At 40.3% G+C, this 119,842-nt stretch overlaps 3 protein-coding genes across 15 annotated transcripts in view; 1 reads left to right on the forward strand and 2 right to left on the reverse strand.

The window, feature by feature from the left end:
• Nucleotides 1–8,701, reverse strand: part of TAL1 (TAL bHLH transcription factor 1, erythroid differentiation factor) — a 15,588-nt gene extending 6,887 nt beyond the window's left edge. Inside the window, exons 1-4 of one of the 7 annotated variants that reach the window (XM_067726050.1) lie at nt 8,640–8,701; nt 5,716–5,877; nt 1,839–2,276; nt 440–534 (exon numbers count right to left, since the gene is read on the reverse strand). In XM_067726050.1, the coding sequence (XP_067582151.1) occupies nt 440–534; nt 1,839–2,275 (532 nt within the window). In that variant the 5' untranslated portion in view covers nt 2,276; nt 5,716–5,877; nt 8,640–8,701. The other 6 variants (XM_067726049.1, XM_067726047.1, XM_067726048.1 and 3 more) reach the window with 6 other exon arrangements.
• A 14,424-nt stretch (nt 8,702–23,125) lies between these two features.
• On the reverse strand, nt 23,126–86,244 carry STIL (STIL centriolar assembly protein). Of its 6 annotated transcripts, none has more exons than XM_067726055.1 (18): nt 85,956–86,244; nt 76,588–77,089; nt 74,417–74,503; nt 70,936–71,043; nt 68,980–69,092; nt 68,473–68,660; nt 67,274–67,521; nt 64,666–64,749; nt 63,045–63,131; nt 56,687–56,837; nt 54,067–54,176; nt 47,772–47,886; nt 45,656–46,624; nt 39,906–40,071; nt 38,470–38,698; nt 33,896–34,109; nt 32,360–32,610; nt 23,126–24,625 (listed from the first exon to the last, which is right to left on the reverse strand). In XM_067726055.1, the coding sequence occupies exons 3-18, from the start codon at nt 74,458–74,460 to the stop codon at nt 23,839–23,841; spliced, it is 3,864 nt and encodes a 1,287-aa protein (XP_067582156.1). In that variant the 5' UTR covers nt 74,461–74,503; nt 76,588–77,089; nt 85,956–86,244; the 3' UTR covers nt 23,126–23,838. The 6 variants fall into 6 exon arrangements, with proteins under 6 accessions (XP_067582156.1, XP_067582157.1, XP_067582154.1 ...); XM_067726056.1 differs by having other exon boundaries at nt 33,896–34,106; nt 85,833–85,961; XM_067726053.1 differs by having other exon boundaries at nt 85,833–85,961.
• CMPK1 (cytidine/uridine monophosphate kinase 1) lies at nt 84,932–118,314 on the forward strand. 2 transcript variants are annotated; one of them, XM_067726060.1, is made up of 6 exons: nt 84,932–85,255; nt 110,498–110,644; nt 114,394–114,546; nt 115,796–115,872; nt 116,115–116,211; nt 117,236–118,314. In XM_067726060.1, the coding sequence occupies exons 1-6, from the start codon at nt 85,085–85,087 to the stop codon at nt 117,275–117,277; spliced, it is 687 nt and encodes a 228-aa protein (XP_067582161.1). In that variant the 5' UTR covers nt 84,932–85,084; the 3' UTR covers nt 117,278–118,314. The 2 variants fall into 2 exon arrangements, with proteins under 2 accessions (XP_067582161.1, XP_067582160.1); XM_067726059.1 differs by lacking the exon at nt 84,932–85,255 and adding an exon at nt 85,415–85,636.
• The last annotated feature ends 1,528 nt before the right edge of the window (nt 118,315–119,842 follow it).

The raw sequence follows: 119,842 nt of genomic DNA on the forward strand, positions 1-119,842 counted from the left end.
AGGTGCAATTCCAGGCAGGGAGAAGACTTCAGATTCCAAAGAGGACTTGGGAGGAGATACAGAGAATCCCTGGAGGTTGGTGCTTAGAAACACTGTGTGTTTCTGCCCTCCCGGGGGATCCTTACCAACTGTAGGAATGGAGCTAGAGTGGGGACTACAATTGACCGTGGAGGTTTGGGCTAAGTGCCACAGTGTGTCCTCACTCCCATGCACTCTCTTCCCAGGACCGTGGTAAACCCCCAGCCCCACCCATGACCTCCCCTAGTCCCAGGTCAATAGGGCGAGGACTTCAACAGCTTCTCTTGGCTCCAAGAGAACTGCCCATCTATGTGAGACACCTAGGGAGTAGTCCCCGATGATTCCTCCTTCAGGGTTCTAACACCTTGAGGGAGTGAGTACACAAGTGGAGCCGGGGGGGGGGGGGGGGGGGTTGACTCACCATCAGTAATCTCCATCTCATAAGGGGAGGGTCTCCTCTTCACTCGGTTGTTGGTGGCAAACATAGGGAAGGCATCTGGCTCCCCAAAGAACCCACTGTGGGAGGGAGCAGGCAGATCACAAGATCACATGTGGGTGGAGGGGAGAGAGGGGCTCCATACAGATCCTCCCCACATGTTCTTGAGCCCCCGCCCCAAAAAACAAGGGCAACCCTGGTCCCTTCACATCGGAACTGGGGATAGAAGCAGCATGAAACACACACACACACACAACACCCCCAGACTCTCTCTGTGGTGAGACAAACAAGGGGAGGGTGGCCACACACCCCTACACACACACACACTCAGACACACACAAACACACATACACAGAATTAATGGTGAACACAGGGAGCAAACACAAAAATGAACATACACCCCCCACATACAAGCGCACAAGCCATAGGCACCTCCACTCCCAAACAGGTGCTCACACAGGCAGACACGGCCTTCACACCTGGCAGTGTGCAATTCCTGCACCACATAAGGGCACCCTGTTCCTTACCCCCAACTTCACCCCACCTTCACTCCAGCCCCATGGGGCCCAAGGACAGACAACAGACAGGAAACCCTGACTCAGCCCCACTGACATGCCCCCCCATTACCCACTCGACTCTCCGTAGCTTCTTCCTCCAGTGTCCCACAGACTCACCGACTGCCCCCCACTGTCTCTCCCTGCCTCATCTTCCTGTCCCCACCCCAACCGTGTCTCCTGCTCTCCACCACCTCAGTGGCCCCAGCAGGGAAATGGATACCCTCACACCAAAGGGAGCACAGGTCCTGGCCAGAGATCGCAGCTAGGGGCAGAGGAGCTCAGGAGAGGAGGGAGGGATCTATTCCCCAGGCAGGCCCTGGCAGGGAGTTTCAGAGGAGGGAGACCTCTTGCAAGCACATCTCTTACCTGTCCACCGAGGGCTGCAGCTTCCAGAAGAATTTCACAGCGGAGCGCATTCAGACACATTCCTTCCTGGTACTCACACTCAGACTCCTCCTGTCCACCCCACGCCCCCCCACCACCACCAGGCAGCGCCCCGCGCTTCTGCTCACAGCCAGCCGCATGCCGGTACTCCCCCTCTTCGGCTTCCAAGCTCGCAGCACGCCGCGTTAACAAGACACCTGCACACCGCCCCCCGCGTGCGCACACATACACACACACACTAGCAGAGGGCTCGTTCCTCACTTGCACGGGGACTCCAGCCAAGACTTTTCCAACCCCGGGTGTGAAACGTCCCCCTCTCCCCCTCTCCTAGCGCGCTCAGCCACACTGCCCCGCCGGGAGGAGGGCAGCCGGCTCCCGACGTGCGGAAGAGGAGCCCCGGCGCCCATGCCTCCTGCCCACCCGCCCCTCCCGCCGGCCCTGACCTGCCGAGAGAAGCCAGCGGCTGGCTGAGGCTGTAGAGCAGCGCGCGGCCGGGGGCGGCCGGGGCCGCCAGCGCGGGCGGGCTCAACTGCACCATGCGGCCGTCGCCGGGCAGCTCTGCGGGGGCCGAGGCGGGCGCGGGCCCAGGAGGTCTGCACAGCTCGGTGGTGGGTACCCGATGGCGCGCTTCGGCAGCCGCCGCGTCGCGGCCCTTTAAGTCTCGCGCGGCGCCGCCCCCACCGGCGGGGCCGCCCCCCGGGCCGCCGCCGCGCGCGCCCAGCTCGATGACCGGGGGCTCCGCCGGGGCCGCGCGGCTCGTCTCCTTGGCGACGCCGTTCAGCAGGACCAGGTGCGGGGGGGCCATGCGGGCCTCGGCCGCGTCCCGTCCGTCTAGCGGGGGGTCACTGCGTGCCGCCTCGCTCGGCGGCCGCTCCGTCATCCTGCGGGCAGACAGACAAGCGGACACCCGCTCTGACCACCGCCCCCAGCCCATCCACGTGGGGTGGGATCGGAGCGGGGGGTGCGGGAGGGGGTAAAAGGCAGAGAGAAACTCACGCACCGAAACGTGAGAAGAGGCGGACAAACTTAGCGCCACGTGGACACACACCCGCCCGCAGTGCTGGGGCAGGAGGGAAAGGGGGCCTCTGGTTCGGGAGAAGAGAAGAGGGTGCCCGGGAGACAGAGACTGAGGGCCAAAAGGACAGAGGTGGAGAAGGACGACAAAGACATTGGAAGAAAAGGAATACAGCCAGCGAAAGAAAAACAGAGGGTGGGGGGGAAGGAGGAAGGAAATGTAGAAAGAGGCGAGAAAGAAATATCACCCCGTGCCCCTTCTCAGGCCGCAAGGGAAGAGGAGGGAACAAATCCCCGACCGTGTTCTTCCCGCCCCCCTTTTGGTTTTGGCGGGGAACCTGTCGCGCGGAGGTGGGGTGCTTTTCGAACCTCCCTTGCCTTTCAGCAATACCTGCCCCCAGCCTACCGCCACACACATACACCCAGAAACCTGGTGGGGGTGTGTGTGCAAGAGGGATCAGAGCTGGCAGAGAATTATCCGGAGGAGCCAGCTCTCCCTTTCAACACATATTCACCCCTGCGGGGACGGCGTCCGTCTACACTCCGCAAATCCACCTGTATTCTGTGTAGCCGCCAGAAACCCCAGTGGCCCTTTACTTTTACTCCTCCCGGGACTGGAGACGGGACATAAGGAAGGGAAGAAGATGATCCCGGCCATACCTCCCCGCACACTATATATACCCGCTTCTGCTCAGCTGAACTCAAAAGTGAGGTGGGGTCTAGAAGGGAAGCCTGCCTGAGGCAGTGTGAAGCCCCGACGTTCAAAGGGTGCTCCTGAGGCCACTGGGGTCTGGGCTCCCATCCAGGAGTGTGGGGCGAAGGGGTGTCATGATGGCTGCTGAACTCGTCCAGCACTCCCCCATCCCCCTCTCCTACCTCGGTGTTGTCCTCTGGGAAATGGGAGGTGTACCTCATATATGCATTTAAAAGCACTGTGCAAATGCTCAAGTAAACATTATTATAGACTGGGAGACTGGGCCAGCAAGGAGACTACCTTGCCCAAGGTCACACTCGCCTGTTTGCCACAGAGCAGGACTCGAACTCCAGTCTCGCTCTGTCTTTGTTATCCTCCCATATACACCCTCTCATATATCCTGCCCGCCCCCCTCCAGCAAAGGACAGTCCTCTCCTCCTCAACCATACTCCTGGGTGACCGCAGGCAGAGGCTCCACTCCCCACTACCGCTCCCTCCAGTTCTTCCAAAACCCACCACACACACACACCCCACCCCCGCAAGGATGAAAACAGAAAAACTATGAGACTCTGGGTCCAGAGTGGGGAAATGCTTGTGAGTTTTAATAAAACAATAAAAATATAATCAACTCAACAGGCTTCATAAGATGTTCAAAATAAGATTTCTGCTGTTGGAATTATATAATTGGCGTATTTTATAGCAGAAAACAAATACACAAAAATCCAACTCAGCACCAAGCAGAGTCCATCTGATCATTCCTGACAGCCACTCTGCCACTGCACCACTCTGGACTGGAGTCGGCCTGGGAACCATCCTCCCACCCCAGAAGAGAGACCCGACCTTCTGAAACCTCCTCAGGAGCTCAGCTCAATGGCCACTGGACACACAGCTGATGGAGAATCACCATTCAGATTAAGCTCCTGCCCTAGCTCTGCCAGCCCCATGGGCAGTGCCCCAAAATGACAAAATTCCCCCAGACCTGGTGCACCCTGGCTGCAAAGGCAGTAGGTCTGCAACACTTCATTGGAAACGAGTTTATGTTCATGGTGGAAACAATAGGTCTGTCTGTATCCACAGAATGGGACCGACCGTCAAGACACCGCGGCCACTAGAAACGCACCAGAGGTATACCACTGGAGACTTCCTGGCTCCCCTGCAACAGTGAAATGCATTAGAAATATACCGTCCTCTGGCAAAGCGTACAAGCCCCAAGGAGCTGGCTCCCTACCTTACTGTCCCCAGGCACCGTTGTGCACCCAGTGACACGTGCTTAAGTCCCAGCTCCTAACCGAGTGACAAACCGTTCACTCAGCAGTTGCCAGAATGAGCTCAAGCTCTCCATATGACACATTTGTACCTTCTGATTAATTCCGAGACTCTGAGTAGGAGCAGATCCCAGAGGGGCAAGGGGAGCACGTATCTCAGATGAGCTGACTCTGGCCCCAAATGCCCTCTCCAGACGCCTATAAATATCTATCTCTGAGCCCCCCCGCCAAACCTATGATTGGTCCCCAGGGGTCTGTGGTCAACCTCTCCCCGCCCCTCCCAGGACCTCAGGAAAACCCTGCCGGTTCATCTGCAACCAGGATCACCCAGGCCAGAGGGCCAGGCTCTCGAGGAAGCTGCCAGAGAACTCACAAGCACTTTCGGTGGTCGGTGACTAAATCCCATCACTTGGCTTTGGTGAAGATTATTAAAAGGAAAGCCGGAGTGATGTTTATTTATTTTTATTAGGGAAAATGAAGAAGGGGGTGAGAAGGTTTCAGATTTCGAACCGAACAGCACTAGACTATTGGACCATTACAACTCCTCTTTGTGCAACCAAGACCCAGCTCAAAGCCCCTACACCGGCTCATCTCCTGCTGCCAGACAGCCAGCCACATAACTTCCATGTGTGTCTGAACACGACAGGGGAACCCGAGAGCTCCTGGGGGACAGGCACCTGGTCTCCGGCAGCTTCCAATTCCCAGCAAGGAAAATTTCTTATGTGAAAACAGCCTCCGCCATGCCCCGGCTAGAGCCGCCGCCTTAAACACAGCCTCTGGTCCCTGATACTGCATCCACACCCGCATGACCCACTGGGGGAGCCCCAAGCCTGCACGCAAACCCAAATCGCCCGTGAACAGAACCACTTTCCCGCTGCTACTGGAGTGGAGCGGTGTTTGAACGCAGCCCCACCCTAGGCCTTAGGCCCCAGCCTGGGCCCACCCGAGTTGGGACTGCGTTAGCCAGGATGGCTGCGGCCTTCTTCCTGCCAGAGCCCCGGGAGCACACAGCCTGCGCTATCCGGATATAGCCGCCCCAAAGTTATGAGCCCGGTGAAACGTCCACGGAACCAGGACAGAGGGGGACCTTGGGTGAGGGGGGACTAAGCCCAACTAGCTGTTTTCACCCAGGGCCAGGAAACGGCCCTGCTGGAAGCCACAGTGGCACAGAGGCCACAGTCAGTGGCAGAGTCAGATCCCGGATTCCCAACTCTGGGTTCGTCCTCCCCTCCTCCTCCCCAATCTGAAACTGGTCTGTCCTCTGTCCCAAGCTTTCCCCACCTCAGGCCAGATCCCAAGGCCTTCCTGGTGACTGTTTCCACCAGTACTATTCCCCCAAAAACTCACCTGGGGCATATTTAGAGAGAGCGGCCCCTCTGAATAGGATCTCCACTCCTCCTCCGGCGGGAGAGGGGCAGGAGCCGAGGTCCAGGTTGTGGAAGGGGTCTTTGCTTTCCCCCTCTCTCACTGAGAGACCGGCAGTTAGGCCGCGGTGTGGTCCTGGGCGGTCTGCCGCGCCCAAAGCGAGTTTCCAGGAAAGATGGGGGTGGAGAGAAAGAGGGAGGGCGAGAGGGAGGGAGAGAGAGAAATGGGGGTCAATGGCTGGGAATTACCTCATGTCCTCGCCAACCCGCCCCGGGAATCGCCAGCAGCTTTCCGCCCCCAACCTGCAGGTGTTTGAAGCCTCCCCCGCACCCCCATAAAAAAGAACCCTACACCTGACCAATCAGGAATAACTATCTAGTCCAACAACAACAACCCAGCCGCAGACTGCCCGGAACATTATCGGACCCTCCAACCGGGATGTCTGGTTCAGTGTGGCCATTTGTTTTCTAAGCAGACTCGTCTACGCCGTTGGCTCGGGAACCGAAGTCAGGCCGGAGCTGTGGCCACAGCGCGGAGTCGTCCGCAGCCTGGCATGGGTGGGTAGGGGGATGTGTGTCCGAAAAGGGGAATCCGATCTTCAGACCCTGGTCGGTGGGACAGAACCTCTGAGGACCCCATTCTCTCCATGACTCTCACCTGCCCACCTCCAACCCAAAGCGAAACCAGAACCCAATTCCAAAGGCTACTTTCCCGAAGGGATACAGTCTGAACGGCGCAGATCCCAGAGAAAGGGGTGGGTGGGGGGATATCTGATGTAACCCAGTCCCTTTTTTTCTTCCTACAGATTAAGGGGGGCGGGGAAGAAGAGGGAGAGGAGGAAAAGAAAGAAAGGAAAAGAAAAGAAAGGGAAAAAGAAAGAAAGGAAAGGCCCTCGCCTTTCCCTCAACAATCCCTACACAAGATTTTCGATTTATCGGCATTCAGATCGTCAGAGAAGGGGAGAATTTTAGTAATTCTTTTCAGCAATAAACAAGGAAAGGACGGAGGGTAAAAATAAATCCAGTACTGCTTCCCAGGGTGTAGCGGTAGTGAAATTTAGTTCACCTTTTTTTCCCTCCCTCCGGAAGGTTTGTTTAATTTGTTTTGCCTAAATTGTCCAGTTTATGGTCACACATCGAAGTCTTGGATTAATTGCTAAGGCCACCTCCTTTTTGCCCCGGCTTTAGTGGAAATACAGTAATAATTATTCCCTGCGGTTTCAGTCCAATGCGGGAGATTTTCTTTCTCCTCTTCTAATCCAAATGAGGGGGGAGGTGTGGGAACAAGAAGGAATCCAGTCACGCCCGGTGTCTGAGGTCTGAGGTCGGGTTTAATTTCTGCTTTAGGACGGAGTCTCTATGTTCGTCCCTCTCTCCATTTTCTCTCCCTACCACAAACCCAGCAGTTTAAAGATCAGCGCTGGTGGGAGGAAACCCGCGCTGCTTTGTTATCGCCCCGAAGAAGCTAAAAGGGACAAGCCGCTTCGCTCCTGGACGATTATTTTAATTAAAATACGATGATGATGATGATGATGGTGGTGGTGGTAGTAGTGGTGGTGGTGATGATGATGACATTAGCAACCACAGTAACTGGCAAAACAAAATCCTTTCTTTCGGAGCTAGGGCAGCACTGACCCCGTCCCTCCAGGAAGCCCGGTCCCGGTCATCGATGTGACGGGTACCTGACCCACGCGGGAATGTCGCTCACCCGGGGAGGGGGTAGAAAAATGTTCCTTGGAGATGATCCCGAAGGTCCCCACCCGAGGCGCGAGGCCTGGAGAATGCGCCCATTGTCTTTTCCGGGCCTCTCCCGCAGACCCCGGCGGCCGTACCCGCGAAACTGACCAGAAATGGACGAAGCCTGAATGCGGCGAGAACCGAAGCCGGCGGCTACCGGCCTGAAGGCGCTGGCCTCCGCGAGCGCTGCTCAGCTTCCAGCCTGGAAGAGCCTCCCACTCACTAACAACCCCTCCAACACCGAGGCACAGAGTGGCCTCTGGACAGAGCAGGGCTGCTCATCCAAGCCAACGCTGGCTTCCGAATACATCATAATTTGGAATAAAACGTGAAATCCCTCTCCCCGCCCCCATGCCGCCTGCTCAACTCGCGCATCCATCTCTCGCTCGCTCGCCCTCCCCTCCACCCCCCAGCGATTTACAAACGCACTTCCAAAGGACACCAGCACACAGGCACACACCCCGGTGCGGACAGGGCCACACGCGGTCCAGCTCCATAGAAGGGAAGCGAAGTAAGCACAACGCAACACTGCCCCACAAGCCGACTCGGTCAGGCCCACACATTGTCCAGCACGACACAACGAAATCGATCAAACGCAATCGCTCAGGGACGCACAACCCAACGCAGTCAGGCTCACACACGCCCGACACAACGAGACCATACAAACACAATCGCAAAGGCCAAGCAACCCCGCACACATGTCGAGAAGGCAAACGAGCGTAATTATATACAACGATGAAAACGCAGAAGGGCCTCGGAGAACTCAAATCTACACCCTAAAGAGGGCAAACACCATCACACTTGGACACACAACCTATCGCCTAGAAGACCACACTCAGAAGAAGTCAACACTGCCCACAGCTCACACACTCCCTCTCACAATCCCACCGCATGCACACAACCACTAAGGAGAAATGAAAACCAACCACCGCCTCGCGCATTTCTGTATATTGCGTAAGGAAAAGGGGAAGGAAGGAAGAGAGTCTCCGAGGCGGGAGGGGCGGCGGCGGCGAGCTCAAGGGCGTCGGTGGAAAATGCCCCCCATCGAAAGAAACCGAGGGAAAAGGAGCGAAACCTCTTCTGCGAGCGGGCAAAAGAGGGAGGAACTGGATGGGGATTCCGTGGGAGGTTGCAGGTTGCCTGCCCCTAGAAAAAGGCCAGAATGCTCACGTTTTGCCGCTAAGGGGGTACGCGTGTGGCCATTTTGAGGCCTGGTCCTTAGTGCCGAGCCCTCCCCCAGCCACCCCCCCTCCAGTCCCCCGCTTCCGCGCCGCGGCGCGCCCGGCTCCTCCACCGCCGCGCTCTAATCCCGCTCACGTTCTAGGCCTCGTTAGCATGGGCCGAGGCGCGCGGGGGCCGTGTGTGCCGCGGAGATAAGGCACTGCCGCGGGTCCGCTCGCCCCCGATAAGCGCCTCGGCCATTACGGGCCAAATGATTCATTTTAATTTGGCAATTTCACCGGAGGGAGTGAGGACTGGTTGCGCGGCTCTGGGACCATCTCCGTAATGCGCCACGGAGAGAGTTGGGCGGGCGCTCTGTCTAGGACCCGACGGGTCCAGCCTCATTACTGATCCCGAGGCCTCTCGGGAACCCGGGCTCCCCACAACCTCAGTCCCTCGGCCTTCCAGACACATTTCTCCAACGACTCGCACCCCAGCAAGACCACAACACCAAAATGATCACATCCAACCCTTCCTTCCCTGACATTCATTCATACCAGTGTCCTGGATACTCGGATTTCAATGGGCAGTTCCTCTTATCCCAGAAAGCTCCCCAGTTCCCCTCGACTCTCACCCGCTTCAACCCTGGCTCTTTTCTGTTCTAAAATGGAGCCTGCTTGCCTGAATGTTGGGACTGAGGTCACACCCAAGAGGCTCTATGGAGGCAGAACTGGTGTCAACGAAGAGTTTAAAATATCCATTATACCGAGTTTCAGGCTGAGCCCAGAGCTGGGAAACATCCCTCCCCTCATAATTTAACATTTTAATCTCGATACTGAAGCAGTCTTCTGAGCAGGGTACAAATATTAACTCATTTAGTTCTCATAAACAGTCCTAAGAGGTTGGTGCAATTATTCAGTTTACAGATGAGGAAACTGAGGCAGAGTGAAAGAAACTTCCCCAGTATCACGTATCTAGTGAGTGGTAGAACCTGGGTTTGACGGAAATCTGGCACCAGAGTCCTCTGGAGCCCAGCTAGAGCCTAGGCTTGGAGGAGGGATCTGGGCTCAACTCGCAGCACGAGCTGAGATCTGTACTGTGTCCTAGAAATCTGGGTTCAGTGAGGGGTAGGCAATGGGCTCAGCCCATGGAGGGTATCTGGGTTCATTCTTTTAGGGTGGAGTCCCAAAGTCACTTAGGGACTTCCCTGGTGGCACAGTGGTTAAGAATCCGCCTGCCAATGCAGAGGACATGGGTTCGATCCCTGGTCTGGGAAGATCCCACATGCCACGGAGCAACTAAGCCCGTACGCCACAACTACTGAGCCTGTGCTCTAGAGCCGGCGAGCCAGGACTACTGAAGCCCACGTGCCTAGAGCCCATGCTCCGCAACAAGACAGGCCACCGCAAGGAGAAGCCCGTGCTGCTCGCCACAACTAGAGAAAGCCCCCGCGCAGCAACAAAGACCCAACGCAGCCAAAAATAAATAAATAGAAGTCACTTAGTTCCAAACCTCAGTTTCACCTCAGAGAGCTGTTACGAGGATTATATAAGATGATCTTTAAAAGGTGGTGAGGGCAATAATCTGTGGAAACTTACCAGCCTGGAGCCCAGCATGACATCATGTGCACTTGCACACAGGAGTTCTGGTCTATCCTTATAGGGAAGGAAATTAGGTCATGAGGAGATGTGACTTGACCAAAGCTTACAGTGACCGAGAGGAAAAGCCAAGACCCAAACTCAATTATCCAGTTCCCAGTCCACAACTCTACCCAACATGCCAGGCTGCTTTGTCCTTCTAGCATCTCTGGTTTTGAGCTCCTTTTGGCGCCTGAGAATTCACAGACTGAGTGCCAGTCGAGGACTGAGCCCAGAGTGTGGCTGCAGTCTGAGTCTGGCCCCTCCTTGGCCATCAGGCAACTCTCCGTGAAGATACAGTTAATCCAGTGCAGCCTGTTCCCTCTGTTCCTGTCATGCTCTCTGGCGGAAGTCAGGATGCCATGTGGATACAGGTAACTTTTACAGAATCCCATGGGAAAAGGGCTACCCTTTTCCTGAGGAAAAGAGTCTAATTCCTGGACTTGCCACAAGGCCTCCCCTTGCCCAGCCACACCAACTGCTCAGCAGGGACTCAGGGGACCGACCTCTGTGGTTTGCTCAGCCCCATCTCATACTCTCTCCCCGTGGCTCTAGCCACACATCACCCACTGCTATCAAATTCAACTCACCCTCCATTACGTGTCAGCTTCTGCTTTACCGCACCCTCTCCTCTCACAACCATCCTTCAAGACTCAGTCTTTCTGCTCCATCCTTCTTGAAGCCTCTCTGCAACAGGGGTTGGTTTTCATCTCTCCCTCCCCTGGTCCCTGTTGTCTTTGCTTGGTTGCATCACTAAATATAATTCTGAATTCAAAGCCCAGCGCTGCCACCCTTGGGCTGTGGCACCACTGGGCCAGTCATTTCACATCTTTGAGCCCCTCCAAAAAAGGAGAGCCCATCCAGGGAATGCTTCTCTGAAAACTGATGCCTGGACTGAGATCGGAGAGTGGGTTCTGAGGGTAGGTAGAGGAGTGAGCATTGGGAACCTTCCAGGTAAGCCAAGGGCTGGAACCGAAGGGCTTGAGGTTCATGAAAGGCATAGAGAAGAGTCCAGTACTGGCTGGAGCAAGGCTGTGGACAATTCAAAGAATTTGGGGGGGGGCACCATTTTGTTCATTAGGTTAGAGGGGGTGCGTAATGTCCTATAAAAGATCAGCTTTGCATTTCTAGAAAGCTCTTTGGCTGCACGGTGGAGAAGGGGTATGTGGGGGAGCATGGACTAGGGTGTCGCCAGGAGAGATGGCAAGAGGCAGATGCAGATGACATGTATTTAGGCTACAAAATCGGGTTTATAAGAATTGGGTTTGAGGGATGAGGGGGAAGGAGAAATCCAGGAACCCTCTGGGTTTCTGGCTGTATTTGCCTAGATGGGAGTGTTATTCCAGGTGATGGGGGCTTGGAAGCCAAGAGAAACGGAGAGGGATTCTGCATTTGGTTTTAAATTTCTTGAGTTTAGGTGCCTTCGAGGCACCTACAGGCTGTTGGACAGGCAAGGCTTTTGTCAGCCCTGCCGAGCGGGGGGAGAGAGAGACGCGAGGGGAGGGGATGTTCCCCATCCCCCTCTATTCTCGAAGCTCCAGATTCTGACAGTCTGGCAGCCATCCTGACCTGTCCCCCAACTCCCTGCCTGGGGTTGGGGGCTTGTGACGTCTACACCCTCCCCCCTTTCCCCGTTTCCGACGGTCGATGGAAAAACGGAAACTGCGCGTTGAGCCGAGAGCCGCCCGAAATAGCGTCTGGTGCCTGTCGATCAGCGCGCTGTCCGAGTGTCCGGGAGCGAGTGACGCTGCCCACGGCCCCGCCAGGAAATGCCACCCCTCCTCCGCCTGCCCCAAGCAGGGGCCTCGGACGGGCAGGAAACCCGGAGCTCCTGGGCTGGGGATGTCGAGGGGGAGGGGACGTGGGGACCCAGACTTGTGCGTCCGGAGTCTGGTCCTGGAGGGAGCAGCCTGGAGAGAACAGCCTAGCCCGGCTCTGGGGCTTTGGGCCTGAGGGCGTCGTCGCCACTCTCCGACCTGTCCCCTACCCCCACCAAAGGCCGGATTCTCCCCCAGATTCGAGGCTTTAAATTTTTTTCAAGTGTTTTCTGCCTACCCTGTCTCTGCGTCCTAGGCAATCTCTGAGCTTTCTCCCCAGAGCTAGTCCCCTGGAGGGATGCAGTGTGTGCGCACCGTTGTGGTCATCCAGGTTTGTTTGCAGTACACGTATATGGTGGTACTATGTGCCAGGTGCTGTCCTAAACACCTCATAAATATTAATTTCAGTTAATCCTCACCACAACCCAGTGACTAGGGACTACCGTTACCTCCATTATTGTAGGTAGCCAGTTGAGGCACAGAGAAGTTGAGCAACTTGCAGAGAACACCCAGCTGGTAGGTGGTGGAGTCAGATTGCCCACCTAGGGCAGCAGAATGAGTACAATAGTCAGGCAGTCCTGAGTTCCCACCCTGCTCCCCAACTTGCCCGATGTTTCCAGGAAAGTTACTTAATCTCTGAGTTTCACTTTCCTCATCTGTAGAAGGGAGTTGATAATTGTCTATACATCATACTGTTCTTAGGATTATTTTTAACAGTAAAAACTCTGATTTGAGATGTCATTGTTTCCCCCTTCTACCTCCATATGACCACTGTCTCCATTCCTTGCCCTGGAAGAACCTCGCCTCCTCAGTAAGCACATCTGAGCCCAGAATTCCAAGCTTGAGATGTGAGGAGAGTCATCTCTGTGCTGCCAAACCCAGCGCTGCCATCACAATGCTCAGGGATGGAAAGGACTTCACTCTAATTCAGTTGTTCTCAAAGGGAACCATCACCATCACCTGGGAACTTGTTAGAAAAGCAAATTCTCGGGCCTCACCCCAAGCCTGCTAAATCAGAAATTCTGGGAGTGAGGCCCAGAAATCTGTGTTCCAACAGGACAACCAGGTGATTTCTGATGAGCACAAAACTGTGAGAGCCACTGCTCTGGTTTACAACCCTCGTGTCGCAAAGACCAATGTAAAAGAATTGAATGTATTTAGAAAGCACTGTGCTTCCCAATGTTTTGAAGCCATTTCCCTTTCCCTAACCCATGCTTCGTACAGGAGCATCCAGAAGTCCAGAGCTGCTCCCCAGACTTATAGAGCCGATAGTACCTAAGTGGGTCTGTCCTCACAAGGCGAGAACCCCACACAGCTCTGCCATAAATGATTTTGCTCCCAGAACTGTCAGAAAAGGACAGAAGAACATGTGTGCAGCCACCAGCCCTCTGGCCAGCAAATAGTTGTTACTGGTCACCCAGATGGGGCCCTGGCCCTTGTGTAATGTAAATACTTGTGGGTGGGATCAATGAGGGTGACTACCTGCTGTGTGTGCCTGCATTGCTCCTCGCTCTGCCTCTGTTGGTTACTTCATCCTCCACAATAACCCTGCTGGGCTGCTAATGTGACCCCAACTTAAGAGGTGAGGAAACAACTTACCCAAGGTGATTCAGCCAGTCGCACCCATGTCAGCTCGGAGCCAGTGACCTTTCCATTCCTGCTGGCTATAAGGAAATATTTGCTACATTGGGAGAACTACTTAAAAATCTTGTGGTACGTCCTGGTTTAAATCCCTTGTGACCCTAAAGAAGATAAACAAATAGCCAAAATGTCATGGGAAGATGTGCAAACTTGCATTTGGGAAATGCAAATTAAAACTACAATGAGATACCATGATACATTCGCTAAAATGGTTAAAATTTAAAAGGCTGACAATCCCAAGTCCTGGTGAGGATGTGGAGCAACTGGAATTCTCATACGTTGTTGAAGGGAGTGCAGAAATGACTCAACCACTTCAGTGGGTCTTTAGCAGTTCCTTATAAACATGCAGTTTATAAACATACACTGACGTGGGAGAATCGAAAAACATACATCCACAGGACCCCTTGTACATAAATGTTCATAGCAGCCTTATGCATAATAGCTAAAACCTGGAAACAATCCAAATGCCCAGCAACAGGTGAATGGATAAACTGTGGTACATTCATGCAACAGAATACCACACAGCAATAAAAAAAGAACCAAACTACGATACAGGCAAGCATATGGAATCTCAAAAACATTATGCTCGGTGAACGAGGCCAGACACAAAAGAGCGTGTTAGTGTCTGATTCCACCTATAGGGAACTCTGGAAAAGGCAAAGCTAATCTATAATATGACAGAGCTCAAATCGGGGTGGTGGGAGAGGGAAGATGACAGCAAATTGCACAAGGGAACTTTCTGGGTAATGAACATATTCTATATCTTGATTGTGGTGGTGATTATATGAGTGTATGCATGTCAAAACTCAACAAACTGTACACTCAAACAGGATGTGTTTTATTGTACATAAATCATGCCTCAATAAAGTCATTTATAAACCTTTTTTCGTGGCCCAGTTTCAATCGTATCTTGTCCAGGGAGCCTTCCCTGGTCAATCCTGCGTGGATATTTCCTCTTACCTCTTTCTCTTCTGATGAGCACCCCCCTGAACCCTCCACTACAGTCCAACTCGTGCTGCTCAGGGCCAGCACAGGAGGCAGTCGTACGTATCTGGGGACACGAGAGGAACTAAATGAATGGTGTTTAGAAAAGTGACAGAGACATCTGCCAGGAAGTAGTGTCATTCCCTCTGACCCTCAGTTTCCCCATCTGTAATAGGGAATGTAATGGGGTGAGGGAACCACAGGATCCCTCTCTCCCTTTTATCTCTTATCATTTCTTTCACTCTGCCTCTCATCTCTGTCACCTCTATCTCAAGCTTGCACTCTCTGTCTGTCTCTGTTTCTCTCCCTGGGTCTGCTCTTTATCCTGCCTCTGGTCCTCACTCTCTGTCTCTGTCTTAATTTACTTCTCATCTTTGCCTCCTTCCTCTTTTTTCGGTCTCTGCTCCGACTCTCACTGAGAACTCCAGTTCCCCCACAGGTACCTGTACCAACAGACATCTCGGTTCCCTTGTCATATTTCTAACAAGTCAGACCAGATAGAGAGTTATAAGCTGGTCTGTCAGTTGTTCTGGGCCAGGGTGAGGGGGTGGGTGATGGAAAGGAAGGTGGAAAGGGAAGGGGAGAGTTTATAAAGTCACCATTTAAAGACACACACGGGCCTACTGGACTCTGTCACCAGCTCTGAGTCACCAGGAAAACACTGCAGCAGGAGCCCTCTTGTCCACATGGCCTGGGTCCTGTGTATCCAGCCCGGAACCCTCCCACAGGGCAGAGCCTAATGGTGTGGTTAAGCATATGTTACTGATTGTTAGGCCAACCTAGGCTAGAGTTCCTCCTTGGCTACTCAGTAGGTGGTGTCCCTATGCAAGTTACATCACTTTTCTGTGACTCGGTTTCCTCATCTCTGAAGCGGGGGTAAAAATAACATATGATTCACAGGATTGTGGGAAAGCTTATGAGACATATAGAAAGAACTTAGCACAGAGCCTAGCACCATCTGATACACAGAAGCTCTTATTTTTTATGAGGAGCCTCTACTTTGCACCAGCTCTGTATTTAGACCTAGGGATCCTAAGATGGAGGAGACAGACACACAAGCAAAGAATTATAGTGCAGCTTAATCAGTATGCTACTAGGGCGGAGTGTGCAAAGTGTGCTGGGAACCCAGGAGAGACTCTGTGTGTATGTGTGTGTGTGTGTGTGTGTGTGTGTGTGTGTGTGTATGTTTATTCTGCCAGGAAGGATAAGACCAGACTTTACAGAACTGGTGTCATCTGTCTTGCACTGTGAGGAGCAGGGGCAGATGACAGGGAAGAGTAATAGCAAGTACAAAGGCCCAGTGGTGGGAAGTGAAGGGCACAGATGGGGACAGCAAGCAGCTCAGTGTGACTGTGGCTCAAGTGATCCGCAGGGACTCCGTGGTAGATGCAGCGAGAATGGGGGGCCAGGGCTCTCCACATCGCATGCCACCCAGCTCCATTTGTTCATTTTATTCCACATTTGCTAAGCATCTAGTTCGTGTCAGACAACATCTTAGGTGCCTGGGTGACAGAGACAAATAAGACATGCTCCCCTTTCTTAGACAGCATGTCCTGCCCTAGGGTAAGAAACCTGGGCTCCTTCTCATTCTGTTACTAAAAGCCGTGGTGGGGGAGCAATCTCCTGTCCTGTCTGGAATTCAGTTTCCTCATCTGCACAGTGGGCACAGCCCCTGCCCGTTTGTCCATTTTAAGCAAACACTTTTGGAGCGGTAGTTCTGGACCCCGTGCTGGCTGCGGGGGATGGGAGAGGATGCAGAGCCCAGCTGGGCTGCCCTCAAGGAGCCAAGGCTCACCTATAAGAGAACGGAGAGGAGTCGAATGAAATCATGTCCATGATCTAGGGCCTTTGGCAGCACACAGTTGGGTACCTTGCTTCTCCTGGATTAGTCCCAACACTGTCTTGTTTTCCCAGGACCGTGCGCTGGGGCCCTGCTGCACAGGGGAGGCAGGAGGAGGCAGGGACAAGGGTGAACACCAGGTGAATTTCCTGGAGGAAGACAGAGGGAGCCAGGGACTCTGGTTGGCCTGGGACTTCCAGCAGAGTAGGAGTTCCTGCCTCCAGCTCCTTCTCCTGTGGCCCTTAAACCTCCCTCCATTGTGGTGCCAACCACACGCGACGGGTTTCTGTGTACCCCAATGGGGGCCTCGGAGACAGGGACCGTGTCTGGTTTGTCCACGTCCCAGCCTATCACAGAGACAGAGCAGGAGCACCACAAATGTATTTTGAAGAAATAAGAGCGACAGAGACAGGACTGGAGAAAGAAATTGAGGGAGAGCGACACCACCCAGCAGGAACCTGGGCCATGAACTTAGAGGAAACAGAACTGGTCAGCCCTCCGGCTTCTAGAAAACAGCCCCAGAGAACGTGCAAGTGCGTCCTGTCTGGCCCTTGTAGGAGAGAGAAATGGTTCTGCGATTACACAGGCTGTGAGTCGCAGCCCCTTCCTGGGTGGCCCAGGGAATGCAGGCCTTAATGGGGGTGGGGCGCTGGACTCTCCCTGGCTCGGTGGTACTCTCCGTGCTGGGGGTGGGGGAGGGGAAGGAGGCGAGAGTCACAGCGCACCCCGTGGAGGTGATTCTGGGCGTTTGGAGCAAGTTACTCACCAGGATTGACTCAGCTGTGGTGAAGCCAGCATGTATGACCTGGTATCACCTTATCAAGGTAGGAACAGGATCTTTAGGGAATGGACACACATGCTTCCCTCAACCCTCTGCTCTGAGGGAGGAGGAGAAAAAGGAGAAGAGAAGCCAGACAGGCCTATATTCAAATCCTGGCTTCCACCGTGTGCCCCTTGGGCACAGCACTTTATCACTGAGGGTCCATTTCCTCTCAGGGATAGTCCCCATAGAATGCTCGAGTGAAGAGCGAGGGCTCCGGAGCGAGATTGCTGGGGTTTGAAACCTGGTTCTTCACATTGGCTGTGTGACCTTGGGGAAAATTACGTAACCCCCCTGTTCCTGTTTCCTACTCCCTAAAATGGGGGATAATAAGAGTATCTACCTCATATTGTTGTTGTGAGAAATAAGTAAGCTAACAATGTAGGGGGCTTAGTACATAGCAGATGTAGTCAGTAAATGTTAACTATTGTTCTTAAGTCACTGGGTTGTTATGGTGATTAGATGAGAGAACAAATGTAATTGTGCTTTCCTCTGTGACCTGAAGGATCCGCAAGGCAGTAAGCAAACTGTACTGACTCTGCAACAGGCAGTTTCTGATCTTCAGAAAGATCTCTAAGAATAATCTTGTGTTCCTTTCCCCCATCACATGCTCCTACCACAGCCCTCAAGCAGGATCTTGCCTCTCGCTGCAGGTCTTTTCGTCTGCTTTTGTTCCAGTTTTCTGTGGTCGTGAGTACCTCTGTGACTGCATGAGAAACTGCACATTTGCTGCTGTTACCTCGCAGGACTGGGTGAGGTCTAACGAGACTGAGTAGGACTAAGGTAAGTGTTCGATGAGTGGGATTCTGCACCTATGTCCATGCACGCATAGATGCATCTTTACAGTGGCAGGTGTCTACCAGAAACCTTCTCTTTCTTGGTTTTGCTCCCAAGGGTCTAGCACAAGGTCCCAGACATAGTGGGGACATTCAACAGACCTTGTCCCTGTGACTCTTCATTGGACAAGGCGATCATGCAGGGTCCCTGCCCTCAAGAAGCTCCCAGCTTGGATACTCACAACCAACACACAAGCTGGCTGTAATCATCTGGAAGAGGACAAAAAGAGGACCAGAGAGAGGGTAATGAGAAGTCAAGAGAGGAAAAAAATCACTCTCACAAGAAGATTCTGGGAAGGTTTCCTGCAGGGTGGGGAGGAGTCGTGGAGCGGGGAAGCATCTAACCTGAGCTTTGAGCCCATGGACAGTGTGGAGGCAAAGGGAGCAATTGGAGTGTGTGTGTGTGTGTGTGTGTGTATGTGTGTGTGTGTGTGTGTACGTGCCCGCGTGCACACAGAGCCTTTTCGTTCCTTTATGGTAGAAAGGCAAATGGGGGGCGGGGGAGGCAAGGCTAGGTTTGATGCTTGGTACCTGATTTACTGACTCAAATACCATGGCATATGACAGCATGCTCTGAGAGGCTGGAATTCTGAGTTCCAGCCTGAGCTCTGTGCTTACTGAGCTGTGTGAATTTGAGCAAGTCCCTTTTCTTGGGGCCCTGATGTCCTCATTTGTACAGTGAGGACCAAGTGATTTCTGAGGGCACTGCAGCTCTGAATACCTGACATCGCCTTTTCCATTGTGTTTTTAATTAGTTCCTCTTGTCCTCCTGGTCCCAGACCTCCCGTGAAGAGGCAGGACACAGGGCTCTCCCCAAATCCATCCTTTTCCTGGAGTTCAGCCTCTTACCAGGAGGTGGGAAAGCAGGATTTCCTGTGAGGATGTTTTCTGTGATCCAAACAGTTCCCGTTTGGGGAGCGGAGAGGAGATAGGGAACATCACCCAGGCCTGCAAACCCTTAAGCCCCTTTCTGTGGGTTTGATGTTTTCTTCGACACTGGAGTTTGAGCTCCTTAAAGTCAGGGAATGTATTAATTCAGAGCTGGAGAAAGAGATGTTGGTACCTCTTTGAACAGATATTATTACTCAACATTTTGGTGGTGAAAACGGAATTCCTTTTCTTTTTAAAGTGTTAAATAATTAGGTATTATTAAAAGTAAGGAAATCTTTTCCTCATCGATGACTGTGGAAATCCTTCAAAATGCTTCAATGCCCAATTCCAATGCTATGTCTTGCAGAAGCCTTTCCCTCCTCTGGACTTATAAATCACTCCTCACAGCCTATTTCTGTGTTAACATTTCATACAATCACAGAATGTTAGAGATACATGGCTAACCCCTTCACCTAAAAAACTGGGAAATAAACCTAGTGATATGAGGTGACTTGCCCAACGTTATGGAATTTTGAGCAGAGGGACAAGTGGAACCCAAATGTTGCTGACTCCTAACTCAGTGTTCTAGATGTGTCTTTTTTCCCTTCCTATCTTTGGTTTCCTGCCCCAAACCCCCTCCTCCAATGCTATACCTATTCAGATCTCCATGCTTTCCAACAAGCTGTTCCCTCTGTCAGAAATATCACATCTTCCCCTTCTCTTCCATATTGCTCCTGTAAGATTTTGGAAAAACCTGGAGCATTCGCAAAATAACCGTCCTCTTAATATATCCTCACGTCATATAGTTTTATTATAAGCCCTGACCTCACTGTATTGCTAATGTTTGCATGTGTCTCCCCCATTAGATCGAGATCCTACAGGACAAGTTGTCTTGTTCATCACGGTATGCTCAGCCTCCCAGCCCAGAGCCCAGCAGAATCAACATTAGACACCTGCTGAATGACTAGGGGTATAAAAGGTGCCGGTGGGGAGAGGAAGAATGGAGGGAATGGCTACTGCTGGGCTGGATGCTATGAAGGGCTAGGTTGTTAACTATAAGTGTGTGACCTTGGCCCACTTATACCTTATTTGTGTCTGTCTCATCATCTGAAGAAAGAGGTTGATGATGTCTGCCGTACATACTTCAGTTGGGTTTTTGTTGTGAGGATCGTATGAGGAAATGTGTGGGAAAGCGGTTTGAAGAGTGTGAAGCCGTCTGCAAATCTAAGACATTACCATTAAATTTATTTTGCAGGCATAAAGGTCTCTGTTAATCTAGGAGCTAGGAAAGGTTCTGCCCTCAAGAGTAATGTCTAGGGGCTTCCCTAGTGGCACAGTGGTTAAGAATCCACCTGCCAATGCAGGGGACACAGGTACGAGCCCTGGTCCGGGAAGATCTCACATGCCACGGAGCAACTAAGCCCGTGCACCACAACTACTAAGCCTGCGCTCTAGAGCCCGCGAGCCACAACTACTGAAGCCCGCATGCCAGAACTACTGAAGCCTGTGCGCCTAGAACCTGTACTCCACGAGAAGCCACCACAATGAGAAGCCCACACACCACAACGAAGAGTAGCCCCGGCTCACCGCAACTAGAGAAAGCCTGCTCACAGCAACGAAGACCCAACGCAGCCAATAAATAAATATATTAATCTTAAAAAAAAAAAAAGAGAAATGTCTAGAAAACAAGGGCACAGAAAACTCTTTTGCTCCTCTAATTTCCTGGAGCCGTTACAGTACTCAGTAGAGGTTACCACGATGTAAAATCATTGATGTGAACTCTTTAATATTAACAGAGCTGGGGTTCCCTTCTTTAGGACTGTTGACTAAAAAACCAGTAGTTTCTGGTCTTGGCTAAAGGGCAGGGGGACTTCTTGGCAGAAAATAAGGCCGGCAGCTTGGGGGACAGCACATACCTGAAATAGCACTGACTGTAGTATTCAAAATCATTCATTCAGCTCAAGATCTGTGTCTCGTAGGCATGTGAAGTGCTCTGCACAGCGCCCTGTGAGCATGTAGTTAAGTCTTAAAAGATGGAAGCTATCGTGATTACACTGTTGTGGCTCTTCATAGTCCGAATCACTCGTTTTGGCTTTTCATCATACACTGTCTCATACTGTTGTGCCACTGTTTCCAGTATCTGTTTCCCCTAGAGCCTTTACAGCTGGCAAAGGCAAGACTTATGTCTAACATGTCTACATCCACTTCTCTGGAGCTTATTTAGCACAGGCAGGGAAAGGCAGAGGACAAGTGAGCATAGAGTAATTAACCATCAAGGGGCTCAGAGGTTGAGTGAAGGGACATTTGATGAAGGGTGTGGAGGTGCCGACTGGCCAGGACCTAGACTAACAGGTTTCTTTCCCAGGTAATAGAAGCTCCATCATTTCCTTATTCCATTTGACGTAGCGCCCACATATCTATAAACAGTATTCTGTGGGACTGGATGAAAGAAAGAAATTCAGACAAACGTCACTTGAGAGGCAATCATCTCCAAAGTCTTTTCATCCAACTTTTCCCGTATTAATGCTGTTTCCAAAGATGCCGAAAAGCTATTGTAGATAGCTAATTTGTCAGATAACTTCCAGAGTGAGTTCTCTTCTTAGAGAACTTCTAGAGAGGCTTCAGTGATGGTCCCTCTTCTCTGGATGTTAGTAGGAGACATGTTTTATTGAATTAATCTACAGTCTAAATTCAGTCTCCAAAACTGCTTAAGTGTCTTATCAGAGGCCTTGAATTAGATGTGCTAACAGTAGTGATGGAATTAAAAGCCTTGGGTTCAGTTTTTATTGCTAAAAAAAAAAAAAGCCTAAAAAGCCTTGAGTTCAGTTTTTACTGCTCAGATAGAGAGCTTCTTGTTTGGTGTGAAAATTACAGGATTCCCAGAGATAATGGTATAGTTAATGAGGCTGTCAGTGCATCAGCATTCTCTCAGTTTTTTAAATAATATGCAATATAAATTGTACTTACACCCACTTCTTGGGTGAAACACTGAGGGCTAAAGTTAAACAGAACACACTTGAAGTGGCGATGACAATTCCATTACTTAAAAATTTACTCCAATGAAACCTATAAGTGGATTTTTAAAATATTTATTAAAATAACCGAAGCCCCAGACATTGCCAATGGGAACAAAGGTAAACACAGAGAATCACCATCAGTGACATTTCTATATCTTGATTTTAACCTGAAAGGGCAATGTAACAGGGAAGTGTACACTAACTGGTGCCTGGCTCCAGTGGGGAACAGCAGAGAGCATCATGTTGCCATACTTTGGCTGGCTAAGTATAAATTGTTTCATCAGATTATTACCTTAGAAGGCCCCAGCTGGGTAGTTAGAGACCCAAAGTCCATTTCTCTCCAGTTTACATATCAAATTTTGATATAAGGCAACGACGTCTTAATTTAACTTCAGCAGAAGAGCTTTCTCTCTCAAGTGAATGAGGACTTTTTCATTTACGTTCAGAAATAACAATTTAAAACTTATTTCTTAAGAAGGTGAGGAAAGGAAGCAACTACTGATGCACTAAACAAGTTGGATGGGTCTCAAGGATATTATGCTGAGTGAAAACCAATTTCAAGAAATTACATACTATGATTCCATTTATATTAGCATTCTCAAAATGACAAAACTTCAGTGATAGAGAACAGATCATTGGTTGTCAGGAGTTAGTGTTGGAGGGAGGCTGTATTTTAAAAGAGTAGAACTAGGGAGTTTCTTTGTGATGATGGGACAGTTCTGTATGCTGATTGTGGTGGTGGTTGTGCAAATCTATAAGTGATAAATTTTCATAGTTATACACCAAAAAGTAAATAAATGAGTGCAGCAACTTGTGAAACCTGAAAAGTCTGTGGTTTAGTTACTAATATTGTACCCAATGTCAATTGCTTGGTTTTGATCATTTACTATGGTTATATAAGATATTATCATTGGGGGTTGCTGGATAAAGGGTACACCTGAACTCTGTATCATTTTTGTAATTTTTGGGGAGTCTAAAAAGTTTTTTTTTTAAAAGTGGAGAAGGATATGCTACAGCAGAGGACAAAGGAAAGTAGTCAATCTAGACATTTTTATTAAGTTCCATTAAAAAATATTAAAACATCTGAAAAACTCACAAAGTTTATAAAACACACTCATACTCAATAATTTTATTATGTGATCGCTAGTGCTGTATGTTGAAAATGTTACATTAACATCAACCCACAAGAGTGCAAAAGTTTTACTTCCACAGTATTTAACAAATATGCATCTTAAGACAACATCTGTACTCCTTGTATAAAAGATCTTAAGTTGCTTTTAAAAATAAAACTTTCCCCTTAAATTCAATAAGGGTTGATTTAGCTAATTTACTCAGGGTCATGATAACTTTATATTCTTTTGGTGATACTGGGTAGATGCAAAATGCTAGGAAGACAGACTGGCTTTTCAAAATGTACAGTATAAAAGAGCAATTCAGATTCATAGTTGGATAGCATCTGCTTATCTAAATTGGTTGAAATAACTGATCTTAGGATTTGTTTAAAAAAAAAAAAATCCAGTGATGCTGAACACCACTATTTGAACAAAGGGCATGTAGCCCTCCTAATAGCCAGCCATCTCATAGACAATCAGGTCACTTGTTCAGCTCTTTGCCATCAGCTGCTACCAAGAAAGAGTGATCCCTAGAATGACTAGGAATTCCAAAACTATCAAAAGGCTCTGGCTTCCATAAGTATCTTCAGGAGACATCCCATCCTCATATCAGGAGGGCGGGGGAATTAAAAGTTTAAAATAATTTTGGCAACTGTCTGAGACGCTTCACATCTAAGAAGGTGCCTACTGAATTCATACTATTCATTTGCTTTAAAGTGTCAGAAGGTTTCAAACTTTCAGGAAAAATCGGAGTGTCCCTGACATTTTCTTTCTCAGGATGTTGGGTGAACTCTGCTTTTCCAGTTCGGAGTTTCACTGCAGGACTTGATTTAAGGTTCTTTAATAAGAAATCTGGGTTTTCATTCAACTGTGGTGTTGCTTTTGGCTGAACAACTTCATTTGTAATATTTCTCAATACTGGCATATCTGTGTGGGTGCCCATGGAGTCACAGTTACAAGTAGTTATCTCCCAAGCATTCCTAGAAGGCTCTTTCTGACAATCAAGTTGTTCAGCTATGCATGTAAGGTTTTGATTCACTAAATGCTCACTCTTGGTATCTGTATTGTTTGGAGGCTCCTCTTCATCTTCACTATTGTCACTGCTTTGAATCAGTCCATATCTCTTCATGTATTTTTTGGTTGCAAATGACATGTTGTTTGGTGAAATTAAACTAAGGCCCACTGTGTTTCTGTCTGTATTAATATGTAGAAGACTAAAAGATGAGTCACAGTTATTTTGGTTTGATCGAGTGAGAGACAGTTGTGACAGCTGATTTTCATTTAAATATTTCAGAGCTATAGCATTTGCCTCCATGCTCAAATCCACACCGTTGGGGCTTAAGCCACTCATGCCAACATTAGCAAATGACATGCAGTTTAATCCAGAGATCACTGCTTCAGGGCTGATGCATGCCAACACACTGAAAGACAGAACAGAGCAGGCCATCATTTATCTTATTTTGAGTACTAAACAGTGTAATTGTAAATATGTTCCATTCTATGAAGGTAACAGTAAGTCTTCAGCTTTAAGCTTGATGGTGCTTTTTATCTGAAAGCTCAGACATCTAAGTCTTGATGATCCAGATACATTCAAGGGGTAACTATGATAACCTAGAAGGTAATCCATGATGCAAAGACTGAAAGTGGAACACAAATTAATTTTCCTAAATTTATATCAGTTATGGTTTTAAGACCAAATATAAGACCCCAAAATGTAAAGCTTTTTAATACTGGTAAAATAAAAATAAATAAAATCAAACAGAAAACACATCTGATAATATAACAAGATTTGGTGAGTAGCTCAGAATGTTACATTGTTCATAGTTGAAGAGATTCCATTTGTAATGAATGAAAAATATCAACCAGTCTCTGGATATGGACATGTGTGCGTGTGTGTGTGTATACACCAATTTTCTTTTGTTAGATATAATCCTCACTCACTTTGGCTGGTGTATCTCATTAACAGTAATCAACTGACTTGCCTTTTCCTGTATATCACATATACAATAATAGCTGCTAATTTTTATTGATGCCTTATTATGTGCTAGGCACTCTGCTAAACATTCAGTGCCTTATTTAATCCTTGCAGAAACCTTTCTCTGGGAGGTTGTCCCTATCATGTATTTCAAACTTATTCTCCATTACAACAATTCACATTTCTCTTCCCCTACTTTTCTGTTTTCTCCTCGGCACTTATGGCTACCTATATATTTAACTCACAGTTCTTATTTATAGTCTAGCTCCCTCATGAAAATCCATGAGGGCAAGGGATTTTTTGTCTCTTTCCCCCACCACTGCAGTATCCTTGGTGCCTGGAACAGTGCCTGGCACAGGGTAGGCATTCAATAAATATTTACTGAATGAATAGGTATTATTATCTTTATTTTACAGTTGAGAAAACTAAGGAATAGAGATTTTAACTAATTTCCCTAAGTTGAACAGCTAGTAACTGGCAAGCTGAGCCCAGGTCTGCCTTACTCTCTGGGACTCTATAACCACTGTTTCACTACACTGTATTCAGCAATTTGTATTTTGCTATCAGAGTTTTTCTATTCCCTAAAAATCAGAGTCCTCTGTGTACTATTATATTATATATATAATATTACAATATAGTATATTATTATTATATTCCAGTCAAACAATATGCTATGACTTTCCATACCATCCAACGAAGAAATTCAGCTGTTTTATACATGCCAGCCACTGCCTGCATCCCTACCCTCACAAAACCCAAATAACTATCAGGTATTTTTATTCTCACAAGTACCTGAAATTCTGAAGAAACTATTTTCAACCATCAATATCCCCTAAAACCAGTGATGTCATTACCAAACAATGGAAGAATGTGCTTAATAATGCTGTTCTTTATAACTACCTTGGAATTCTTCCTCAACCTTCTTGGTATTTACTGCTTTGGAGACTGTCTTAATAAGATGGAAGAGATAGTACCAATCTATCTAGATATTATTCTTTTATGATATATTCATAGTGCTAATATCTTCTGAATATAAAGTCATTTTTCTACTTTCTTTGCCTATTTCCTCAAAATTATAAGCAATTTGCATATTAAATCAGACTTGTACATATTAAAAATATATCTATAGATAATATTAATGTAAATAATATGAAGGCAAATAAAAACTTCTAATTCAAAATGTTAAATATTAAGAAAAAGTAGATCTAATTTGAATTAGATCTTTTCTTTTAAACCATTTTTAAAAATTGAAGTATAGCTAATTTACAATGTTGTGTTAGTTTCAGGTGTACAGCAAAGTGATTCAGTTATTTATATATATATTCTTTTTCAGAGTCTTTTCCATTATAGGTTATCATAAGATATTGAATATAGTTCCCTGAGCTGTACAGTAGATCCTTGTTGTTTATCTATTTTATATGCAGTAATATGCATACGTTAATCCCAAACTCCTAATTTATCTCCTCCCCCCATCCCCTTTGGTAACCATAAGTTTATTTTCTATGTCTGTGAGTCTATTTCTGTTTTATAACTAAGTTCATTTCTGTCATTTTTTTTAGATTCCACATATAGGTGATATCATACGATGTTTGTTTTTCTCTGTCTTACTTCACTTAATATGATAACCTCTAAGTCCATCCATGTTGCTACAAATGGCATTATTTCATTCTTTTTTTATGGCTGAGTAATAATAGATCTTTTATAGAATGGTTAAAAGATCCATATAAATCCATGAAAACAATCAATACCAGTTCAAAAGGTTCTTCAAGTTTCATTGTCTAACACAGCTAGCTAGTTTCGATTTGGGGTCTGGAGGAAACACCATTACTTTGAAAACAAAACAAATCAATAATACTCAGGACAAATGCATATAAACACTAGTGTAATTAAGATGAAAAGCAAAAGTAGGCCATTCCACTGATCAAATCCTAAAAGCCTTGATCACAGATATACTATATTAGAATCTCATTAGATATACAGTCACAAAAGGATGATGAGAGTCCATTTATGTTTAAATATGAGAGTCACATGCCAACAATTAAGGGAAAGATTCCAGCTTACTTAAAGATGAAAACCAACCCTGACTACTGTCCTGTTTGAATCCCAATTAGTTACCTCCTACTTATCCTACATAGGGTTTTCAACTAGAGGAAACATACCATTTTCAAGTAGAGAGCAAGGAAATAACTAGGGAGACTGCTAAGGATCTGTTTTGAATTCAAAAGGTCACTCCAATTGGGAATATGCCTGTAGAGGCTGCCGCCAGTCCTCCATCTTCCCTACAATTTCTAGGTATGTCTGGGACCTTCTTTCATTGTTTTCCTGTTTTTGGACCTTCTTAATCTGCAGTGTTACGGAACAGGAAAACAGAAAGGAAATCTTCCTTCCCCTGTCTCAGCTACTCTTCTGGCTAGAAGATATGCTCCTGCAGTCCAGAACTGGAACGTGAAATAAGTTTTCACATAGGTACAATGACAAAGGTAGCTGGTTTATAGAACTAGGACAACAACAGGCATTACAAGGATTACAAAGATTACTTTTCTGGAATACCAAATTACAATTTATACACTATTTCTATAGGAAAAATGTGTCTTAAATTCTAAACAACTGCCTTACGAACTTTCAGCACACCAACTATATTATACCAATATCTGTTAAAAGATAACAACACAAGGCCATAAATACTGACAATAAGTATTACAGAGGTACTTATAAAAATAAGGCATTCATTGTAAACCTCAGTGATGACCCGAGTAGTTTGGATTTCCTTCCTTTATCAATCCATGAAGACCCACCAAATGTGGTAGAAGCAATGAGGATTCACAGATAGATAAAACTCACAATCTTGCTGGAAAGGCTATCACAAGAACATGCTATATAATTTATTAGAAACAAGGTACTCTGAGAGTACAAAACATCAATATTCTGGTGAGGGGTCCCAGAAACATTGACAAAGGAGGTGACGTCTGAGTTCAGCTTTGAAGGATAAGGATTCTGGCAAGCAGAAAGATAAAAAAGAGCATCCCAGGTAAAACTAACAGCAAGGAACTTTGCAAATGCCAAAGAGGGGTAAACTGGAATTTGGTAGAGAGTGGTAGGAGATTATACTAAAAGAACTAAGTTCAAGACAAACTGTGAAACAACGTGAATTAATTAGGTAGGCTTTAGATAGTCTTATGCTTGGAATCTCCTCTCAGCCTAAGACTACTGACAACAAAATATGACTTATATGTGTTAGAGAAATAGTTTCAGTGCAGTTTCATTTTTAATCACAATAACATAGAGAATCCATTAATAATGCATAAAATATAAATTAAAGATAATTTAAGAATTTTTGGTCTAATTTAGCACAGATCTTTAAAATGGTCAATTTTAATATAGGGTAATTATAATACAGTATGAAAATATGCTAGGTACCTCTCCTATGTGCTTCCATGATATACTATATCCTTCCTTTTCATAGCAGGTATCAGAGTATTTTATAATTGACTATTTATTTGTGCATCTTCTCCACTGAACTATAAGATCTATGAGGGGAAAGATGTCTTTCCTAGGTTATCTTGTATACCATGATATTTCTCATAGCTGGCTCACAGTAGCAGCTCATTGTATATTTATTGAAGTAAAATGAGTAAAAGTATTGGTGAACTACTAACACATATAGCTGGTAGGAAGGTAAAAATCTTACTCTTTCAGAAAGCAATGTAGTGACAGCCTTAAAATTTTCCTACCATTTGACTTAGTCTTTCTACTTCTGAGACTCTAGTCTAAGGAAATAATCCTAAACCTAAAAAATGCAATCTTGGCAAAAGGATGTTTATCATAGCAATATTTAAAATAGTAGACATTGAAAAAAATCTGACTCAGTTCTGACAAGAGGGGAAGGGTTAAGTAAACAAATACTATGCCCTACTTACTGGTTTATTAGTTCCCCACTAAAGATGATGCTTAGAAGACGTTACAACAACTTTGAAAACGTGATTATTTTCCAGTGTAAAACCAAAAACACTTTTTTGGGAGGGTATATACAGTATGGTCAAAACACAAAGCAGCAAAATATACACCACCGTTAAGACCCCACCAAAAACTTAAACAAGCAATAAGCATAGAGCAAAATAGTAAAAAAACAAAACAAAACAAAAAAACTATGGACTTTGGAGTTAGAAGAGTAGGTTTAAAATTACAGGTGTGGGGTCTTGAGTAAATTGGTACTTAATTTCCTCATCTATAACACATGTATAATAATAGTATCTATCACACAGATTATTGCAAGGATTAACTGAAATAATGTTGCATAAAACTTCAGCACAGTTCCTCATACATTATGAGCACTCAATAAATGGTTGCTGTTAAAATTATTTTAGAAAAATAAAAGGAAATACAAAAGCAAAATTTTTAATAGTAAATGAAGTTGGTTGGTATGAATATGTTTTGTTTTGTTTCTTTTGGCCTCGCGGCTTGTGGGATCTTAGTTCCCCGACCAGGGATCGAACCCAGGTCCTCAGCAGGGAAAGCACATAGTATTAACCACTGGACCACTAGGGAATTCCCCTGAATATGAGTTTTCCTTGTCTACTTTTCTAAATTTTCCAAGGTTTCCAAAATAAACATATTACTTTGACAATGGAAACAAAACAAACTCTATTTCCAAAGCTCTACAATATTTTACACAATTTATAACATAAAATAAAGCTTTTTAAAAAAAGTTTTCATGTGAAGATATAGCTATATCATTGTAAAATTTTAGCCAGTTTACCCCTCTATGGAAATGATTAATTTAATATATTGTTTTGAACTGAAAATAATTTTTTTCACATCAGCTTTTACTTCCTTGAGAAAATCATCTTACATGAAACTAAAATCCTATCTATGAATGTATATCTATGGATTTTTCAACTCATATAGGTAATTGAATTTTAAAAATGGGAACAGCCCACAATATTAAATGAAAATGTCTATTTTGTAATGGTAAGTAAAGAAAAATAAACAAAATTATATATATAGTAAAACAGCAACTATGTTTCCTAATTTTCTTTGGGTGTTATTAGTTCAGATGACATTTTCTTCACTTTGTAAAATTCCAACCCCGAGCATGTATTATTTTTATAGCATAAATTTATAATATAAACTGTCATTTAAATAAAGAGAAGAATGTGACTACTCCACACTGATACATCAAAAAGGCATTACTTTCCATTTCATTATAGGCATTTAAAAACAGAATCAAGTTCATTATATACTTAAAATTTATTCATTTCAATGTTTCATACTTAAGAGATTAAAACAGGGTGGCCACTATGAAGAAATACATTACTTAGAAACTATTCCCGGGCTTCCCTGGTGGCGCAGTGGTTGAGAGTCCGCCTGCCGATGCAGGGGACACGGGTTCGTGCCCCGGTCCAGGAAGATCCCACATGCCGCGGAGCGGCTGGGCCTGTGAGCCATGGCCGCTGAGCCTGCGCGTCCGGAGCCTGTGCTCCGCAACGGGAGAGGCCATGACAGTGAGAGGCCCGTGTACGGCAGAAACAAACAAACAAACAAACAAAAAAACTATTCCCTACAGGCAGCCATACCAAAACGTAAGGGCTCCACACAGATAGCAGGGTGATTTATGCATTTTAACAGATGTATATAGCCTCTATCCCAAGAGTATTGAAATAAAACCTTCAAAAATGCTAGACTCATTCCTACACTGGTGGTAGGCATATAAACTAGTAAAACTATTTTGGTCGGCAATGGCAACATCTACCAAAACTTCAGATGCACATATCCTTTGATCCTGCCTATTTCCAGGAATTTATCCTACAAAGACACTTGTACAAGTATATGTAGAATGATGTTCACTTAGCATTGTTTGAGATAAGAAGTAAGAGATTCAGCCTAAAAGTCCATTAATAGAGAACTTGGGTTCACTATATTATAGTACATGGGCACAACAGAATATTATCCAGCTGTTTAAATGCATGAGAAAGAACTGCATATACCTATAAAGAAAAGTACCTAAGATATAACGTTAAGCAAAAACCCCAAATTGCAACACTTATCACACAGATACATACTTGAACATGCCTAGAGCATTTCTAGAAGAATACCAAAGAAACAGTTAAGAGAAATAATCTAGGAGGAGTCAGACTGAGGAGTCTGGGACGTGGGGGCTTTTGCATTCTATCTGATATTCTTGCATGTTATTTGATATTTTTTTAAATCATGAAATTGTATTATTTTTGTAACTAGAAAATGACATCAAAAATAATTAATAGAAAGCACACTAGCCTTAATAACATAATTTCCAGATTTTATCCTCTTTAAAACAAGTATGTGTTGAGGTGATCTTTGATGAAGAGGAATCTAAACAGAAGAACATGGCCAGTTGGAACTGGTGAGCAATAAGTAAGGTTCATATAACTATATTCTTCAAAACACATTTCTACAAAAAGGAATTTTTTTTTAAAGGAAATAATCTTGTTTTAAAATTTATTTACTTTGGGCTGCGTTGGGTCTTCGTTGCTACGTGCAGGCTTTCTCTCTAGTTGCGGCGAGAGGGGGCTACTCTTCGTTGTGGTACGTGGGCTTCTCATTGCAGTGGCTTCTCTTGTTGCAGAGCATGGGCTCTAGGCGTGCAGGCTTCGGTAGTTGTAGCACACAGGCTCAGTAGTTGTGGCTCGTGGGCTCTAGAGCGCAGGCTCAGTAGTTGTGGTGCATGGGCTTAGCTGCTCCACAGCATGTGGGATCTTCCCGGTCCAGGGCTCGAAGCCGTGTCCCCTGCATTGGCAGGCGGATTCTTAACCACTGTGCCACCAGGGGAGTCGCACAAAAAGGAATGTTTTTGCCTTTTAGATGGCATAACTGCATTAACTGTACATCCAGTAGCTGGCGCAGACTCCATCACCTCCAGGAAAACTTTTCCAGACATCAAAAATGAGCAAAAGCTCATTTCTCTTTCTATAAGACTCCCAGAGCATATTGTTGGCCAATATCCCTCAAGTTACTTAGGTATATAACCTGCTCCTCTACTAGAAAAATCTAAAGGGTAGAAACAATCTCTTATATTCATCATATAGTAGACCCTGAAAAAAGGATAAGCCAATTGAATTGAGTGGCAAGCTTATACCTTTTTTCATGAGACAGCTGCAATACATTTAAATTTTTCTTTATCTTTTAAAACAAATTTTAAAGTTACCTGGCATGATCCACTTTATGTACATTTTTCTTCATTTTAGTAGGAGAATCAATTTTTACTCCAAGGCTTCTTAGTTGCTTAAGGGTTGCATTAAGAACACAATCTTTGTCCACCGGTCCTGAATCATGGTTTTTTTTTTTAGTATGGTAAACATTCTGCATTCTGGTGCATTCGTGACTGATAATTACTGCTTTGGTGGATGGCTGCTCAGTTTCCTTGTGGGAGTTATTCAATAGGTGGTTCCCTTGACCCTGATGAAAAAAGAAAAAGGACATATTTGAAAAATCACTATTAACAGTCTTAGGAAACAAAAATGCAAATAATAGTGGTAAGTAATGCCAGAGAAGAGCAAAATATTATCCTGCTAAATTCTACAAAATATCAAATACATTTGCCAAGTTTTATGCAGTTTTTATAAAAGAAGCCCATCTTAATGAATGAATGATTTCATCAGATCCTACAGAAAACTTAGAATGTTTGTTCAGAATTTGTTCATTTTAAAACCAAAAGATTTAAAATCATTTGAGTAATATTTCAAGTATTTTTAAGGATTTATAGTAAATTCTTTATAAACAAAAGTTTAAAATCATGCCTTCATTTGAAAAATGATAATGTTTCAGAGTTATAAGTTTGATCTTTATGTTACTTTGAGAATTTGACTCCTCTCTTTTCTCGCTTTGAATGAGAATGACCTGTGATCCTATCTCTGCCTTCCTGACATTAAATCATATTTCATTCCCTTGAGCACACGGCTGCTAGCACCAGTCTAGGACCTAGCAGGCAAATAACAAATATGTGTTAACTCATGAATACTTAAGGCCCTATGACATATGTTTAATTAGCCTTCAATTATAAATGGAGAAATCAAATGTTCCAAAGTCTACAATTGGTAAGCGACAGCCACGGTCATTCGACCTTCAAGTCCCAGTTTACATTCTAGCTTTTCCAAGATGACTATTTCCTCCAACCAGAATTACCCCTTTTTATTGTGTATTGCCTTTGCTTACAGCACTTCTCAGCCTGTCCTATAGTTATTTGTTACTGGTATCCATGGGCTATTTCCCATAGGTTTTCAAAGGCAGAGACGGTCATATTCATCTGTATATTATCCACTTAGTTCATTTTCTTATACTAAGCTAAATATTCAATAAAAATCTGCTTATCTGAACTAAAGTCAGTAAATATTATCATAAATATTCTACTACTTTCCAATTTTCAAGTTTCCTGCAAACTCTCGCTTATTTTTCTGGTACTAACTTTAGTTTGAATTTGGCATAATGTCAACATATTTTTAAAATAAGACATTTTTTCCCTGGCTATATAAGTATCTGATGACTGGCATGCTTACAATGAGTTACTGAATTTAGGTTATCATAATTTATGAAAAGCTAAAAGAAATAAGTGACATATCATTAATTTGGGGAAAAACTTTTTATATCAAGGTCCCAATCAGTTTAAGGATAGGAAAGGCTTAACTCACATATCCTAGACTAAATAACCATCTCACAAAAGATGAAATGCTTTACATTTTCTTACCAACACATCCTGGAATAGTTTCTGGTTATCAGATGGTTGATGAGGCAAGGGTTGCATTACTTGCTCAGTTTTGGGTTCCCCTGATGTTACAGAGCTATTAGTGGCACCCTCTGTTGGTCCACTTTGGAAGCACATGCTTACACTCTCCGCCAGCAGAGGATTTGGAAAGAATACAGGCACATCAGGTTCTTTTTCCACAAGTGGAGAAGAGCTGCTTGAAAGGACATACATATATAAAGTAAGTGTTAGTTATCAAGGTATCTTTAATGTATATTTGAAGTGCAGTAACTTTGGGAGAACGGGGTAAGACTCGGCAGCATTCTGGTTTGTACCGTCAGCTCTTAGTGGTACTAGATAAGCATTTCATCTTGATTGGCTGTATATAAATGGTTAAGATGGTAAATTCTATGTTATTTTGTTTTACAACAACAACAAAAAAACAAGCAAAAACCTTAAAAGGTTTATTAAAACAAACACAATTCCTTATACTGTCAGTCAAAGCTCTCTGAAATTTGGTAGTCAACTTGGCTTTTCAGCCAATCTCTTTCAATGCCTGTTTTATTTTATATTCTGAACAAACTGGATTACTAACAGTACTCTGAATTCTGCCCATAAATTTTGTCTACAACAGAACAGTTCTCAATCTTGGCTACAAATCAATATCACTTGTAAAGTTTTAAAAAATACAACTGTTTGGACTTCTCCCTTCAGAGATTCTGAATTGGTGAAGGGCCCAAATTTACCTGTATTTTCAAGCGCCACTGAGCCAAGACTTACTGTTCTAATGCCTTTAAATTGGCACACTCTCATCAAAATCCTATCTACTGCTTGAGGGACATTTTAAAACTTTGCTTCCTCTATGATGTTCTAAAACCTTAACTGGGTATGTCCTCTTGCTTCTTTCAACCCCCATTAGCACTTCCTTTTATCTCTTAGGTCACATATATTCTCATTTATAATATAGTTTGTTCATTGTGTCTGGGGCAAATTTCTTAATCTCTCTGGGCCTCAGTTTCCTCATTCATCAAATGCGAAAAATGATATCCACCTCCCTGAGTTGAAAAACATGAGACAGGATTAAAGGAGATACAAAGTACCTAGCATAGTACCAGATAAACATAGTGGGTGCTCCATAACTGCTAGTTCTCTTCATCTCCTGCTGCTATCCCCTTGCTTCCTAAATATCACATTGAACCTTTATCTTCAACCATGTTAACTAATTTCACTTTAGTGAAAATACCAAAACTCAAATGTAGAAGCAGAAATCCAGCCTTTAGAGATTTTATGGCTTTTTGGGAAAGTATTTGTACTGAGCAGGATTTTTATCATGCAAACATTTGCAAAAGCACTTTATAAGGAGAGTCCATGTCAGTTACTGAGTTTGCCTGATTCTACCTTTAGCTAAATGATGACAATAATTAGGTACTAATTCTGGTACTATTCTATGTGTTTTAAATACATCAACTCATCTAATCTTTACAATGCTGATAGGTACTATTTTCACCGTCTCCATTTATAGACAGGAAAACAGAGTCATCTAGACATTATGAGGCCTGCCCATGGTCACACTGCTGTGATTCAAATCCAGGCAGCTCGGCACCATGCTCTTAATCACGCTACTATATTGCATTTTCAAGAATTTAAAAATATGTGTCTTGGTGTCTAACCTACCAAACAAAAATAAAAACTAAAAAAGAAGACAAGAACCAAAACATTAAAGATTTCAAATTAAAAAAAATTGTTTAAAGATGATTCTAATATGGCAAGTATTAGTAGGTATGTCCAAAGCACGACTTCTTAAAAAAAAAAAGCAAGCTTGTGTCAAAAGAAATATCATCTACCACTCTCCCCTGGGAAAAAGCAACCAATTATCATATATGCTGCAAGCCAAAAAATTTATCTTTCACAAACTGCTTTAACATTAGACTGATTCAGCAAGACATCCAAAGAGGGCAGGGAACCCAGGTGGCCAGGTGCCACGTATGAATACTTAGCACTGGGAACCACAGCATGAATCAGACCAGATGTTTGGGAAGAATCTCCTAAAGAAGCACCCAAACCACCATATACCACACTGGAGATACTATTTAATCCAAGTCATATATTAAGCTGAACAAAAATCAGATTTACATCTGTTATATGTTGGAATCAACAGAGTTAGTTAATTGCCCTGAAAAAGCAATTAACTGCATTCTATCAATGAACTCAGATCTGTTTCTGAAGTTAAAAACCAAAATGGCTTGGAGATTTTTTTTTTTTTTGATGTGGATCATTTTTAAAGTCTTTATTGAATTTGTTACAACATTGCTCCTGTTTTATGTTTTGTTTTTTTGTCCAAGAGGCATGTGGGCTCTTAGCTCCCCAACCAGGGATCAAACCCACACTCCCTATATTGGAAGGCAAAGTCTTAACAAGTGGACTGTCAGGGAAGTCCCTGGATTGGAGACTTTTTAAAGTTCTGACTTAAAAACTATTTCAGGGGTAAAACCTCCTAATTCCTGATAGTCTACAGTTTACAGAAGTTAGGGAGAATAAATAAGGATAACCACAGTTCATGCCTCTTTGTTCTCAGTTTCTATAATTATTCCAAATAAAATGTGGACTTATTTTGGGGCTCACCCCAAATTGCTCTTCCTATCACTGAACGTTTATGAAGGAGCTAACATGGGGAACCAGACACTGGGTCAAGTCCTAAAGATATAGAAATGAGTAGGATCCCTATCCTGTAGGAATTCAGTCTAGTCGGGGAGACACATATACAGATCTTTTTAATACACTTGTGGTACATACTATGAGTACTTAATTGAATTGTAAGGTTAAGACATATACTCTACTGAGCAAAGCAGATAAATATTTCTAGTTTTCTGGAGGGGTGTATTTATTGTTTTAATCATTATTGTAACCAGAATAATTTAAAATGTCAAATATTATCAAAAGGCTTATAATTTTAAAAAGTAATCAACGGCCTGCCCCATGCCACCCCCACCACTGAATTCACCTCTTTTAAAACTGTTTCATGTGATATATTACCCTGTAGTGTTTTAACTTACATTATTGCACTACCTTTAACATTTATTCTACACCTGATCCCTTCCACCACAGTCAATTCCGAGGCACCTTCACCTCACTTGGTCTTTAGTCTATTAACGAGTCTCCCTACTTCCACTCTTAATCCTCATCAGTTCACTTGCCACAAAACAGCTAGAATGGCCTTTAAAAAAAGAAAATCAGATCATACCAGCCCATCATTTAAAATCCTCCCTGGTTCTAATGAACACAAAATAAATTCAGAACTCCTTTTTACAACCTACAAAGCCCTACATAATTTGGTTCCTGCCTGTTATCTCTGACCATATTTCCTGTGCTCTCTCAGTCACTAAGTTCAGCCACAATGGCTTTCCTGCTTGTTTCTGGAACTCTCAAGCTCAGGCACACCTCAGGGTCTACACTTGCCATTTCCTCCACCTGGAACACTCTTTGCCAGATATTGTCATGGTTGGCTTCTTCTCATCATTCAAGCCACTGCTCAAATGTTACCCCCTCAGGGAAGGCTTCTTTCACCACCCTACTTAATAATGCCTCCTCACTCCCATGCCACTATCCCAGTTACACTCCACTTGGTCACCCTGGTTTATTTTCTTCAGGCATTTGTCATTATATGAAATTATATGATTTCCTGCCGATGTGGTTACTGTTTGTCTCTACAACTCATGGAAATTCCATGATGTCAGGAGCTTTGTCTGACCTACTGCTCAATCTCTAGGGCCTAGTTCTGTGGCAGCACATACCAGAAACTCAAAGAATATTTGTTGAATTTATTTCCAAATTTGCTAAGGATCTAAATTACTTCACAATCCTTATCTTTTTTTAATGAAAATTTCATAATGAAAAATTTCAGACACAAGAGGGAATAGTTTAACAAATCACTATGTACCATCACTTTTTAAAATTACCTACTCAGTCTACCTTACTTCAACTATACCCCTAGCCATTTCATCCCCACCAGCTTATTCTGAAGTATATCTCAGGTAACAGGTTGTATCTCTCAGAAATAAAGACTTAGCTATACATATATAATTGCAATATGGTAAATCTTTAAAAATTTACAAAATTCAGGACCCCAGCTCCAACTGGGATCTAGTGTTATCAGAATCTCTACAGTGAGGCCTGAGCATACATATTTTTGAAATTTTCTTCAAATGTTCTGATTCAGCCAGACTGTTTTACACATCCAGTGAGCGACATCTGGGAATGGTTCTAGAAGGCTCAGAATTATCTGTTACAGGGAATTCCCTGATGGTCCAGTGGTTAGGACTCCTCGATTCCACTGAAGGGGGCACAGGTTCAATCCCTGGTCAGGGAACTAAGATCCCGCATGCCACGCAATGCGGCCAAAAAAGAAAATTCAAAAAAAAGAGAAAAGAATTGTCTGTTACATAGGAATCACATTAGGAAAGACACCAATGAAAATACTTTTAGAAAACAAACAGTTTCTGAGTTAGAGTACCAGAAGAATATTAGAATTTAAAAAGAAAAAAAGAGGTAAGATGAATACTGAATCAAAGAGATCTTACTTGGATATAGAAAGTTGCTGATTAAATTCTTCCACAGCAATGTTGCTCTCTTCAAAACCGGGAATATCAACAGCTTTTAATGAAGATGCACTACCAGGAGTACTTGTGACTTCATTATTAATATCGACAGAAAAATTCATGTCCTCACTGGAAATCTTGGTATCATCTTGTCTCAGCTGAGATTCAGGCTCTTGATCATCACCTGCCGCATTCCAAAACAAGCTGGCACCTAGACGTTAGATGATTTAACAGATACTGAAACAAACATTCACTTATAAAAATAATTCTCTGACAAACCTTTGTTAAGTAACACTAGCTATATTAGTTTAACACAATTACCCAGAACTGTTTTCAGATTATATTTTCTCAGAAATGCCATGAAGAGGTAAGTGAAAGGTGAAAAGAGAGAAAACTGGGGTACAAAGGGAAAGAGGACATTCTGGGCCCTACCTCTTCAAGAGGTGTGGCTCTCAAATGATGTGTTTTACCTATCAAGGTTCTAAATATGATTTGGGGTGTATATGTGTTTTGAAAACTGCTGTTCTGAAAAACAGGAGAAAATATATAAAATGCAAATCCCTAGGTTCTCTGATTTTGATTCTTAAATACAATATTTATGATGCTATATTAGAGATGTATCAGACATACATAATATCAGGCGAGTATTTAAAAATCAAATGTCGGGACTTCCCTGGTGGCGCAGTGGTTAAGAATCCACCTGCCAATGTAGGGGACACGGGTTTAAGCCTTGGTCCGGGAAGATCCCACATGCTGCGGAGCAACTAAGCCTGTGCGCCACAACTACTTATCCTGCGTGCCACAACTACTGAAGCTCGCGCGCCTAGAGCCCGTGCTCCACAACAAGAGAAACCACCGCAACGAGAAGCCTGCACACCGCAATGAAGAGTAGCCCCCACTCGCCGAAGCTAGAGAAAGCCCGCGTGCTGCAACAAAGACCCAACACAGCCAAAAATAAATTAAAAAAAAAAAAGGCCTTCTATTTTGCTTACCAAATGAAGTAGACATGGCTTTGTGAAATATGCAGTAAAGCCTCTCCATGACACAGTAATGTGTAGAGTACCAGACAACTCAGAACCCTGTGTTTCCCCACTGAGCCCTATTTTCTCTACCATCTGTTCTGCCATCTCTCAATTCCACCAAGATTCTACATTCCCTTCAAAGCCCAGAATCAATAACACTGCATAGATGAAACCTTCCCTGATCCCTCAAACCACAGATGACTTCTCTCATTAGAACTGGGGGTTCATCTTGAGAAAGCAGCAAAAACAAACAATATATTATGTTATATGGTTTCCAATCTGTTTTCAGGTATAGTTTTCAGAAAGAGTAAAATTACACAAAGACTTAAGTTATACTCTCATCACCTTGGTTTTGACATTATGTGTACCATGTACAAATTTAAAAAATGAAATTACCTGTGCTTACAGCAATGCTTACACTTTTTCTCATGTGCAAAGCAGGGGGAGATTGTGCTTCCATGGAAACCAACTCCATTTGTCTGGCAGCTTGCACTGTGTCTTCAACAGTGGTTGTCTTAGGGGAACAGGGCTGCAGAGACTGTGCTTCCAACAAACGCTGAATCTGTATCAATTAAAAACATACTTTACACTGACAGTGAAGTAATCAACCAAACTGGCATAAGAGTTTAAAAATGAATTACAAAGTGCCCCCGTTATAAATAACTGACTTTTAACTATATTTTCTCACATTTCAACTACATTATACCATAAAACTTAATCAATGTCGAAAATCATTGTCATTAGTTATTAAGAACTTAAGTGGGCTATCTATAAATTTAAAAATAAAAACATACAGGTGTTTAGATTAGCATTCATAAATTGACACTCACATAGAAAAGCCTTAATGTTAACACTTCAAACATTTTATTCCTATTTCACTTACAAACCAAAAGTAAGATAGGAGGCATACTCTAACTCCATATACCAAATTTGAACAATTTTTTACACAAGATTCCTCTTATAAAAGCTAACCAGAATTGCCCGCATTTGGTCATGCTGAAACTGGAAATATTAATAACAGTCTCTAACACTGAGTGCTTCCTGTTTACAAGACACTACAATAAGAGCTCTTATGTATGATTTTTACAATGACTCCATGAAGAATGTACTACTATTAAGCACACTTTACACAGAAAAAAACTTGAGGCACTAAAAATAAAGTTACTTGCCCAGATCACATAACTAACAAGTAGCAAAGCTGAAGTTCAAACACCAAAAGCTTCCCCTCCTCCTTTTAAAATTGAGATGTGATTCACATACAATAAAACTTATCCCTTTGAAGTATACAATTCCATGGTTTTTAGGATATTCACAAAGTCTGCATCCATCACCACCATCTAACTCTACAATATTTTCATCAACCCCCGAAAAATCTCTGTACCCATTAGCTGTCACTCTCCATGGCCCCAGAACCTAGCCTTTGGCAGCAACTAATCTACTTTCTGTCTCTGTAGATTTGCCTATTCTGGACATTTGATATAAATGAAACCAAACAATATGTGGCCTTACATCTTGCTTCTTTCACTTAGCATAACGTTTTCAAAGTTCATCTGTGCTGTAGTACCTATCAGTACTTCATTCCTTTTGATAACTGAAATATTCCATTGTATAGATAATGTCACACTGTGTTCATCTATTCATCAGTTGATAGACTTTGGATTATTTCATCCTTGGCTATTATAAATAATGTTGCTATGAACATGTGTATACAAGTTTTTGTGTGAACATATTTTTTCATTTCCCCTGGATATACACCTAGGAGTGGAAAAGCCTCCCTTTTTAAACACTGTAATTTTCTGTTTCCCTGTAAGTTATACTGTTGTGTTCAACTCATTAACTTTAGTAGATTAACTTTATTAATATAGGAAAATAAGTATTATCAATAATTGTTGAGATCAATAGAAATACGACCTGCATTAATAATACAAAGTGGCATATGTACTTATAGTGGTTTGGAGCATGGGCTTTAGTGTCATGAGGATATAAGTTTAAATCCTACTCTGCTACCGTTTGGAAAAGCTATTTAGCTACTATGAGCTTCAACATTACCTAAAACTAAGGTTGTTGTGAGGACTAAGAGATAAACAAAATAACTGTAATTTGTTGAGTGTTTACTATAGCCTCATCCTACAGTAAGCACTTTATCTAGACCGACAGGTGTGTGTGTGTGTGAATATATATACATATACATATAAATTCATTTAACCATCAAATCTACATATAATACCAATCACTGCCCTCAATTTACAGCTGAGAAAAGTGAGGTTTAGAAAGACTGCCTAGGAAGTACTCGATAAGAGATTTATTATAAAGCTATAGAGATTAAACTGAATGGTAATAGTGCTGGAATAGACAGGCAGATCAATGGGGAACACAGTACAGAAACAGATACAAACACATGATACTTTAATTATACAATAAAAAATGCATTTCTAAATCACTAACAAAAAGATATATTATTCAGTAAATATATGGAGTCAGTCATCTAAGGATTAAAAATAAAAAAATCTTTTATCTCATATACCAAAATAAAGCAACAAATATAATCCTGGGGGCGTGGTGGTAATGAAGACTAAATTTTTTATGATCTTAAAGGGAAGAGGCTCTTCTAAACATAATACAAAACCCAAAAAGAAAATGACTGATAAATCTAATTATGTCTAAGCTGGAATATTCTGTACAAATGATTAAAACACAAAACACTTAAGACAAACTGTAAGAAATACCACATACAGATGATAAAGAACCAATTTCCTTAATATACAATAAGCTCTTATAAATTGATTAGAAAAGAACTTAATAGAAAAATGGGTAAATAGCAGAGACTTTATAGAAAGAAAATACAAATGGCCAATAAACAATAAAATGATCACTCATAATAATACAACGCAAATCAAACATTTCTATTAATAAAGACTGATAACAATTTAAGAGTAGATATGTCCAGTATTAGAGACATGGGAAAAATTTTCAAGTATTAAATTGGTATAGCCTTTCTGGTGGCCTTTTTCACTCATTCAAGTTACAAAATATGTATTAAACAACTGTTTTTTTTTTTTTTTTTTTTTTTTGCAGTACGCGGGCCTCTCACTGTTGTGGCCTCTCCCATTGCGGAGCACAGGCTCTGGATATGCAGGCTCAGCGGCCATTGCTCACGGGCCTAGCCGCTCCGTGGCATGTGGGATCTTCCCGGACCGGGGCATGAACCCGTGTCCCCTGCATCGGCAGGTGGACTCTCAACCACTGCGCCACCAGGGAAGCCCTGAACAACTGTTTTAAGTGAAGTATTATTCAAGGTGCTAAAGAATACAGTGATGAAGCTCCCTGCCTAGAGCTCCCTAGAGACAAAAAACTAAAACATGTAATTAAGGCCTGACTGAATGATGAGAAAGAGCTAGCCATTAGTAGAATTAGAAGAATGTTTCAGGCAAAGGGGACTAGAAGCTTAAGCACATAAAGTGGAAAGATGTTTGTGTTTTTGAAGAACAAAAAGCATACCACTGCAGCTGAAGTGTAGTCAACATGGAAGACAGTGGCAAGAGATGAGCGAGGAGAGGGAGACAGAAGATGAACCCAAAGGATTTTGAGGGTCAAGGTAAGAAATTTTGATTTTATTTTAATTGCAGTGGAAAACCATTGTGTTTTAAGCAGGATCCCTATGATCTGACTTGGGCTTTTAAAAAGATGGCTCTCATGTTTCCAACTGCAGGAAAACATGAGGGAACAGTACTGGAAGCAGCATGTATGGAGAAGAGAAAATGATGGTTTGAATTAGGGTGGTAGCAGGAAAGATGGTAAAGAATAGTTAAGTTCAGAATACAGCTAGAAAAGTAAAAGCCTTGGTTTTTATGCATAGGATTTTGGCCTGAGCAGCAGGATGAGAAGTGATGTCATTAACTGAGATAGTAACGATAATGAAAATAATAATAATAGTTAACATTTACTGAGCACTATATGCCAGGCACTATTCTTGGCCCCTACCTAGTAACTCATTCAGCCCTTAGAACTCCATACACTTATGTATATTCCTCTTTTGTGGATGAGAAAACTTAAGTCAGACACATAAAGTAACTTGCCCAAGATTGTATAACTTACGTCACACCAAAATTGGATTAGAACCCAAGGAGTCCACTCTCTTTAACCACTACACCAAAATAAGACTTTGAATATTAGAAGAGGAGCAAGTTTGGGTACCTTTGAACATTTAAATGTGTGTTCCCTTTGACTTCAAAATTTTACTTCTAGAGATCTATGCCACAGTGGTACATGAATATATACAGAAGATACAAGTATAAGGGTGTTCACTGCTGCACTGTTTACAAAAGCAGAAACTTCAAACTGCTGAAATAATTGATAAGAGACCAATTAGACGATTTCTTGTACATAACAAGGGAATCCTATGCAGAATAAGACAGTTCTATAGAAACGTATATAGAAAATGTTATGATACTCTCAAAAAATTTAAATAGGGACTTCCCTGGCAGTCCAGTGGTTGAGAAGACTTTGCCTTCCAATGTAGGGGGTGCAGGTTTGATCCCTGGTCGGGGAGCTAAGATTCCACATGCCTCGTGGCCAAAAAACCAAAACATAAAACAGAAGCAATACTGTAAGAAATTCAATAAAGACTTTAAAAATTGTCCACATCAAAAACATCTTAAAAAAAAAAGTTTAAAAAAAAAGTTAAATAAGATGTTACCTTAAAAAAGTTTTAAAAAATATGTTAGCAAAATACTATGTGAATTTATCATAGAAGCATTTTCTACATCATCTTTTGTGTTCTCCAAGTATGACTCATAATCTACACCAGAGCCAGTAGTCTATAATTTACATTTTAAGTATATAAATCCCAAGTACTAAGATTTCTAAATAGCTTCGAAGACCTTTTTAGCCGCTATTATCTTTTTTCAAAAAACAAGATCAAGGGCTTCCCTGGTGGCGCAGTGGTTGAGAGTCCGCCTGCCGATGCAGGGGACGTGGGTTCGTGCCCCGGTCCGGGAAGATCCCACATGCCGCGGAGCGGCTGGGCCCGTGAGCCATGGCCGCTGAGCCTGCGCGTCGAGAGCCTGTGCTCCGCAACGGGAGAGGCCACAACGGTGAGAGGCCCGCATACCGCAAAAAAAAAAGACCAGAAAGAAAGAAAAATTTCTTTTCAATGTGAAATATTTAGCCACATTAAAAATTCTGCCAAATGTTTATAATCTTTTGTTACATTTTACAATTTCAGAGGATATACCTGGGTTCAAAAAAACAGCAAAGCTGAATTTTTCTTGGGTGTCTTATCTAAAGCATTTTAAAGCAGAATTTGAAAAATGTCATTATCTTGTTTTTGCAAAATGCGAACACTATGACCCCAATTTTATAAAAGACTTTTAAAAAAAAAATCACATATGTATATATGTCCATTTTACATATATTAGTATAGTTATAGGGTCATGGAAAAAACTATGAAAGTATCTACTTCAGGTTGTTTCCATTGGTACCACGGGGAAAGGAAGGAGTGGGGTGTTTGCGGTAGGTATGTGGAAGAAGGGTGTCAGTTAGCAAAGAAAGAAAAAGACACAATACAATAAAGACTAAACTGTGCAAGGATATAATTAAAAGACTAAGAACTTTGTCATAAAGGCCTGAAGAAAGGAAGCATTTCAGAATAAAATGAGTAGAACAAGCCTAGTATAGATACACAGAGGCGGCACTACATGTACTCTGTAAGGGTACACTGGCTAAAGGTTAGTTTACACACTATAGGGTTGACAAACTACAGAGTATCAGAACCTACTGTGCAGGCTTTATATTTAGTTGTATATAGAGTTTAGTAAATTATACAGACTTCTCATTAGAGGCAAAAAGTGAAAGAAAAATACAACTATGTTGTAGGTTAGGATATGCACAAGACAGAGAAGAGAGGACTTGCTTTCTAGGCCTAGTTCTACTCCTAACTAGCAATGTGTCATTGGGTAAATTATTTTTTCTCTCTAATCCTCATTTTACTTACCTGTAAAACAGGGACTAGAATTCAGTTTCCAAGGTCTCTTCTAGTTCTGACATTCTACAATTCTACTCCATAAACTATAATTACTGAAGAGTTGCCAGTTATTTTTTCAAAACCCTATTAATACCAAGAATTTAACAGAAGAAAGCTAGCAAACCTGTGCCTGAAGTAGTCGCAGCTGTCTGTCTTGCTCTGTGACGAACCTATACGCATCCGGAGATAGTCCCATCATTCCATTATCTGACCCAGTCTTGGGGGTGTGCACGCATACTGCACAAGGCCATGGGTTACATGAGTCCACGTGTGGAGGTAGTCTTGCCACAGGCGATGGTTCTACATTGCTGTGGGAAGAACAACCCCCCATGTTTCCCTGAGGTCTCAAGGCTACAGGACTACTTGAGGAACAGAATGCATTATACTGAGCTGGACATCCACTTGGATGAAATAATGAATGTTTTTGAAGGGCTTCAGACTGGAGGTCTTGAGTGGATCCTACTGTATTCATTCCTTGCCAAGAATTTATTGGACTATATTGAATACAGCCATGATGCTGAAAACAATTGCAAACATTTGTGGAATAGTAAGATGGTGGTGGGGGAGTAGGTATCTGAAATTCCATTGGTCTTCCTGAATTATGGGGTGAAAAAACAAAATTGTGTGGGTGGGACTGTGGGGCAAAGGAAGACTGCCTGGAATTAAATGTGGAGGATCTTACAGGATACTCTTCTTTGTGTACATTTCCAGCAGAAACTGTTTGAAGCTTTTCAGATGCCTCAGGAGACGGTCCATTAAAAGAAGATGGTGTAACACTGCTCCTGATATGGGGGTTGTTCCCTTTCTTACAGGTAGATGGCCGTCTTACTTTGCAGTGTCTCAAAGGAGCAGTGTCCTGGTTTAATTGATTTGGTAGCCCTCTCACGGAAGGCTCTCCAGCTTCAACTTCTGGGCTGTGTTTCTCATCATAAAGCTGCGGTTGCAATGGCTCAAAGTGTTCAGAATGGTTAATCAACAAAGGAGGATTTTCATTATTCACCATTTCCAATGGGTTAGGCACAGGGTTTGATTCTATGAAGTTGCCATCCAATACAAGTGAAAGTTCAGGAACTGATGGCTGGATCTTAGAAACCTGTAAGTGGGAAAGAAATTAAAGAGGAAAAAGTACCTTTTAGGATAATGATATATGCTTCATTTTCCTTTGATTAGTATTTTCCAAATTACATCCAGTTATTTATTAAAAAGTGTTTATTCTTTATTTAGACAGTTAACAAATATTTTCTGGGCATCTATGTGCTAGTACTAGAAATGCAACTGTGAACAAAATAAATAAGGTCCTTGCCCTCACAAACTTATTTAACAATGAAACTCCTTTCACTGGAACACTGATTAATGTTGCTTAGATCACAGAACACAATATGGGAAACTATGTTATAACAGACTTCTTTTTACCCTCTCTGAAAAAAAAATTATCAGACCTGATGCTTCAACACATCTAGTAAAGAATAATGTTTCTGCATCTTAAATAAGGGTCTTCCAATAAGTATTCAGAATATTCTACTAAGTGAAATTATTCACTGCTATTCTTTTTACTGATATCAACTAAAAGAGTTGGAAGAGAGCCAAAAAGAATAAACAAAATACTAGCTGTGGCGAATTTGGTTATAATTTAATATTAATTTTAAAAAGCCTTTCTCATTCCTTTTTCTTCTAATAAGTAATTAAGACACAACAATTCTAAAATAACCCACTAGTTGGCCTCAATAAAAAAATTATGGCAGGTTATTAGCAATCTCCAAAAGGAAATAGAATGTTTTCTCAGAATATGGTAATAAGAAACGATGTTGAGCTCTGGTTAATGTACAAAATGTTGTGTCTATATGGGTTAAAAGCACCAGATTCTGAAACTAAACCTCCTAAATCACTAGGTTTACCAAATCCCAAACTTCCTGAATTCCAGCTTTACTACTTAATAGTTATATAATCCTAGGCAGGTAACTTAACCAATCTGTTCCTCAGTTTTCTCTGGGAATAATAATTATATATACTTATTACAATATGTGTACATATTCATATATATTATTACATATAATAATTATATGTACCTGTGAGGAATATATATATATCTCTTTATATATAATCAAAGCCATATACATATAGATAGCTATAGATACCTTAGAATGAACTTAAGGAAGTTTTAGGTAATATTATTGAGTGCTTTAACATGAAGAGACTTTTAGGTTTCTAATCACAAAGGTGAGTTCTAAGATCAGTGATACCTTCTGACTCACTGGATGAGGACTAGGAATTGGTCTTGGAGAAACATCTTCATCTTCAACACCAGAGTCATGATCACTTATTGGCATTTTCCCTGGAGGTAACTTTTGAGAAGACCTAAAGAACAGAGGGGAGAAAATATAAATCTTCAGTAATTTAGTTTTCATTTGTTCTTTCTTTCTGAAGCTCAATAAAGTCCTTTAATAAGCCACAATAGTATCTGGATCATTTAATTTAGTATCTGACAACCAAAAATTATTTTATTTTTTCAGGCCAGTGCCAGATGATCAGGAAAGCTGAGCCAGTCAGACTCATGCTTAATAATCTACCCTCTTCTCCTGATCATGGCAAGTTTAACCCAGTTATTCTTTTTTTTTAATTTATTTTTAATTGAAGTATAGTTGAATTACAATGTTGTTAATTACTGCTGTACATCAAAGTGACTCAGTTATCTATCTATCTATCTATCTATCTATCTATCTATCTATCTATCTATCTGTATACACACACACACACACACACACACGCACGTGCGGGCACACATACATTCTTTTCCATATTCTTTTCCATTATAGTTTATCACAGGATACTGAATGTATTTCCCTGTGCTATACACAGTAGGATCTTGTTGTTTATCCATTCTATATATACCAGTTTGCACTGATAATCCCAAACTCCTAACCCAAACTTCTCCCGCCCCCCTCCCCCTTGGCAACAAGAAGTCTGTTCTCTACGTCCCTGATTTTGTTTCTGTTTCACAGATAGGTTCATTTGTGTCATATTTTAGATTCCACATATAAGTGGCATCATACGGTATTTGTCTTTCTCTTTCTGACTTACTTCACTTAGTATGATTATCTCTAGTTGCATCCATAACCCAGATAATCTTAATGTCATAATAAAGCAATAGTTACTGAGCATTTTCTGATTAATCACTTAGGGGAGTATAGAAATTAATAAGATACAGAGCTTGCCATCAAAAATTTATTATCTGATAAGAGAAATGTATACTCACTGTATTAAACATACTGCATTAAACACTGTGTTAGAAAGAAAAATCAAGTAAGGAATTACATTTTCTATGTACTTATATCTGTGATGGTAAAAAACTCTGAGACATTAATTGAAATACCTCCTTCCATTTAGTCAGTTGAAGTTATTGTGTCACAGGTGCCATGTCCCAGTAGAACATAGAAAAATTTTAAGTGCTGGTACTGAGTTTCAAAAGCTGAAATTAGAGTTTAAGACTAAAATTTGAAAGACTATACACATCCAGTTTTTTTCCATCCTAAACTAAATAAAATCTCAGTAGATGAGGTAAGGAAGACAAAAGAAAAGCCAGAAGGAAGCTAAGAGAGCTTAGACATCAATGGAACTCCTAAGAAAGGGTCCTGTCTCCTTAGCAGGAGAACAACAGAAACCCCCAAGTAGATATGGAAGATTTGACAGCAGAATAGACCTTAGTCCCAAACCCTGATAGTCTGTAGAGGCAAACACAGAGTTCTTTCTGTGCCAAGGTGCTGCAATGAAACAATCTCACAAAGCTCTCCTCCCACACCCAAGAGGGACATGGAGAATACAGAATGATATTCCATATGCCTCAGTGCAGCATGGGCATGACCCAGAGAGCCAGTGACCTGAATAGGGTAAGGAGGTCGCAGCAGGATCCTGCACAAACCAACTGCCAAAAACCAGATGCAAATGAAAACACCTCAGGGACTTCCCTGGTGGCGCAGTGGTAAGACTCCACACTCCCAATGCAGGGGGCCTGGGTTCGATCCCTGGTCAGGGAACTAGATCCCACATATATGCCTCAACTAAGGAGCCAGCAAGCGGCAACTATAGAGCCCGCAAGCCAGAACTAAGGAGTCTGCCTGCTGCAACTAAGACCTGGTGCAACCAAAGAAAGAAAGAAAGAAAGAAAAAGAAAGAAAGAAAGAAAGAAAGAAAAAACCTCAGCAGATGGCTGAGTGGTGTGGATGGATGATAATCATGTCACCCCACATCACCAGTAGTGGCAGAGCATTAGTCCCCTCTAAATTACATATAATCTCAGAAGAAACAGAATAAACAGACCTTGAATTAACTGAAATTTGGCTTCTATAACTGAGCAAAATGAATAGGGGCTCAAAATAGAAATTAATTTCAATTACTTTTTTTTTTGGCTGTGGCACCGCGCGGCTTGTGGGATCTTAGTTCTCCAACCAGGGATCAAACCCAGGCCCCAGCAGTGAAAGCACGCTGTCCTAACCACTGGACCACCAGGGAATTCCCTCAATTACTTTTAAAAAGAAAAAAAGTAGGGGACTTCTCTGGTGGTCGACTGGTTAAGACTCTGCACTTCCAATGCTGGGGAATCGGGCTCGATCCCTGGTTGGGGAACTAAGATCCCACATGCTGCACCAAAAAAGAGAAAAGAATAAAAACAAAAAAAGTTACATTTTTGGTACACCTGAGTTTGTGGCAAGGAATTAATATTTGCTACATACTTACTTATGATAAACATATACAAATATACACATAGATACACACATATAAAATTTCCCAACGCTGAGCAATAAAATCCATTTCTGAGGGACTTCCTTGGCCATCCAGTGGTTAAGACTGTGCTTTCACTATAAGGGGTGCAGGTTCAATCCCTGGTCAGGGAACTAAGATCCCACATGCTGCGTGGCACAGCCAAAAAAACACAAAAAACAAAAAATATTCATTTCTGAGCTTTTTTAGCACCCAAGACAAAAAGAAAAAACTTAATGTTGTATAATTTTAATACCAGTTATCTAGGTAAGATAAACATTTTATTAAAATTAAAATCTAAAAATAAGTGATCCTTGGGGCTTCTCTGGTGGCGCAGTGGTTGAGAGTCCGCCTGCCGATGCAGGGGACACGGGTTCGTGCCCCGGTCCGGGAAGATCCCACATGCCGTGGAGCGGCTGGGTCCGGGAGCCATGGCCGCTGAACCTGCGTGTCCGGAGGCTGTGCTCCGCAAAGGGAGTGGTCACAACAGTGAGAGGCCCGTGTACCGCAAAAAAAAAAAAAAAAAAAAAAAAGAGTAAAAATAACTGATCCTTATCAAAGCTTTGGTCAGAGTTGAAAATAGACACGGCCGGACTTCCCTGGTGGTGCAGTGGTTAAGAATCCACCTGCCAATGCAGGGGACACAGGTTCGAGCCCTGGTCCCAGAAGATCCCACATGCCGCGGAGCAACTAAGCCTGTGCACCACAACTACTAAGCCTGCGCTCTAGAGCCCAAGAGCCACAACTACTGGGTCCATGTGCTACAACTACTGAAGCCTGTGGACCTAGAGCCTGTGCTTGGCCACAACAGAAGCCACCGCAATGAAGAGCAACCCCCGCTCGCTGCAACTAGAGAAAGCCCATGCGCAGCAACGAAGACTCAATGCAGCCAAACATAAATAAGTAAATTAATAAATTAATTAATAAATAAAAAAAGAAAATAGACACGGTTTTTCAACAATGTTAAAGAAATTCCAAGTGCCCCCTTAATTTGGCTTTTTCTTCCATAAACATTCAATAAAATCGTGAATAAAACCTTAAACCTTAAGACAATGAAGGTGGTCCTGCAAGTCTGTAAGAATATAGTTTTCTGCTGATCTAACCCGCTTCAAGAATAACTTAAGGGCTTCCCTGGTGGCGCAGTGGTTGAGAATCTGCCTGCTAATGCAGGGGACACGGGTTCGAGCCCTGGTCTGGGAGGATTCCACATGCCGCAGAGCAACTAGGCCCGTGAGCCACAACTACTGAGTCTGGAGCCTGTGCTCCGCAACAAGAGAGGCTGCGATAGTGAGAGGCCCACGCACCGCGATGAAGAGTGGCCCCCACTTGCCGCAACTAGAGAAAGCCCTCGCAGAGAAACGAAGACCCAACACAGCAAAAAATAAATAAATAAATAAACTCCTCAACATCTTCTTAAAAAAAAAAAAAAAAAGAACAACTTAAAATGCCCAAAGATAGCGTATACCTCAGACATCTTTCTAATCCCCAGAACCTGTGAATATGTTAGTGTAAAAGGAAAAAGGGAGTTTGCAGATATGATTAAGTATCTTGAGATGTGGAGGCTCAATGTAATCACAATGGTCCTTATAAGATGGAGGCAAGATGGTCAGGCAGAGATGGAGATATGAGGAGGATAGAAGAAGTCAGAGAGAGATTTGAAGATGCTATGCTGCTAGCTTTGAAGATGGAGTAAGACAAGGAATGCAGGTGGCCTCTAGAAGCTGGAAAAGGGAATATGGATTCACCACTAAAGCTTCCAAAAGGAATGCAGCCCTACCATCACTTTGATTTTAGCCCCAAAGATCCATTTTGGACTCCTGACCCCCAGAACTAGAAGATAATAACTTTGTATTGTTTGAAGTCACTTAAGTTTGTGGTACTTTGTTAGAACAGCAATAGGAAACCAATATGGATATAGTCATAATTCCCATTTTACAGATGGGATAGTGATGTTTACAACCAAGACTTGAACACATATATGTCTTATACCATAACCTGAACTCACAACTATTATGTTATGTAGCCTCTATAAATAGTTGGCATAGCTGGCACTTATTTTAAAACTGTATCATAGTTAACTTCCACCTACAGAATCAAGTGTTAAGGACAGATGAATGAATGCTATTTAAAAAAGGTCAAGGGGCTTCCCTGCTGGCGCAGTGGTTGAGAGTCCGCCTGCCAATGCGGGGGACACGGGTTCATGCCCTGGTCCGGGAGGATCCCACATGCCGCGGAGCGGCTGGGCCCGTGAGCCATGGCCACTGAGCCTGCACGTCCGGAGCCTGTGCTCCGCAACGGGAGAGGCCACAACAGTGAGAGGCCTGTGTATCGCAAAAAAAAAAAAAGGTCAAGCTAGGGACTTCCCTGGTGGTCCAGTGGTTAAGACTCAGTGCTCCCAATGCAGGGGGCACGGGTCTGATCGCTGTTCGGGGAATTAAGATCTTGCGTGCCAGGCGGCACGGCCAAAAAAAAAAAAAAGGTGAAGCTATTTTCGCAATAATTGCAATAATCTATAATGAACCTTATACCTGCTTGTTTCTCATACAAGATACTAAACAGATAGTATTAAAGAGGCCCAAAGATAGGTTAAGGTTATAATCAAAAAGTTGAGAAAAGGACAAATCAGTTGTAAGTGCAAGTTAAAAATAACAAGTTTCTGAGCTACAGAATCAAAGAATAAACCAGCATTCCAAAGTAACTTTTAAATGAGGTTATTAAATACTTGGCAAATATTAACTTAAATTAATGAACCTCTCAAATAATACAGAGAATTCAACACTCCATTACTGAACTATAAATTCCATGAGGAAAGGGATCGTGTCTGCATCTGTTTTTAATACCACTATATCCCCAGCTCTTAGCACATTATCAGGCACATAGTAAAATAAATGAGAAAGCTAGAATAGGGATATGAAGGGTTAATTTTATGTGTCAACTTGGCTAGGCCACAGTAGCCAGATTTTTGGTCATACATTATTCTAGATGTTTCTGTGAAGGTGTTTTTAAGATGAGATTAACATTTAAATCGGTAGACTCTGAGTAAAGCATATAATCCTCCATAATGTGGGTGGGTCTCATCCAATCAGCTGAATGCCTTAATAGAACAAAGACTGACCTCCCCAAGAGGAGGGAATTCTGCCAGCTGACCACCTTTGGACTCTAACTGCAACTTTTCTCAGGCTGCCAGCCTACACTGCAGATTTTGGCCCCGACAAGCCTCCCCAACTGCACAAATCAATTCCTTAACACAAATCTCTCTATGTATATATATCCTGTCACTTCTGTTTCTCTGGAGAACCCTAATACAAAGGAAATATCTACTTTACCATAAAAGGTATATATGGACCCAAAAATTCACAACCATTATTTAATATTCTCCAAGTGCATTTGCTTTAAAAGTTTTCTTTTTTAGGTAGAGGAGTTATTTTTTATAGTAGTTTATCTGATAGGCCTAGGTTTAATACTACAAGGAAGGGAAGAAGAGAAGGCAAACTAAACAAAAACAGGATGCTTCTTCTTAAACAAGATAATGTCTCGACAAATACTTTTGTTCCCCTATGTAATAAATCAATTCAAATGAGAACCATATTAGAGTTGTCACTTCATTAAAATGATCATCCAACTTCTGAGTATGAAGGAATGCATTTAAAGCAAGGATACCTATGGTAAAAGATTTACAAATAGTTTCCTCAGAAATATTTAGGGAGTTAATTTAATTACTCACCAAAAAACTAATAAAATTAATTTAAAAAGTACACATGACAATAAAATATCTTTTACCTCTTAATTGAAAGATTCTTGGAAACTTTGTTAAAAAACTCTCTTTCTGCATTCTGGCCTTCAGCACTCAGTTCAAAATAGACTGGGTTTTTGTCAGAAGGTTCAACATTCTGAAATAAAATACGTCATACTTTGAGATGTGACTTACATAAACACCAGAGAATTCTATTTAGATGACAAGTAGCTCTGAAACACTGGGGGGAAGGCGACTTCTGATTTCTGAAACTATAATCTTTTAAAAAAAATAATTCTTTCAACTGAGATATAATTGACATATGACATAATACTTTCAGGTGAACAACATAATGATTCAATATTTGAATATACTGTGAAACACACACTACAATAAATCTAGTTAACCATCCATCACCATGCAGAATGATAAATATTTTCTTATAAGAACTTTCAAGGACTTCCCTGGTGGCACAGTAGTTGGGAATCCATCTGCCAATGCAGGGGACACGGGTTCGACCCGTGGTCCCGGGGATATCCCACATGCCACAGAGCAACTGGGCTCATGCGCCACAGCTACTGAGCCTGTGCTCTGAAGCCCACGAGCCACAGCTTCTTGGCCCCTGTGCCACAACTGCTGGAGCCCGTGCACTGGGAGCCTGAGCTCTGCAACGGCAGAGGCCACCACAATGAGAGGCCTGCACACCGCAACGAGGGGTGGCCCCTGCTCGCCACAACTAGAGAGCCTACGCACAGCAACGAATACCCAACGCATCCAAAAAGTAAATAAAATAAATAAATTTAAAAAAAAAAGAACTTTCAAAATACAATATAGCATTATTAACTATACTCACCATGCTGTATATTATATCCCCATTACTTATTTACTTTATAACTGGAAGTTTGTACCTTTTGACCACCTTTGGCCATTTTGGCCACCCTCAAACCCCCCCCCCCCAACCTCTTGCAAACCACCAATCTGTTCTCTGTGTCTGTGAGTTCAATGAAATGTTTTTTTGTTGTTGTTTAAATACTGCACATGTAAGTGACATATGGTATTTGCCTTTCTCTGTTTTATTTATTTCACTTAGCACAATGCCCTGGAGGTCCATCTATGTTGTCACAAATGACAGGATTTCCTTCCTTTTTTTTACAGCTGAATATTTTCTCATTATATTAATATAATATGACATAATATAATATAATATAAGATAAATTACATTTTCTTTATCCATTCACCCATCCATGGACACTTAGGTTGCTTTAATATCTTGGCTATTGTAAATAATGCTGCAATTAACATGGTGGTACACATATCTTTTTGAATTAGTGTTCTTGTTTCCTTTGGATAAATACCCAGAAGTGGAATTGCTGAATCATATGGTTCTATTTTTATGCAACCTTTTAAAAAAACTATCCGTCTCCCTACTACATAAATGAAAGTAAAAACCTAATTATCTTTACTATGTAACTTACTCAATAACCAGGGATTCAGTTAAAATAGTAACTTTAAACTGAGAATACAATCTGAAGAATAAAATGAGTGATATATATGTGAGATATGTCTCTAAAATGGAAATAGACCTCATTTAAAATGATTATGTTTATAATTAAAATACAAAAACTTGATTCATGAATCAATACAACCTATAAATGAAATTAAAGGCACAAAATAAGATCTGAGTGGTAACACATGGTTATTTAGGGCTAGTAAAATTTTTTTTAAATTTTATTTATTTTTGGCTGCGTTGGGTCTTCGTTGCTGTGCGTGGTCTTTCGCTAGTTGCAGCGAGCGGGGGCTACTCTTTGTTGCAGTGCACGGGCTTCTCATTGCGGTGGCTTCTCTTGTTGTGGAGCATGGGCTCTAGGCACGTGGGCTTCAGTAGCCGCGTCATGTGGGCTCAGTAGTTGTGGCTCACGGTGTCTAGAGCACAGGCTCAGTAGTTGTGGCACACGGGCTTAGTTGCTCCACAGCATGTGCGATCTTCTGGGACCAGGGCTTGAACCCATGTCCCCTGCATTGGCAAGTAGATTCTTAACCAATGAGCCAACAGGGAAGCCCGGGATAGTCAATATTTTTGTAAAAAAAAAAAGCAGAATTATTGTTCATTTTTGGCCTTAGAATATTTTTACATAATGACACTTATGGTTTCAAAGATCTACTTTTTCTGCGACCATCACCTAAATGTATTGGGTTGGCCAAAAAGTTCTTTCAGGTTTTTCCATAAGATCTTACAGAAAAACCCAAACGAATATTTTTGCCAGTCATATTAATCTATTCTGATTCCTAGGGTTATATATTATAGACACTGACTTTTAAGTATGAGAAACCATTTGTTATACCCATACATTTAAAAATTAACAATCAGGACAAAGAAAACACTAAGATCACAAATTAACTCTCAGTATCATAAAATGATACAACATATACATTAAATTCTTGATATAGTCTTCAAAGGTTTTAGGAAAACATGGGAAAGTTACTCTGTAGATAACGTTTGATCCTGCATTAGAATTTGGTTCTGGAGATATGGCCTAAAATTTACAAAACAAAATTAACCATAAATGAATAAAGTTAATATTTAGTAAGACTGATTATAAATAAAGCCTAATAATTTGAGTACAACCCTGAATAGTCATAAGTGTGCTAGGAAATCAAATCACTTACTTTGAAAAGATGTAATGTTTCCTTACTAGTTAGTAGCTGGAATCGAAGGTCAGGTAACCTGCCATCACAAGGGAGGCATTCATAAAACTCAGGATCCTTATGTGTCACAGAATAAAGAACTATAATGAAATTTCCAGATTCTGAAAAAACCCTGGATAAAAAAATGCCATTTAATTAAAATTTACTGAGAATAACAAGAATACACTCAAAGAATTCTATGTGAGTCCCTCAATCTAGTTAATAGACTAACTAAACAGTCCAATTTTTGGAAGAAAACTGAGGGGCAAATTTATGCTTACTTTTCCCTGACCAGGGATCGAACCCATGCTCCCTTTAATGGAAGCGTGGAGCCTAACCACTGGACCACCAGGGAATTCCCTATGCTTACTTTTTAATGTTACTAATTTTTAATTTTTAAAATACATTTATTACAGAATACATATTCCTTGTAAATAAACAAAAACAGGAATGTATAAAATAGAAAATGAAAACATCCCATTCCACTCTCCAGTTTACAGTATTTACTTCCAGAATTTTCCCCTAGGCATACGCAAACATTTTATACAATTTAACAAAAACAAGATACTATACACACTATTTGCATTTGTTCCTTTTTTTTTGAGGGAAAAGAGAAATAACATTTAATTAAAAGCACACAACATGATTACTAGTGTATTTCTAAACCACATATTCAATAGGTCTGTGATATAGTTTTTTTTTAAATTATTTTTTATTGGAGTATAGTTGCTTTACAATGTTGTGTTAGTTTCTGCTGTACAGCAGAGTGAATCAGTTATACGTATACATATATCCCTTTTTTAGATTTCCTACCCATTTAGGTCACCACAAAGCACTGAGTAGAATTCCCTGTGCTCTACAGTAGGTTCTCATTAGTTATCTATTTTATACATAGTAGTGTATACATGTTGATTCCAATCTCCCAATTCATCCCATCCTCTCCTTCCCCCCTCGGTATCTTTAAGTTTGTTCTCTACAACTGTGTCTCTATTTCTGCTTTGCAAAAAAGTTCATCTGTACCATTTTTCTAGATTCCACATATAAGCGATATTATACAATATTTGTTTTTCTCTTTCTGACTTACTTCACTCTGTATGACAGTTTCCAGGTCCATCCACGTCTCTGCAAATGGCGCTATTTCGTTCCTTTTTATGGCTGAGTAATAGTCCATTGTATATATGTACCACATCTTCTTTATCCATTCATCTGTCGATGGATATTTAGGTTGCTTCCACGTCCTGGCTATTGTAAATACTGCTGCAATGAACACTGGGGTGTATGTATCTTTTTGAATTATGACTTTCTTCAGGTATATGCCCAGGAATGGGATTGCTGGGTCATATGGTAGTTCTATTTTTAGTTTTTTAAGGAACCTCCATACTGTTCTCCATAGTGGCTCTACCAATTTACATTCCCACCAATAGTGTAGGAGGGTTCCCTTTTCTCCACACCGTCTCCAGCATTTATTGTTGTAGATTTTTTGATGATGGCCATTCTGACTGGTGTGAGGTGATACCTCATGGTAGTTGTGATTTGCATTTCTCTAATAATTAGTGATGTTGAGCATCTTTTCATGTGCCTCTTGGCCATCTGTATGTCTTCTTTGGAGAGATGTCTATTTAGGTCTTCTGCCCATTTTCTGATTGTTTGGGGTTTTTTTGTTATTGAGCTGCATGAGCTGTTTGTATATTTTGGAGATTAATCCCTTGTCAGTTGCTTCATTTGCAAATATTTTCTCCCATTCTGAGGGTTGTCTTTTCGTATTGTTTATGGTTTCCTTTGCTGTGCAAAAGCTTTAAAGTTTCATTAGGTCCCATTTATTTTTGTTTTTATTTTTATCACTCTAGCAGGTAGGTCAAAAAAGATCTTGCTGTGATTTATGTCAAGGAGTGTTCTGCTTATGTTTTTTCCTCTAACAGTTTAATAGTGTCTGTCCTTACACTTAGGTCTTTAATCCATTTTGAGTTTGTTTTTGTATATGGTGTTAGGAAGTGTTCTAATTTCATTCCTTTACATGTAGCTGTCCAGTTTTCCCAGCACAACTTACTGAAAAGACTGTCTTTTCTCCATTATATATTCTTGCCTTCTTTGCCACAGATTAGGTGACCACAGGTGCATGGGTTTATCTCTGGGCTTTCTATCCTGTTCCACTGATCTATATTTCTGTTTTTGTGCCAGTACCATTCTGTCTTGATTACTGTAGCTTTGATGTATAGTCTGAAGTCAGGGAGCCTGATTTCTCCAGCTGTTTTTCTTTCTCAAGATTGCCTTGGCTATTTGGGGTCTTTTGTTTCCATACCAATTGTACAATTTTTTGTTCTAATTCTGTGAAAAATGCCATTGGTAATTTGATAAGGATTGTACTGAATCTGTAGATTGCTGTGGGTAGTATAGCCATCTTCACAATATTGATTCTTCCAGTCCAAGAACATGGTATACATCTCTCCATCTGTTTCAACTTTGATTTCTTTCATCAGCATCTTACAGTTTTCTGAGTACAGGTTTTTTACCTCTTTAGGTAGGTTTATTCCTAGGTATTTTATTCTTTTTGTTGCAATGGTAAATGGGATTGTTTCCTTAATTGCATTTTCTATTTATTATTTGACAATCTTAGATTTCTTTCCATGTCACTGTTCTATATTATACCTTAGACCTCCCTATTCTTTTTTAGTGACTATCCAGTATTACAATTTATAGATGTGCTATTATTGATTCACCCAGACTTCTAAAAGTGGATATTTAAATTATTCACAATAGTTCACTACTACAAACACTGATAAAATGAACATTCATTTTATTATTCACTACATGACTCAACAAATATCTGTAAAGTAATCAAGAGTCCTTAAAATACACACCAAAACCCACTATTTAAAAATGCTTTTAGGGCTTCCCTGGTGGCACAGTGGTTGAGAGTCCGCCTGCCGATGCAGGGGACACGGGTTCGTGCCCCGGTCTGGAAAGATCCCACATGCCGCGGAGCGGCTAGGCCCGTGAGCCATGGCCGCTGAGTCTGCACGTCTGGAGCCTGTGCTCCGCAACGGGAGAGGCCACAACAGTGAGAGGCCCGTGAACCCCCCCCCAAAAAAAAAAACCTTTTAGTAGTTGTCTCTACTTTGTAAAATGTTGAATGAAAGATAATTTGGGGATATATTACACTATTAACAAAACAAAGCAGTGAGGGTTTAGGAGGCAGAATGCCTATTCTGCTCAATTCCTCTCTCTAGGGTCAGACAAGACCACTGATCAGAATGCTGTAAAGTACTAACCTAAGCTATGCCAAGCAGTGCTGATACCTCCCTGGTTAAAGGCCGGCAGTAATTAAAGAGTCCAGGTATCAAAGAAATTCCCTAACGCTTCATTTTGACAGAGAGAGCTTCAAAACTAACTTCACCAAGCATTTACTATCAATAAATAATTAAAGCAAGACCCGTCACTGATAATAAAACTTAATATTACTAATACGTTAAAATGAATATTTAATTTCTCTTTTATTGCAAATAAAACTAACTATATTATATAATTAAAATAAAATGTAAAAAGTAGAACTGTAGCTTCTGGAGAAAAAACAAGAGATTTTCATTTCAATAAAAATCCTTTCTAAGCAAAATAGAAAAAAAAAGATGGATAAATCGGACTTTAAAAAAAGTCTGGCGGCTTCCCTGGTGGCGCAGCAGTTGAGAGTCTGCCTGCTAATGCAGGGGACACGGGTTCGAGCCCTGGTCTGGGAAGGTCCCACATGCCGCGGAGCGACTGGGCCCGTGAGCCACAACTACTGAGCCTGCACGTCTGGAGCCTGTGCTCCGCAATGGGAGAGGCCGCAATAGTGAGAGGCCCGCGCACCACGATGAAGAGTGGCTGCCGCTTGCCACAACTAGAGAAAGCACTCGCACAGAAATGAAGACCCAACACAGCAAAAATAAATAAATTAATTAATACACATGTATTCACACAAACACAATGGGATATTGGCTTAGAATGTATTGAACATATAATTAAAAGAAAAAAAAAGTCTGGGAAAAAATATTAACCAAAGTGAAATGAAATGACAATCTGGGGGAAATAAATTTTTGCCACATATCTATACCAATACAAATACATATATGTATGTACACACGCACATTTTTATAACATATTTATATACACATATATAAAATCTTTGCAGCATATAACATATATTTTAAGAAATATATACTTTACATATTATATAAATGTATATATACAGAGAGTGAAAAAGAAAAAGAGAGCTCTCACAAAGCAATGTGAAAAAGATACACAACCCAACAGAATAATGGCAAGAGACATGATTAGGAGGTTCCCAGAAGATGAGATTATAAAACGTCAGATTTGCAAAGATCAAAAGTCTAATAATGGGGGCATCCCTGGTGGCGCAGGGGTTAAGGATCCGCCTGCCAGTGCAGGGGGCAAGGGTTCGATTCCTGGTCCAGGGAGATCCCACATGCCATGGAGCAACTAAGCCTGTGCGCCACAATTACTAAGCCTGCACTCTACAGCCTGCGAGCCACAACTACTGAGCTCACACGCCACAACTACTGAAGCCTGCGCACCTAGAGCCCGTGCTCTGCAATAAGAGAAGCCACTGCAATGAGAAGCCTGCGCACCACAATGAAGAGTAGCCCCGGCTCCCCGCAACTAGAGGAAGCCCACGCCCCAATAAAGACCCAACGCAGCCAAAAATTTAAAAAAAAAAAAAAAAAAAAAAAGTCTAATAATGGCCTTCCAGTTACTTCTCTGAGGTCTTGTTGTTTTTCCCTTCCCTCACTCCTCTCCAGCCACGCTACATCCTTGCTGTTCCTTGAAGATGCAAGGTGATCTTTCACCCACAGCTTTGTACCCATCACCCTGTGATACTGCCCCAGACAGCCACATGGCTTACTCCCCCATCTCAAGTCTTTGTCTGCCTGACTGCCCTATTTAAAACTGCAACCCTACCTGCCACTACCAGAGACACAACATCCACCTCCCCTGCTTATTTCTCCACAGCACTCATCACCTTGTAAAATACTATTTATTTTACTTATTTTTTCTGTTTACTGCCTATCTCTGCAGGGTCTTTATTTTGTTTACTGTTTATTGCCAATATCATGAATAGTGCTTGGTACATAGTAGGTGCTCAACAAATACTTGTTCCACAGTGTTAGTGAGGGGATGGAGAAAACAGGCACTCTCAAACACTGTTGGAAAGATTATAAACTGATAGTCTTTGAAGCACAAATTGGCAATATCTACAAAATTTAAAGTGATATACTATTTGACCCAGAAAAACCACTTTTAGGAATTTATTCCACAAATATACTAGTATATACACACAAAGATGTATACACAAAGTTGTCCGCAAGCAAAAGGAGTAGTTTTTAAAATATAGTATATATTATTTACTATTCAGTTGTAAAATATGTGTATTAAATCTGTATGTGCCAAGATTTAGTAATGATTTCCAAGGTATAATGATATAAAGAAAAAAGCAACAGAGAAAAGGTAGAACGGTTTGACCCCATTTGTGATTTAACTTTTACAGACCAGGGAAGGGTGTTATTTGTCTATGCATTGGTATTTCAAGAAGGAAGCACAAGATACTCCTTTAACAGTGATTGTCTCTGGGGATAGGATCTGGGGAAATGCGGTGGAAGAGACATTTTTATTATGTATCTTTATATATATCTGATTTAGTGCCATGTACTTATACTGCCTTTTCATTAAAGTTTTTTTTAAAAAGTGTATTATAGCCACCAAAGCAGACAGAAACAGACTCTGGAATTTTCATTTAATAGATGAAGAAAGTAAGAGGCAAATAATGGCAACATGTACAAAATAACAAAATTAAATGAGGAGTTGAGGTTAGAAATAAAGTTTCCCTATTAGTTCCAATGCTTGTGCTTTAGTTCCAAGAACATTAAACTTCATCCCAAGTGTTTCTTAAGGTACTATCAGCAGCACAGGGTAACAATAAAACACTTGAAACAAATTCAAACTCATTTTCAGTCACTTCCATGAAAATTAATCTTTTTTATAAAATAGGATGCTAGAGTAGATGATCCCTAGGGGTTTTTTTCCACTCATAAAAAGTATGTCTTTTGTGTTACAGTACTGTCATTAGGCAAGTGAATTCCTTCACATTTCCAAGTATAGCACAATGTCACCTTTTTTGTCTGGTTTTATTCCCATTTAATATAATGTTTGACTTCCTTAGTGTGCCTGTTCTTCTGGTTTCTAAGTATTATAAAAGGTTAAGGCATTGCATGAACTTTAAATAACACCAGTAAAACATGAATGGAGGTGAAGATCAAAATAAAACCCTACAGAAAAAAATATCACTTACCTTTCTTGAATAGAAGAACTGAACATATATCGCAAGCAGCAAGCCCACACCTGAGGACTATAGATATGTATAATTCCAGACAGCCAGCTAAAACAAAAAATAGAAATTAAAAACTATAGTCATTTTACAAATTAGTACTTAACATCCTTTAGATTATGCTCTTCTCAAGGTAATGTGGCAGAAATTCTTGGCATTCATCAGGAACAGATAAAAGGGCTCATAAATAAGAAATCTATGAACATTAAACCATGCTGATAATTAAGAGGGAGACTATAGATATACATATAACCATAGACAGATTCAGAGACAGAGCACTACTTTCTGTCCTCTTCCACTGAAATGATGGTAAAACTGTGGGAAAGAAAATGGTTAACAATAGAGGTGAAAGCAGAAATCAATTAGAATCAATTAGCCTGCACTAGAAAGAATAGGCTGAATTAGGGGAGAAAGAAGTTAGCAGCCTAAAACCATAGAGTTATTGAGAGGATTTAAGTCTATAATTATACAGGTAGGCTGAAAAACGGAAAACGCTTTTAAAAAAAATTTTTTTTTATTATTTTCTTAAGTATTTATTTATTTATTTTGGCTGCACTGGCTCTTAGTTGCAGCATGCAAACTCTTAGTTGTGGCATGCATGCAGAATCTAGCTTCCCGACCAGGGATTGAACCCCGTCCCCTGCATTGGGAGCACGGGGTCTTACTCACTGGACCGCCAGGGAAGTCTCAGAAAACTCTTAATAGATATTCACTTAGCAGCAATAACACATAGCCACTACCAGGACCAGAGCAAAAAGACTGTAAGGAGATTTTGTGGTCCACAGAACATTTCTGTACTCTCATTTTTTGTCTGCATATACCATTCCCACATATGGGTTCCCTTCCCAGTCAATCCTCTCTTCTATTATCTATACACTTAAAGGTCCAGCTCAAGTTTGCCTTCTCTAAGAAAATGTCCCCTATCATCTCTCTTGCAAACAGTAATAGTGCTCACTGTCTAAATTGTTTATTTCATAGTAAATCATACACTTTCTTATTATTTATCTTTCTATGTGGGAATATTTGAATATTTTATCGCCTCACCTTTAATTATTAATTCCTTGAGGAGCTTTAAATCCCAACACAGTATGACACATAATACTATTTATAGGGTAAGCACTCATTAAATACTGAATTAGTATAAATTTCTGACTGAATAATCTATCTAAATGTCATTAACCACCAACTCGAAAAGAGATCTCCATAAACACTAAAGAGAATTTCTGCAAAATTGCCTGGCAGTGAATTTTAAACAGTGTTATCCTGAGTCCTGAGTTCTTCAAGATGCCTTATGGACAGGGGTAGTGAATAAGGTTAAAGAAACAGGGCTCTAAGGCTTCAACTTCAACCAGAAGAATTCAGTTTTGTTTTATATACTGGAATTCTTCCTAAGATTGGACAAAAATCTTATTTTAACTGATTCAGCTGTTAAAATAAGAAAGCTTAAGCATCATTAGCATTTATGGTTTTATAAGGTGATCCAAATATTAATACATATTCATAGTACAAATGATTCACATGCTTATAATATACATTTGAATACATACATGGCTGAAAAGGTTTTCATAAGTAATGCAATACTTACATTCCCACTAATGGGAGAGAATAAATCTTGGGATCAGTTTCCAGCAAAAGTAACAATTTGCGTGTCTCATCCATGGTAAGATATCTAAACAGAAGACATTCATGTAAAAACAATTGGAAATATGCACTTTTACCTAAAAGAGATAATCTGAGTGCTGAAGAAGTATATTTTAGGCAGAGGAGAGGATTCAAATGAATAATTTCTTTTACATACACATGCACACAAAGAAAACAGTTCAAAGTGTAGAAAAATATTCTACTAATTATGAGGATGACATGGAAGAGATTTAATATCTTAAAATTTCTATGTATTAAAATGGTCACTGAAGATTACATACCTTTTGAAAAAGTTTGCTCTAAAAAGTATCAACTTTTTAAAATCAAAAGTATTAAAATCAAGGCTAACAAGTGCAGAACCAAATAGGTTTCCCTGGGAGAAATGAATTTCCTGTTGCTGGAAGTATTCAAGCATGCAGGTGACTTGACAAGATTGCAACAGATGTGACTTCTCACTGAAGGAGGCTGAATTAGGTGAGGGATATTCAATCTTCCATGTACTATATTCCTCCAACCGCTATCAAAGAATTTTGCAACCATCATGATAGAACCCCAAAGCTCACTTTTCCCTAAAAGGACATTATACTACATTTATACTTTGTTAATATAATATACTTATTACTGACAATAAGTTTTAAGAATTTGATAAGTACAGTACAACTGTCAAGAGTTTACTGTTATGGCTTTAAAACACAAAAGTAAAAACAATGCCATCTGTGATATAAAGTCTTAATAGTATCACTGAGGATACATTTTATTGCTATAATAACCCTAAAACACAAAGATGATGAATTTATCAAGCCATGTGACAATATGATTAAGCCTGAGTTGGCACGAGATTTATGTATCAACAATGACCCTTACACCTGCTTTGAGAGCTCTTCTGCCTTGACAACCTGATAAACCAGCTTAGGCTTTCCATGATTTTCCCAGGCAATTTGGACACAACTTCCTGCTTTCCCTGCACTATATATAAAACCCTATTACGTTTATCCACATTGTGTTTACATGATAATATACTTAGTGGACAGTAAGTACGGTTTTTTTATATATTTAATGCCAGTGTATAAAACAATACTATTCCACAATGGATCCTAATAAATATTAGGGTAAACAAGTGAATGTGGTCAAAGAAAAAGGCAAACGTCATAAATTAAATAATTCTAGGTAGAAAGGGGCAAGAGGAATAGGTGATTAGGTAGAATACTGAACATCCTGGGTTACTACTGGCATGCCAAGGGGTCACAAAGGAATAATTCAAAGAAAGGTAAATTCATGCTTCACTAGATGGACTCAGGTACTAAGGAAAATAAATTAATTTTTTGGTTAATTTTAACACAAATTTCTATGTACCAATTGAGAAGTATTTTATTACTCCAAGAGAATTAAATGTTCAATTTAATTCAAACACTTTTTAATCACTATCACCTTTGACCATTCCATGATTTTGGAATATAGCAACGCTTTTTCTTTTGTGCCACCCCAACCAGAAAGGTGCTCTGATCAGCATGTGGGAACTTTCTTGCTGTTCCAGGGACACTCTGAAAAGAAAATCCTTTTTCTTATCCTCTTTTGAAGAGGCATATTTGGTAGACAAGACTCGAAGTTGAGTTTACTTTGCCAAACATTTCGAGCTCTAGAGACCTAACAGGAACTAGGGTGGAGTCAGTGGGAAAGGAAGCCAGAAGTGAACTGCTTAGACTTTAAAGCAGTTGGTGCTTACATTGTCTGATTTAGCTCAGTAGACAATGGATAAAGAAAGTGGATGAGGATTCAGGGAAGCAGCCCTGCTGAGGATCAGAAAGCAAGCAATTTGGCTTACATTTCCTAAGAAACTAAGAGTGTTAATAGGAAGCTAGAGAGGATGCTGCTTCAGCTATGTGAGGAAACTCCACCCTCAAGTGGTTGACAATTTGGTAAGCAAGAGTATCATACATTATAATTTAATAATCTCCTTTATCTGCAGTGCTCATTATTCACAATTAAAACTGCATATTATAGGACTTCCCTGGTGGTGCAGTGGTTGAGAATCTGCCCGCCAATGCAAGGGACACGGGTTCGAGCTCTGGCCCAGGAAGATCCCACATGCCGCGGAGCAACTAAGCCCGTGCACCACACTACTGAGCCTGAGCTCTAGAGCCTGCAAGCCACAACTACTGAGCCCACGTGCCACAAATACTGAAGGCTGCGTGCCTGGAGCCCGTGCTCCACAACGAGAAGCCACGACAATGAGAAGCCTGCGTACCGCAACTAGAGAAAGCCCGTGCACAGCAATGAAGACCCAACACAGCCAATAAATAAATAAATTAATTAATTATTTTAAAACCCCTGCATATTATAAATAATTCTCCAGCCTCCATTAGGCTCATTATCAGAAAACTATATTCAGCAAAAATTAACAATTTTTTCACCTTCCTTGGTTGTTTATCTAGCTGCCACAGATCTCAGGCATGAAAACTGACCAAACAATTATTTCACATTATGTGAATAACATGAAAATATACTAATGTGACAAATATTTAAAATTTTGGATGAATAGGTCTTTTACTTACCCATATTTATAGGTACCTTGAACTTGAGAAATATTCAGATTACTGCTCAAGTTTCTTGCCAGAGCTGTTGGAATAATGGGGATGGGCTTCACAGGTGTGCATTTAAAGGTATTTGCTAGAGTTACTGCTGCCCAATCCAAGTCAAAATCCACAGTGTCCAAACTCTCCCTGGAAGTGATATGAGCTCTTAGGGAAAGCAGTTTACCACAATCCAAGGAATCTTTGCTACACACATGATGCTGCAGAGCCTGAGGAATCAATATTATACAATTATTTTAAAGCTTTGAAATTTGTCCTTATCTCTGAAGGTTTTGTTTCATATATCTTATATTAATAAAATTAAACAATTTCTGATTTGCAACATTTCAATTCTCTTATTTCTTCCATGTGACCAAAAGGTTATATGAATAATTATGTTAAAGCAAAAAAGATTTATATACCAAGCTCCATCATATATTTCCAACCTATATGTCCCAGCAGCATTTTAAACTCTTACTGGAGAATGTCGCTTTCAATAAATATTTATTACGTGGGTAAAAATGGACATAAATTAACTTTGACTCAGTCTCAGCGAATCTAAGGTCCATTCCTCTCCGATTCTTTTCTATTACTCCAAATTGTCAAGTTAGTTCTTCCTCTGTAGTTGCTCATGCAGACTGTGCCCTTTCTGGTCTCACTGCCACCACTCTGCTATAGGCTAATACACCCCCCTCTAATACACACCTGACTACTGCAATGGCCTACCTATTCTGACTTCAGTCAGCCCTCCCTATCACATTAACCATCCCTGATTTAACAGTATTTCCTCTTTTCAGAAATTTTCAATGAAAAACATGGCCCATTAGATAAAGTTCAAATTCCGTAGCCTGGCAGACAAGGCTCTCTATGATCTAAACAAACTAATACTCAAGTCTGACTGCCCACAAATCCAGCAAAACTCTCCACCCTCAATGTTACCCTGAGTACATGTTGCACTTTGCTATCTTGGTCATGTTGCTTCCTCTTCTGGAATGCTACCCATATTATCTACCTAGGATTTCTGTCCTCAGAAACCATATCTAATTGCATTTTAGGTCAACATCATTTAGTCAGAAATTAAATGAATACCTATTAAATATGGGTTTATTAAAATATAACACAGTACACATAGTTTGATTCTTGTGTTGGATAAGAAATAATCACATATCAACAAATCTCACCTTAAAAGCTGAATTGAAGTCATCTGCATTGTGCACTATTATTTCTCTTGAACAAAGTCCTTGAGTATGAATTGTGCATGGGATCACAAAGTCCCCAGGAAGAGAAGCAGTAGGGGTTCTTTCTAAGCATTCAGGTACCTCTCGACCAGGATCAAAACGATCTATTGTCAATGTCACACTTTCTTCATCTGAAGAACAAAAATAGCAGTTATTATATAGCACGCCAATTATGAAATGTGAAATTAACCAAGCAAGCCTAGATTACAGGAAAGTATTTTGTTCATACTAAGAGTACATTAAACTTTCATTAAAAAAAAATGACTTACATATATATTTATCCACCTGACCAAACTGTAAAGTCTATGATGAGTAGTGTCAACTTTTACTCATCTTCGTAACGTTGGTATACAGTAAAGAAAATTAGCCAAAGTACATTACAGTAATTGACTGAAACAGTAAACATAAAATCTATTATACTCATAAAAATAATTTTTCAAAGTATATTACCTTCATCTACTGTGAGAGAACCAAGTAAAAAGCATGGCAAGTTTTCTTTATTCTGCTTAGCATGACGACAAGCAAGTCGGATGGTCTTTTCAGTTACCACAAGCTTTGGATTCCTGAAAAATAACAAATGTCTTTTACGAATGTGGTGGATCTGACAGCCTAAAAAACCTTCCTGCCATGAAATGTTGCCTAAGATATAATACACATCTTTTAAAATGTACAGAAAGATCACTGTTGGGAAATCCTAGGGTCAAAGGCAGCAGGTAAGGAGGGCTACCTGGAAAGCAGAATTGCAATAAGCAGACACTGAAGTTATAGTTGTTCTCCAGGCATTCATAAAATTCTTAATTTTATGAATTTTAGGATCAAGAACCTATGAGCCCTCCTGTTTTTGTAAACAAAGTTTGATTGAAATAGTCACATCCATTTGTTTACATATGATCTATGGACTTCAGATACTAGCATTACTGAATACAGAATATAAATACAATTCACATGTTTAAAGAAATATAAAAAGGACTCTAGAATATGAGTAAGGAACAAGATACTATGAAAAAAGACAAGACAAATTTATTATTCTATAAACTGTGTGTATATATTATAAATAATCTTTCACATATATAGCATACTCCCACATTTAAAAACCTAAATGAGGGCTTCCCTGATGGCGCAGTGGTTGAGAAACATATACCTTATGTTTCTCATATACCTTAATTTGATTTTTAAAAAATATTTGGTTGGGTTTATTTTTATTTTTGGGTGTGTTGGGTCTTCGTTTCTGTGTGAGGGCTTTCTCTCCTTGCGGCGAGCGGGGGCCACTCTTCATCGCGGTGCGTGGGCCTCTCACTGTCACGGCATCTCTTGTTGTGGAGCACAGGCTCCAGACGCGCAGGCTCAGTAGTTGTGGCTCACGGGCCCAGCTGCTCCGTGGCATGTGGGATCTTCCCAGACCAGGGCTTGAACCTGTGTCCCCTGCATTGGTAGGCGGATTCTTAACCACTGCACCATGAGGGAGGCCCTTAAATACTTTTTGACTTGTAATTTTCCTTTAGTTCCTCTATTCAGTTGATCATCAAATGCTATACATTTCTTCAAAACACCTTGTTTCATTCTTTCCTCTTGGTCTCAACACTGCTACACTGCTCTAAACCCTTATAAGAGCTAGAATTTATCGACTACCTCCTATGTCCAGGTACTGTGCCAACTGCTGCTTTACAGCCTGTCTCATTTAATCCTTACAAAAGTACTATGAAACAAGTGTCATATCCCCATTTTATAAATAAGGAAACTGATCCTTGGCTACTTTACTGAGGTCACTTAAATAAGAAAGGGTAAAATCAGGATTTGACCCTCCAGGAAGTCTGACTCCAGTTACACCACCTTAAACCACTACAGAATAAATCTACGTTCCTTGGATTACAGAAAACCATCTTGCATTAGGCTGACTCTAGGGTCTCCCCACTATGATCCATCCTTCTTAGAACTCTGCTTTTAGCAAGTAACTTTCTTAAATATAAAATCTCAGTGGATCTCTATTTTCTATTACTTGAAGACTAAGCTTCTATGTCTTTCTTTCACAATCCTGGCCATAACCAAAATATTTTATGTTCCTTCTAATATGGTCTATTCAACTCAAAATCAATCTTCTCAGTGTTCTTCAAAGACACCATGTGGAAACATGACGAAAAACTCAGTTTTTATTATATTTTGTCTCTTTTGATTTCCTATAATACTTAGAACTTTAGATTTGCAGAATATTTTAACTGTGAAATTAAGATTACTTCTTAAAAGCACAAGGAACAGATTTAAGAAGTAGCAGAAAGAATACTTTGTATGAGGGGAGCTCCTGAATAGAAAAGTTTAAAAAAAAAAATTGGGTCACTGTAATCATTGCCTTACATATTCTTTTGACTCCTGTTTAACCTGGTTTGATTTGGAAAGAGAAACGTTTTATACCTGTGGTAATTGAGACGTAAGTAGATATAATCTCCAATTGGCATTGGGTTCCAAAGTGCACATTTTGAAGGAGGAAAATAGAAAGGCACCATCCTGCTTGAAGAAAACCTTAAAAAAAATTTTTTTTTAAATCAAAGCACAATGAAAAACAGTAGAAATTTTACAAGAAACAGTTTAACTGTAAATGATAGGGTTTTCAGATTACTTTTGTAATTTTAGAATTGAAAAATATTTTTAAAAAGTAAAAAGGAAAGAAAAATCACTTGTAACTCTGCTATCAAGAGAATAAGCACTCAAAATTTAGGTATGACTTTCTGTCCTTTTTATCCTATCCATATATATATTTATATACACGTGAGTCTTTTTAAAAAGAACTGGGAATATCAATTCTATATAATCTTCTTTAAGTAACTGAAAAATGAATATAAACCATGTATTTACATTTAAATTTAAAATTAATATCCATCCTTCTGAACTGATTTCTAGATAACACTTAAAAAATCATGAAAAGCACAAAAACTTTTCAGGGTTTTCAAATTTGGTATCTTGGGCCCTATCACATGAGTTTTTTATGTTATTGTTCTGTGTTTTTTGGGGTTTTTTTTGGCAGTGCCACGTGGCATCAGGCACCAGGGATCGAACCTGTGCCCCCTGCAGTGTAAGCGTGGAGTCTCAACCACTGGATGGACAGGGAAGTCCCACACATAAATTTAATTAGTGAAGCATCAAAAGGACATCATTAATAAATCTCCACAAAGATCACGCAAGCAATGTAAAGCAAGATTTCAATGTTAAATCATATAGGATATCATCACAGAGTTTTTAATCACATGTAATTAAAGCAAGAAATCTCTGACAGTGAGCTACCTACAAAAGTGCATTTGCATGGTAGTAGATTATGAAATAGTTGAACTGAAAAAATATTTATCATATCATGCACTAAGAATATCTTGTTCTAGATCTTACTTTCACGTTTCATCTGATAAAACTTCTCAACTAAAATATTAGCCCCAGGGCCTTTCCTAATGGTCCAGTGGTTAAGAATCCACCTTCTGATGCAGGGGATGCAGGTTCGATCTCTGGGTTGGGGAACTAAGATCCCCCATGCCTCGGGGCAACTAAGCTCCCGTGCCCTCAACTAATGAGCACTCGGGCCACAACTAGAGAGAAGCCCATGCACTGCAGCGGAGGATCCCGCGTGCCGCAACTAAGACCCAGCACAGCCAAATAAATAAATAATTTTTTTTTTTTTAAAAAAAAGAAGTCAATTGCAGTAAAAAATATACATATATTAGCCCATTTACTGATCACCTACTATGTACCAGGCATCCTACTGGCCACTTTACATATACAATATTTCTCACTAAAACTGTTCCAGAAACACTTTATTGTCCACTTTATAGATAACAAACTGTAGCTTTTATAACTTGATACAGCAACTAAGTAGCAGAGCTGGAATTTGAATCTAAGTGTGGCTGATTTCAAAGCTTATACTAGTAGAAACTGAATGATGTAGTGCTTTATCCACCACATTCTTAGCTATTTGCTTTCAAATCTTTGTCTGATTTGAGCTCATAATATCTATAAGGATTTTTAATCTCCCTCTTTTGAAATGAGGGCACAGTCTGAAATTAAGAAATTTGTTCAAGGTCACAAAGGTAGTAAGTGACCAACTGTCAAGTTATCTATACCTCTATATCTAATATATTTATTATTTACCAATTGGTGAGAGGCAGTATGATATAAGGGTTAAAAGCAAAGCCTGGAAATCAGCTGCTTAGGTCTGAAACCTGGCTTCAAAATTTGCTGGCTGTGTGACCTTGATCAAGTTATTTAATGTCTCCGTGCCTCAGTTTCCTCAGCTGTTAAAAAGAATAACATCAGTATCTCCTGGTAGAGTTATACTGAATATGAGTCAATTAATGTAAAATGCTTAGAAAAATTCCTGGCTTATTTTAAGTGCTCAATGTTAGCTATTTCTTTCTGCTCTAAGTAGTCCATTGTACCTTTAAAGCCCAACCTACACTACTTCAGGTTTACTTCCTTGCAGTACAGAGTAGAAATCATTTCAGGTTTAAATATTGGCTATACCATTTACCAACTATATAACTTTGGGTTAGTTCATCTCTCTATGCTAGTTTCCTCATTTTAAAAAAAAAAGAGGGGGATAATAATAGTACCTACTCCTCATGGGTTTGTTGTGAGGATTAAATAAAAATAATGTATGCAAAGTGCTTAGCACAAGAGCAAGATTTCAATAAATGCCATTATTATTAGTCTTTTTTCTTAATCTAAGGTATACAGGTAGACTTCAGAGGCAAGAGAGACACAAATGCCCTGAAATTGGGTGCAAAATGTTGCATGTATGTATAAAAGTATTTTTCCTTATAGGGAATGAGATTCATGGCTATCAGATATTCAAAGGGGTCTGTAACCAAAAATAATTCAAAACTGCTGCCCTAAAGCCCACAGATTACTGAAAACCAGAGTTCAATAAATGAATTAAAAAACTAGAGTTGAATATACCAGGAATAATCAGTTTAAATCACACGAGTATATTAACTTCTCTAGAATGTAAGGAATGGATTTGACCCAATAATAAAATTAAAGAGAAGAACAGAGGTTGACAAATTTTCAAAGAATAAGAGGTAGCAACAGGACAGAACAGAAGGGCCAAAATTAAGTAAAAGGAATATGATAGCCTCTTTGGGTCATGCTTCCCATTGTCTTCATCAAGAACATCTGGCACAAAGAAAAATAATACAGAAAATAAAGGTAACTCATGGATGCAATTCTAGTTTAGAAGAAAAAAAATTCACACGTCAGCATTAATTGTTCTTCTCTGGGGGAGAAAAGAACAATAAATGATCCAAAGAGCCAAATAACACAAGCCAATTTGCCTGGTCCTCACAGCAATGACAAACTGAGAAAATCAGGAGACAGCTGGCAAGCTCCTCCTTCCTATACCACTTGAGTGGGCAAAGGCTTAGGGACATGTAGGAAACTTGATACATCCAATGTGAAATTTTTCCCATCAAGGAATTAGGGTTTAGAAGAAGGAACTCAACCACTTTCCCATTTGTCTAGGATGTAAATAAATATGTATGTGATCTTTAGCCTCAAAAGTTCAGGTACTATTTCATGAATAAAAAGACCCTCTGTGAAACTAAAATAAGGGAAGGAGGAAATAAGACTAATATTTACTGAGTGCCTACTATGTCCCAGATCCTTTAGTTTAGTAATCTTATTTAACCCTTCACAATTATCTTCTGTTAGAGATTACCGTCCCCAATTTACAGATGAGGAAACTGAGGCTTAGAGAAGTTAAATAACTTGAACACGGTCATCCACCTAATAAGAGGTAGAGCTGGGATATGGACCCAGATTTTCCTGGTTCTAAAGATTATTTTTTCCCTTCTATTCCAACCCAAGTTATATGAGCAGCTGTGAAAGAAAACATTTTGTAAAAATATTTCTATACCTGGTATTCATCTGGGTCCCTGTGAGAGGATACGTAGGCTCCATGATAGTTGGTGAATGATTTACTCAATTTCACATGCTCAGGATCCTAAAGAAGTAAAAAGAATATTACTAATGAGGGACAAAAACGAAAAACAAAAGGAAACACGATTTAACCACATATTAAGAAAATAACAGACAAAGTTAGGTTACTTAAGTGAAGTGTCTTCAACCATAATTAATAAGATAAAGTGCCTGTGGATTCTGATCATTTTCATACTTTACAGTATTCAGTATAATTAATGTTAATATTTATTCTAGGCAGCAAAACCCACCAATATATCTATTCATTAAAGAAAGTACAGATTCTGTCCCAAGATCCTTGTATGAATTTAGTGAGCTGGGTAGGGCAGTCGTAGTTTGGGCATGAGATTTTGACCAAAAGCCTCATAATATTCAGAAAACCACAAAGAAGCAAATAGGAACAATTTGGGCCAGATGTTTATTAGGTCTATAATAAAGTCAATGAATCTTCAATCTTGTGGAGATGGGAGGCAAATGCTGCATATCCACAAACTAACTTGTATCAGTGCCAAGTCAGTGGTGTTTCTTTGGCTCCACATACCTTCTCTGGGTAATCTCATCCACTCTCAACTGTTTCCACACCTATCTGTATATACCAAACTTTCGGCTTCTGCCTCTCTTTTGAGTTTCAAGCCCATATTTCTAATTGCCCACTGGATATCTAAATCTAGATATTATCTAAGCAAAATACAAACCTCAAAGTCCTTTCTTTACAGTTCATTATTTGCTATGTCTTTTTATTAAATCTTAGAGTTAATCTTTAGGCCCTGTACATTCTACTTCAATTCTAGCAAAAATGAATTGTTTAAAGCAAGATAAGGAAGGAGAGAGTTATTCATGCTGGGGCAGAAGTCATTTAGAAGAATTTTTTAGTTAAAGTCAGAAGTTGGAAATATTTACAAGAACAAAATCCTATTGAAAGTGCCCTTGTAAGGTTGATAAAAAGTCCCTCTTAGAGGCATCTGGACGTCACACAGCTTCCAGGCAATGCATGTTTTAAACTCTAAAGTCCTTCTATGCTACTTGGTTGTCATGGATAACAATACTCAGATTGATAGTCGTAACTCTAGGAAGTAATAAAGTGCCGTTTTTCTTCATTAAACAAAAGAGTCTTAAAACTCCATATTTGTCTGCTCTTCCTTTATGCATTAGGGTAAAAAGATAATGTTGACCTACTTCTCATTATAAAAAAAACACACGAGACAGTTTATTCTGACAGTAACACACAAGCAATTAAAGCTAGTGAAACATAACACATATACCTAGCAAAACATATTCTCCCTGGATAACAGAAAGCATCAAGTCATCCTTACCTCTTCCTTCCTCCCTCTTCCCCGATGTAAATTCTGTCTTTCCATCTCTGCTACCTGAGTTCCTGACTTCATCAGCTCTCACCAGATTTACTGAAATGTCCCCACAGTGCTGCTAGAAGGGTTATTTCTATATAAATCTGATCAAGTTATTCTGCTTGAAGAGTTGATGGCTCTTCTTTATGTACAGAATAAAGGACCTTCAAAATCTGGCCCCATCCTATTATTCCAAACTTAACCCCTATTCACTCCTCCAACAACACAATCAAAGTGAACTACTTGCAGTTCCCGAGTATCTCTGCATGCAGGCTGTCCCCTTTACTTGGAAAGCTCTGGTAAACCCCCAGCATCCTTCACAATCCAATCCGAATGTCAACTCCTCTGTGAAACCATTTCCTAGGCACCATGGTGGTGTTACTACCGCCTGTGTTCACATACACAGCATTTTCACGCTTTGTTGTTTATACATTACTTCCAGTAGACCACGAACTTCAAACGTTAACTGATTCCCTACTATGTAGCTGTCCGAGCACACAGGGCTTTAGTCAAGAAATTTTCACAGTAAAAACTTTAAACGGCACGTTATCGATTCCAAACCACGTTCACACACCTACGTACAAACGATTCCCAAGGAATTCATGGTCCGCTTAATTTGTTTCTCCTACTAGCTTCCCTTCACTTCATTAGTCCAGGCTCCTGGAGGCCTGAACCCACCACTGGGCCCTGAGTGTTGCCCACCCTCCTTCCTCCCGTCCTGCTGCCGCTCCTCAGGGGAACCGAAGCACATATCCCCACTCACCTCAACCTCCGCCGAGTCGAGGTTTGTTTGTTGGGCCGGAACAGAGGTCGGCCCCAAGGAGCGCCTCCGCCGACTCCGCCCCGCCTCTGGGACGTTGAGGTCGCGGGAACCAGGGCGGCAAACAGAAACTCGCGAAACCGAAGTCCGCGCCGCGCCTGTTGACTGGTCAGAAGCCCAACCCGTCAGGGAGCAAGGGCGGTGCCGAAGGTGTCACGCACGGTCGCCGCGACACCCTGGCGCTCCAGCCAATCAGCGCCCCGCACTGGTCCCATACCGACCAATCCCAAGCTTCCGTGGAGAAAGGAGGGCGCCACCCGCCATCCAGGATTAGATTCCGGAGGATTTAAACACTTCAATTTCGTCAACCGTTAAGTTCCGGGGTGGGGCGGACTTTGCGCACGCGCAGTGAAAAGCCCAGCCTGGCGGATGAGAGGATGGCAGAGGAAACCGGAAGTGCTCGTTGCCCTGGTCCTCGCTCGGCGACTAGAAGCGTACCAAATCCCTTGATTGGACAAAAAGAGAGGGGAAGTTAGATTTCTTCCAGTTTCTTTCCTAAGAATCGTCCTTTCCTCTTAATAACATAAAAAAATTTTAGTTCCTTCCTGTTTGAGCAGAAAAGAACGTGACAAATTTATAAGCCATTTATACTTATCTCCACAACGAAAACTGGTATTATGTATGATGTATGATATTGGTATTATATATAGTATTGGTATTATATATATAGCATATGGTATTAGTATTAGTGTGATGATTTATAGTTATCTCCACAAGTATCGTTGGTAATTGAGCCTTCTCCATTATCGTATTTGACTGTCCCAACAGTCAACGTAGGTATTACTATCCCTATTCAACAAGGGATCACACAGCTAGTTATTGCAGAGTCCAGATTCGAAATGTCAAATGTCACGTTTCTCTAGACTTTTGTTAGTTTCTTGAGCAATGTGGGAGTGTCTTGAAGTCTGCGCTGCATTTGTAGGCTGTCTTGTTCTGAATATGCATCCACCCTTTTGACAGAGTGAAAACACCATCCTGAAAAATGTATCAAATGAGCCAAGAAATACATGCTCCATAGAGTGTCATTCTCTGCTTTCCTGGAAAAATTCCTAGAATCTAGGGCACACATTTTAAGAGAAATGCTGGTGAGTTCTTCAGCTCTGGTGTGAGAACAGGAAGAGGCTTAGCCAGTGATGCACGTCTGACAAAGTTGGCTGACCCAGTGGGGAACTCTGGAGCAAATATTGCCCATTGGAGGAGTCCCACATTAGGCAGAAATGACTAGAACCCTTGCTGTGCTCAGTCATTGCCTGGAGCTTCCCAAAAAGAGCAAGCACAAAATTAAGGCAGATCCAGAAGACCATAACAAGAGGCTGTCAGCTAAGTGTACTCTGCGCAGCTAATTGTCAAGTTCTTTCTAGAGAGAGATACAGGTGGCACACTTTGATGGCTGCCATGCTTTACATTAAGTGCAAAGGCCCTGGGTTGAGAGTTTCCTGGCATCTTCAAGGAAGAGCAGGAGGCCAGTATGTGCTGAGCAAAGTGGGTTAGAAGAATATCAGCAGCTGAAGATGGAGGAGGTGTTGGTAGATCAAATAAGGCATTATAAGGACTTACCTGCACTCTTCAGTTAGACTGGAAGCCAATGGAAGATTTTAAATAGGAGAATGACAAGATCTGATTTTAGGTTTTAAAAGCATTACTATGGTTGCCACATAGAGAATAAACTGTAGGGAGCAAAGGCAGAAGCAAGGAGACCAGTTAGAAGGTTGCTGCAATAATGTAAGGGAGAGATTGATGGCTTGAACCGCAATGGAGGTGGTGAGAGGTTGCTGGATTCTGTGTATATTTTGAAGGTAAACTCAACAGAATTTGATTACAGAGTGAATTTAGGATGTAAAAGAAAAAAACTTTGTGTGGGCCCCTCATGATTTATGTTTTCTTTTAAGAACTACTTTAAAATATCTGAAAGAGAAATGTAAGACGATATGAATTAGACAAAAAGGAAGGGGCAAGCATAACACACAACTCTCTACTCCTTAGGTGTAGGCTGGGCATATTGACAGCTTTCCAAGGTGTGCAGTATGTAAAGGAGTGGGGAAAAGAGTAACTTTACAGTGGAGAAACCTGACCATCAGTATTTCAGCCAGGTGATCAAGGCCAATAGTATGTATACTTGATATGCTGTGATGAAAATGGCGCTTTACCTCTGTGGTCTTCCTTTCAATAATCTATAAATCCAGACTTATCCTGAGAAAAACATCAGACAAATTCCAACAGTGGGGAAACCTATTAAGTATCTGAACTGTACTTCTCAAAACTGTAAAGGTTATCAAAACAAGGAGAGTCTGAGAAACTAGCTAAGAGGAGCCTAAAGAGATAACTAAATGTAATGGGCTATCATGGAACAGAAAAATAAGACTGGGTTAAAAACTAAGAAAATGTAAATAAACTATGGATCTTAATAATAGTGACCAATATTGGATAGTTAATTGTAACAATGTACCATACTAAATATAAGGTGTTAATAATAGGGGAAACTGAGTGGCGGTGGGGGGGTGGTATGAGGAGACTCTACTATATTCTCAATTTTCCTGTTAGTGTAAAACTGTTCTTAAAAATAAACTCTGTTTAAAAAAAAAGAAAGGAGGGGGCAAGAGGAGAGTTGAAGTATATGCTAATTTTTTGAACAACAGCAATAAAATAAGATAAATGCCTTCTTTTTTGCTTAATAATAACTCAAAAAGACTTCAATTAAACATTTTATTACCACTGGACTTCTAAGCAGGATATACGTTAAATGCTATGGATAGAGTAGATATTTTTGAATTGAATGAAAAGTAATTACTGACTTCATTTTTGGATTGGAATGACTCAGCCTCATATTTAGGACAACGTGGAGGAGTCCAAAGGGCTTATTCCTTAGGTATTGAAAATTTTTTTTTGAAATATGGTATGATGTAACAAGCACTGGCTTTGGGCATCTGGCCCCAATTCTGCCATTTAAACTCTCTAAGATTGATTTTCCTCATTTGTATATTGTACATTATCATAAAAGAGTTAATTCATAATAAGTGTGAAAGTTAATTAAAAGGCTGCCCATATATTATTAGTCCAGGTATACTGACAACTGCCAGTGTTAATAAATGAGCAACACATTGCTGTACGTACATAGAGATTAAGGGAATTGATTTGTTAAATTAGAGAATAAGCTTAGTGAAATAAAATCTACAGATTTTCTACCAAGGATCTACTACACATTAAGCTTTGTGCTAGATGGCATGGGGAATTGGAAGGACATGACAAGCAAAGAACAAGGAAGGCACAATTTTATGGGGGGGTAATAAGAGGTAATTATCCAAAGCAAATATGAATTATTGTTAGATTACAGGCCAGTTTAAATAGACTGAATATATACTGTGCTATTCTTTGATCCTTGCTTATATATATTTATGTTATTTCAGGACACCATGGAATTGCTATGGCTATTGGCCCCTACAGAGAAAAGCTACCGGTATTATTTTTCAAATTTCTAAGCACTTTAATTTGTTTCACAGAGAACCATTTCCAGTATGTCATACTTTGGTTTTTTTTTGCGGTACGCGGGCCTCTCAGTATGTCATACTTTTAAAAAAATGTATGAATTTGTCGCATAAACAATGCTACAAAGAAAAAAATGTAAAGAGAAAAATTAATCCAAAATTCTACATTCTAACATATCAATTGTTTTCATTTTTCCTTATTCCCTTTCAGTCCCTGACCACGTGACATGCTCTTTATGATAAGACCTGGTAAATGTTCAGTGTTATAAACCCTGATGTGCCTGCTAATAGGCTAGTCGTGGGAATTAAAGAGCTATTGTTTTCACCAGGAACAGGGAAGTTGGAATCAGTTACCGGTTCTGCCCTTATTTACTAAATTTCTCCAAACACCCAACTTTCCCTTTCTGTATTTACACTTCTGAGCTAAGCTGGACTGCTGCTTTTTCAAAACAACTACAGCTTTGCTTTTAAGCAACATCATATTTTTAAGGGGGACTGTTAATCTGTTAATTTATGCACAATTCCTTGAGACTCAAACCTCTTGGGAGAGGTAATAATAATAATTTATGTGTCAAGTCATGTGACTTATTTTACTTATTTTTTAGAGCTTGGATTGTTTGGAATAAAGACTAGCATGAGCAAATAACACACATCGGTAAATTCTCTGTAAGTATTGGCCACACTGATTTTTTTTACCATCATCCTGATTTTGCAGACAAAGACACTGTAGGCATAACCAAACTACCTAGGCTTGCAAAGTTAACAGGCAAAAACACTGTAAGACCTGCCAAAGACAATCTCCCTTCACTGGTCAGGCTGCCATTCTGCAGTATGGACTGAGCTTAGCCGACAGTCACTCCCAGGAGGGTAGGCATATTGTCTGTTGCCAGATTTGGCACATCAGCTTTTAAAAGACCATGTTTCTTTTAACCAATGCTCTCAGAATCTTTGATAAAAGCTCCTTTGATAAAGCATTACAGCAATAACCGTGCAAATCTGAATAACGTGAATCTTCATTTTAGAACCTCCATTAAACATCAGGCTGTGTAATGGGCTAAGCATCCTTCCAGGAAATAGATCACAATATAACAGATGGCTGTGAAGTCCTGAATGCAAAGCATATGGCCTGCCACCCACCCACCTGTGCCACCCACATGCCCTATCTTTGCTCCATCACCCAGACTGATCCTAGAAACCAGTTCCTAGGTACACTCAAGAAAGGTATTTCTGGAATTACAAGGAAGTAGTTGCCAAAGACCATTGTAGATAGAACTTGAGTGGCAGCAACCAAGTTATATATTCTGAATCTTCCAAGAACCTTGGAGTTCCCTTAAGAGAGCAAATCACGTTGTAACAGTAAGACATTGTTATGTTGTACAAAGAGTAATCAGACATAGTCTCTTCCTTCAAGGAGCTCTAAATCTAGTAGGGAGATACACAATACGCCACAGTGTTAGGCCAGAAGTAAACAAGGAACGGAGTAAGTGTGGTGGTGGTGGTAGTGGGTGTAGAAACAAAAGAGGGGCACCTAACCCAGTCTTGGGAATTTAGAGAGAGCTTCCCGGAAGAAGTAAAATCTGAGCTGAATCCTGAAAAATGAACAGCACATACCAGCAAACAGGTGTGGTCAAGAGTGGGAAAATGAAAGTATGGGAACAGATATCTAAAGGACAATTATGATAAACAGGACATAAATGGTGACAAGGCCCTACTTCTCAAGACCCTCAAGAGTTCACTAGGAACATAGCTATACTCTGGGAACAGTATGCATACACTGAATATATGCCCCGAAGACCTAACGTACTTGATAAATAAACTCATATGGGTAGGAGTGGGTTTTGAGGATAGCTCTTGTTATACATCTTTCTGAGATCAGTCTTCTCATCTGTAACAGAACTTACTTTGAAGGGATTTTGTGAGTATGGAACTTTTTATCTCATAAAGGGTCAGTAATGTATAGAAAGAACGCATATTTTGAAGCTATACACGCTAAGTTTGAGTTTGACTTTGCTATCTACTGCCTCTGTGGCCTTGAACAAAGTACTTCCACTTCCTGGTTCTCTTTTTCAATCTGCAAAATGACAGTACTAACTTCATAGCATTACGAGCATTTTATAAGGCAAGGCTTGATGTTTAGCCAACAGACAACTGGTGAGATTGTGTTGGTGGTTAAAAGTGAATTATTTCCATGTGAGTTAGATATAGCTTCTCTCCTGAGAACTTTGAATGCCCTCTTCCCCTCTCCTGGGACACCTAGGACCTCCTTAAGACCCCACAATTAGAGGACTGATGCCTGGCACAGCAAATCCCCGCCCCAGAAATCTCTATAAATATTCTGATTGTACTGATTATTTAAAAGTTTGAATATCATCCAAAAACTAAGGAATATAAGTGAAATCCTTGGCACATAGTGGATATTCAATAGATATCAATCAAATTTATGTAATCTATGGATTCAATCTATGGATTTAGGTAGGAAATGGCCCTCTACCATTTACAGGTGACAGCCATTTACTCAATATATTCTTATTGAGACATTTTCTTATTGAGGGTCTGATTGTTTGCATCTAGGTGGAACTCATTGCTTCTCTGCCACCTCCAAGGAGTAGAAGCACTGATATAAGGCTAAGGCAAAATGAATTCTTTGGGGACAAATGAGGACCAAGGCGCTAAGAGTTAGACCTTTCACTCTAGACAAGCAGAGGGGTTAAATGTTCGAGCATCAGAGTAGCACCGTGTCGTTTACGGATCCTAGCCTCCTTGGCTTGGCTCCATGGGACTGCCTGGTGTGGTAAACAAGTGTCTTGGAAAGACACGCCCATGTGTCTCCTCTCTCTACCCACAGCACTACTCAAACCGAACACTTCTGGTCACCAAATGTGTGTGACGTTTGGGCTGGGGGTGGTGTTCCCACGCCAAGCATTTCTTGTTGTTGTAATCCACTAAGGTTTGCTGTGTAAGAACATAACCAGAATAGGCCCAAAGAGCCAACAAATAATAAACTGTCCTTTTGGCCTAGTCTTGTTCTTCCTGGAAATAACTTCCTGGAAAACCCTTGGTGGATGTGGATATCTAGGTTTCACTTTTTTTTATATCTTTCTTCTTTAGTATTTTCCTCAGTTGCCTAGCATGGTTGGCAGGAGATGGGCAAGGTGGAGGATACTAAGAACTTAGCCTACTGTAGTCAAGTTCTCCAGGGAGTCAAAGAGAGAAAAGTCACTACATATTGCTCTAAGTATACAATGAAGTTTTGAACCCAGACTCATATGTGGAATCATTAGTACTGGTGGATTCTATCATGGGAGCCAGAAAGACTCTTTTTGTTTCTCTCCTAACGCATGTGTAAAGGGCACAAGGCTTTCACTAAAAGCCAAAGAATAGCTTCCTAGGCCCTTTTCCACAGACCCCCATCCCCTTAACATCTTTCAAATCTGGCAATTATGCCATAAGATACAGAAAAGTCACTTAAGAGAACATGCACAATGGAAAAGAGGCACATTTGCTTCAATATGGCCTTTTTTTTGTACTCCTACTACCTCTTTATAACATGACCAGTCATTCTTACTTTCAGCTGACATGTCCTAGGTCCTCCTCCCTGGTAGGTGGAGGATTTGGAGCGTTCCTCTAAGCTTGGATTGGACTTCTAACACCAGGCATTCTGCTAGGCCAGGGGGCAGCAACTATAGCCTGTGGGCACCTGTTTTGGTATAGACTTACAAACTAACAATGTTTTTTGCATTTTTAAATGGGGGCTACCATATTAGACAGCATGGCCCCTATCTCCCATCCTAAATGAACTTTGCCTTGACCCTTATTCTCAGTATTGTTTTCATTTACTCATCTCCTATCCACTCCTTTTTCAATCGGGATTCAAATTAGATACAGTGTATGATTTGCTTTGGGCAGAACTGTAGAGTTCATAAGTTTCCCTGCTGCCAAATCCAATTTATCTGTACTCATTTGTTTTTAAGTGTTCACTACTACACCACCACAATCCCACCCCAAACACTCTCTTTGCTGGAACACCACATTCTCCTGGTTTTCCTCTTAACCTTTCTGGCTCTGCCTTCTCAGGTTCCTCCTTCTCTCTCCAACTTTTAAAGGTCTGTTCACTAAGACTCATTCCTTGGACTCCTTTTGTTCTCAAGGTTTTTCCCTAATGCAAGGGGCAGGGAAATGGAGTTATAGTTAAAAGGGCTTCCCGTTGCAATTAGAATATAATCCAAACTGCTTTCCTTAACCAAAGGGCCTGACTGATCTGCCGTCGGCCAAACTCTCCCACCTTTCATTCCCTCCTTCGTTTCACACAACTCTGATCTCACTGGCCTTTCAATTGCTCTAACAGTTGAAAGTTTTAGGCTTTTTGCACTCGCCTTTTCTCTTTTTGTGGGACACTCTATCCCAGTCTTTGCCTAGTTTTGCTCTTTGCTATCCTTATGCCTTGGCTTCTATGTCACCTCTTCAGAGGTCTGACTACCTTACCCAAATTACATTCATCTCTTGTTATTCCTCCTTTTGGTTCCTTCAAAGCCGATATTGCTATTTGCATTTATTTATTCGTGTGTTGACTTGTTCAGGTCGGCTGCCTGGCCCCTGGAATTTAAACTTGCGAGCAGCGACAATGGGCTTTGCTCTCCCGTGGGTCACATCCCTTACGCCAGCACAGGCCCGACACCAGGAGGCTCAGGATAAAAGACCCGCGGACCGAAAGAATCAATGAGCCAGCAGAGGGGCGGGGAGGACGCGAGCGCGGCCCCGCGTGGGGGACGTAGGGGCGCGGCTAACGAGAGAGCAGCGGAAGCCCGCCCCTTCCGGCCGCGGCGCGGACGCCTCGGCAGCCACGGCGGCTGGACCGCGGCTGGCGCCGGCTCGGCCCGCCCCCTTTTCCGTGCCCCGCTCCCGCTCCAACGCCTGCCCGGCCGCTGTCAGCTGCATCAGCGTCCTACCGGCCACGGTGCATGCTTCGCCGCTGCGGCCGCCGGCTGCTGTACGTCTTAGGCCTTAGCTTCCCGCTGCTGACCGGCCGGCCGCTTTTCCTCTGCCCGCACCGCCTCATGAGGCCGCAGGTCGTGTTCGTCCTCGGCGGTCCCGGCGCCGGCAAGGGGACCCAGTGCGCCCGCATCGTCGAGGTGAGGCCCGGGCAGCCGGCGGCTCCCTGTGCTTGACCGGACGCCGGGCCGGCCAGTCCCGCAGCGCGCGTCTGTCCGCGCCTCCCCCACGCGCCCCACCCCACCCACCCCCCACCGCCCCGGAGCCACGGACTACGGGTCCCGACGACCGGCGCACCGTCGGCGTGGCGGTGGTTCGGCGGTCCGCCGGCGCGCGGCATGTCGGAACTGGTAGTCCACGTCCGCCCGCCTCGGGGGGACCCAGAAAGGAGGGGGACCGTTTGGGATTGCTTTGTTCCTGCGCCCCTCTTTCCTTACATTTTGGGGACCAAGTTCGTCTCGAGAGTGGGCTGGGAGAGGTATCCCGGGAGGGTCCGCTTCCGGGGCCCCCAGCGCGCAGAGGTCAGTGTGTCGCTGGTTGTGGGGCGGCCGGAGGCGGCAGCAGCGTCGATTTGGGTTAGAGGCTGGGTGAGCTCACCGCTGCCTGAAGGGGAGACCGGTTTTTCCACCACGCCCATTCCTGCAGGCCCTCTAAACTCTGAACCGTCTACTAATTAGCCTTTATCCTAGAAAGGAGACCCGGGCGACAGGGCGTTACCTTAGGTGTTCTGAACCCGTCCAAGTCAGTACCAGCCCTGAGGCTCAGCCCGGGTTGGTGTGGTTGGAAAAAGCCGTGGAGTATGAGATCAAACTTCAACCTCTGGCCCGGCTGCCAACTTACCCTGAGTCGATGGCCAAGTCACTTCCTCTCTCCGAGTCTCGGTTGCCCCCACTAGAACAGTAGAGGCTGTGCACACAGATTTAAACTCAGTATGAAATGCCTCCCAAGTCTAAAATGGTGTTACTTTTTTTTTCCCCCAAAGCGTGGTAAGGTTAATGCTTCAATTCCGTTAACAATTTTCGAACAGGTACGTGGTTAGCTGCAGTGTGGGTGAAAGGCTTATTGGAGAATCTGGGGAATGTTTGGGAGAGTAGGAAAACAGAAGATATCTAGAAACAGAAGAGCAGACCAGTAGTGCTGTAAAACACCAAAGAATCCTTGTGAAACTCGGTGACCAGCAAAAGTTTTGACCCAGAACTTCTAAAATAGTTTCCTCCTCTTTTCCAGGATATGGCTTTTATTAGCTTTGGGATTTTACTCCTCACCCACTCCTGTCCTATATTTTATTCTCTAAAGAGCATCCAGAAAAAGTTGGATGGTAAAATCTTCATTATGTGTTTTACAGCTGTATTTATAATTGTTGATCATTTGTAAGACTATAAGTGGAGCTAATTCAACCAAAAGATACATAAATATTTTTCTCCTTATTTTTGTTCATTCTTTTCACTTTTAAAAGACATGACAATTGGATGGTTTCAGGTTTTTGTTGTATATATGAAACCTCTTACATGTAAATAGCATAGTAGGGGAAGGAGAAAAGACTTTATTTTTGTTTTTTATTTTTATTGAAGTATAGTTGATTTCCAATGTTGTATCAGTTTCAGGTGTACAGCAAAGTGAATAAGTTATACATATACATATATCCACTCTATTTTAGATTCTTTTCCCATATAGGCCATCAGAGTATTGAGTAAAGTTCCTTGTACTATACAGTAGGTCCCTATTAGTTATCTGTTCTATACACAGTAGTGTGTAAATGTCAATCCCAATATCCCAATTTATCCCTCCCCCTCCCTTCCCCCCCCCTGCCCCGTAACCATAAGCTTGTTTTCTACATCTGTGACTCTGTTTCTGTTTTACAGATAAGTCCATTTGTACCATTTTATAGATTCCACATGTAAGAGATATATGATACTTGTCTTTCTCTGTCTGACTTTCTTTACTCATGATGACAATCTCTGGGTCCATCCATGTTGCCACAAATGGCATTATTTCATTCTTTGTTATGGCTGAGTAATATTCCGTTGTATACATAAACCACGTCTTCTTTATCCATTCTTCTGTCAAGGACATTTAGGTTGCTCCCATGTCCTGGCTATTGTAAATAGCACTGCAGTGAACATTGGGGTGCATGTATCTTTTTGAATCATGGTTATCTCTAGATACATGCCCGGGAGTGGGATTGCTAGCTCACATGGTAGCTCTGTTTTTAGTTTTCTAAGGAACCTTCATACTGTTCTCCATAGTTGCTATACCAATTTACATTCCCACCAACAGTGTGGGAGGGTTCCCTTTTCTCCATACCTTCTCCAGCCTTTATCGTTTGTGGATTTTTTTTTTGTGGTACGCGGGCCTCTCACTGTTGTGGCCTCTCCCGTTGCAGAGCACAGGCTCTGGACGCGCAGGCTCAGCGGCCATGGCTCACGGGCCCAGCTGCTCCGCGGCATGTGGGATCTTTCCGGACCGGGGCACGAACCCGTGGCAGGCGGACTCTCAACCACTGCACCACTAGGGAAGCCCTGTTTGTGGATTTTTTGATGATGGCCATTCTGATGTGTGTGAGGTGATACCTCACTGTAGTTTTATTTTGCATTTTTCTAATAATTAGCAATGATGTAATGATGCTTTTTAGCCATCTGTATGTCTTCTTCGGAGAAATGTCTATTTAGATCATCCGCCCATTTTTTGATTGGGTTGTTTGTTTTTTTAATATTGAGCTGCAGGAGCTGTTTGTATATTTTGGAGATGAATCTGTTGTTGGTCACTAATATTTTCTCCCATTCTGAGGGGGAAAAGACTTTACTAGAGTCAAACAGATATGGGTTCAAACCCTAACTGTTCCATTTACTATCTCTTTAGTCCCAGAGAAGTTGTTGTTTTACCTTGGGTTCCTCTGTAAGAAGGAAGAAATAACACCTGTCTGGTATGGTATTTATGAATATGAAATGAGGTAAAATATCTGGCATGCATGGATGCAAATAATTTTTTCCTCTGTTTTAGAGTTCCTGTTCTTAATTTATGAGGTTGGTTGTTTTTACTTTGAAGTGCACTGTAGTTTTACTTTTTAAAAATTGGTTTATGGGGCTTCCCTGGTGGTGCAGTGGTTGGGGGTCTGCCTGCCGATGCAGGGGACACGGGTTCGTGCCCCAGTCCGGGAGGATCCCACATGCCGCAGAGCGGCTGGGCCCGTGAGCCGTGGCTGCTGGGCCTGCGCGTCCGGAGCCTGTGCTCCGCAATGGGAGAGGCTGCAACAGTGAGAGGCCCGTGTACTGCAAAAAAAAAAAAAAAATTGGTTTATGACTGATGTATTGGAATGTATTTAAATATTTTGTTTTTGAATCATAATGTGACTTTTAAGTGTTCACACCCAAACTGATAATACCCATATTACTCCAATGGGTTAAAAATAATCTCCACATTCTGTAATTAGTATTTATTCTTTACTCTGTTTGATAATGGTGGATAATATTTTAAACCTGTTAATTAAGAATTATAAGGTTTCCATGATGAGATATGTTCTATAATGTATTATCTTATTCTTTAAGATTTCAACACTTATATGAGCTTAAATTCAACTGTTTTCTTACAATTCCAAATAGCTTATAATTCAGCAGTTGCTGTCTTCTAGTGGATTAAACAATGGAATGTCTATGGTCAGTTAAGTCAGAGGATTTTTTGTTTTGTTTCTTTTGTGAGTCTCTTGCATTTTTACTCAGTGTTTTATTATACGGGCAAATGTAAGCTGAATCCCAAACGATTGTAATTTTTGGAGCTAATTTTTTTCTGTAGGGGAAAAGTTATATAAATCAAGGTTAAATTCCCCAACTATCATGCCATTACTAATTTAGCTAACAGGGTACCTGAAATGTGGCTGAAACAGAATTGTTTCTTTGGGAAGATTACATTAATTTCCAACTCAGGCCACCAGAAGTACATCTTTGGACCCTTGCTACAGAACCTGAGAATATCTGGCCCTCTAATATCCTGGGACATTGCAGTTATGGCTGAGGGTGTCACCACAGGGAAGCTGTTGCTTGTTTTTTTTTTTTTTTTCCTGCTGTGAATTCTACCTGTACTACTTGCTCTCCCAGACCTTGAGGAAGAAAAGGCAAATCTGATGCAGCATCTTCTGAAAGTGTTGTGAACTGGAAAGGAAAGGTTTGAGGGAGGCTTTGAGATTGAATTTTGCCCATTTAGTTGAACTGATCTTTTTCAGTTTTGTTTTATTTTCTAACTAATTTTTAAGTCTGTCTTCTCACACTCAAATTTGTTTTTGAAAATTAGCCATTTTCTAAAGCAGTGCAATCAGGAGTCAAGTGCTCAGAGTGGAGTTATTATTGTGGAATAACTTGTGACTAAAAAATCATGATGGAAGATACTGTGTCATTTTTGAATTTTTTTAATTAAGCTTTATTTGTATTGTTTTGGCCCAAGAAAAATTATAGTGCCATAACCTAAACTTGTCTGAAAATAACAATCACAGTTTTGCATGTGTTAGCTGGGATATTTAAACCTACTCTCTTTTAAAGATGGTGAACATTCTCCTTAAATGAACAATTATGCTAAAGTTTATATCCATGCCAAATTGCTTTCGGTAGCACCCCAGAAGCATTTTTATCATCTTGTGTTTTAACTTCCTCCAGGACCTGTATGGATAACTTAGACATTGTACCCTACCTGCTATGCTTAGAAAGTTTTGGGTGATACTGACTTTAAGTATGTAGAAAACAGAAATTTGATTTTATTTATCTTTTTGTCTCTAGTGTTGAACATTGTGCCTGACATATAGGTGCTTAATAAGTATTCTTTGAATGAATATATAGCACACCAGTTTGTCCTAAAGATGTAAAAAAATTTAAAATTCGGTCTCCAGGGGGCGCCCAAGGAGCAGTTAGTACTCCCAATTTCAGGACCAGAAGCATTTGAATGAAACCTCTGTCTTACTCTGATTTCTCATGTAACACTTCAGTTTACTCTCAGTGAATAAATGGTATAGTTGTAAAAATCTGATGAGCATTCTAAAACTTTTAAGCTCCTGGTTACAAATCCCTAAAGCAGACTACCACTCATTAAAGAAACGAGATAGGAAGATCCACTGGACATTAAGCTTGCTTCAGAACAGGCCTTTCTCCTTTTGGTGGGATGGGCTGGAGTAAGAGATAGGTTTTTTGGGCTTTTTTGTTTTTTTTAAAGGAAAGTTTAAATTATCTGTAAAAGAGAGTCCACAGAATCCTCGACTCTCCTGAAGCACCACCCTTTCATTAAGGTAATGGTAATGTGGGATTTTTGTTGTTGTTGTTGTTAAGAATTTGGAGGAGGGGAGAATATGTTCAGATTATTTACCATTCTTACTTTTGAAAACTTCATTTTTTTCTTTCCATTTTAAGTTACAGTAGTAATACATATTTGTTGGTGACCTCTAACCCTGAGGTCACCAGTATTTACTGTCTGGTATTAACTCTTTCTCAATATTTTTACAAATAAAAGTGCATATAGTTACCTTTTTAACCTCCAAATGGGACTATTCTGTTTTTTTTTACTGAATGTATCATGGCCCTCTCAGGCCTCTACACATAGACTTAACTTATTTTTATTAGTAGCTGCAGAATAGTCCATAATATGGATGTTACCATAGCATAGTTGTACCATTCCCCCCATTGATGGACACTCAGGGTAGATTTCAGGAAATTATTCTGCTATTGCAAACAGTGCTTCAGTAAATTTCCTTGTAAATATAATATTGCATATGGATGCTTTTATTTTTGCAAGCAAAATTCCTAAAAGTGGGATTGCTAAGTCAGAAGATAAGTGCATTTTTAATTTTAATTGATAATTGTTTGATTACTTTTCAAAAACATTATACTTACATTTCTATCATCAGTTGTATGCTTTTTTTTTTATTAGCACTGGATGATAATCAATCATTTTAATTTTTTCAAATCTGTTAATCTCTTCAAAGTTTTTCTGAGTAAATTACTCATTTTTTCCAAGAAGTCCATTAAGGTGAACGGCATAATTAGACTTAAAAAAAAATTTCCCTTTACTTGTCATTTATTCAGAAAACATTCTTTGAGAGCTAGGCACTGTGATAGTTGCTAAGGTGAATAAGACACAGACCCTACTGTCAAAAGTTTACAGTGAGCTGTGAGATATAGAAGTTAAACAGTGACTGTGACAGGACAGAGTGATAAGTCCTATGACAGAAATATACACACAGACCATTTAGATAAGGGACATTTAAGTTACAGCTCAGTGGGTCAGGGAAGGCTTCCTCGGGGGCAGTGATATGTATGAGCTGAATTTAGAAGGACAGTAGGAAAGAAGCAGCCAGGAGATGTGGGGGAGTGGAGAACACTTAAAGCAGTTACCCTTGCATAGGGTAGTTGGAGGTTTCAATTCTGAGAAAAGGCTAAGGAGAGTAAATGGACGCAAGTGAGATTGACCCAGAAAACACTTCCTAAGTGCAAACTATTTGCTCTGTGTTGGGGGATACTGCCTTCTAGAGGTTCTCAATTTAGAGTAGAGATAAGACACATACTTAATAGAATTTCATGAGAAAAGATATGAAAGATTTTTGCAAATATTAAAGTTTAACATTAAATTGTTTTAAAATTGTTTATCAGGAGTTCCCTGGTGGCCTAGTGGTTAGGATTCTGGGCTTTCACTGCCATGGCCTGGGTTCAATCCCTGGTCAGGGAACTGAGATCCCTCAAGCTGTGCAACGTGGCCAAAACAAAACAAAACAAAACTGTTTATCTTTTAGATTTGCCTCCCTAACTAGATTGTAATGTCTTCAAGGATGGGGACCCTGTCTTTTGCTCCTGTTCATTCTACTGCATGGTGTTTGAGGTGCCTACTTATCCTTAAGATCTTAGCTTAATTCAGAGATTCCCAGACATTCTCAGTTCATGGTCCCCTTAGTGTGTCAGTATTTTTTTTCACAAACACCTTAGTCCAAAATAAGTATCTAACAGTTGTATTTATTGAGTAACTGGATCCAAACAATACTTAATAAGTATTTTCTAACAACTTAGTAGCTGTTTGAAGAAACAGTACATATACATTAAGAGAAGAAGTAGCAACTTTATTTCATTCTTATGTAACCACAATCACTTCTAATTGGATGTAAATGCCTGTTGGCACTGCCCAGTTTCTCATACCTTGGAATCAGGTTAGACGCTTCCATACTCATTTTATTTTCCACATTAATTTTCACGTGGTACTTATTTTTATCACAGCAACTGCCCACCAAAAAGTCAGCATCACAAAGATGTGTCTTCGAAAAGAATGTGCATGATCTAAAGTTGAAATTGTGAACTACCCTGAGCTGATAGTTCACATGGTATCTAATAGCTGATAGTTCACATGATATCTAACAGTGTTGCTCTGTTTCCCTTAAAAATGTAAACCCAGGGCACTCTTGTGAATTCGCTGCAGTGCTCCAGGGTACTTTGGCATTCAGTTTGGGAACCATGAGCTAAAAATGATTTCCTCAGTGAAACTGGCCCTCACATTTTTAGACTAGGTCAGATTTCTCTATTATGTGATCTCAAAGCACTTCAAAACATCTGTCAGTTTGTTATTCTTTTGTCCTTTCAGTTTTTAATTCTGTTGTCCTTTATAACATTTATGTTTGTAGTTCACGTTTAATTTCATGGTTATTGGATTGTCTCCCTCATTACACCATAAGCTCCATAAGGATGAGAACCTTAGATTTCTAAATTTACTCTTATATCTTCAGTGTCTAGTACAATGTCTGGCATAAATTGATGCTGAATAAACATTTGGTAAGTAGATTTTGAAGCCAGTCATACCTGGATTTCTGCCATTTAGTGAGTTATTTAAATTTTTGGCTCTTTGGTTTTCTCCCCTGAAAATTTGGGATATTAATCTACTTTACAGGGTGATTATGAGGACTAGCCAAGAGAATCCATGTAATAAAATGTCTGGCACAGTGCCTACTTTGTGTTTGCCACTTCATATATGTTAGCATCTCTCTCCTTGCCTATTCTGTGCTTATCTATAAATAGTCAATGAAAGAAATATCTTGAGCAGCGTCAGTAGCTACACTTCGGCGGTCATTCTTAGTCAGTAGACTGAAGAAAAATTGATTTGCAAGGATATGAACAAATGTCAAAGTGTCATACCAGTGTATTGTCTACTAGGCAGTATGTAGAGTTCAGACCCCGGAGTTAGACTGTCTGGGTTTGAATCTTATCGTAACACCTACTATGTGTGAGATCTTAGCAAAGGTTTAGTTTCTCTATGCCTCAATTTCCTCATCTGTAAAATGGGAACAATAATATATAGTATCTAACTCAGAGGGGTGTTGTGAGGACTAAATGAGCTAATGCATGTAAAGTACTTAGAGCAGTGCCTGGCATGTGATAATTCCTATATAAATGTTAACTATTATTTTTATTATCATCATCATCATCGTACTTTTTCTGTGTTAGTTTTGCCTGCCCTTTTGACTTGCTTAAGAATTTTTTCCTTCCTGATTTATTCCTTTGTACTTTGGAAGCTGTACAATCTGTTTTTAGTGGTTACCCTAGAAATTTTAAGCACACATATTATTTAACTTAAGTCTAATATTAATATTTTTACTCTCCCCCAAACAATACAAATACCTTAGGACACAACTCTATTTTCTGTCCTATTCTTTTTTTTAGGATTTTAATTCTATATTGACTTTTTTTTTAATCCCCGCAAATGACCTGTTAATGTTTTATAACAAATGTTTGTTTAGAATAACTTACATACATACCATTTTCTTTACTAACCATTTATTTTTGCACCTCAGATCTTCCTTCTGAGATCATTTTCTTTCTTGAAGTATATCCTTCAGAAGGTTCTTTAATCAGTATGGGCTTGTGGTTAGGAAGTTTTGCTGTACTCTTTACATGGTAGGTTCTTTTTTCCTAGTTCAGGCACCTAGGGTATCATCCTTGAGAGGTCCTGACTTTATGTGGAGCTCATTGATCTGACCTCCAATCCTATTTAGGTCTCAGTCTTTGTCTCCTTTCCCCTCTCTGTGGCTGATTAAATCCTGGGCTCTAGCCACCTGTGATTTGGGGATGGGGAAAGTCCCCAGGGCAGCCATAGCTCCAGCACTCTCTCGCTCTTCTGGATTTGTGCTTTCTTGATTTATCTGAATTTGAGTTACTCCTTTAATTTTTGGCCAGCTCAGTCATACATTAAAAAATAATAATAATAAAATTATATATTAATAAATATACAAATATTAGAGATTATGTATATGTATCCAACTACATGAGTGTGCTGTGCTGGGAGGGGTTCCTCTCTTTTTTTTAGTAAGTTTTATTTATTTATTTATTTATGGCTCTGTTGGGTCTTCGGCACGAAGGCTTTCTCCAGTTGCGGCAAGCAGGAGCTGCTCTTCATTGTGTTATGTGGGCTTCTCATTTCGGTGGTTTCTCTTGTTGCAGAGCACGGGCTCTAGGCTCACAGGCTTCAGTAGTTGTGGCACACAGGCTCAGTAGTTGTGGCTCGCAGGCTCTAGAGTGCAGGCTCAGTAGTTGTGGCGCACGGGCTTAGTTGCTCCGTGGCATGTGGGATCTTACTGGACCAGGGCTCGAACCCGTGTCCCCTGCATTGGCAGGGGAATTCTTAACCACTGCACCACCAGGGAAGTCCTGGGAGGAGTTTCTCTGAATGAATGTATATTTTCCACCCCCATCAAAATTAGACACCTCTACCTAGGTCTGCCCTAGCTCAGAACACCTCTTCAATGTCAGTTCTTCCCCTTATCCTTACTCCCATTGAAATCTACTTGATTTACATCCTTTGGATTAAAGTTTTAGTGATGGTAATCGATTAAACACCTAGTTAAGATGCTAATAGGAGAGGACTGTAGTCACATGAAACCTCCGAAAGTCACATAGGAGTACAGTATTTTAATGGTTGTTCTTCTGAATTGAAATTGAGAGCATTTCAGAGAAACCACTCTAGTAGTGGGACTTTCAGACTAGATAAGAGAGAAAAGGTGGAGACGGGATAACCATCTTACTCTTTGTGTCATGTTAGCTTGATCACACTGACTCTTGCTAACCTTAAAGCTAGTACTTTTAGCCCAGTTGGCATATGAGAATGTATTTATTCTAACATTTCAGTTAAATTAAGGACATTTTTATAGACTGAACATGTGATAAGAGCATTTAGAACTTAATAGAGAACAGGTGTGACTGAACATACTGTTAGCTGACAGTTTCCTGCTGCTGGTGAACAAAGCTAACCAAACAGCACTTTGGTAAAGGAAGAAGCCCCAGTTATTACGTACCATTCTTAGAAACTTTCACTTTGAGGAACTGGATCCCCAAAAAACCACATGTTCCATGCTTGGTTTCCATCAGTTATCTCCAGAAGACCGGTAGGTTGGTTCCATTTATCATTAGGGTATATTCTATACCAACAATCAATTGAATATGCTTAGTTTGGGGCTCTACAAAAGACTGCTTCTTTGCTCACTTTGTGTTTGGAATTTCCATGATGCATTAGTCATTGATGTTTGCCACTGAAAAGTTCTATGTGTTTAACGTATAAGACTTTAAGTATAATTAGGTAGATAATAACATGAATTTCTGTTCTCTTGGTGTCTACTGGGAGTAAAGAGACAGTCCAGAAGATGTTTTATTGATATTATGTAATTGGGAATTGACTTGATGGTTAATTTAGGTTTTTAAACTGGAAATTTTTATTTGCTACTTATTTAATGATTGTTGGGTGAGGCAAGTGGAAATGGAAATGGTGTCACAAGTGGAGAAAGGCAAGAACGAAGCAAACGAAGGATGGTCAGAATCTGGCTGAATGGTGGGTCAGATATGCCTGGCTCTGTGTGTGGATAAAGTTCCTGATCCTCTCTCCATGCTAGGATACAACAAAATGATAAAGTCCATGAACTTGGAGTCTCCTTTTCAATTTCCACCAGCAGATTCTGTCATGCGAAGGCCATAGTAGCTTGATGGCAAGACTCTGTATTTCCATGTCTGTCACCTAGGAATTACCTCAGAGGCCCACTGTGGAATAATCGTCACTGAGAGTCAGGAGACCTGAGTGCCAGTTTCCTGTCTGCTAACTAGCAAGTCAGCTTATCTCAGTTTCCCCTTTCATAAAATGAGAGGTATGGAAATAGGTGGTCTTGCCAGCCCTACAACAGTTCTGTATACTGAGACTTCATTGTTAGATAGTGTTGTAATCCTGTGTAGTCACATTCAAGAGGCATGTTATCCAATCATTATGAATATGTGTATCTTCTTTGCCATTCTATGCTGTATGAATGGGAGCACCAAGGAATTGTATTTAATAAATTCCCACTGTATTTCATGTTTACATAGAACTTCAGAGTGATAACAAAGAAAGTGTAAAGGCAGGAAAAGGAGTAGTGTTTTGAAGTAGAACAATTGTGTGTGAATTTTTTTTAATTAAAAATATTTAAGAAATGGGACATTGGAGCCAACTTTCTTACAATATAGCATAGTAGTAGAAACAATGTAGACTTTGAAGTCAGTTGTTGGTTCCCATCTCAGTCTAACACCTGTGGCTATGTTGCTTAACTTTTCTGATTCTGTTATCTTCATTTGTAAACTGATGATAATAATGACAATTTCACTAGATTGTTATAAAGATGAAACAGCATAATGCTTCTACAGTGTTCAGCACAGTGCATGGCACTCAGTAAATTTGTAAAGGCTAGCATTATTTTAGAAAAGATCTACAGTGAAGAGATCAAAGAGTAATTTAGATTAAAGTAGTTTTGGGGAGCATTGTATTCCCATTGTTTACTACAGCATAAGGAAATGATTACCCACACTAATCAGTTTACAGATTTTTAAAAACCCAGGATGGTATTTTAGAATCTATCAAACATGAAAGGTCTTTCTACTTAGAGAAAATGTTTGGAGTTAACTTAGATTTTAAAACCCTAGAAAGGGCAAGTGGATTTAAGGAAAAGTTTATAGTATACATGCTCTTTATATTCAAAATAGGTTACTAGTTGCCAGATGGAGCTAATGACCTAATGACTGGATAAGTTTCATAAGTTAAGCCTGAATATGCACCTTAACTGTCCTGTTATTAAAAATATGCATACTTTTACTTTTGGTTACTTTTAAAAAAAAAAATTTATTTAATTTATTTGGTTGCACCGGGTCTTAGTGCAGCTCATGGGCTCCTTAGTTGTGGCGTGTGAACTCTTGGTTGCAACATGCATGTAGGATCCAGTTCCCTGACCAGGGATTGAACCTGGGCCCCCTGCATGGGCTCCTTAGTTGTGGCATGTGAACTCTTGGTTGCGACATGCATGTAGGATCCAGTTCCCTGACCAGGGATTAAACCTGGGCCCCTGCATTGGGAGTGCAGAGTCTTAACCACTGCACCACCAGGGAGGTCCCACTTTTGGTTACTTTTTAATTATATAAGTAGTACACATACATTATAGAAAAATTAGAAAATACAGATGAGTAAAAAGAAGGGTGTAAAAATTACCAGTAATCTTACCATCCAGAGAAAACCACCATTAATCAATATTTTGGGACATATTTTTCCAGAGATTTTTTTTTTTTTTTAGTAGGCTCATACTCTGGAAACCTGATTTTTACTTATAATATCACAAACATATCACCATGTTAATAAATGTACTTTTACTACATAATCTATATGATATTGTACTCTGTAGATTACATATTTAATTAATTGATTCCTTGTTTTGGAAATTTTGTTTCTGACTTTTCAGAAGTTGTATTCTGTGTTTTTTTAAAAATACTTGGAGATATAATTTATATACCATACAACTCATCCATTTAAAGTGTAGAATTCAGGACTTCGCTGGTGGCACAGTGGTTAGGAATCTGCCTGCCAATGCAGGGGACACGGGCTTGAGCCCTGATCTCGGAAGATCCTACATGCTGCAGAGCAACTAAGCCTGTGCACCACAGCTACTGAGCCCGAGCTCTAGAGCCCGTGAGCCACAACTACCGAAGCCCGTGAGCCACAACTACTGAAACCCGTGTGCCACAACTACTGAAGCCCACGTGCCTAGAGCCCATGCTCCGCAACAGGAGAAGCCACCAGTGCGTGAGAAGCCCACGCACTGCAATGAAGAGTAGCCCCCACTTGCCACACTACAGGAAGCCCGCACTCAACAATGAAGACCCAACACAGCCAAAAATTAATAAATAAAATTATTAAAAAGAAATAAAATTTAAAAAGCATAGAATTCAGTGTTTTTGGTATATTACGTTATTAATTTTTTAAATTTTGGTAAAATATATCATGAAATTTACCATTTTAACCACTTTAAGTGTACAGTTCAGTGGCATTAATTGCATTTACAGTGTTGTGCGACCATCACCACGATTTCTAAAACGTTTTCATCACCCCAAACAAAAACTCTATTAGGCAATAATTTCCCATTCTTCCCTTCCCCCAGCTCTTAGTAACCTCTAATCTACTTTTTGCCTCTGAATTGCCTATTTTAGGTACTTCATGTAAGTGGAATCATACATTTGTCCTTTTTTTTTAATGGCTTATTTCACTTAGCATAATGTTTTCAGGGTTCATCCATGTTAGCATGTATCAGAACTTCATTCCTTTTTATGGCTGAATAATGTTTCATTGTATGTATTTATTACATTTTGTTTATCCATTCACCTGTTGTTGGATAAGGGCTGCTTCCACCTTTCCGCTATTGTGAGTAATGCTGCAATGAACACTGGCATACAAGAATCTGTTTGAGTCTTTTGGGTATAGAGCTGGGAGTGAGATTGCTGGATCATATAATAATTCTGACTTGTTGAGGAGCTGCCAAACTGTTTTCCACAGCAGCTGTACCATTTTACATTTCTGCCCGTGATATGTGGTTTCTTTATCCTCACCAACACTTATCATTTTATGTTTGTTTGTTTGATTATAACCACCCTACTAGGTGTGCAGTGGTATCGCATTGTGGTTTTGATTTGCGTTTCCTTAATGACTAATGCTGTGAGCATCTTTCTTGTCTCACGTGTCCTTTTATTTTTAAATAACCATCCTGAAGGGTGCACTGGCATCTCATTATGGTTTTGATTTGCATTTCCCTGGTGACTAATGAGGAACTTTCCCATACTGGCCATCTGAATATCTTCTTTGGAGAAATGTCTGTTTGAATCCTTTGTCCTTTTTTTTTTTCCCCCAGAATATTGCATTTAAAAAATTGTCTTTTGCAATTTTTAAAATTGGGTTATTTATCTTTTTATTGCTAAGTTGTAAAGTTTTAAAAATATATTTTTGGTACAAGTCCCTTATCCAGATACATGATTTGTAAATATTTTCTCCCATCTTGTGGCTTGTCTTTTCATTTTCTTGGTAGTGTCCTTGGAAGCACAGAGGTTTTAAATTTTGATGAGGTCTTATATCTTGCACTTTAGAACATACAGTATGCTTTCTATTGCCTGTGGTGCAGAGATTAAAAGATTGATAAAGTGAGGCCAGAACTGTAAAAGAGGTATAACTGGTAAGTGTATTGTGCCTGGGACTGAGAGTTGAGGGTGGAAGAGAGAGGAGATAGTGGTAGATGGAAAGGAAGAGTGGGAGCAACAGGTTCTTGATACTTCCTTGACTGATTCCAGGGCATAATTGGGTCCAAGTTAAGTCAGGCTAGAGAGGTGGGAGAGGTTGTCCATTTTGCAAAATGGTTTTCAGCATTCTTCCTGTTGTGTAGTCGTGGCAGGAAAGAAAGCTTTCCATAAATATTTCCCATAAGCTTACCACTTTTTAGGACATTTCCTTTGTGTGAAGAAGTTAGATTCTAATCAAGAACCAGTAATCCCTTATATCCTGTTCTACATTATATAAATGGGTACAGTTGTCTATGGTCAACATTGAATCCCAGGCTGGGCTAGGATATGACGGTTATACCATCAAAAATGTATATTCTTAGACTGACTTTAATTTTAGATTGAGAAAAATGTAATCATGAAGGTAAATGTTACACCAAAAAAGTTTGGAAACATATACTATTTTTTAAAGCCAAATATTGATTTTCCTCACACTTTCTCCTATTAGCACAGGTTGATGGACTAAAAATGAAGATGATTCTTTGTTGTCTAAGCTAGATTAATTTTCTCTTTTTAAAAAAAAGTCAGTTGAGAGTGGTTGGCACAATAAAGTTCTGAAAGTGCTCCAAGGGGTCATTCTGGAGACTAGAAGTAGTGTGGGTACATTGTCTGTCATGGAGGTGTCATTTCCAGAACATCTTGCTTATAATTTTGAACTCTAGTGTCTAGAGTAAGGCTTCACTGAAATATGTTTCCTTTTAAACTTTTGCTGCTGTGCCTTTTGGATCCTCTCAACTGAGTATGTCTCTAAATTTCCATCTGTTTTTAGGCTATAAAACTGGACTGCTTTCTGTCTCTTTCTATAACTCTTGACTTCATGCCCATGCAGTGTGTTTCAGTGTTGCTATATTATACTTTTGTTTCTCCTTTGTTTAAGGAATGGATCACTTTCCAGAGAAATTTTTATCTAAACATTTGACTTGATTTTTGCTGCTATTATCTACAGTGATTTAGTTTTAAATTTTAAATAAGTTTGTGATTGTACAGGTACTGTTTTTCTTTTTTCTTGAACTTAGATAATGTTTTTTTTTACAGCATTCCATTACACACATTATTGATGGAATATATTCTTTTATTTATTTATTTATTTATTTATGGCTGTGTTGGGTCTTCGTTGCTGTGCGCAGGCTTTCTCTAGTTGCAGTGAGTGGGGGCTACTCTTTGTTGTGGTGTGCAGGCTTCTCATTGCGGTGGCTTCTCTTGTTGCAGAGCACGGGTTCTAGGCACGCAGGCTTCAGTAGTTGTGGATCGCAGGCTCAGTAGTTGTGGCTCACGGGCTCTAGAGTGCAGGCTCCGTAATTGTGGCACACGGGCTTAGTTGCTCCGCGGCATGTGGGATCTTCCTGGACCAGGGCTCGAACCCGTGTCCCCTGCATTGGCAGGCAGCTTCTTAACCACTGCGCCATCAGGGAAGCCCTTAGACAATGTTTTTTATGTAGGGATTTTTATTCCTAATGTGAGGCAGTTCATTTTGCTGTTCTCTTAGGATTTGATATTAATAAAACACTTAAATCAACAATCTTACTTTGTGATGCTATATAAAAAATAAATAAATTAAATTAAAATTTAAAAAAAACCAGTCTGTGATATTTGCCATTTAGAGATGTGTGGATAGAATATATGCTTTTTTTAAATTAAAATTTTAGTAAGTTTATATACATGTACATTGAGATTGAAACAATTCAGAAGTACGTAAGGTGAAAGTTCTCCTTAACCTTAGCCTACTCTTTTTTTTTTTTGGTTGCTTTGGGTCTTCATTGCTGCGCACGGGCTTTCTCTAGTTGCGGTGAGCAGGGGCTACTCTTCGTTGCGGTGCGCAGGCTTCTCATTGCAGTGGCTTCTCTTGTTGTGGAGCATGGGCTCTAGGCGCATGGGTTTCAGGAGTTGTGGCACACAGGCTCAGTAGTTGTAGATCGCGAGCTCTACAGCACAAGCTCTGTAGTGGCGCACGGGCTTAGTTGCTCTGCTGCATGTGGGATCTTCCCGGACCAGGGATGGAACCCGTGTCCCCTGCATTGGCAGGCGGATTCGTAACCACTGCGCCGCCAGGGAAGTCCCAGCCTACTCTCCTTATGTAATCACCTACCAACGTTTTTGGGTGTGGCTTTCTGGTCCTCTTATGATGTATTTATACACAGATAAAAATGCACGCACACAAACGTTGTCTATTGTTATTTTTTTGCTTAACAGTGTATCTTGGATAGCTTTCCATATCAGAACATGCAGATAGCTCAACTCCATTCATAATATATACAATAATCTATTTAACTATTCATATATTTGTGGACATTTAGATTTTCTGTTTACAGATGATGCTGACATAAACATTCATTACATATGTCTTTGTGCACATGTGCAACTATTTCAGTAGCACAGCTCCTAGAAATGGAATTACTGAGCCAAAGGGTATGCCAAATTGCCCTCTAAAAAGGCTGAACCAATTTACACTCCCACGAACTGTCAGGATGCTGGTTCTTCCCCACCCCCACCCTTGCCATAGCCAGATATGTCTTTATTTTAACCAATCTGATGGGTGAAAAATGAAATCACATTGCTTTAATTTGCATTTTCATGATTACCAGTAAGGTGGAGCATCTGTTGTTTTCTCTGAATTGTTTTTTCTTTGCCCATTTTTGTATTGAGCTATTTTCTTTGTTAGTAGGATCTCTTTGTATACAACGTATATTACCCTATCACCTTTGTATGGTGAAAATATTTTCTCCCAAGCTATTGCTTGTCATTTGGTTATATCTGTGATAAGTTTTTATTGTTCACGTGGTCAAACATAAATCTTAGCTGTTTTGGTTCTTGTTTTGGAGTGTCTTTCTCTATCTCAAGATTATCTTCCCCTGGTACTATCCTAGGGTTGTTTTGTTTTTTGCTTATATTGTATTGTTTTAGAACTCTAATTTACCTGGAATTTAGTTTTGCATATGATATGATGCAAGAGTCTAATTTTTTTTCAGATGGGTAGCCAGTTGCATAGTATCATTTATTAAATAGTTCATCTTTTCCCCATTGATTTTTAGATGATGACTCTGTCACTTATTGAATTCCCATTTATACTTGGGTCTGTTTATGGACTCTGTTGAATTTCATTTTTCCGTTTGTCTATTTTTATACCAGTATCATGCTGTTTTAATTACTGTAGCTTTATGATATTTTATGCCACCTGGTAGGACACGTTCCCATTTGTAGTTGTTAATATTATTTTTGAATTTGGTCATTCTCTCACATTTACCCTTCCTGATAAACTTGAGAATCAACTCATCAAGTTTCATTAAAAAATAAATAATCCCAGGTGAAGTTTGATTGCGGATGCCATCAATTTATAGATTAATTTGTGGAAAATTTAAATATTTACAGTATCGAATGTTTCTATCCAGGAACATAGATGCCTTCTTTTTATGATACTGCTTTTAAGTGTTTCTAGTTTCTTCTTATAATTCTTATATACTAGTTTTAGATTTATCCCTAAATTTAAGTTTTTAGTACTGTTTTGTATAGGATTTTTTAAATTGAGGTACAATTGACTCGAATAGGATCTTTTAAAATGTATATTTTCTAATTAGCCATTGCTAATTGGTTGGAAGGCTGTTGATCTGTTTGTTTATAAGAAGATAGTAAGCATTCTTGTTCTCATAAGATTTTTAATGTACTCAAATACATCTGTGATGCCAGTTTTTGGAGCCTGTGTGTTTGAGGGTATTTTCATAGTGAATTGCATTTTCATGTATCATATTTTCCTTGTTCTATAGTTATTCTTTGACTTCACTCCTTTATTGCTATGTAATTAGTAGTTTAGCCACTGATTATCTTGGACTTTGCTCCAGGAATAGCCTATATGAGTTAGTCTAACTCCTCCCTGACCCGTCTGAGTGCTCTCATAGTAGGTCTTGAATCTAGCAGCGTAGACCGTGTTTTTAGGAGTATGTTCTTCACACTCCTAGTTTTAACAGCTAATAATGATATTTGGCTGTGGCTGATAGTGTAATGTAGTATAGATATGATTTCTGTTTTACAAATGAAGAAACTGAAGTCTAAAAAAGGTTAAATAAATTTCCTAGAGTCACACTGGATTGTGACAGAGTTTAGTTATAAAACCTTATCTCGGGCTTCCCTGGTGGCGCAGTGGTTGAGAGTCCGCCTGCCGATGCAGGGGACACGGGTTTGTGCCCTGGTCTGGGAAAATCCCACATGCCGCGTAGCGGCTGGGCCCATGAGCCATGGCTGCTGAGCTTGCGCATCCGGAGCCTGTGCTCCGCAACGGGAGAGGCCACAACAGTGAGAGGCCCGTGTACCGCAAAAAAAAACAAACAAAAACCCTTATCTCACATTATTAGTTCAGTGTTCTAAGTATGTGACTTCATGCACGGTTCTTATGTTCTTCTGATCCTTGCTGAAGCCTCTGTGTTTCTCTAAATGCATTTCTCCATTTGTTTGATAATGTTGCAAGTGCTCAAATTTTATGTTTGCATATATTACTGAATTCAGTGTTTGGTATCCTTTGCACATTTTTCTCAAGTGTTGATTGGTAAATCCAAATAAATTCTAGTTCTTAAAGAGAACCCAAGCTGTTAAAATGTTGTGGTTATTTTGTAGTGAGGCTCTTTACAAATTGTATTCCCAAGTAGTTATATTTCTTAGGGTGACTTTCTTACTTTTGGTATTCCCTGGGTAAATGATATTCTCATTTTAACGTTACTTACCTTTTTTAAAAAAAATAAGTACAGTTGGTACTGTACTGCTTAGTGTTTAAGAAACCTCTCTTTCACAAAGTGAATAGAGGCTAGAGATGCATTTGAGTGGTTTGATGTATATCCTCTGAGTGTTCTCACAGGAATTGAATTAAATGTGAATTCTAGGCTCTTAGACCACCTGCAACAGCGTTTGTGTTGTAGTGATATGAGTGTGTTGCTTGTAGGCTCTGCAGTGACTATAAGAATTGATTATTTAGGGCTTCCCTGGTGGCGCAGTGGTTGAGAGTCCGCCTGCCAATGCAGGGGACATGGGTTCGTGCCCCGGTCCGGGAAGATCCCACATGCCACGGAGCGCCTGGGCCCGTGAGCCATGGCCGCTGAGCCTGCGCGTCCAGAGCCTGTGCTCCACAGTGGGAGAGGCCACAACAGTGAGAGGCCCGCATACCGCAAAAAAAAAAAAAAAGAACTGATTATTTAATTAACAAGATGAGATGAGTGTTTCTTAAGATTAACAAGACCTCTGTACCTATCCATTAATGTTGGAAATTTTCAAATTATTGAGCTCCTGGAATCCCTGGAGGCTTCTGGGCCTCATCTTCATCTTTGACTATTTTCCATCCCTTTCTGTTATAGGGAATGTGCATTGATTCAGAATGGCTGAGATGAATTAAAAGAAGTAAAAATACTGGAAATGACCAACTGGAATGAAATTGGAGTGTGAAAATTCCAATTCACAGTTGCTATAGGGTCCATTTGGTATGTAGAACAGATGCCAAAATCCTCAATATTCTGAGAAGTCTTCTGCAAAATGTCAGAGGGATATTGAGGCCTTACACAAATGAGAAAACAGTCTATTTCATGGCTTCTAAATCACCCTTTCTTTAAGTTTTATTTATTGTTCTACCTTCTTGTCATTGCCTCTGAAGAATCACCTCTTCCCCAAGCAGACAGTGCTGGTAAAGACTGAATTCCTTAGGAAAAGTTAATGCAAATATGAAAAATTGACTTTATTAATTAATAGTAGGGCTCAAGTCACTGTAAATATGTAAGTCATTATTTCATCCTTTGTGAATATAACCTATTTATTTCCCCAAATTAGCACATTGCCTGGCACTTTATAGAGACTTAATAAATATTTATGGATTTAAAATAAGTTCCATGTATTGCCTGAATTAAGGTTTTCTTACGTGAAGAGCAAAACATTGAGGAAAATAAAATAGTGCTGTAATTGTCTGCAGTTGAATGGATTATATCCCTCCTCTTTTCTCCTTTGCAGGATATAAGCTTTTAAACTATCACTCTTTAATTAGAGAAAGAAATATGCTTCATGTTAATTTGGAGTCTGTCTGCTAAAGATTTTGCCTAGGAAAAGATTTAGCTTGATTTATAACTTTCATAGTTTATAGTTAATATGTAGAATTGTGATTAAATAGGCATGGTCAAACGTGATGTACACATTTGGAAATACAATGAGGGCGGACTAAAAATGAGATTGGAAATCAGCTAGCAATTTAAGTCAGATATTCTATTTAACCTTTCTCCCACTGTCTTCTTTCCTTCCTATGCCTCCTTTCCTCCTTCCTTCCTCTTTTCCCTACCCCTTCCCTTTCTCTCTCTCTATCCACTCTCATTCCTCCCTCCTTCCCTCCCTCCCTTTCTTTCTTTCTTTCTTTCTAACCTCTGTAAAATGGTGATTATAAGAAAAATCCTTTTTCTAACCCTCTGTGGGTAAAACTGGAAGGAACCCTAAACAGTTCACCAATTTTAAGCATCTGGGCACTGTACAGCAGTTCTTAGAGTCAAAAGTAAGTTCTCCAAGACCGGCAGGTAATGTTACTGGAAAGTGCTTATCAGACATCTCAAAGTAATCAGAAAAAGTTCTGTTGGAAATGCCTTTTGAAATAAATGATAGCCTTACATGAAGTGTTGCTGGGATGCTGTAAGCTCTAAAGACATTGTTTGCAACAGTGCCAAACTGGTGAGTCTGGATGGCTCCGGATAGCATTTCCAGGTGTTATGCTGAAGGTGCCTTGTTCACAGTACATAATCAGAACTAGATTTTTAAGGTTCACTCATCTTACAGGGAATGCAAAGTAACTTAGTCTTAGATGCTTCATAGATGTGTCAGCTATTTAAAGGACCAGTTTAATTTAGTTTTAATTCAGTTGCTTTAAAAATATATTTGTTTCTGCTATCTCTGCTGTGTTCCCTCTATGTAGCTCAAGGCTCAGTAGCAGTCCAATGGCACTTTCTAATTGCCATACTCACAGGAGGAGGTGCCTGGCATGTGGTTCTCCTCTGCCCCCAAGGACTTGCCATTTACGCATCATTTGTACCTTGAACTCTTTTTTTTGCTATTGTTTTGATTCTTTTTGTTGTTGTTTTTATTCACATAGAACGACATTACCTAAATTTAGAAAGGAAGAAAGAGAATTGCTAAGAAGGGAGAGAAGTTATCAAGATGATTTGAGATTTGATACCGTAAAATTGTCAACATTTGCTTAGTTGTAGTAACAGAGTGCTGTTCTGTACTTGTTGAGAGTATGGTGCATTTCTCCTCCCTCCAAATCTTAGTGTCTAATTCACAGAAGTTATTGAGTTGTTTTTCAGCTTCTTAAAGGAGAAAATGAAAGTAAAAAAATTTAGACGTTTACTCTAAATGAATTGAATTTATACATTTGTCACTAGAAAACTACTATTTTTAGCTGAATAGTGGCTTGTAATTGTAGCTATTATAGTTTATAGTGTTTATAATTTGCTGTGGTTTAAATGTTGGTCTTAAGACTGTAATTAGTGACCCACTAGATTTTAATTGCTAGGAAATTTCAGAGAATGTGAAAAAGTTTGGGTTAAGCCTGGGAAATATCCATTCTTGCTTTCCTCAAAATTGGCATCAGTGACTATTTAATGACAGCAGAATGCTTTGAAAACATGCTCTTTAAAGTCTAGCTATAATTAAATACCATAATAACTAGTGTGTAAGTGATAGTTGCTTTTTTGTTGTAGAAACTCTGTGGTAAGTGGAAAGCTTCAGCAAAATCCTTAAGAAAAATATAGTATAAAAAAGTAACTGGTAAATAGAGGATTTCAAAAAATGGAATGTGGATGAGAAATAGAGACATATATAGATTTGACATGATTATATTTATTTAAATTCCTTATCTCCTTGGATTTGCAGATAAGGTTGTTTTCTGTGTAATTTTTAAAAAACATATCATTTGTACACTTCTACAATTTACAACTAGTCTCTCTTTTAAAAAAGTGATATGCCAAAACCCATTGTAATGTAATGTAAGCTTGCAGATTTGAGCTCTTCAATGTCAGGAAACAAACAGTGTGTGTACTAATTTCTAAATTACTAGCTGGGTTTCTAAATGTATATGTTGTTCATACAGCCAAGGCAGTCTGTACAGAGCAATCTGTATTGTTGGTGTTTCCCTGAGCGTTTGCCATTGTTTAGCACTGTTTGTCTCTGCATTTATTCAATATTACCATATGCTATAATCTCTAGACCAGATGAGAGCATCCAGCAAGCATAGACTTCCAAGCAGGAGCCAGAGTAAGCAGTGGAAAATGAAGCTGCTGTAAAATTTTGTGGACAGCCGTTGCAAAATGCTTTCTGAAAATTGTACATAGTAAATGGGAAAGTAGGTCACATCTCGTTTTTTATAAAGTCTTTTCCATATCCATACCCGTCTTTCAAAAATTTATACTTGGTGATAAAAGTAGGCATTTAAAAATGGTGTGGTGTGAAAATAATTTTAAAATAACAATTTAAATAATTAAGTACTTTTGTATTTATTTCCATTTTCTGTAAATGATGGGAGTGTTTTTAAAAGCCTGTTACAACAACTAAATACACTTTTGATCATTTCTTTTCATGCAAGGAGCTATTGTATGCCTAAGAGAGACATGAGTGATACTATGGTTTTTGTTTATTCTCCTCAAACTTTATATCCAATTTTAGTCAGCAAATAAACTATTTAGTTTGTTTTTCTTTGCTGACTACCTTATTGTTGGCTCACTTTAGTAATAAACAAGAACAAGTTTAGCCAGCAATTTTTAGAGATAGAAAAGGAGTAAAGAATGGCTTCTGCAATCTTAAAAAAAAAAAAAGAGAGAGAGAGAAAACTCACTGTAGCCTCAGTAATTGAGAGAGTTAAGTTTTGTAAAATGTGCAATTGAAACATTCTATTCTGGAAGGAGGGGTGGGAGTGTGGGCTGCCTCAAATCTTAACATTGAAATTAAAGATAAAATTTAAGTTATCAAATATTTATGGTACACTTACTATGAATGAGATAAAAACCCATTTAGGGAATCTTAAAAATTTGGGACTAGATGATTGCTGTAATTGAACATTGAATATAGATCTCAGTATTCTGATATTTGAGAGTAAAAATAATCTATTTTATTATTATGGAAATTATTATTATGAAAATAGATTTTATAGTTCTTTTGATTTAATAAAAGGGAACATGCTAGTTCATGTGGAGGAAGAAGCTTTTCAGTATTCATAATTGTCTCTTAGATCTGTATTGTTTTCTCATTCCAACCACGGGGAAATGACAGAATAACACTATAGCATCTTATGTGACTTAGTTCAACTATTATCCTATACCCTGACCTAATACATCATTTGTAAATCCTTAATAATGACTATCACAATTGTAATACTACTATACTCCTGACCTTTCACAGTGTATTCATATCGTTTATCTCACTTAAGTCCTTTGATTGGTCTCTCTGTCAAAACCTTTAAAGCCGGACTTCCCTGGTGGCACAGTGGTCAAGAATCCGCCTGCCAACGCAGGGGACACGAGTTCGAGCCCTGATCCGGGAAGATCCCACATGCTGCGGAGCAACTAAGCCCATGCACCGCAACTGCTGAGCCTGTGCTCTAGAGCCCATGAGCCACAACTACTGAGCCTGCGTGCCAGAACTACTTAAGCCTGTGCACTCTGGGGCCCGTGCTCTGCAGCAGAGAGAAGCCACTGCAGTGAGAAGCCCACACACTGCAACAAAGAGTAGCCCCCACTCGTCACAACTAGAGAAAGCCCGCGCACAGCCATGAAGACTCAACACAGCCAAAAATAAATAAATAAATTTATTTTTTAAAAAACCCCAAAACCTTTAAAGTGAATACATATATATGCACACATGCACACACACGCATGTATGTAATAATACAAAAATGCTGTGTATATATAATATAAAAATGCTTCCAGGTTATTTAAGATAAGTATCTTCATGATGGCAAGGAGGTAATTGATGGCTTTTCTCTCCTGCTGCCTGTCAGGCTCTTTGGTAGGCATTTTATATAAATACATTATCTCATTTAATCATCACCACTGAATTATAAAATAGGTATCTATATTCCCATTTTACAGATGAGACCTCTCTAGTCACAACTAGAGAGGTGGGAAATGGACTTTTGAGAGTGGTAAAGAAGATGCTGGTTTAGATGGAGAGACAGTGATATTCTAAGACACTATTTGATTACGTGTCCACTCTCCAGAGTGGTCAGGAAAGCTAATTTCATGGAGGGGTAGGACTTGTACTGTTTACTGAGAAAGGGAACAAAACAGAAGAATGGGGTTTGTGTAAGTGCTGATGAGTTCAATTTAGATGTGTTGAGTTTAAGGAAGGGAGGATCTTATAGAAGGTGGGTACAGCCAACTGTGGTAAGATTTTGGGGGGTTTTGCCTTGAATTATGTAGATTTTTGTTAGACATTTCTTTGAACATTATTAATAACATTTAAACTTTGTGTTTGTGAAGGAATATGATGAGCTGTTAATGCCTTGAATGGTTAAATAAGTTCCGGGTTGATTGCATGATTTGTGAACATTATAGCTACCATACGCTACATAGATTAAGGATATTTTTTAAGCAAACTGGATTGTATGAAATCTCTCTTCAATTTTTCTTTATTATTTATTTATTATATAAGCAGAGCTTGTTTATTATAGAAAAATTAGAATATAAAAGTTACCATGAAGGGAAACAAACAGTAGTCCTAACCCTGGGTTGAATGTATTTTGATCTTTTTCCTATGTATTTGTTCTTTCAGAAATATGGCTACACACACCTTTCTGCAGGAGAGCTTCTTCGTGATGAAAGGAAGAACCCAGATTCACAGTATGGTGAACTCATTGAAAAGTACATTAAAGATGGAAAGATTGTGCCAGTTGAGATAACCATCAGTTTGTTGAGGAGGGTAAGGAGTGTGAATGCCAACCAGTTAAAACCACCAAGGAACTGAGAAATGAAATCTGCCTTCCCTTTGAGTAATGAAAAAAATCAGAGTATTGAATTTCTTGATTGTGGAGGGTGGTCATGGTGTTTGAGAATGGCAGAACTGGAAATTCCACTTTCACCTGGGAAGAAATTGGACAGTAGGAAACATTCTCTACCTTGGTCTAGGATCATACAACTGAACATTCATATGTGTACACTTGACCCTTCCCAGCGTGCAGACAATCCATCCTCCTTCCATTTCTATTTCTTTTTCCTCCTTTCCCATTTCCGTTTTCTTCCAGACTTTGTCCCTCCCTCCCTCTTTCTTTCCCTCCCTCTTTCTTTCCCTCCCTCTTTCTTTCCCTCCCTCTCTCCCTCCCATGACCCTCCCATTGTTGCCATTCTCTCAGTCTTGATGTTTCCTTTTCTGGTGCATGCATCACCATCTTCAATGTGAAATGCTGAGACTAACAGCTATCAAACTAAAATAGGTCCCATCTAAAAACAGATACCTTGCATTTACATGATAACTCTCCACTATAGATTCTCAAGATTATAGTCATTAATAGATATTTTCACATACAAGAAACGTGAAGGAGAAATGGAAGAGTGGGCACAGCAAGAAATAGTTGAAGCCCAATGGAAAAGAGATACATGAGCTTCTGATTGGAACCAGAGAAACTTGAAGAGTGGCTCATTCACACACATTCTTAACTCTTGTTTCAGAGATTGGAATGCTTCCATTCAGAGTAACTAAATCCTCTCTCCTTGTTCTCTGGATTTGATGCCCTTTCTCCACTTTTATGCTTAATTGTGAAAGAATAGTCTACATTTTTTACTTTTTCATTTTCTACTCTTCAGCTCCTTGCACTAAGACTCTATTTCCATCTTCATTGAAACTATTCTTGCTGATGTTACCAGTGATCTCTGTCAAATCTAGGGGATATTTTCAGTCCTTTTTCTTGTAGCCTTTAACTTCCTGTCTTTTTGAAACTCGTTCCTCCTTTGTTCTCTGTAACACCATTTCTCTTGATTCTCTTCCTCCTTCAGTGACTGCTGTTTCTTAAATCTCCTTTGATAACTCTTCTTCTGCAAGTTTCTTAAACCATGATGCTTCTCGGGGTTTCATCCTTGGTCCTCCTCTTATTTTATACATTTCTTGCTGGATGTTGTTAGCCATGTCCAAGGTTTACACTGTGCTAATGATCCCAGAATCTATCTATAACTCTAGCACAAATCTCTTTTTCTGAACTCCAGACCTATATTTCTTTTTTCTTTTTTTGGCTGCACTCCGCCTCTTGGAGGATCTTGGTTCCCTGACCAAGGATCGAACCTGCACCACCAGCAGTGAAAGCACAGAGTCCTAACCACTGGACTGCCAGGGAATTCCCCAGACCTATATTTCTAACTAACTATTAGGCATCCATCTGAATGTCTCACAAGTATCTCAAAATCAACATGTCCGAGTCTGACTGTATCATCTAAAATGTGATCACCCTTTATTTCCTATCCTGGTTAATGGTTCTACCATCTACCGAGCTGCCCAAGCCAGAAATCTGGGAGCTATCCTATATTTTCCACCTCTTCCTCAATTTCCCAAATCCACTCAGTGAGAAGATCCTTTCAATTACCTTTCTCTTTATCCTCTTCTATTTATTGATAGTTTTTTTCTCCTCTATTAGTACTATCATCTTAGTTCAGACCCTCTTTTTGTCTTTTTTTAAAAAAATAATATTGGGAAGAATGCAGACATTATGTTGGAAGATCAATCACTGAAATATATTTTTCATTTTTTACTTATTTATATTTTGGCTGCGTTGACTCCTCGTTGCTGTGTGCGGGCTTTCTCTAGTTGCGGTGAGCAGGGGCTGCTCTTCGTTGTGGTGTGTGGGCTTCCCATTGCAAGCCCGTGCCCTTGTTGTGGAGCACGGGCTCTAGGCATGCAGGCTTCAGTAGTTGTGGCTCGCAGGCTCAGTAGTTGCGGTGCATGGGCTTAGTTGCTCCGCGGTATGTGAGATCTTCCTGGACTGGGGATCGAACCCGTGTCCCCTGCATTGGCAGGTGGATCCTTAACCACTGCACCACCAGGGAAGTCCCAAGATCCTCTTTTTTTCTTATTTGGACCATCACTAGAGCCTTATCATTAGTCTTTTGCCTTTAATCCATCTTTGTCCCCTTCTAATCCATCCTTCATGGTACAGTCAGTGATTTTTTTTTCTAAAGGTGATGGGAGCATGTTCTTCTACTACTTAAAATTTCTCAGTGATCCTGTATTGCTTGCAGAATAAAAACCAAATCCTTAGTGTGGTATAACAAGTTCTTCATTAATTTTGGCCCTACCTACTTTCTAGTCATTTCTCCTTCCACTCTCTACACACATCCTAAGGTTCACCTCTACCAGCTTATTTCAGATTCATCAAAGCTGTTATGCTTCTTCATTTCTGAGCCTTTAACATCCAGTTGACACCATCTGGAGTACCTTGATCCCTGTCTGCCTGCCATTTCATTATTCAGAATTCAGCTCCTCTGCCACCTCTTTGGTAAAGCTCTTCCTGGCAGTTTCCCAGGTAGTTTGTGCTTGCTTCTTCGTTTTATCACAGCATCCTTGCATACCTCAGTATAGAACTTAGCACGTTTACTTACACATATTTGTTACGCGCTGGACCGTGAGCCCGCCAGGGGCCATGACCTTGCTCTTCATGTTCCCTGATGGTAGGCCTTGAATGAGTGTATGTTGAGTGAGTAGAATATTGATGTACCCCTTCAGATATCTTCTGCTACCATAATTGTGATAGAAATGCTATAGCAGGAGTCCAAAAGCATTCTGAAATTTTGTGGATATTGGAGAAGCTAGATGCTGGGTTAAAGCCAACCCTCAGATAAAGGAATTAGGGGTCCTGACAACCATTGTTCTTCTTGAGGAACCAGGAAAGTTTGAGCACTGAGGGAACTGGATGTCGGTTTGCTTTAGAGTAGAGGCTCCTCTGGAGTTTGTTGAAGGTATGCATCTGTGCTTACCTCATGGTGATTGATAGCGGTAAGGATTTGGAGATTCGAGATCTGCATCTCCCAGTCACATATTTCCACATTCTACCTAAATTCAGACTTTGGAAGAGGATGGTGAAATGTGCAATTCTTGCTGTCTTTCTGAATGTATTGTTTCCTTTGCTACCTGTGTTTTGGTGTGGCCAGTGGCATTTAGGTTTAAATTAGCTTCAGTTTAAAAAAAAAAAAGAGTATTGACTCCTACACTAATAATTAATGCTAGCAATCTCTTTATATATCCAAAGCTTTTTGCAGTTGGACTTGAATTATTGCAGAGAATCTGAGTACCTATAGAAGCAGCATACTTCCTACCATAGCAAAATGACCTGGGACGAGGAAAGGGAAGGCAAGATAAGGGTGTCTATTGACTGGAGCAAAGATACTGGTTAATGCTTATTTTTCTCTTTTTGCTGTTTATAACTTCGTGAAAATAATATATGCTTAACTGTAGAAAATTTTAAAACTACAGAAAAAAATTGTGTGTGTGTATAAAATGGGGGATACATAACCATAACTCTACCAGTTTGAGGCAAACATGTTATTTCCTTTAAGTCTTTTTTTTCCTATGCACCCTCCATGCTTATGATTTAAAGAATAATAATAAAACACACCCATATAGCTACCACTCTGCTTAAGAAATTGCATTACTGTAGTGTTGAACTTAAATCTTCCCTTTTTCATTAGGAAATGGATCAGACGATGGCGGCCAATGCTCAGAAGAATAAATTCTTGATTGATGGGTTTCCAAGAAATCAAGACAACCTTCAAGGTTGGAACAAGACCATGGATGGGAAGGCTGATGTATCTTTCGTTTTGTTTTTTGACTGTAACAATGAGGTAATGAAAATCTTTATCTGCCTATATGGGCTTTAAACAGCTGATGGTCAACTATTAGAGAAAAAGAAAGTGATTTGTTTCACTTATATTTACATTTTATGTTGACAGCAGTATTTTTTGAATTGGTAAGTTGGATGCACAGAACAGCACTGTCTTAAGCTATTTGGCATCAGCAATATTGTGGGCCTAAAACTTGCTTTATTTTCAAAATAACAAGAATTTGTGTTTTGCGTTAAGAATTGACTCATACCATGTTAGGTAATGAAGCTGCATTGTTACTTCTTGAGTAGGCACTATTATCAGAGAGTATCTTGCCTTAGGATGTCGTTTACTGGAAAAGAAACACACATTTCTGGGAAGTGGGGAAAACTTTCTACTTTAAAGAAACATGTATGATAGCCTGATTTGTCTTCTAAGAGTGAAATGAAAAAAAGCAGGAAAGCAGTCTTTTTCTTTCTGGTACTTCTAATAACATACCCAGACATACTTTTGAATAACTAAATGAATTTCTCGGTATCTTTTTTTTTTTTCCCGGAATCATTTAATTAAAAGGCCTGACTCTGTATGACAGCTGTAATATAAACTTTATTAAATTAATGCCAACGGCCTGAAAGAATAAGAATCAGCAGTACTGCCTTGAAGGAAGTTGACTATTCTTAGGTTGAATTGCAAATGTGCCTGTGGTGGAGAGACTTGCTGCAGCCTTTGAGTTGTTTTAAAATGTAACTCTCTTTTTCCAACCCCCAAAAATATGTTTTCACTTATTCTTCAGAGTTAATTTTAGAATGTTACCACAGCTTTATAACTAAGGAATGTTTATTCACGATTAACAAGGGATGCTTTATTCAAATGCAAATATGTTAACTCTTAAATATTTGGATATTTATGGAATTATCAAAAAGTAAGCAAAAATGGAACAAAGTTTGACGCATGTAATTCATACCTAATAAGTTAATAATAGATGGAACCATACACATAGAGATCATCTCTTTATTGCGGTTTGAAAAAAAATACACAGGAAAAACTGAGTCATGAATGAATTCTTATTATGCTCTGTACTTATTTAACCTAGTTTATATAAATTGAACCACATGTTTCAACTTTGCATGTTGATTAATGAATTAAACACATTGGGTTTAATGCAGGGTTTTGTTGGTAATCTCTTCGAACTTTCTTCTCTTTTCAGGTTTAAAAGACTGGCAAATTCATATCTTTTTAAAAATAACTTTTTATATATTTCTCTTTTTAGATCTGTATTGAACGATGTCTTGAGAGGGGAAAGAGTAGTGGTAGAAGTGATGACAACAGAGAGAGCTTGGAAAAGAGGTACTTTGCAGTTTTTACACATTGCCACCACGTCTCAGTTTGGAACTTGAGTAACACATTAAACACGTGCCCCATTTTGGACCAGAAAAAGAAAATGTCTTGCTTAAATATGTGGAATGGCTTGTCTAAAAAGCTGATAAGGGAGGGAGCCAACTGGGTTTTATTCTGTATTGTCCCCCGATCTGTCCTAAACAGGGGAGAGAAGTATGCTTAGAACTTCGCAATATTTGCTTCTGTTGCAGAATTCAAACCTATCTTCAGTCAACAAAGCCAATTATTGACTTATATGAAGAAATGGGGAAAGTCAAGAAAATAGATGCTTCTAAATCTGTTGATGAAGTGAGTATCCCTAGGCTGTCTAATAGTAAAGTAACAGTGTGATTTGGGGCAGGGAGGGGAGCAATATGCAGGAGAAAAAGAAATACCATGACAGATTAGTTTGCTTTTCAAAACACTGGAGACTGAATGAAAAGCTAGGCTTTTTCTTCTTTTTTTAAATTAAAGTATGTATATTTTATCAATTTACAATATTGTGTTAGTTTCAGGTGTACTTCTTTTTGAATAGAGTCTAAAATGGGTTTTACAATTTCAGACTTGTTCTTTGTAAAAAGTGGGTGGTGTATTAATTCCAAACCTCTTTTCTCAAGCACTGGAAAATTGGCATTTTCAGAACTGTGATTTGGACCATGATCATTTTTTAAAAATCTGTAACATGAATAGCAAATCATCTAGCTGAAGAGCCCCCGGTTTCTTTCATCTCTTCCATCACAGAGCATGTAGCTCCAGAGGTACAGGGTTTCCACGACCCAATGCTTGGGTTGCCTCTTCCTTCATGAATCTTGGGTCTCTGTACTGTGGTTTGTGGACTCTCAGTGCCCAGCCGCTACTAGTGTCTCTTAAATTCACCTAATCTTTCCCTGATTCCCTGAATCATCTTCCCCTGGACCTTTTTTTATCATGTAGTCATTTTTGGTTTTTTATCCACGGTCCCTTCCTGTAGAGGTGAGGTAATACAGAAGACTTAGTGTTTTAGAATCAGAACTAGGAAGATAAGCCACTTCAGTTTACTTTTACTTTTTATAATATTGGTAGCCTGTCAAGAAGTTTGTTGTGTCCTAAAAGCACTAGTAAAATTGAAGCAACATGTTCATAATTTTATATTGAAGCAACACGTTCATAATTATTTACGGTATTGTACTACTGTCTAAAGTAAAATAGATGAAACTAAGAAATTATAATGTGTTTTTTTTAATAATCCATTTTGAAAATTCATGTAAAATTGACTTTTAACAGGAACTTAGCCATATGGTGTTTTAACAATATTTGCCTTTTAAATTATTATTATTATCCTTTTCCTTTACAGGTTTTTGATGAAGTTGTGAAGATTTTTGACAAAGAAGGCTAACTCTAAACCTGAAAGCATCCTTGAAATCAGGCTTGAATATTGCTTTGATAGCTGCTATCACAACCCCTTTTTAAGGCAATTTTAATCTTTCATAATTACATCTCAATTAATGGCTGGAAAGTATGTAGTAAGACAAATTAAATTTTTTATCTTCATCTTTTTTTTTTGGTCACAGGAGTAGACAGTGAATTCGAGTCTAACTTCATCTTAGCTATGGTGCTCACAAAACAAAGAAGGGTGTTAGCTAGTTCTTTGTTTTTATTCAAAAAGAATATCCCTTTTATAGTTTGTGCCTCCTGTGAGCAAAACTTTTTAGTATGTGCGTATATCCCTTAAGTAATTACAACATGTTTGGATTAGGGAGTCCCCACGTCTTCTTTCTCTTGCAGGATTTAAATTTCCAACCTGTTAAGTGAATCTATGGACCAAATTCTAAGGAACTTTTTGTGTAGTGAGTTCTTGGACAGTGTGTTTGGTAAACAAAGTCATGAAATGAATTCCTAGAAGTATTTTAGTATTTATCAAATAGCTGACCATTTCCTATAGAAAGGTAAGAAAACTTAAGCTTTGTTTTACTACAGTTTGTACAGAGTTGTTTGCAGGGCATAGTCTTTGCTTCCACGGGTTGGGATGGGGGCACTGGGGTTTCAGAGCCTGGTGGAATTGTCAGTTTTATTCTGACATAAATCTGAGGGTAAGGGGCAAGGATCACATCTAATGACATGTGTTCCTTTTGCTCTATTATATAATGTTATTAATGATTAAACTGATCTTAACAAAATTCCTAGTAGTGGAACCTTGAAATGCATGTACTTAGTAGATTTATGGTAAAATGATTTGGTTAGTGTTTTAGTAAAACTTCAAAGCTTTTTTTGTTTTCTAGACTAAGCATAGGGTTAGTACAAAGCAGAAGAAATCTAATGGTTAAATTTCCCATTTGTATTTTATTTTCTTGAATACTTTTTTTCGTAGTTGTTTAAGAAGATTTAAAAATTGCACTTTGGTCAGAAAAATAATAAATTTATCTTACAAATGTTTGATTCCCTTCCTGGCTACTTTTATTCAGTAAATTCTTTTCTTGGCATCATGTTGAAGTATTAAAAGGTACAGAATTCTTAAAAAAGTATAGAGTCCAAAGGAATTTTCTCTTACATTCATTCTTCCTTTAAAAATCTCTGGAAATTTTTTCTCCTTACCTTTTTCTGCCATCACTAATGCAAAGTGGTATCCAAGGTTCTTAATGTGAGATTTATTAAAATTTTTCTCATTTTCAGCACTTATACTGTTTGGTATACAGGGTTAAACTGGGCAAGGAATTTTGATTTTGTATAATTACATTTTATATTTAAATCATTGGGAAGGGCTTCCCTGGTGGCGCAGTGGTTGAGAGTCCGCCTGCCGATGCAGGGGACGCGGGTTCGTGCCCCGGTCCGGGAAGATCCCACATGCCACGGAGCGGCTGGGCCCGTGAGCCGTGGCCGCTGAGCCTGCGTGTCCGGAGCCTGTGCTCAGCAAACGGGAGAGGTCACAACAGTGAGAGGCCCGCGTACCGCAAAAAAAAAAAAAAAAAAAAAAAAAATCATTGGGAATAGTGAGGACAATTTATGGATGTTATTAAATTGTAATAGATTTATTTATTTCTGTGTGTGTTATGAAATTCACTTATTAGTGATGAATTTTCAACATACTTGCCATAGAAAACAAAGTATCCATAAGTACTGTAACATATTAGCCACTAAAATCTGTGTTAAGATTATCTTGGTTTCTTGGAAGAGATTGTAATGAATTCTTATCTAGTGATTTAATCTAGCCAATACTGAGGGATTTTACTGGTAGTGGTAGTTCAATCAAACAGCTGTAGTATGAAGCAAGAGTAAAGACTAAGATTTTGAGAACATTCCTGCTCACATAAGTGAAGAAATCCATTGGATGGGGATCTAAATATTTATATTTATATTGTGAAAGCAAACTTAAGGTTTTTAAGAAGACTGCTGAGACTAGGTGCTTTGCTTCCTTTCATCACATATCTTTCTGTGGCATTTGAGAGCAAAAACCCAGAAACATAGTAATTGCTAAATTACGAGGCTTTCCTTTTTGTTTGCTTTTTAAGTAGAAAAACATGTTGGCAATATTGAGTTTAGGAGTTGATTGAGTTACATCTGACTTCACTAGTTTTGGTCATTTCATTTATTAAAGATACAGTCATCAGTGAGTTTTTGACTTTAAAGACCCCAATGGAAGGCTTGCTCTTTTTAAAAAATTGACTAACATTATTTTTATTCGATGATGTTGGATGTGTATGAGTTATCAATATTTAGTGAGTAATCCCAATAAATTCTGTGCTGTGGGCTTTGCTGTTTGCTGGTTCAGATTTCTGTTCTCTCAAGCGTACTGAAGATCCAGAAGTATCATATTTAACATGTGGGTCCTCACAGGGCAAAAGCAGAGTTCAGGATCCAAGAGAATTTTCCGCTCTGTGTGTGATGTTGATGCGTCTTGAATTAAGCAGAAAGCATGACTTTATCCTGTTCCTTCAAGAAGTAATCCAGATTGAGGCACAAGTAG

The sequence above is a fragment of the Pseudorca crassidens genome, chromosome 2 (assembly GCF_039906515.1).
Source record: "Pseudorca crassidens isolate mPseCra1 chromosome 2, mPseCra1.hap1, whole genome shotgun sequence".
In the NCBI taxonomy this organism is placed as follows: domain Eukaryota; kingdom Metazoa; phylum Chordata; class Mammalia; order Artiodactyla; family Delphinidae; genus Pseudorca; species Pseudorca crassidens.

Excerpts from the sequence above, each read along its gene's own strand:
- STIL (XM_067726055.1), bottom strand. The coding sequence starts at position 74,460 with ATGGAGCCTACGTATCCTCTCACAGGGACCCAGATGAATACCAG. Across the intron at positions 47,887-54,066 it reads AAGAATCTTTCAATTAAGAG|GTCTTCTCAAAAGTTACCTC; the intron begins GTAAAAGATATT and ends TCTGTTCTTTAG. Across the intron at positions 46,625-47,771 it reads CTCATCCAGTGAGTCAGAAG|GTTTCTAAGATCCAGCCATC; the intron begins GTATCACTGATC and ends TCCCACTTACAG.
- CMPK1 (XM_067726059.1), top strand. The coding sequence starts at position 85,454 with ATGTCGGAACTGGTAGTCCACGTCCGCCCGCCTCGGGGGGACCCAGAA. Across the intron at positions 85,637-110,497 it reads GGGGCCCCCAGCGCGCAGAG|AAATATGGCTACACACACCT; the intron begins GTCAGTGTGTCG and ends TTGTTCTTTCAG. Across the intron at positions 115,873-116,114 it reads AGAGAGAGCTTGGAAAAGAG|AATTCAAACCTATCTTCAGT; the intron begins GTACTTTGCAGT and ends CTTCTGTTGCAG.